Here is a 144,179-nt window from a genome sequence, read left to right as displayed (position 1 = left end):
TATTACTCCTTGAGTAAATATTACAACAATCCCCTACTTGTTACATAAATGACAATGCCAATTCTAGAAATAGAAACACCTGAGTGTTAATACAGTTTAGTATCTTTCGATTTGAACTAAACCTTAGTAAATATTGTGCAAAGTATAATCGGAATATTAGGTAGTTTTGCTTTGAACCTATATTCCTAATGATCATACCGGCATAAAAAATACACACACTCGTTTGTGATCCTTCGCCTACATTTTCCTCGCCTAGCACTTTTTATGGCCATGTGCTTTCCTGTTTTCGTGAATTTTTATGAGAGAAACTCCAACTCTCATTTGAGACGGCACCATCTCGAAATTCATATAGGTGAAGTTCATATCGTATGTGATTTTCGCAAAACCACATATTTCGATCATGAAGTTCATTAAGAGTATATTGATACTCAACCCTCAATATCTAATAGTCAACATTGTTGCTTAATGTTGCATTGTCATCCAAATCAACGATTTGTTGTTACCCATTGAATCTTAGGTTAAGGTTTTCTTAACTTCAGATTGGGTTGCTACCGTTGTTGGAACTCTTACTCAAGGAGTTTTAATCCCATACCTCTCGAGGTATTCTTTACTAAGTCTCTGGCTAGTGGCTTAGTAAAAGGATCTGCTAGATTATAGTTTGTTCATATATAAGTCAGTGAGATAATTCCATCTTTAATCATCTTTCTCACGAGAGAATGTCTCAGACCTATGTGTCTAGATTTCCCATTATATACTTCACTGTATGCTCTGGCTAGGGTGGCTTGGCTATCACAATGTATCAACACTTTTGAAACATTTTCTTTAGCCAATGGAATTTCCAATAGGAGATCTCTTAGCCATTCAGCTTCTTGTCCTGCAGAAGCTAGAGCCACGAATTCTGATTCCATGGTGGAGAGGGTAATACACGTCTGTTTCTTGCTCTTCCAAGAAATTGCCCCTCCAGCCAATGTGAATATCCACCCAGTGGTGGATTTATGATCTCCAGCACTCGATATCCAACTAGCATCGGTATATCCTTCTAGTATTACTGGAAACCTATCATAATGAAGTCCAAGATCTTTGGTTTTTGAAAGATAACCAAATATTCTTGTAACTGTCTTCCAATGCTCACCATTTGGATTGCTAGTGTATCTACTCATCTTACCAACAGAGAATGCAATGTCGGGTCTGGTTCATTGCATTAGATACATTAGACATCCAATAGCGCTTGCATATTCCAACTGGGTCACTGCCATTCCTTTATTCTTTTCAAGTTTGATGCTAGAATCAAAGGGAGTATTTAATTCCTTAAATCGTAGGTGTTTGAATTTATCTAACATTTTCTCAATGTAATGTGTTTGACTAAGTTCATAACCCCCAACTATTTCTTTTAACTTTGATACCTAAAATGGTATCAACTTGTCCAAGATCTTTCATCTTGAAAGAGGACTTCAGAAAATCCTTTGTTTCTAGGATTCCATCCATGGTATTGCTCATGATCAACATATCATCCACATAAAGACAAAGAAATATTGCAGTATCGTTCTACACCTTTGTGTATAGACATTTGTCGCAAGAATTTGGAATGAATCCATTTGAAATTATGACCGAGTCAAATTTCTGATGCCATTGTTTTGGCGCCTGTTTTAGACCATATAGAGATTTTACTAGTTTGCACACTTTCTGTTCATTTCCAGGAAGTGTGTAACCCTCTGGTTGTTCCATGTAAATTTTCTCATCTAGATCTCCATTTAAAAATGCAGTTTTAACATCCATCTGATGTATTGCAAGATCATTTATTGAGGCTAATGCAAACAATACTCTAATTGTGGTTGTTCTTGCAACTGGCGCATATGTGTCAAAGTAATCAATACCTTCTTTTTGTCTAAATCCTTTGGCTACTAGTCTAGCCTTATAGGTATTTAATGTTCCATCAGTATTAAACTTTTTTTTAAACACCCATTTGCATCCAATAGGTCTTGAACCTTTTGGAAGATCAACTAGTTCCCAGGTTTGATTAGACAAGATTGAATCCATTTCATCTCGGATTGCATATTTCCAAAAAGAGGAATCCCTTGAAGCTATGGCTTCCTTATACGTTTTAGGATCATCCTCTAATTATAGAATAATAGGAATTTTATGCACATCATTCTTACAATTACCTTCAACAAGGTAAAAGGAAATGAGTTGAGAATCGATTTCATCTGAACCTAAGTTTTTAGTCTTTCGAATTCTCTTACTTTTTCTAGGTTCAGGTTGTATTTATACAACTTCTTGAGAATCTATATTTCGAGATTCCTCATTAGTGTGCGTTTCATAGTCTTTATTCTTTGTTATAAGATTTTCAAAGAATTCCACATCTCTGGATTCAACTATGACATTAGACTCAAGATTTAGAAGTCTATATGCCTTACTGTTTGTGACATATCCGATGAACGCACATCTAATTTCACGGGGACCCAATTTTGTTCTATTTGGATCCATATTTTTGTAATATGCTACGCACCCCCACACTCTAAAATAACCGATATTGGGTGATCTACCCTTCCATATATTCCGGTCATTTTTAGGGGTATCCGGTTCATAATATGACATGCGGATAAAAGTGCCTCGCCCCATAAATTAAATGATAATTCAGAATGCATTAGCATGCGGTTTATCATTTCTTGATAGGTTCGATTCTTTCTTTCAGCGAGACCATTTTGTTGTGGTGTACGCGGTGCAGAACATTCATGTATAATGTCATGTCCTTCACAAAAAGAATCGAATTCTGTAGAGAAATATTCTCAGCCCCTATCACTTCTTAAAACTCTGATAGTTTTATTTAATTGATTTTCTACTTCTGCTTTGTATGATTTAAAGGCACTGAAAGCATCATCTTTATGCTTCAATAGGTAAACATGAGTGTACCTAGAACAAGCGTCTATGAATGTTATGAAATATCTATTTCCCCCACGGGTTAGCATGCCATTAAATTCACATAAGTCAGAATGTACAAGATCAAGTAAATTAGATTTTCTTTCAACACTTTTGAAAGGTTTCTTGATCATTTTAGATTTAACACATATTTCGCATTTTTCAAAATCATGAATGTTACATGAGATTAATTTGGATTTAATTAGTCTATTCATAATACTAATACCAATATGTGCTAATCTAGAATGACATAAGGAAACAAAATCAATCATATAAGCAGAATTGGAAACTTTATTAATAATGTAGTCAATAGTACATAATTTGATCATTCCCTCAGCGGAATATCCTTTTCCTATAAATACCTCATTCCGGGTTAATATAAGTTTCCCAGATTCATACACAGATTTGATTCCTGGTTTTCCCAACAAGTTCCCACTAACAAGGTTCCTACTCATCTCTGGAACATGCAGCAAATTAACAAGAGTAACTTTCTTTCAGGAAGTGAAATTGAGTTCGACAGTTCCAGTTCCGAAAACCTTTGATCGAACTTCATTTCCCATCTGCACTTCTTGATCATCAGTTGATTCAGAGTAAGTCTTGTACGATGCTTTGTCATATGATACATGAACAGAGGCACATGTATCATACCACCACCATGGGACTTTACCCTTTACAGCCATAACTTCGCTTACAGTAGCGATTATTTCATCATCAACTTGGACAACATTAACTTCCTTTTTAGCCTTGTTTTGTCTGCAGTCTCTAGCAAAGTGGCCAGACTTTCCGCAAACATAGCATCCACCCTTTGGACCTTTTGTTCCATTGTTGTTTTTGAACTTATTATGTTCTTTCCTTGGTCCGAGATGTTGCTGTTTGCCATCATATTTTTTCTTGCCTTTTGCAGTCATAGCATTTGCCTTAGAGAAACCAGAAGACTCAGCCTTGTCTCTGACCTTTGTAAGATCAAAGTTTGATCAGTGATTGCATCTCTATATTTTGATGATTACAATTAAGGTTTGTGATGATGAACAATTGTGGTACCCTAACGTTTGTCTCTTTTAGTTGTGACAAACAGGTTCTGAATCTGACTCAAGCCTATTTATTAAGAAGAAGAAGAACCAAGGGATACTAAAAAGAGAGCTCTAAAGATTATCATGTTCGTTCATAACAGTGGCAAATCCTTCAGAAGTTCTGAAGATGCAAGGTCAGAGGATCCAAGCTTCCGTCTGACTATGATCAGAAGCTTCACCAACGTTCATCTGAAGCACTCCAGATCTCAAGTCAGCTGGTGAAAGGACAGGTCGCTGTCATAGTACAAAATCGTACAAGCCTCAGTCTGTCCGCCACCTACCTCGTGCAGCCTAGCAGTCTGATATTACAAGATTGTCACTCCAACGGACAAAACCCTAGCAACGGCTACATCATATGCCTTGGAGTATTTAAAGGCTGAAGATAGAAGAAAGAAGCGAAGAAACTTTGCTGAAATCATTCAACTTATACGAACCAATCTCTTAGCATTATTTCTTCACTGTTCTTAAACATCTGAGCTTACTATTAGCTTTTTAGAAGCACTTCTTGTAAACCCGAAACCTTTTACATTACATTGTAAAGTTCCTTAAGAGACCAAGGTTGGTCGGATCTTGAGAGAACTGAATCAAGGTTGATTTAGTGTTTAGCTAGTCTTAAAAGGATCGGTAGATCAGCTTCTTAAGAGGATACTAGTGAGAAAATTAGTGTATTGTTAGTCACTTAGCAGGTAGCAAAGTGCAGTTGTAACACTCATTGATTTTAGTGAATTTCCTTCATCAGAAGAAGGAAGAAATCACCTTCACGGGTGGACTGGATTAGCTTGAGCTTTTATCTCAAGTGAACCAGGATAAAATACTTGCGTGCTTCACTTCTTATCCCTCAGCACCTAGTTCTTATCTTTGAGCTTGGAAAAAGTTCTAAAAGTATATCCTTTATTCAAAAACTCTATTCAAACCCCCTATTTCTAGAGTTTTTCGCACCTTCAATTGGCATCAGAGCTCCGATTCTGATTTAAACACCTAACAATGTTCAGTGATCCAGAACCTTGTGTGAAAAACAAACGATGGCCCAAGCCAATACTTCCGCTGACAACAACATCAACAACAACCAACTCAGAGCACCAATCTTTGATGGTGAAAAGTTTGAGTACTGGAAAGATAGAATAGAGAGTTATTTCCTTGGCATTGACCCAGATCTCTGGGATATGGTCATGGAAGGCTATACTGATCCAGTTGATGCTTCAGGAGTGAAGATCCCTCGTTCTGAAATGACTGACGCTCAGAAGAAGCGTTTCAAGGATCATCACAAGGCGAAGTCTATGCTATTCAGCTCAATATCATATGACTCCTTGGTCATGACGCATGAAGGAAATGAAGAGGTCAAGGAGACCAAGGCTCTTGCTCTCATACAACAATATGAGCAGTTTAAGATGGAATCTGGTGAAACCATTGAGGAGATGTACTCAAGGTTTCAAACTCTGATTGCTGGAATCAGAGTGCTAAACAAGGGTTACTCTACTGGTGATCTTGTCAAAAAGATCATCAGAAGCTTGCCTAAGGAGTGGAGGGCTTTTGTCACTGCACTGAAACTCTCCAGGAATCTGAACTCGTTGAAGTTAGAAGAACTCGTGAATCATCTCAGAAGCCATGAGATTGAACTCAAAGAGGACAAGCCTCAAAAGAAAGACAAATCTATTGCTCTTAAGTCAAAGTCTGACAAAGCGAAAGCTTATCAGATGCGTCTGGTGATGAAGAGCTATCTATTTTCACAAAGAGATTAAGCAAACTCTGGAAGAACAGACATAGCAAAGGCAAAGGACCAAAGAAAAGTTCAGGAAGATATGAATCTTCATCTGGTCAGAAGAAATCATCTGGAAAGGAAGTCACTTGCTTCGAGTGCAAGGAATCTGGGCACTACAAGAGTGACTGTCCCAAGCTAAAGAAGGACAAGAGACCAAGAAAAGTCTTCAAGAAGAAAGCTCTTGTGACCTTCGATGCAACTGACTTTGATGAAGCTGAGTCGGAGGAAGATGAAGCTGTGGAGGCTCTGATTGCTACCACCAGCAGAGGTACTGAAGCTTCAGAAGATGACTCAGACTCTGAGAATGACGATGAGGTATTCTCTAATTTTTCTCCATCTGAGCTAAGAATTGCTTTATCTGAAATAATGGAGAAACATGATGTTCTAGTAAGTAAACATAAAGAGCTTAAAAGAAAGTATGCTGTTAAAACCAGTTCATCAGAGGTTCATGAGAAGTCAGTCTCTGAACTCACATAAGAGAATTATTCTCTTAAAAATGACAACTCTGTTCTTCGTGCTAAAAATGCCATGCTAGAAGATCAACTTGCATCATCTGATGTTAAGCATGAGACACTATATGAGAAAGCGTTTCAAAGGCTCCTAGCCAAGGGCATAGACAGAAGTCTTATGGCTTCAATGATCTATGGCATAAGCAGAAATGGGAACAGTGGCCTTGGCTACTCTCAATCCATGAGAGATGAGTCATCTGAGTCCAAGCACGAACCATTGCATAAGCATTTCGTTCCCGCTGGCACTATCATTCTAGAAAAGGTTACACCAAAGGTGGTAAAACCAAAGGGAAAGTTTAAACTTGACATGTCTAAATATTATAATCAGGTTCCTATGTATTATCCTCCTGTTGCACCCAAAGTTCCAATAACTTCTGGGAAAACTAACAAGAAAGGACCCAAGATATGGGTACCTAAGACAAAAATTATTCCTGTTGCAGACATCTTATGCAGCTCAGTTAAGACACCTGTCATGGTACCTGGACAGTGGATGCTCGCGACACATGACGGGCATAAAGTCTATATTCCAAAAGCTAGTACCGCTTAAGTCAGGAGGAGACGTTGGCTTTGGAGGAAACCAGAAGGGAAAAATCATTGGAAAAGGTTCCATAGGAGATGGAAAAATTCCAGTTATCAATGATGTACTTCTGGTGGAAGGATTATTTCATAACTTGCTCTCCATAAGCCAAATTGCTGACAAAGGTTACGATGTGATCTTCAATCAAACCGGCTGCAAAGCTGTCAGTCAAACAGATGGATCTGTTCTGTTTTCTGGGAAGAGAAGAAATGATATTTACAAAATCAAATCTTCTGAACTGTTATCTCAGAATGTCAAGTGTCTCATGTCAGTTAATGATGAGCAATGGATCTGGCACAGACGCCTAGGGCATGCCAGCCTCAAGAAGATCTCTCAACTCAGCAAGCTAAATCTCGTCAGAGGATTGCCTCGTCTGAAGTATTCATCAGAGGCTCTGTGTGAAGCTTGTCAGAAGGGAAAATTCACCAAGAAGCCCTTTAAAGCAAAGAATGTGGTATCTACAACAAGACCCCTTGAGCTACTTCACATTGATCTCTTTGGACCAGTGAAAACTGAATCCATTGGAGGAAAGAAGTATAGGTTAGTCATTGTAGATGACTACAACAAGTGGACATGGGTAAAGTTCCTAAGGCACAAAGATGAAACACACACTATGTTTACCAACTTCATTACTCAAGTTCAGAAGGAGTTCCAAACTTCAGTGATTACTGTCAGAAGTGATCATGGTGGAGAATTTGAGAACAAGGCTTTTGAAGAATCGTTCAATTCCCAAGGAATCTCTCACAACTTCTCCTGTCCTCGCACTCCCCAACAAAATGGAGTTGTTGAAAGAAAGAACAGAACTCTTCAGGAGATGGCTCGCACCATGATGCAAGAATCAAGTATGGCCAAACACTTATGGGCAGAAGCAATCAACACTGCTTGCTATATCCAGAACAGAATCTCCATCAGACCAATTCTGGAGAAGACTCCTTATGAGCTATGCAAAGGAAGACAACCTGATATCTCTTACTTCCATCCATTCGGAAGTACTTGCTACATGCTCAACACTAAGGAGCAATTGGGTAAATTCGATTCTAAAGCTTTAAAATGCTATTTTCTTGGTTATTCTGAAAGATCTAAAAGTTTTAGAATTTATAATATTATTCATCAAACTGTTGAGGAATCTATCCAAATTAGATTTGATGATAAGCTTGGCTTAGAAAAGTCAAAGCTGTTTGAAAGATTTGCAGATTTAAGCATTGATTATTCGGAAGCAAATCAACCAAAGAACAGCTCAGAGGATGTTGCTCCAGAGGCAGAAGCATCTGAAGTTGCTCCAACAACTTCTGATCAGCTTCATAAGAAGAAAAGAATAGCTGTCTCTCATCCAGAAGAACTGATTATTGGCAACAAGGATGCCCCCGTCAGAACCAGGTCTATGCTCAAACCTTCAGAAGAGACTCTTCTGAGTCTGAAGGGACTTGTTTCTCTCATTGAGCCCAAATCAGTTGATAAAGCTCTTGAAGACAAAGGTTGGATTCTGGCAATGCAAGAAGAGCTAGATCAGTTCACCAAGAATGATGTATGGACCTTAATGCCTAAACCCAAAGATTTCCATGTCATAGGAACCAAGTGGGTACTCAGAAACAAGCTGAATGAAAAAGGAGAAGTAACAAGAAACAAGGCAAGACTGGTGGCTCAAGGCTACAGTCAACAAGAGGGGATTGATTACACTGAGACCTTTGCTCCTGTAGCAAAGCTTGAAGCTATAAGGCTACTGATCTCCTTCTCAGTGAATCACAACATCATTCTCCATCAAATGGATGTCAAGAGTGCCTTCCTCAATGGTTACATTTCTGAAGAAGTGTATGTCAAGCAACCTCCTGGCTTTGAAGATGACAAACATCCAGAGCATGTCTACAAGCTCAAGAAGTCACTCTATGGACTGAAACAAGCTCCCAGAGCGTGGTACGAAAGGCTCAGCTCCTTTCTTCTACATAATGAGTTTGTAAGGGGTAAAGGTGACAATACTCTTTTCTGCAGAACCTATAAGAATGATATTCTTATAGTTCAGATTTATGTTGATGACATCATTTTTGGTTATGCTAATCCCTCTCTGTGCAAGGAATTTTCTAAGTTAATGCAGACTGAATTCAAAATGAGCATGATGGGAGAACTCAAATACTTCCTGGGAATTCAAATAGATCAACGACCAGGAGTCACCTATATCCATCAGAAGAAGTATACCTTGGAACTTCTGAAGAAGTTCAACATGAGTGACTGCAACATCTCTAAGACTCCAATGCATCCAACATGCATTCTTGAGAAAGAGGAAGTTTCCTCTAAGGTTTGTCAGAAGCTCTATCGTGGAATGATAGGCTCTCTTCTTTACTTAACTGCCTCCAGACCTGATATATTGTTTAGTGTGCATCTCTGTGCTAGATTCCAATCAGATCCTAGAGAGACTCACTTAACCATTGTTAAGAGGATCCTCAAATATCTGAAAGGAACCACTAACCTTGGCTTGATGTATAGAAAAACATCAGAGTATACACTTTCAGGTTTTTGGGATGCTGACTTTGCTGCAGACAGAGTGGAAAGGAAAAGCACATCTGGAAGCTGTCATTTCCTTGGAGCAAATCTTGTCACTTGGTCAAGCAAGAGACAGAACACAATTGCTCTATCAACTGCAGAAGCAGAGTATGTCTTAGCTGCCACGTGCTTTACACAAACCATATGGATGAAGAATCATCTGGAGGACTATGGTTTGTCTCTGAAGAAGGTTCTTATCTACTGTGACAACACATCTGCTATCTCACTCAGCAAGAATCCCATTCTACACTCAAGAGCAAAGCATATAGAGGTAAAGTATCATTATATTCGTGATCATGTTCAGAAGGGCACTCTATCATTAGAGTATGTTGATACTGACCATCAGTGGGCAGATATTTTCACTAAGCCCTTAGCAGAAGATAGGTTTTTATTTATTCTTGAAAACCTGAACATGGACTTTTGTCCAGAGTAAGGTTTTCCTCAGAACTTCTTACCTTGGTACCTCCGAAGTCATCAGATGTTACCCTTTTCAGAAGGTACTCGATCAGAAGCACTTAACCCACTGGTTAAACTTCTGTGGTAGGCAACAATACACGTGTCACTTCTTTTGTGACATAGTTCCTTGAGTCGCGTGGTGTATTTGCTATAATGATGACGCCTACTCTCATCCACTATGCTATTTTCAGACTATCTATTTTACAACCGTTGATTTTGCTTTTACTTTTTACCTTTTAAAATCTCAACGGTTACCATTTAACCCACTATACGCACTCTTCACACACGATCTCCCACACACTTACACAGACGGTTTTCAAACTCTTTGTGTGCATTGCATTCATTCATACTCCTCTCTTCAATATTCCCTCTCTCTTTGAACCCTAAACCTCACTACCTGAGAATCATGGGCAAATCAAGGAAATCAAAGACAGCTTCAGATTCTGCAAGGACTGCCAGACCCACCAGATCCATCCCTCTCAGTGAATCAAGTAAGGAACCTACTAAAAGCATTAATTTAGATTCTGCTTTAGTAGTTATTCCTGAACAACCTCAGCCTATATCTACATCTCTGCCAACATCAACCCAAACAACTCCCACTCAAACAGAACCTCAAACACAAGCCTTTTCTCAAGCTGAAACACAAGCCCCCCAACCAAACATCCAAACAGCTACCACCGCCATTCCATTCATCCACATACAAACCTCTTCCACATCCACCATAACTGAACTTGTACCTGCTTTCAATTCTTTCATTCAAGGTATCGTTCAAAGTGAGGCTACCCTGAGAACTTTGGTTCAACACTTCACTCCCAAGCCTCCATCCACTTCACAGACCCTCCTGTTAACTCAAACTGGTGAGATCCCTGCTGAGGAAGAAAATGATGTTCAGATCCTTGAATCTCCGTTCAATGTGAAGCCTATTCAACAAGTGGCTTCCAACTTTGAAGAACAACTCCAAGATGTTGCAGAAACTTCCTATGTGTCCTTGTCCAATTATTCTGCAGTGAACTCACGAGACCTGAGTTTTACCTCACCTGAGAAGACTGCGACCTCCAGGCAAAGGCAAGTGACAATCTCTGAAGCTGAGCATATGGATGAGTCTGACCATTCAGGAATAGAGAAGAACCATGAGATTGATTCTACCCCTTCAGGACAACCCAGAACTCATAGTTCCAATGCTTCAAGCTCAAATGCAACCAGAACTCCTCAGCCCGTCTTGACCTTGGCAACCTCCTTCCGACCTCAAAATCTCATTCAACTCATTCAGGAGTTCTCTGAAGAGGCAACCAGAAGATTGAAATGGTTATACCAGGTAACTGATAATCAGTTTGATGCTTCATTTGTTGATGGTCTGTGGTCTGCCTTCGGAAGATGGTCAGAAAGCAGAGCTTATGAATTTCAGAAGCAGCTTAGCAGTGAGAAACGTCTGAGAGTTCATAATGTGTCTGAGAGAGCATATGAGCAAAGGCAGAGAGTGCTGCACAGAGTTTGTGAACCCTTGAGAAGAGCTATGGCAGAAAGAAACCATGTGGTATCTGAATGTACCTCAGAAGATGCTGAGATGGTTTCAGCAGAGGTTGCAGAAGACAGCTCTGAAGGAATAGTTATCCTAGAAGATGCAGATGTTACTGAAGTTGAGAAGCAAGTGCCAATTCAAGTTGATGCTGAAATTCCATCAGAGGCAGAAGTTCCTACCCCTGTTCAAGCTCCAGAACCTACTCCTCATCCAGAAGTTGCTACTCTTGCTGCCAGGATTGACAGAATTCAAGATGATCAGCAGAGATTGTTTCAGATGGTTGAGCAACAAGGACGTGTTCAGACTGAACAAAGCAGGCAGATTCAGGAATCCTCTGGCAGAATGGAAGCTATGATGAAGTACCTGATCGAGAGTCTTCCCTCATCATCAAAGCCTTGAACCCTTCTCATCTATCTTGCATGCATTTGTTTTAATTGACTATGAATTTATCTCATGTTTGACTGTGTTAAATTCTCATTTACTTATTCAATGCACCGTCCTCTTAGTAACTCACATGCTTTTATGATTAGATGAGTTTTATGCATATTTTTCTGTTACTTTTCTTCCTTATAATCTCTGCTTTCATTCTTTTTCATCACAACTCAATCCAACTAAACTCCATTCATCTCAATTCTCCTCTCTTCTAAATCAAGATGACTACGGTCGAATTGATCTCTGAACTCAAGACTATGGTATTTGACCAAGTCTTTCCTTGGAGCGTCGATTTATCTACCTCTCAGATTTCTCAAGCTCTTATGAAGATCGAGAATCTTCTGAATTGCTGGCTGATATCCCATCAGACTCACTGTCTTCAGAATCTACAAGAAGTTCTGAACGACTTCCTTCGTCTGGCCTCTCGCCGGAAGGACCTTGAAGCTCAGTTCGAGGGCATTTGTATGCTCCTTGAATATGAAGAAGATCATGACGAAGCCGATCAGGATGCTGATATTACAAGATTTCCACTCCAACGGGCAAAACCCTAGCAACGGCTACATCATATGCCTTGGAGTATTTAAAGGCTGAAGATAGAAGAAAGAAGCGAAGAAACTTTGCTGAAATCATTCAACTTATACGAACCAATCTCTTAGCATTATTTCTTCACTGTTCTTAAACATCTGAGTTTACTATTAGCTTTTTAGAAGCACTTCTTGTAAACCTGAAACCTTTTACATTACATTGTAAAGTTCCTTAAGAGACCGAGGTTGGTCGGATCTTGAGAGGACTGAATCAAGGTTGATTCAGTGTTTAGCTAGTCTTAAGAGGATCGGTAGATCAACTTCTTAAGAGGATACTAGTGAGAAAATTAGTGTATTGTTAGTCAATTAGCAGGTAGCAAAGTGCAGTTGTAACACTCATTGATTTTAGTGAATTGCCTTCATCAGAAGAAATCACCTTCACGGGTGGACTGGATTAGCTTGAGCTTTTATCTCTAGTGAACCAGGATAAAATACTTGCATGCTTCACTTCTTATCCCTCAGCACCTAGTTCTTATCTTTGAGTTTGGAAAAAGTTCTAAAAGTATATCCTTTATTCAAAAACTCTATTCAAACCCACCATTTCTAGTGTTTTTCGCACCTTCAACCTTCGATTCCTCCTCGATTCGAAGGTGTTTATGAATTTTCTCCAATGAGAAGTCTTCAGAATTGTGCAACAGTTTCTTCCTGTAACCATCCAGGAAGGTGACAATTTTGCAATGATTGCACCAACTTGAAAGGCTTCAGGGATATCTATTTTTACTGCCTTTATCTTATTTACGAGAACCTGTAACTCGTGCACTTGTTGCAGAATAGGTTTTGTATCCAACATTTTGAAATCGAAATATTTAGATATTAAGAACTTTTTAGTACCTTCTTCCTCAGCCTTGAATTTGAATTCCAATGCTTTCCATATTTCCACTGCGGACTGAGTGTTTGTGTACAGATCATAGAGGCGGTCGGAGAGAGTGTTCAGAATATGTCCACGGCATAGCAACTCATCCTCTCTGCGCTTCTTTCTTTCGGTCTTAAGTTCATCAGAATCATCATCTTTTGGTTTAGCAATTGGTGTTAGATCAGGTTCTAACACATAATATATCTTCAGTGTAGTCAGGAGAAAAATCATCTTGTCTTGCCAGCGAGTGAAATTCGTTCCATCGAAGCGATCAAGTTTGACAAGATCCTGGTTCATGACTTTGATACTGGAGACAGAAGCATCAGTAGCCATTTGAATATACTTTAAGATTGTTAGAAAAATGAATAGGCTTGATCGTGATGGAAATCACTTTCCTTAAAGTATTTCAAGCACTCTCTGAATTTTGCCTTAGAGTTTGGATGCAAGAATACCCGGGATAATCAACCTTGATTCGAGTTTGCACAAGACTAATGAAAACTCGAAATGAAGGGAAGTGGTTTTATGGAAAATCAGAGTATATAATTGTATGTTCTGAATTCTGAACATGCACTCTATTTATAGGCCAAACAGAACAATTTATAAGGTTGCGACCCTTCATGAATTGTGTCTGTTACCAACAGATTTGTCTGTTACCAATAGTTGCAAAAATCCGAATTCAAAAACGAGCAAAACAAACGGACGTTACGGCAACCGCGTTGCCGTCGCCATCGATGCGTCGTGCTAAAGTGCCTCAAGTGTCATGCCGTCTACAAGACGCCACTAGCGCCTCTACGCCCACGTGGCGACACCGGCGTGGGGTGGTGTGAATGGAACATGTGACATAAAAGCTTGGGACCACCAAATCATGCACATGTGGCACTATATTCTCTCTTTGTCTCTTTGTTGAATGGTTGACATTTAATGATATATAAATGCTTTGAAAAGTTGCTCCACTTTCTATGTGGGACTTCATTCAAATCCATTAAATGCAACACATTCGTCATTTTGGAACACTATGTAATTATTACTCCTTGAATGAATATTACAACATTTAAGACAGAGGAAATAGCAGCCATAGCCATAGCGACACTATTTGGTGAAACTGATAAAAATCCAAAACAACCCACAAATAGTTCATGTTATGGTATTTTGGAGAGTCATTTCAGGGTTTTTCTTCACAAACATACTGAAAATTGTCTAGTTTGAGGTGATGAGGATGAAGTGATATAGAACTCTTTTACGTTTTTAGGAAGTTCAGTTTCAAAATTATTCGTTTTTAGGAAGTTCAGTTTCAAAATTATATAATTAAACTTCTTGGTTATCTTAACTTTTGTTGTATGTTTTGTTTAAGACACTATAGCTTTCTAATGTTAATTATGATTGCCATGAGCATTTTCTATTATTTATATGTATAAATTTATATTATATAAACTATAGAAAAAAAACCAATATGGCAGTCATCCTCTATGCGCTGTACGCAATAACAATTTTGTGATCAGTCGCTATGTACGTGTCGCTATCTGACATTGACAACACTAAAACGAACATATACTTTATCATTTATGTTATGGCCATTGCAATCACGACTTCTCAACAACATTTTGTTAGTTAAACAGTCAAAACCCCAAATGGTAATCAACCTCAGACCATGTACAATGGTGTAAACAAGTTTTTTCCATTCAACACCACTTTTTATCTTCCCAACACTCCACATCATCTTCTCTCTCCAATTCAACACACTTTCAACAAATACCCACTCCAATGGTTTTCTCTCTCAACACCCTACCCCACCACTCACCCTACCCCACCACTTTTTATTTCATATTTTTATTTAATTTTATGTTTTTGTTTTTTTTATTTACATAAAATTACAATTATTATTTTAAATTAAATTAAATAATAAACACTTAACGAATTAATTTTTTTTAATATAGATAATAATTTATTTTATTTCCTTAACTAAAAAATGGAAGACGATAAACGAAGCACACAATAATTTATTTTATTTTCTTAACTTAAAATGCAAGACAACAAACTAAGCACACAACACACAAATAACGTAATTAGTACGATACAAATCATCTTCCATCACGAAGCATTTGCAAACTTTGTCCATATGTGCTTCACTAGATCTGCTTGCAGTTCGTGATGAACGTTCGAATCACGCAACTCGGATCTAGCACGCACATGATTTGCAAAAGCGGGTAACACCTCGGTCGAGTATGGTTGCGGTGTACTAGATCCACCTTCCCCAGATTGCTCAAAATCGGTCCAACGTTGAGCAAATGTATCTCGTTCATCCTCAACAATCATATTATGTAATATGATGCATGACCTCATAATGATACCCAAATCAGCTATGTCCCACAAACAAGCTGGTTCACGGATGATTTTAAAACGAGCTTGAAGAACTCCAAATGCACGTTCGATGTCCTTCCGACATCTCTCCTGAACTTGTGCAAACAACTTATCCGGTTCACTTTGAGGAAGTCTAATCGATTTGACGAAAGTTGGATAAGAAGGGTAGATACCATCAGCTAGATAGTATGCCATATTATAGGGACGTTGATTCACAATGAAACTCACAGTTGGAGCCTTTCCCTGTTCCACATCATTAAACACTGGTGATCGATCTAGAACGTTTATGTCGTTCAACGTTCCCGGACATCCAAAAAAGGTATGCCAGATCCATAGATCATGAGATGCAACTGCTTCAAGAATAACTGTAGTGGTTCCCTTATCCCCTCTAGTAAATTGACCTTCCCATGCTTTAGGACAATTTTTCCACTCCCAGTGCATGCAGTCAATACTCCCGATCATGCCTGGGAACCCCCTTTGTTCACTAACCTGTAGTATTCTTTGCAGGTCCTCTTGAGTTGGTGCTCTCAAGTACTCGTGCTCATACAATCGTATGATTCCATTACAGAATCTACGTAAACACTCCAGTGCTGTAGTACCTCCTATTTTGATGTACTCATCGACTGCATCTGCTGCCACACCATATGCTAACATTCGCATTGCTGTGGTACATTTTGCTAAGGGTGATATACCTTCTTTCTTGGCTGCATCAACTCGCTGGGTGAAGTAGTTATCACTACTTGAAAGGTCCCCAACGATTCGAAGGAAAACGTGTTTTTGCATCCGGTACCGACGACGAAACATTGAATCGTCATATGTAGGCTCATTGGCAAAGTAGTCGTCAATTAGCCTTCGGTTTGCTGCTGCATGATCTCTACGGACATACTTTCTACGAGGTGCACTATCTTCCAAATTTTGGTTTGGACCCAACCCTAATTGGTTGAGTATAAAAGCTTCTTCAAGTTGAGAATTTTGAAGGTATGTTGCAATATCAAAAGGATTTTCACAAGGATTCTCAAAAGGATCAAAAGGATCCATTTGTTGTGAAATTCGAAGTAGAAAGTAAGAGGTTTTGGATATTGGTACATAAATTGATCTATGAATCCATATATATAAGTAAATTGAATGGTGGACACTGACGGATTCAAAACAAGTTACCCACTAGAGTTAATAATCGGAAAAGGACTAGATTCGAATTGAGTGGAGCATATTCAAACCCAATAACCCATACACTAAAGCCGAACACTGCAGACTTGACACCACTGGCAAATTATTAAAGCAAACCCCACCGACTTGACACCACTGACAGATTCGAAACAAGTTACCCACTAGAGTTAATAATCGGAAAAGGAGTAGATTCGAATTGAGTGGAGCATATTCAAACCCAATAACCCATACACTAAAGCCGAACACTGCAGACTTGACACCACTGGCAAATTATTAAAGCAAACCCCACCGACTTGACACCACTGGCAAATTATTAAAGCAAACCCCACCGACTTGACACCACTGACAGATTCGAAACAAGTTACCCACTAGAGTTAATAATCGGAAAAGGAGTAGATTCGAATTGAGTGGAACATATTCAAACACAATAACTCATACATTAAAGCCGAACATTACAGACTTGCCATCACTGACAAATTATTAAAGCAAACACAACATACTTGACGACAACACTGACAAATGGTTAAAGCAAACACCACAGACTTGACACCACTGGCGGGTTTGACCGAATACAGACAAATACTCGATTGAAATTAATTACCAAATAGGTCTTGGGCCAACTTACTCAACAGCTCTTTCTTACGGTCATCGAGATCCTCTTCAGAACTTAGCTTGAGATACAAATTGGTTTTCATCAATTGGTTAGTTTGTTCTTGCACCATTGTTAGCTTATCAATTCGTGCAATCTCTTGAGCCTTCAAATCTTTGTATTCAACCCAAACTTTCCCCTTCTCCTCAACGACAGGTTCTTTACTTTTCTTTTTATTCTTTCTTTTAGCTGCCTCCCTACCCATTGGACGAGGAATTGATCCTATAGTGGTTGAGCCACATGCATCACTGTCGTGAGATCTCTTAGATCCACTACTTGCTGAGCCACCATTTCCTCCTACTTGACTACAAAAACGTGGTAGATCACGGAGAGCGATCCATTCTTCCATCAAAGTAAATTGAACATTCTTCCCACATGCGAATAATTCCTGCGCTTTTGCCAAAACATCATTATCCGACCAACCGCTTCCTTGTTGACGCTTAGCGGCATCATAAGCGCCAATCCATTTACCCAGTATTTTGTTCATATAATTCCAACGGTTTCGACATGCAATTCCATCACGCGGAGGATCGAATGAGCAATGCTCATTACAATACTCAGCAATATCTCTCCAAAATGTTTCTCCTTTCTGGTTTTTCCCCACAACACTGCTTGTTCCACAGTTAATCCACCCACTAATTAGCACCATATTTTGTGCAGTGTTCCATGCGGGTGCATGCGTTTTTTTGCTCTTAGGAGTGACTTCATTGACTTCATTATCAGCTGACCCGTCACCAAGATTGACTTGTGTTGAAAATTCCGGAAATTCCGGTCCATCAACACTAGGAAAATTTGCACGAACCATTGGCATATAACCACTAGACTGGGGTGTTTGAGATGGATATCTCACAGATCCATAAGATGGATGAAAGTTTGGAACAAATGATGACTGGTTCGAATACTGATTTGGATCTGGATAATAGTTTGGATTTTGAGGATGTTGGTTGGAGAATTGATGTGGGACTTGAAAATAGTTTGGATTTTGAGGACGTTGGTTGGAGAATTGATGTGGGACTTGATAATTGGTGGGATTTTGAGGACGTGGGTAAGAAAATTGATTTGGATCTTCATAGTTGTTGGGATTTTGGTTGGAAATTGGGTAGCTTGAAGAATTCTGGGTGTTGTAATGGTGATTGTTGGGATCCATTTCAAAACAAATGCTAATAGAAGGATAATAAGATGGTGAGAGAGATAATAAAGATGGGGAAAAACTTGGTTTTTTTTTCTGTGTCCAAATCTATCAAACCAAGTCTCTATTTATAGAGAAAAAAAAGTTATGAATTTTGGTAAAAAAAAAAAAAAAAAAAAAAATTTCAACAAGATAATTCAGTTTAAAGTTTTTTAAAAAAAAAAATCCGGCTGGCCAATGGGACGCTGCCACGCGTCCCATCCTCACCCACTCGGTCTTCTCTCTCCTCTCCCACTGACACGCCACGCGCGTTGTCGGCGCGTGTCCTGCACGCGCCTAGCGTTCTCCAATCCGGAGCTGCCACGTGGCTCCGGATGCTCCTCTCAACTTTGTTGAACCGGTTCAACATTTTCCCACTTTCAACAGCTTTCAACCAACCATTGCATGGTTTCAACAACTCTCAACATGTTTCAACATGGCATTCAACATGCCATTGTAAGTGGTCTCAAACATTATACTCCACATCTATGAATACAAGTTTGATGGCTAGGCAAATTAGGCAGGTATAGGATATACTACTGAGACTTAGTGGCGATATAGGAAATGCAACATAGGAACTTGAAAGTGCAACGTGAGAAGTGCAACTTTGGTAGTTATTAGTAGTAGTATTTTATATTAGTAAATTTAAATTTTCCAAAAAATAAGTAAATAAAATATCCATTAATTATTTTTATATTCCCAAAATTGAAAAAATTAATTTGTGTTACTCATAAAAATTAGTTTTTTTTATGACTTGTGTATATATAGTATTGTTTATTCTCTAAAAAAAAGGTAATTTTATTTTTCTACATTGAGGTGAATTATCAAATGAGATATTTGATAACAAAGTATTGCAAAATCTCACATTGTTTCATCATTGTGTTCCCAGTTCTATTGTTCACAATTTATTTATTTATTTTGCAGTATAAAACTCTGATAAATGATTTCGCAGATAAAAAAACTAGAAGGCTAATATAAAAAATTGATAATTTATATTATATATTTTATCAAAACAAAATCACTTTAACATTTTCGTCTTAGATCTCAAAATCTCTATACACAACCCTGATATTAATTATTCATTTTGCTCATTTTTTCAACTTGACTTTGAGTTCTCTCTTTGCTCTTAACTAACTTCGGCATCAGAGTGTCTTATGCAGTATCTCCCCCGCTGTGCTAGCTCCGCCATGGACAACTAGTTCACCACCGAGTGGAAGATCTAGAACAATCGCAAGGAGAATAACTCAATTTCTAGAAGAATTTTTTTTGACTTACTCATATATATACAAGTTTGGTATCACTATCAGTAATACGGTTGGTCTAAGTAGGATGTGGTTATAACTCCATCCAGCAAGCAGGGGTGGATCCAGACCTTATATATCAGTGTGGCTAAACATAAAATAAATTATAGACTAAAATATATTGAAAACGAGAAATGTTATAGATAAAACCATGAGAAAAAGTTTCTCATGGAAATAGTGGAGTTTACAGTCCAAGAAGGACTAGGCTTACAACGAAATATAACAAAAGAAACAAAGTGAAAATTAGGCTTACAAAAGTACAGTAAAGAAACATCAACAATAAAACATGGAAAATACAATAGGAAAACAACAATCTATACTACACTAATAGTGGAGGCCAAAAAATAGGAGGTGCATGAGAAATCCACAACAGCACATAGCAGGTTACTAGTGGCGGAACTAGAAAAAATAATATGAGGGAGTATTTTAAGCATAAATTAAATTTTTTAATAAGCAATAGATATATATATGCACACAATATAATAATTAAACTAATTCATATACTTATTGAAAGTTTTCAATTTTTTTTCTCGGGTTATTTTTATATATAATTAATTTTTTTTATTTTCAAAAGTGTTTTTATTAAAAAAGAATTACTCTTAATTATTAGTTTTTGAGAGAAATTTATATATTAGTTTTATCCTCTAAGACTATTAGCTTTCCTCTTGGAATAATAAAAAATATTCTAAGATCATTACATTTTCAACACTCATTTTTATATGTAAAGGAAAAGAAATTATTATGATTGTTTTGATACTTGCACTAATTAATTAATAGTTTATAAGTTACTAAGACATCAATATCAATATCAATCAATATCAATATATATTAGAAAAGAACAACTTCTAGCATGACGTGTCGCTCTCACAGGCCAAGTTAGTGACGTGTCGCTCTCAGACTAATTCTCACCTAATATTTTACATGTAAGCTCTTTCTCCTTGACCCCACTTGCCACATGTGCCCTGGTTTTTCCTTACCTTATTTCTCCTTAATAAAAAAATACATTTTTAAATTTTAGATTTGATTATGATTTAGGTTTTTTATTTCTTAATTTATTTTTGATTTATTTTTAGAGTATTAATTAATTTTTATGGTATTTTTATTTAATTTTCGGATTTTTAATTAATTCCGGATTTTATGAGTTTTTATTGTGATTTGCTAGATTTTGATAGTTTTTATCTATTTTTATTTAGTACATTTTTAAATTTTATATTTGATTAGGATTTATGTTGTTTATTTCTGTATTTTATCTTAATTTATATTATTATTTATTTTTAGAGTATTAATTATTTTTTATGGTATTTTTATTGAATTTTCGGATTTTTAATTAATTCCGGATTTTATGAGTTTTTATTGTGATTTGCTAGATTTTGATAGTTTTTATCTATATTTATTTAGTACATTTTTAAATTTTATATCAATATATATTAGAAAAAGAAAAACTCTCATCATGCTGATTTAGTGACGTGTCATTCCCACGTTAATTCTTAGTGACGTGTCATTCTCACGTAAATTCTCATAAAAAAATACATTATTAAATTTTAGATTTGATTAGGATTTAGGTTGTTTATTTCATGATTTTATATTAATTTATCTTATTATTTATTTTTAGAGTATTAATTAATTTTTATTGAATTTTCGAATTTTTAATTAATCCAAGATTTTATGAGTTTTTATTGTGATTTGCCAGATTTTGATGGTTTTTATCTATCTTTATTTATTACCTTTTTAAATTTTAGATTTGATTATGATTTAGGTTGTTTATTTCTTGATTTTATCTTAATTTATCTTATTATTTTTTCTTATTTTAACTTATAAATTTAAACTTGATATCCAATTAACTAAAAAAGATTCCAAGCATTACATATAATACATATTTCGCATTTTCTATGTTTTTGTTGTATATTATAAAAAAGACATCACATATAATACATATTTCGTATTTTATATGTTTTTGTTGTATATTAAAAAAAGTTCAATATCTATTTGATTTTGAAAATAAAAACATGATTTTAAAATACTGAAATTTCTATATCTTTTTCGAAATTTATATTATGTATTTTTTTGAATTTTTTTATATTGTTATAAAAATTATAGGGAATATTAATTTTAAAATTTTAATTAAAATTTGAATTACTTAAAATATATACAAAATAAAAAAAATTGAAAAATTAAAAATTAAAAATACCGATGTTGTAAATTAAAAAAAAATCAATATATATTTGATTTAGAAAATAAAAAAATGATTTTGAAAAAATCAAAATAAAACTAATAATGATGGTTTAAATAACAAATCAATATTTATTTAATTTGTAATTATTTATTTGCGTATCATACCCATTTCAAAACCAATCTAATACAATATTTATTAATTTTTAATGAATCATAATCTCAGCACTACATATTTTATTTTTATATTGTAGATCATGAGAATATATATATTATTATTTGAAATTCAAGATAATTTGAATATATTGTAGATACTATAAAAAAATTATAGTATCTATTTAAATAGAGATAATGTCTATTTAAATAGAGATATGTTTAGATAGATTTAGTTTTTTTTTATCTCTTTGTTAGATTAATAATAAACTAAATCTTAACATATATTCAACAGAGTCCTTCTATGTCTTTGGCTTCTCTGCAGTTTTAGGACTTTTGGGTTAAATAACATTTGTGATTTTTTCTCATTGATTTGTAGGTTGAAGAAAGTATTCGTAATGACGTGGTTAATCCCATGGCAGAGCGGTGTGATTACCTTTCAGACTCACGATATTGCTCAGGTTGGTGCTATGATCTATAAGGAAAAAACTTATGTATGGATTCTCATATTTCTGAATTAGTTAATATGATATCTATTGAGTTTCTTTTTTATATCATATGATGTGCCATGTCCTTTTAATTGCTTAAGGGGAGGTTTTTCTCTTTTCAACATATTACTCTCTATCCTTTTTTGTCACCATTGGTTTTGGTTTCCAATTTCACTCATACCTTATTGGTGCTTGCAAATAGCTTTCCACACATAGTTTGTTGCTTCTAAAATTGAAATAGAACAATGAATGTTGTGAGAAAGGAGATTCCATGACATTAAAGTGGTTCCATTCTTTGAAAGATGCAAATTTTGATTTGTGTCGTGCGTTAATAATTTTGAGGTAACTAAAGTAATCTTCAAAGATTTTGCTATAATCTGATCTTTAGGGGGTCGGAATTGGAGGTGGAAAGCGTGCTAGAATTGGTACAAATCATATCTTGGAATTGGATAACAACTAGAGTGCAGGAATTTCATTCATCATTTTTTGAGTGGGTTTTGAAATCCTATTCAATGTCTGAAATCTCCTTAATTGGTGAGTTGGGATTGGGGCAATGGATCTTTTTAACTGTGAGGGTCTTCGTGTGGCCTGAATGGGTCAGTTTAATTCGTTTTGGGTCTTCTAAAGGTTGGGTACTGCAATGCAATCCTTTCTTTGGTGCTTGATAACCCACTCAAATTTCTCTTTCTTTGGTTCTATCTATGACACGATATATAATTCCTGCTGCATTATTACCTTTATATTCAGTTCTGAACCGTGCAAAATTTGGGTTAGCACCCCTTATATGCTACTCTAAATGCAATGAATGGCTTATAAAAAAAACACTTATCTATTTTTTTTGTGAATTTAATTCAAGAATTCACCATACATTTACACATTACAGTCTTAGCTGTTAATTGATATTCTACAGCTTCTAATTCTATATATTGATAATTGAGTTTATTGAAATTGCGAGAATTTATGGATAAATTTACCCTCACTGATGTGCTATATAAAAAGGTAACACTATTTTACTCAGTGTAATCTTTTGCTAATATAATATGAGGGGCCCATTTAAGTGGTTGATAAATGGAGAGAGTGACTACTTGTGTTTAGTTTGTGCTTTTCACTTTAGAATTCATATATTTAATTTTTGTACAAAGAGATGTTATTTGGTTTATATTGATAGCATATGTTCCGGGAATTCATAATCATGACGTGGAGACACACCCATTTGATGTAGTTTGGGGAATTCATCGTCCAAATAAATAATACTCGATCTGACCTGGGACTCATTGCTGCAAAATGTATTGATTTATGGCATTTAAAATTTATTTTTTTGGGACACTTTGGAGTAAACTAATAAACAAACATATCTACTAATCCAATTTGATTCTCTGTTTTGATGTTTTGTTTCTTAAGCTCTCGACCTTTAAACATTGAATACTATCTGATTCTCATCTTTTGTTTGTACGATACACAAGGATGGCTATCTGATTTTTAGCCGCTCCTTAAAAAAAAATTAGAACAAAATTTGTTGTGGTGATGCTGAAAACTTAAATTGTTTGCCAATACTATCTAGCATAATTGCATTTGCTTCTCCAATTTATCTCAAATTTCATTTTTTTTTACCATGAAAAGATAACTACTGCAGTAGTAAAATTAATGTTCACAACTTGGGGTCTGGGCAAGAATATTTCTATTCTCTGTTGCTTAGAATATCTCTTCTTTTGAACCAAAAAAGAAGAATGTCTCTTCTTTTTGTAAATTTAAATCAATAATTAATATATTTTGGTCCACTTTTATTAGCATTTCAGACTCTTTTATTTCATATGTTGTTTAATATATTTTTAATAATTAAGATATTGATAGACGTATCAAATACGAAATACATATTCCCCGTGCAAAGCGCGGGTAAAAAAATACTAGTAATAAGTAAAATAATATACATGAAATCGTGCAAAAACTAAAAAAAGAGGTCAGCTGGTATTGAACCCAGGACAGGCTGACAAAAATGGAATCGGAATTCCACTAGAGCAAGACCATTTATGTGACATTATATTCACCATTTTATATAATGTTGCTAGGAAAACATAAAAACTGGTGTGGCTAAAGGCTAAAGCCACACCTTGCCTTAGAGTAGGTCCGCCCATGCCAGCAAGTTTGACAACTCTAAGAAGTAAAGGACAAATTAAAGAAACAAAACTTGGAACGAAGCATAGCATGCAGATGTGAGCTTGAAATCTCAGTAGTGGTAGACAAACACGTCGTATTCGACAGTGGCATCTCCTTTGACAAAATCAACTGAATGAAACTTGGCCTCAGCATGGCCACGAGCAAGTCGAAAAGCCCCAGTACCACCAGGGCCGGTCCAACCCTAAGTGAGACCTAAAGCGAACTTTAAAGGGAGGCCTAAGTGAGGCATTTTTGTCTAAAAAAAATTTCTTTATTACATTTTTTATTTAAACTTTATTTTTCTAGCTTTTGTATTGCATCCAATTCCAATTAGTTAGTACTTTACGGTCCTTTTATATTGTAGAAAAAGGAAATTTTTATTGTATCAAAACTCAACATAACCATGAAACCATCCCCTCATGGTCATGCCGACATGGATACTGGAGTCTGGATAGGCATACCGCATACATGATTAAAAGCAAACTAAAATAGAAATCAGAAAAAACAAAACAGCAAAGAGGCTAGGGCGTAACTACTTACAATAAAGGGAGTTTTGTTTTCCTATTGATCTTCTCCCGTTCTTCTCAATGGCTAATCAAGTAATCAAAGAAAAAATAAATTATGGAGGAGAATTCTTTTACAAAGGATATGAGAGTTTGAGAGAGACTGAGAGAGTGGCAGGGAGAGTAGAAACGTTACTAGGATTTAATTGAGAGAAAAGGAAAGGTCAGAGAATAAAAGGTGAAGAAAAAGAATAGGTAATATCAATTAGTTGTCAATTAAGATTGCTAATTTAGTAATTGTCAATTAAGATTTTTTTAGAAAAATTAGGGAAGAAACAACTAACAAAGTGGTAGGTAATGGTGAGTAACAAAATGGTAGTATTTTTTCTTTTTTTTTATTTGAGGCCTTATTTGCAAAAATATGAGGCCTTTTTTACTTTGAAAAAAAAAAATTTTTTTGAGGCCTAAAGCCCTTGCTTGGGTCGCTTGACCCTTGGGCCGGCCCTGAGTACCACCAATGATGGGCATTTATCTGACAGGGTATCTCATGATCATGTTCCTCCCCAACACACTGAGTGTGCTTCCATTGAACTCTCCCTCTGAGAAAGCTAAGGTCATCACCATCATAAGTCCCATATCCTCCGGAGTGTTCTGTGAAATTGAGGTGAATATTCCTTGGGCCTTTCCTAGAAGCTTGGAGTCACGTTCAGGCCCAGCCGTCAACGGGTCGTCCATTGCCCCCAACGTTCCGAACGGCAAGGCATTTGGGGCCTTGCCGTTTGGCTCGGCCACGAGCACCATGCTCGGGTTTGGGCCCGAGACGATGTCGTGGAAGTAGAAGTGCAGGTGGGTGAGCTTCTCTTCACGGAAGCCCAAAAGTGTTGGGGACATGCTTTTATAGTAGGAGGCTGTGATCACGGAGAACAGGAAAGTGAGGTTCAATGAGATGAAGAAAGTGGGTATGAAGGCTTTGGATTTGGCCATGGTAGATTTCAATGAAGTAAGAAAGAAAGTTAATTGTGGGAGAAAAGAGAGTTCAATTCCTGCCAATTAAGAAGAATATGCCACACAATTTCGATTAGTGAAATGCGCATATTTATAATAATACGTGAGTAACTCATGGCGAAAAAATAATAATACGTGAGGTTAGTGCAATGCCACAACGTGTATATTTGACTGGTGGGTGGCTGATGTTTATAATACGTCATGGTTGCATTTCCTAATATGATAGGAAAAATACATGTTCATACATCTCCGACTCAGACTAATGATAATGAAGAGAGACAGAAATATAAGAAAAAGAATTATGATGTATAATGTATGATGTGATTGTAAGATCAAGTTTTGATCTAGTAGTACAACTCTATGTTTTGATGATTACAAGTTAACCTTTTGATATGAACAATTGTGGTACTCTAACGTGTTTTTCTGAGTGTGCTATTTACAGGCTCTGACCTCAACTCAATCTCACACAAATCAGAAGCACTGTGTATAAAGAGTGACCCAAGCAACGCTTTCGCATTCACCATGTTCAGTATGAACAGTGGAAAAGCTTCAGAAGTTCTGAAGCTATACAAACTCTGATGTGGACTCAGTCGCTAGAAGCTCTGAAGATCCAGAAGTTCTGATAACCAAGAAACACTGAAGGTTCAGATGTTCTGATGGTGTAGAAGACTCTGAAGATCCAGAAGCTGAATAGTGGAAACTCTGAAGTCCAGAAGCAAGAAACTCTGAAGGCCATGTTCTTCCCTCTGAGTTCAGAATCAGAAGATACAATGGTCAGAGGATCTGTGCTTTCCCTCTGACTCTGATCAACCGGCTTCACAAGTTCCAATATGAAGTATTCCTCTGATCAGAAGTCTCCTAGGTTAAAAGGTCAAGTCGCTATCCAAGTACAAAAGCAAGTGTACCTTCCTGACGACCTACCTAACGTTCTCAGCCACAGCAGAAGCTGGATTTTCCAGAACTGCCCTCCAACGGTAGCATTTCCCATGCAACGCTCAACCCTAATCCTTGGAGGATATATAGAGGCTGAAGATTGAAAGAAGCGGCGAAGAAACTAAGTTGAAGCAATACACGCGCAAGACATATTCAAAATATTCTAAGCCTTCTTTCATCTGAAATTCATTGTGTTTACTATTAGCTTTTTAGAAGCAATTTCTTTGTAAACAAGAACTTCATATACAGTTGTATAGTTTGCCTTTAGGAGATCAAGGTTGATCGGATCCTAGAGAAGACTAAGAGAGTGAATCTTAGTGGTGATTCCTTTAGGAGATCAAGGTTGATCGGATCCTAGAGAAGACTAAGAGAGTGAATCTTAGTGAGAGCTAAGTCAGTGTATTGTTAGTCACTTGTAGGTTTCAAGTGCAGTTGTAACGATTATCTGATTAGTGGATTGCCTTCATTCTAAGAAGGAAGAAATCACCTTAACGGGTGGACTGGATTAGCTTGAGGGATTTATCAAGTGAACCAGGATAAAATACTTGTGTGCTTTTCTATCTCTTATCTTTAGCACTTAAGTTCTCGAAAGATTTGTCAAAATCTTTAAGGTGGAAGTCTTGTTCTGAAAACGTTATTCAAACCCCCCCTTTCTACCGTTTTTCATACCTTCAATTGGTATCAGAGCGCAAGTTCTGATTACCACACCTAACAGTGTTCAGTGATCCGGGCCGGTGTGAAAAACAATGGCTGCCACCACCAGTGAAACTCAAAGAGATGGTTACAACGCAAAGCCTCCTATGTTCGATGGTCAAAGGTTCGAATATTGGAAAGATAGACTGGAAAGTTTCTTTCTGGGTTTCGATGCAGATCTCTGGGATATTATTGTGGATGGCTATGAGCGTCCAATTGATACAGATGGCAAGAAGATCCCAAGATCAGAGATGACTGCAGATCAAAAGAAGCTGTACTCACAACATCACAAAGCAAGAGCAATTCTTCTAAGTGCTATTTCCTATGAGGAGTACCAGAAGATTACAGATCGTGAGTTTGCTAAAGGCATTTTTGATTCTCTGAAGATGTCTCATGAAGGAAACAAGAAAGTCAAAGAATCAAAGGCATTGTCCTTGATCCAAAAGTATGAATCCTTCATCATGGAGCCAAATGAGTCCATTGAAGAAATGTTCTCCAGATTTCAATTGCTTGTAGCTGGCATACGACCTCTCAACAAGAGCTACACAACAAAAGATCATGTCATAAGGATCATCAGGTGTCTTCCTGAAAGTTGGATGCCTTTGGTGACTTCAATAGAGCTCACGAGAGACGTTGAGAATATGAGTTTAGAAGAACTCATCAGCATTTTGAAGTGTCATGAGCTGAAGCGCTCAGAGATGCAAGATCTGAAGAAAAAGTCCATAGCCTTGAAATCCAAATCTGAAAAGGCTAAGGTTGAGAAGTCAAAGGCTCTTCAAGCTGAAGAAGAAGAATCTGAAGAAGCATCAGAAGATTCTGATGAAGATGAGCTGACTCTGATCTCCAAGAGACTCAACCGCATCTGGAAGCACAGGCAGTGCAAGTTCAAAGGCTCTGGAAGGGCAAAAGGAAAGTATGAGTCCTCAGGCCAGAAGAAGTCTTCAATCAAGGAAGTCACATGTTTTGAATGCAAAGAATCTAGGCATTACAAAAGTGATTGTCCAAAGTTGAAGAAAGACAAGAAGCCAAAGAAGCACTTCAAGACCAAGAAGAGTCTGATGGTGACATTCGATGAATCAGAGTCAGAGGATGTTGACTCTGATGGTGAAGTCCAAGGACTCATGGCAATTGCCAAAGACAAGGAAGCAGAGTCAAAGGAAGCTGTTGACTCTGACTCAGAATCAGAAGGAGATCCTGACTCAGACGATGAAAATGAGGTATTTGCTTCTTTCTCTACCTCTGAACTGAAACATGCCTTGTCTGATATCATGGATAAGTATAACTCTTTATTGTCTAAGCATAAAAAGTTGAAAAAGAACTTATCTGCTGTCTCCAAGACTCCTTCTGAACATGAGAAAATTATTTCTGATTTGAAAAATGAAAATCATGCCTTGGTAAATTCTAACTCTGTGCTTAAGAACCAGATTGCTAAGTTAGAAGAAATTGTTGCATGTGATGCCTCTGATTGTAGAAATGAATCTAAGTATGAAAAGTCTTTTCAAAGATTCCTAGCTAAAAGCGTGGATAGAAGCTTAATGGCTTCAATGATCTATGGCGTAAGCAGAAATGGAATGCATGGCATTGGCTATTCTAAACCAATTAGAAATGAGCCTTCTGTGTCTAAAGCTAAATCCTTGTATGAATGCTTTGTTCCCTCTGGTACCATATTGCCTGATCCTGTACCTGCTAAAGTTGCTAAACATCCTCTTAAAAAGGGATCTTTCTCTATGACTAAATATCATGCAAATATTCCTTTAAAATATTATGTTGAGACACCCAAGGTGATCAGAACCTCTGGGGTAACTAACAAAAGAGGACCCAGAAAGTGGGTACCTAAGGACAAAATTATCTATGTTGCAGATATCCTTGATAGCTCCACTGAAACACCAATCATGGTATCTGGACAGTGGATGCTCGCGTCACATGACGGGAGAAAAGCGTATGTTCCGAGAGCTGAAACTTAAGCCTGGAGGGGAAGTTGGCTTCGGAGGAAATGAAAAGGGTAAAATTGTTGGTACTGGCACTATTTGTGTAGATAGTAGTCCATGCATTGATAATGTTTTATTGGTAGACGGCTTAACACATAACTTATTGTCTATAAGTCAATTAGCTGACAAGGGTTATGATGTTATATTCAATCAAAAGTCCTGCCGGGCTGTAAGTCAGATCGATGGCTCTGTTCTATTTAACAGCAAGAGGAAGAACAACATCTATAAGATCAGATTATCTGAGTTGGAGGCTCAGAATGTGAAGTGCCTTCTGTCTGTTAATGAAGAGCAGTGGGTATGGCATAGACGGTTAGGGCATGCCAGTATGAGAAAGATTTCTCAGCTGAGCAAGCTAAACCTTGTCAGGGGCTTACCCAATCTGAAGTTCGCTTCAGACGCTCTTTGTGAAGCATGTCAGAAAGGCAAATTCACAAAAGTCCCTTTCAAGGCAAAGAATGTTGTCTCAACCTCAAGGCCGTTGGAACTTCTGCATATCGACCTTTTTGGACCAGTGAAAACTGAGTCTATAGGTGGCAAGAGATATGGGATGGTTATCGTTGATGACTATAGCCGCTGGACATGGGTAAAGTTTCTAATCCGCAAGGATGAGTCTCATGCTGTGTTCTCTACCTTCATTGCTCAAGTGCAAAACGAGAAGGCTTGTAGGATTGTGCGTGTCAGAAGTGACCATGGTGGAGAGTTTGAGAATGACAAGTTTGAGAGTCTGTTTGATTCCTATGGAATTGCACATGATTTCTCTTGTCCCAGAACTCCTCAACAAAATGGTGTTGTTGAGAGGAAGAACAGAACTCTTCAGGAGATGGCTAGAACCATGCTCCAAGAAACTGGCATGGCTAAGCACTTTTGGGCAGAGGCAGTAAATACAGCATGTTACATTCAGAACAGAATCTCTGTGAGACCAATTCTGAATAAGACTCCTTATGAATTGTGGAAGAACATAAAACCCAACATTTCTTATTTTCATCCTTTTGGCTGTGTTTGTTATGTTCTCAATACTAAGGATAGATTGCATAAATTTGATGCTAAGTCTTCTAAGTGTCTATTACTTGGTTATTCTGATAGATCTAAAGGTTTTAGATTTTATAATACTGATGCTAAGACTATTGAAGAATCTATTCATGTTAGATTTGATGATAAGCTTGACTCTGACCAGTCAAAGCTAGTTGAAAAGTTTGCAGATTTAAGCATTAATGTTTCTGACAAAGGCAAAGCTCCAGAGGAAGTTGAGCCAGAGGAAGATGAACCAGAGGAAGAAGCTGGTCCCTCTAACTCACAAACTCTGAAGAAGAGCAGAATCACTGCAGCTCACCCTAAGGAATTGATTCTGGGCAACAAAGATGAACCAGTCAGAACCAGATCTGCCTTCAGACCCTCTGAAGAGACCTTGCTGAGTCTGAAAGGATTGGTGTCCTTAATTGAACCCAAGTCCATAGATGAAGCTCTTCAGGACAAGGATTGGATTCTGGCCATGGAAGAAGAACTGAATCAATTCTCCAAGAACGATGTTTGGAGCTTAGTGAAGAAGCCTGAGAGTGTCCATGTTATTGGAACGAAATGGGTATTCAGAAACAAGCTAAATGAGAAAGGAGAAGTAGTCAGAAACAAGGCAAGGCTAGTTGCTCAAGGCTACAGCCAGCAGGAAGGAATAGACTACACTGAAACATTTGCTCCGGTAGCTAGATTGGAGGCCATTAGACTGTTGATCTCCTTCTCAGTAAATCACAACATAGTTCTACATCAGATGGACGTAAAGAGTGCCTTCCTAAATGGTTATATCTCAGAGGAAGTCTATGTTCATCAACCCCCAGGTTTTGAAGATGAAAAGAAACCAGACCATGTGTTCAAATTGAAGAAATCACTCTACGGTCTGAAGCAAGCTCCCAGAGCATGGTATGAGAGACTTAGCTCATTCCTTCTGGAGAATGAATTTGTAAGGGGTAAAGTAGATACAACTCTTTTTTGCAAAACTTATAAAGATGATATCTTAATTGTGCAAATTTATGTTGATGATATTATATTTGGTTCTGCTAATCAATCTCTATGCAAAGAATTTTCTGAGATGATGCAGGCTGAATTTGAGATGAGTATGATGGGAGAATTAAAGTACTTTCTGGGAATACAAGTTGATCAAACACCAGAAGGAACATATATCCATCAGAGCAAGTACACTAAAGAACTTCTGAAGAAGTTCAATATGCTGGAATCTACAGTGGCCAAGACTCCAATGCATCCTACATGCATTTTGGAGAAAGAAGATAAAAGTGGTAAAGTATGTCAGAAGCTCTATCGTGGAATGATAGGTTCACTTCTATACTTAACTGCATCTAGGCCAGACATATTATTTAGTGTTCACTTATGTGCTCGTTTCCAATCAGATCCAAGGGAAACCCACTTAACTGCTGTTAAGAGGATCCTAAGGTATCTGAAAGGCACCACTAACCTTGGCTTGATGTATAAGAAAACATCAGAGTATAAGCTTTCAGGTTATTGTGATGCTGATTATGCTGGAGATAGAACAGAAAGAAAAAGTACTTCTGGAAATTGTCAATTTCTGGGAAGCAATCTAGTCTCATGGGCAAGCAAGAGGCAATCAACCATTGCACTATCAACTGCAGAGGCAGAATATATCTCAGCAGCAATATGCAGCACTCAGATGCTCTGGATGAAACATCAGCTGGAGGATTATCAGATCCTTGAGAGCAATATCCCAATTTATTGTGATAACACTGCTGCAATCTCGTTGAGCAAGAATCCTATCTTGCATTCAAGGGCAAAGCACATTGAGGTAAAGTATCACTTCATTAGAGATTATGTACAGAAGGGCGTACTTCTTCTGAAGTTTGTTGATACTGACCATCAATGGGCAGATATCTTTACAAAGCCCTTAGCAGAGGATAGATTTAATTTTATTCTGAAAAATCTAAACATGGACTTTTGTCCAGAGTGAAGATGGATCAGAACCTCTGACTATGATACTTCTTGATCAGAAGATATCTAGTCCAGAAGGTAACTCAATCAGAGTGTGTGTGCCCACTGGTACTGACTCTGAAGCTGAGACAACAACACGTGTGTCAGAATTTCTGATGCATAATTCCTTGTGCCCGTGTGACAGTCTGTTATGATTGCGTGTAGATATGCTTATCTCCTGTGTGTGGTTGTGTATTTTACTGTTACTATCTATCTTTAATTTTCAACCGTTGATCTTAAAGTGCTTTTTGAATCAACAACGGTTATTTGATAAAACCCACTATACACACACGTTCTCGTTCACTTCCGGTTTTCACTCTCGCACTCTCTGCTTTTCAAAACCGCCTCTTTCTTGATTTCTCTCTCGATCTCTCTTCATCCTTCAAACCTTATCTTCTACCTCAAACCTTCAACCTCTTCAAAATGGTGAGACAAACCAGAAGATCTACTGTAGATGCACCTCAGTTCCCTCACATGGAAGTTGGTTTGGCAACGGGTCAAAGGGGCTCTGAGAACCCGGCACAAGAACAAGTTCAAGTTCAAGAGCAGATTGTTCCTATTGCAGAACGGGGCTGTGCCGTTCACTGCGTATTTGCTCCTGAGGAACTCCAAGTCCTGGCAGAATGGAGATTCAACCTCGACAACCTGGCTGCAAATGGGTTTGATCTTCGTCCTGAAGTCCAAGCTCAAGGTTGGGGAAACTATTTCAATCGACTTCGAGGACCGGTGTATGAGAAATTGGTAAAGGAATTCTGGAAGCACGCAGACTGCGATGACACTCAGGTGGTCTCTCACATTCTTGGCAGAAAGATCATCATCACGGAGAAGTCATTCGTGAATCTGCTAGGAGCAGAAACTGCTTATGGGTATCGGTTCCAACTGACGGAATCGAAGCTGAAACCCAGCACCAAGGACATAGTCAACAAGGCCCTGTACACCACCTTCAAACCGGGCAAGACGAGTTACAAGGTGATGGATCTTCACCCCAAACTCAGAATCTGGCACAAGATCCTGCTCAACTGCATCAATCAGAGACCGAAGGGCAGTTCCCCAGATTACATCAACTTCAACCAGAAGGCGATGCTGTTCTTCATCCAAGACAAGGAGAAGATCTGCCTTCCCTACTTCCTGTTCTCCTACTTGAAGGAATGCATCCGGAAGTCTCGCACCACCGCCTCCATCAAGTCTGCAATCAAATACATCCCTTTTGGGAGGCTGCTCTCAGACTTTCTCATTGAAAGCAACTTGGTGCAAGATTTGATCGATGCTGGTTGCACAGAGGATTTGAGCACAATTGTCAGTGATGTCTTCACTGCAAACTCCTTGAAGAAGATGGGCTTAATCCAGAAGAAGATTGCTCCTGCTCATGAAGACACATCTTCTGAGATCAGAGGAAGAAGATTGCCTCTGAATGACTACCCTCTGTGGACTCAAGCAGACCATCCTGAAGCCATCAGATGCTATGTTGAAGACCTCAGGGCTCAAGGTTTCGAAATTGACCTTGATGATTTCATCAGCAAACTACCACCAGCTCCAGAGTTTCCTTCTCCTCCCAAGAAGAAAACCAAGAGGAAGATGGTTCTGGAAGAATCCTCAGAAGAATCTGATGTTCCTCTGGTCAAGAAGACAAAGAGCAAGCCTGATGATGATGATGGTGATGATAGTGAGGATGGTCCTCCAAAGAAGAAGCAGAAGAAGGTCAGAATTGTGGTGAAGCCTACTCGGGTGGAACCAGCTGCTGCAACGGTCAGAAGGACTGAACCTCCTACCAGAGTGACTCGATCATCAGCACATTCAAGTAAGCCTGCACTTGCTTCTGATGATGATTTGAATTTATTTGATGCACTTCCTATCTCTGCCTTGCTCCAACACTCTTCAAATCCCCTCACTCCTATTCCTGAATCCCAGCCAGCCGCACAAACCACCTCTCCACCACATTCCCCAAGATCCTCCTTCTTTCAACCTTCTCCTACTGAAGCACCCCTCTGGAATTTGCTTCAGAATCCAACCTCTAGGTCAGAAGATCCAACCTCTCTCCTTACCATTCCATACGACTCATTATCTTCTGAACCAATCGTCCAAGACCAACCTGAGCCCAACCAAACAGAACCACAACCCAGAACGTCTGATCACTCTGCTCCCAGAGCATCAGCACGTCCTGCTGCCAGAACCACGGATACAGACTCTTCAACCTTCACCCCTGTATCCTTCCCAATCAATGTCATTGACTCTCCTCCCTCCAATACCTCTGAATCAATTAGAAAATTCATGGAGGTTAGAAAAGAAAAGGTATCTGCCTTGGAAGAGTATTACCTTACCTGTCCAAGCCCTAGGAGATATCCTGGCCCTAGACCTGAACGTCTAGTTGACCCAGATGAACCTATCTTGGCCAATCCTATCCAAGAGGCAGATCCCTTAGTTCAACAAGCTCACCTTGTCCCTGACCAACAAGAGCCCATTCAACCAGACCCTGAACCTGAACAATCAGTGTCTAACCAATCCTCGGTTAGATCACCTCACCCTCTGGTTGACCCTTCAGACCCTCACCTTGGAACCTCTGAACCCAATGCTCCCATGATTAACATTGGTTCTCCACAAGGTGCCTCTGAAGCCCATAGCAGCAATCACCCAGCCTCTCCTGAACCCAACCTCTCCATAATTCCCTACACTCACCTTCAACCCACATCTCTCTCTGAGTGCATCAATATCTTCTATCATGAAGCCTCTTTGAGGCTCCGCAATGTGCACGGTCAGACTGATCTCAGTGAGAATGCTGAAAATGTGGCTGATGAGTGGAACAATCTGAGCACTTGGCTAGTGGCTCAAGTTCCAATTATGATGCAGCACCTGCATGCAGAGGGCAGTCAGAGCATTGAGGCTGCAAAGCAAAGGCTTGCTAGGAGAGTGGCTCTTCACGAACTAGAACAGAGAAATAAGCTTCTTGAAGCTATTGAAGAAGCCAAGAGACAGAAAGAACAGGCAGAAGAAGCTGCACGTGAAGCAGCAGCTCAAGCTGAACAAGCCAGACTTGAGGCAGAGCGTCTTGAAGCTGAGGCTGAGGCAGAGCGACTTGCGCCCGTTGTATTTACTCCTGCTGCTTCTGCTTCCATTCCAGATCCTCAAGCTGCACAGAATGTTCCTTCCAGTTCTTCTCAGCCAAGCTCTTCCAGACTCGACATCATGGAACAACGTCTTGACACTCATGAATCCATGCTGATTGAGATGAAGCAAATGATGATGGAACTTCTGCGACGCACTGACAAACCTTAGTTTAGGATCTCTTCTTTTTCCTTCTTTTTATTTAACGTTATTTTATTCAAACTCTGTTTCTTTTTATTTGCTTATTCTATTCTATTCGTTTGTGATTATATATGCATATCCTTATATATATTTGTGTCACATATGTTTGCAAAAATCTCGTTTTCCTCATAATTGTTCTATGTTTACATCATATTTCTTTACATCATATAATCTAGAATGGAGGATCCCTCCTCATTCTTCTGCACTCCTGGCGCTGCTCTGACCTATCCTTCTCCAGACGCTCCAGTTCATGCTGAATGTTGCTGAGCCTGATCTTTAGCTCATCCCTCTCCAGAATCTCTTCTGAAGTCTTGAGCTTCTCTTCCAAACTCTCTTTCTCTTCCAGCAGCTTGAGTTCAAGCCGGCTGAGTTCCTGCACTTCCTCCACGAAGGCAAGAAATTCCTTAAGGTCTCTCTCCAACTCTGGACGCAGGTCCTCTTCCAGAAGTGTTCGTGTCAGCTCCTCGATGGTAGTTGCACCCTCTGGATGCCTGATGTTTAGGAACAAGTCCTCTTCAAAGGCCTTCTTCCTCAGCTCTTCTAGTGCTACGTTGTATGATGCCATATTTTTTTACTAAAAATTATTCGAGGTGTGAAGCTTACCTTTCTCTCCAACGCTTTTTATAGGCTTCACTTTCTCTCTGAAAGTTAATGCTCTTACAGTTTCTCGAGGTTAAGTTCTTGGTAACTGACCCTTCTATTTACTCACTTGACCGGTGGTAAACGTTCATCCCTTGCATTAACTCTTCTATTTATTTTCGCCTGACTCTGATTCTTACATCATTTTCATTTTCTTTAAACTTAGACCTTCTCTAAGGGGGAGTACCTTGTACTTCAAGCTAAGTTTTTCACACCCCAGGCTTTTTGCTTATGACAAAAAGGGGGAGTAAACACAGTTTTTGATGTGTAAGATGTGTTTAGTGTGATTTATTTTTCTTTTGGAGATTTTAAGAGTTCCACCTTCATGACCATAGATGTGTCACTGGGCAAATACAAGGAATACATTTCACTTCTTCTGAAGTGATTATAAGTTGACTCTGATACCTTGTCCATGACTCTGATCACTTATGCGCTCTGATTATTCGTTTTTCATCTATGTCATAAGTTTTTCACTTTGAACTCTTACATCATTTAGCTCAGAATCTAGACTTTACTAACGTTTTCATCAAGTATTAGATTCAGGGGGAGCTAAGCTCAGAATCAAGCAGTGACTTGAATTCAGAATGAGCAAGAAAAACTATTCACATCAGGATAAGTATTATTCTATATCTCTAAACTCTGAGTGAATTCGGTTTAATGTTTAAGAATTGTTCATCAAAAATCTTAGTTTTGTCATCATCAAAAAGGGGGAGATTGTAAGATCAAGTTTTGATCTAGTAGTACAACTCTATGTTTTGATGATTACAAGTTAACCTTTTGATATGAACAATTGTGGTACTCTAACGTGTTTTTCTGAGTGTGCTATTTACAGGCTCTGACCTCAACTCAATCTCACACAAATCAGAAGCACTGTGTATAAAGAGTGACCCAAGCAACGCTTTCGCATTCACCATGTTCAGTATGAACAGTGGAAAAGCTTCAGAAGTTCTGAAGCTATACAAACTCTGATGTGGACTCAGTCGCTAGAAGCTCTGAAGATCCAGAAGTTCTGATAACCAAGAAACACTGAAGGTTCAGATGTTCTGATGGTGTAGAAGACTCTGAAGATCCAGAAGCTGAATAGTGGAAACTCTGAAGTCCAGAAGCAAGAAACTCTGAAGGCCATGTTCTTCCCTCTGAGTTCAGAATCAGAAGATACAATGGTCAGAGGATCTGTGCTTTCCCTCTGACTCTGATCAACCGGCTTCACAAGTTCCAATATGAAGTATTCCTCTGATCAGAAGTCTCCTAGGTTAAAAGGTCAAGTCGCTATCCAAGTACAAAAGCAAGTGTACCTTCCTGACGACCTACCTAACGTTCTCAGCCACAGCAGAAGCTGGATTTTCCAGAACTGCCCTCCAACGGTAGCATTTCCCATGCAACGCTCAACCCTAATCCTTGGAGGATATATAGAGGCTGAAGATTGAAAGAAGCGGCGAAGAAACTAAGTTGAAGCAATACACGCGCAAGACATATTCAAAATATTCTAAGCCTTCTTTCATCTGAAATTCATTGTGTTTACTATTAGCTTTTTAGAAGCAATTTCTTTGTAAACAAGAACTTCATATACAGTTGTATAGTTTGCCTTTAGGAGATCAAGGTTGATCGGATCCTAGAGAAGACTAAGAGAGTGAATCTTAGTGGTGATTCCTTTAGGAGATCAAGGTTGATCGGATCCTAGAGAAGACTAAGAGAGTGAATCTTAGTGAGAGCTAAGTCAGTGTATTGTTAGTCACTTGTAGGTTTCAAGTGCAGTTGTAACGATTATCTGATTAGTGGATTGCCTTCATTCTAAGAAGGAAGAAATCACCTTAACGGGTGGACTGGATTAGCTTGAGGGATTTATCAAGTGAACCAGGATAAAATACTTGTGTGCTTTTCTATCTCTTATCTTTAGCACTTAAGTTCTCGAAAGATTTGTCAAAATCTTTAAGGTGGAAGTCTTGTTCTGAAAATGTTATTCAAACCCCCCCTTTCTACCGTTTTTCATACCTTCAGTGATAGTAAAAAAATGTGAAATATAAAGAAAAAATAAGTAAAAATGAGATGGAAGAGTAAGTAGGGTGTTGACATATAATAATTGTTATTTTTTAAAAGCAAACAAACCTAACACTTCATAAATAAGAGGAAAATTGAGAGCAACCCGAAAGGGACTTGGACCACATGTGGCATGTTTTGGCAGGCTTAATTTGATCAATGACTAAGAGAAACGTTGAATTGACTAAAAAGACAGATCTAGCAACGTTGAAAAAAACGGAAGGGACTTGAGCCAAATATTATGTAGAAGTAATGATCGCAAAATTTCAAGTCCGATTACACTCTTGTGTAGCTAGAGCATTAGCTAAATAATTTTGTTCTTGAACATGGTACGCTACAATACAATCGACTTCATCAGGAAACAATTGATTGTGGTCAACATATTTTGAATTTTACTTTGGTATGTTATGATTGTTAATTTGTTATTCACCCAACTTAATGCTATTGATAAATCATATGGCGAGCTTGTTGGCCTTAGGGAAGAACCAGCAGCTTCCGCCAACACCTATAATTATAAGTTATTGGCTGCAAGAAAATTAAACTTTTAAAATTATTGACGGTTTTGACATGATCAGTAAAACCGTGAGTAACCAATTTTCAAATTTTTTAAGCTCATCAAGTTATCGACTAACATTAATTTTAGTAATGTTTTTTTTCTAAAAAAACCTTCGAAGGTTAGCTCAAATGGTAAGAACTAGGGGATATAAGGGTTTAGGAGAGTGAAAAGTGAAGGATCCAGGGTTCGAACCCTAATGAGGACTAATTTACTAATAACTAATATTTGCCTATAAAAAAAAATACTAAAGTGAGATTTTACAACGGTTTTCTTCATGTTTTTGTGTTGTTTTTATATGAAAGTATCTCATGTATTACATGTGAAATTTTAAAGGTGAAAACTATTAAAATTGATTATGTCACATTCTTCCATTTTTTTTCTATTTTAAGGTTTTTAAATTTTAAATGAAGTGAAATTCAAAAACATTTTCAGGAATACTAAACATATATTCATAAAAAATTGCCTAAAATAACATTCTCACTAATTTGTATTTTTTTTAGAGAGAGAGAACATTCTCACTAATTAAAATTTTGAGAATATTATTTATGAGAATATGATCTCAAATTTTTGAAACATAAGTGCTTAGGCCTCACGGCCCAGCACTTTTTTTTTGTCGAATCATGACCCAGCACTTAATTAGAATAAACTCTTTTGCTGGTTTTCTTTTGGTCAACTCTTTTGCTGGTTTTAGACATAGTTCACCTCACCTTATAGAAGTGGGCTTAATTAGCCCATTATCAAGTTATTAATTTTAAATAACATTCATGAGAATAAGAAGTGGGATCGGCCCATTATCTCCTAGAGTTAATGATTCAGGTTCTTTCGAGATTACAGCCCAACATTGGCAAAAGCATGACTACAGCCCAAAAAGAAGATAGCAATTAGTCAATTACTTAGCTAAGTCATTAATTATTCGAACTCTGTGTGTGTTGTGGATACCGAATTTTGTTTGGGCTCAATCTTTCTCCAAACAAAAATATAAGAGAAAAAGTTTGATGCACCGACGGTGTAAAGTTTATTTACACCGTCAACCAATCAGATTTCAAGGATGTGAGAAAATCTCTATGAAAACTATTTATTTAGCTTTCACTTTTATCGTGTTTTAAATGCAATCTAAAAAACTACGAAAATAAGAATTCTTTTAAAAAGATGAAATAAATAACAAAGTCGTAAAAATAAATAAAATATATAAAAATTGAAAATACAAAAATATTTGTAAGTACCTAATTTTGTTCACTAAGAAAATGTGTTTTGTTTTAAGCATAAATGAAAAAGGACAAATTAAAAAGTGAAAAAATAAATAAAAACATGAATAAAAAGGGAAAAGTGTGAAATTTATAGACTTATTTGGGACGGTTTAAGAATTTTATCTCAAAAGAATTAGTTTGGAGTGAATTGCATAAGTATTTAACTACTAGTACTTTGACCCGTGCGATGCACGGGAGATATTCATTTTTTGGTGTGTATTTTTTTTTTCTAAATTTGTGCTATTTTTTATGTTCATTGAAAAAAAGAATTATGACTTGAAAAGAAAATTATATTTTAAGATATAAGCAAATATAAATTTATAAGTTTATTTTCCGCAATGAATGTGCTTGTTTTTATTTTGTAAAAGCACATTTGTTTTATTTATTTGTTATTTTTGCCCTTGTTTTTTTTATGAGCTTTGATTAAAGTAGCATACAAAGCTTATTTTATTTATTTATTTATTTGTTGTCTTTGTCTATACAAAATACCACCACTTAAATACTCTCAAGTTTTTTCCAAACAAATTCTGCCCTTGAAAGATTATATGATAACAAAGTAGCAAAAAGTCAAAAATTGCTTGCATTACTCCAATGCAAAGCTTCTATTACTCCATCAAGTATTCTTTATCGTCTTCAAGTAAGCCTATCACATAACACACGTCCTTGAAGGTGAACATACTGCTAATAAAGTTCAACCAAGATAAATACTAAACATTAAGAAAACAATGCATAATTATCAACAAACACATTCAATAGAACATAGTGAACAAAAAAAAAGACTTTCTTGCATAGTTGCATTATTTCAAATGCGCCGAAAATGATAAAAAGTTCTAAATTATCACCGGAAAACGACCTGCCGATCCACTAACTACTAACACTCAAGCAGCCGGTGCCACCTTAGGCACATCCCTGGAAGCAATGGCAACATTGATATACCGCAGTAGATCAGCCCTCAGAATGTCCACCTTCTCGGACCACAAGTGTCCCACAAACTCTTGCACGGTCTTTTCTTCGGGATCCTCCTCCGGCTCGACATTCTCATCGTAGTTCTCCTTGCCTATTCGACCGCAATACATCACTCAATGCGTGGAGTGGTTGATTGTCGACGCTGACTCCCTATCAAGGAGCTCATAACCCGTGTCCTTCGCATTCTAATATTGTATTAATTTGAATTTTAACATGTCTAAGTATGCATGTTGGAATCAACAACTCAAATTCCTCCGCCCATTCCTTGGCAACTCAAAAGACCTATACAAAATATGTTTTCAGGTCATTTATGAATAGAGAAACTGATAAGAAAATATGATCAGAAGCTAACCGTAATCCCACTGATGAGAAGCAATGTATGTTTTATCTATGAAAATTCTGATAAGAGTCTCAAAAGCAAGAGTCTCAAATATTTTTAACTTCAAAATTTTCACCAATTGACCCTGAAACTTTTTCCATGAACCATGAGCTTAAAGTACTACTTCACTACAGGGGGTGAGTCATGCCTTTGTGTATTGGTCGTTCATTTCCTTTAGGTACTTAATTACAATTGAAGTCTTCATGCACTCTCAACTTTTAAATGGGCCTTTCATTGTCGTTTCAGAAATTGTTTTCACAGTATTCCTTCTATTTATTATCTATCTATTACTTAGGAGATCTATTCATAGCTATTCCTCTTCATCTATTCCAATTAACTAATGGTCCGTTACAAAGTAATCACTTTATCTATTCCTCTTCATCACTTCTCATTAACTAAATAGCTAATGGTTTCATAAAATTAAATCCACCTCTCAGCCGTTATAAACTAATCACTTTTAATGTCTCTCATATGTTACAAATTAATCACTATAAATGTTTCTTCACACATTACAAAGTAATCACTTTAATGTATCTCATCCGTTACAAATTCATACCTTTTAATGTCTCTCACCCGTTACAAATTAATCACTTTTAATGTTTCTTCATCTATAGTTACTATATCTTTTAGACTCACCTTCCAATATTATCTTAGTCTTTCTAATTCAAAATACTATTTCATCAGGGAAATTTGTGCTATATTTTCCTATAAATGTTACTTACACATGAACTGCATAAGCTCAATTCCTAGCTTGCTTCAATCAAACATGGTTCCTTTCCACTGTGCCCCCAATCTCTAACTTCATCGACTGCCCAACAATCACTGACATTCAACCTTCATGTAGGAACAAACAAAACACCATTCTTCAAGCAAGAATCAACATGCTATAGTCCCTTCAATTAAAGGAAGTAATAGAATAAGAAATCATCAGAACCCAATGCACACCAAATCAATTAAACAGATAACAAACACTAATCATTTACCAACAAAAGGTTCTGCAGACACCAACTTAATTATGGTAGCTTTGACGGATTGTTTATTTTTAAAGAAAAATAGAGTAATTGCATGACAAAAACTTTGACACAAATTAAAATAAGTACTACGTACATTTACTCAAAGCAAGAGAGATTGGAGATTAGACCATAATATACAAAATAACCCCCCAAAAAAGTAAGAGAATGATGCATATCAGTGTTTATTGAAAATGAACTAATATGCTTCAATCTTCTTAAATTTTCTCCACCTATCCAATTAACCTAAGAAATAGTTTGCTCTCCTAATTCTACCAATCACTCGCTTCAAATGGCTAATGTATCTTTTATAAATTTTGTTGTTTTTATATACCATATCTGATTGAGCAGAAAAAAGAAACAGCCATGAGGAACAACCCTGTTCATAAGCAATTTAAGAACAGATCATGTCCATGTATAAACTGAATTTAGCAAAGAATGAATAAGGATTGAGATGCTCACCTGGACAATACAGACAATCAGTAGAAATGTTGAATTCATTCCAAGACAATCAATTAAGGCACTGATTTTCATGAAATAAGACACGATGTAAAATTTGGAGGCACGGGACGACAATGAAAGCCCTTATCGTCAATTCCTTTATGTTCTAATAAAGGAAAACGTGAATGAAGTCCAAATGAAAATTCCAGAACAACGAAATAAAGACATAGAAGAAAATGGGCCGAAAGGAGAAGGTGTAATACAAAAGATGGTAGCAGAAAATAATTGGAGAATTGTGTGAAAAATATGTGTAATACAAAAAATAAATACCTATTTATATTCCAAGAATTAGTATATCTTAAGTTCCTAAATCTAAGAGCTGACCTAAGGCCACAGCCACTCAAACAAGGTCTGACCTAAGGCCAGAGTCACCTAAGAAAGGACTTTAGATCCCAAAAAAAAAATTTATTACTAAGTTAAAAAGGTCCCCTAATTTTTGTCTACTATGTAAAAAAAGCTCCAAAAAATCAAACATTAATGGTATATTAATCGAAATTATGCTTGTTTCCATTTTCACCTACTCGACAAACACAATTTGTTGACCTTTAATTGAGCTGATTTCTAATTTCCATGGTTATCAATGATATTAACGTTATGCATTAGTTTAAAAAAAAAAACGTTATGCATTAGTTTCAGAATTGAAAATTTCAAGAGAAATCATACATACAAGTTGAAAATGATACTCCAAACATACTTAATTATATTATTAGACTTGATTCATTTTCAAATGCTTTTATTGTTTATAGAATGATGTTAACAATTTATGTAATCGTTTCTTTGCCATAAAGAATTTTTTCAAAATTAAAATTAATAAAATCTTATCTTAGATCAACGATGTTTCAACAAAGATTAAATGATTTAACTTTATTATCAATTGAAAAATACATGCTAAATCAAATTGACTATGATAATTTAATGAATGATTTGCATCTCAAAAAGCTCGAAAAATAAATTTTAAATAAAATATTATTTTTACATTAAAAATTTTAATAAAAAAATATTTTTTTAAGTAAAAATGTCTCACTTTAAAATTTATTTTATGCCTCATTTATTGTTGGGTTAATTCTGGACTAAAATTGATATGCAATGTCCACGATAATTAATCATTATAACATGACAAATACTCTTTTAAAAATACACTTCGGATACCTTTAACGTACAAGCCCAGGGGTCAAGCGACCCAAGCAAGGGCTTTACACCTCCAAAATTTTTTTTTACTAAGTATAAAAATGCCTCATATTTTTGTAAATAAGGTCTCAAATAAAAATTAAAGACCCCATATTTTTGTAAATAAGACATGTTAATTTTTTTTTTGATAGGTAAAGAAATATATTGAATAGAAGTACAAGATGTACTTCAACTCAATACAAGAGAAATAAGAAGATAAGAAGAGAGAACTCAGAAACATACATGTACAGATGCAAAAACTCTATAAAAGAAGAAAACTACCCCACCTAATACCCCCTTGAAAAAAGACTTAACAAAACAAGCTTCATTAAAACCTTGTTAGGATAAAACCCCATTGGGAAAACCTAATGAGGAAAAGGAGTACCAATTTTGAAAAGTCAAGAAAAAATTTCAAGGGCGTTTACAAAGAAAACTAATACCCATCCCAAACCCAATTGCTAAGCCTTCCAAGATCAATACCAAGCCCTCCACCAATTTTTAATTCAGATTCTGTACCTCCAGGAAATAACCAGCACCAGTAGACTTGTCATGAATTTGCATCAATCAAAAACCAATATCCTCCATTGAAAATGAAGTGCAGCAGCACCATCACTAGCTAGAGTACAAAAAACGGCCATCCAAATTCATTATATCTGAAAATATCAATCATCTTAACTGGGCAATACAAGAGCACAGGTCCAAGATCCATTCAGGCATTGAACACCTAAAATCCCTTACCATTGATGAGGTCCAAATCCATGCCCTCCATTGAATGGTACACAAGAGACCTTCCCAATTTGGAGCTTCATTTGAAAATATCAATTTATTTCGTGCGCACCAGACAGTCCAAACCACTGCTCCCCAAATTGACCACCAAACACGCCGCTGTTTCGCATTCCAAATTCCATGAGTGTGTTAAATAAAAAAAATTAAATAAAAAGTTCTCATTTTAAAATTTACTTTAGGCCTTATTTAGTATTGGGTCGGCCCAACCAGGGGCGGACCCATTCATAGGCTAGGTGTGGCTATAGCCACACTAGTTTTTGTGAGAAATATTTTGAAAATATGATTGGAAATGTGAATTGTATCATTGAATATATTAATTAATGTTCAGCATCTTGATAATGTAGTGTTGTGGTCTAGTGGGTAGGCAACTCTCTATGCTACCTCTTTGAAGCTTATGATGTGAAAAAATTATTGAGGATGATTGAACTTTATCCAAATGATTTTGTAGTTGTGACGGAAGTGGTAGTGCGACATCAGCTTCAAAATTATGTTAGAAATGTTTGATGTGATCCAAAATTTGCTACGTGAAAAGGACTTTCATATCTTTGCGCAAAACTTGTGGAAACAAAAAAGGACAATAGTCTTGCCGGTAGCAACTGCAAACGTGGAACATGTTTTTGCAGCTATGAAATTTGTGAAGAGTCAGTTATGTAACAAAATGGGTGATTAATGGTTAAATGATCATCTTGTAACTTTTATAGAAAGAGATGTTATTGGAATAATCAACGATGATGTTATTTTAGCTCATTTTCAAAAAATTGGTAGTAGACGATTTTCATTATAAATATTAAATACACTTCATTATATTCTCAATATATTTTAATCTATAATTTCTTTTATGTTTAGCCACACTGATATATAACGTATGGTAGGCTTGTCCATCGGTCGAGTTTGGTCGGTTTCGGGCCCAAAAATCCCAAACCGAACGAGCCCAAGCACAAGCAAAATGGGCCCGTTTCCGACCATATACAAGTTCGGTTATGTTCGGGTGCGGGTTTGGCGGGTTACGGGTGGATCGGGTGGGTTCAAACGGGTGTTGGGCCATTGACAAAAAAAGAAGAAGTTGGACCAGAACCATTTTTAGGGTATGAATTCAAAGAAAAACTCGCAAGAAAAACAAAGAAGAGTAGATCTAGATCATACATCATACATAATACATAATACATAACCTTAATCCAGAAAATTAGAACAAAACAAGAAAAATCAAAAAAATAAGGAGACAAAGGACTCAGGAAGCTCTCTTGCATGATGATTCAGGGCAGATCTGTGGCGGTGGACCATGGGTTCTTCATCCTCTTTGTCCTCCTTCAGGGTTTGTCGCCTCTGGGTTTTATCCTTGCGATTGACCGGTGGACACCCCAAGTTTTCCATTGCTTTCCTCATGCGAAAGAGGTTGTTCACTTCATCCTTGCGATTTCACATCAGAATCGATGGCAATGAAGATGAGCAAACTCTTTCGAATCAGAGAAGCATGGAGGTTTGAGACGTGTGAAGGAAAAAGCCATGCACTGTGGTGGTGGAGTGGCTAGGGTTTGAGAAGGGTGGTGGCGGGAGGATGAGGAGAACTGTGGAGTGTGGTGGTGGAGTGGCTAGGCCGCTAGGGTTTGAGATGTGTGAGGGCGCAGAGGATGGCGGCGCAGAGGATAAGGAGAAGGGTGGTGGCGGCTGGGGTTTGGAGAGAAGAAGAAGAAGGGGAGAAGGGTGGTGGTGGCGGGTTTGAGAGGTAGGGTTTGAGAGAAGAAGAAGAAGAAGAGGAGAAGGGTGGTGGCGGCGGCGGGTTTGAGAGTGAGAGGTAGGGTTTGAGAATTGAGAGAAGAAGAAGAAGAGGAAGAAGTGAAGAGAAAGAGAGAGGAGCCGGCGGATTATTAGGTTTAGTTTGGGACTTTGGGTTGGGTTTGGGCCTTATTGGGCCGGGTGAATTTTTTTTTTTTATATTGGGTTCGGTCGGACCAGGCTCCAAACCGTAACCGACCGAACCAACCCAAATGGAGCCGGTTTTTTCCATTACTCAACCCGCCACCCGACCCGACCGAACTGAGAAGGTCTTTTTTGGTAGCGGGCCGGTCGGTTTCGGTCGGGCCCAAAAAAGTTGGACAGGCCTAACGTCTGGATTTGCCCCTGGGCCCAACGTACATATCTTGGACTCTGCTCAATAAGCTCACCACCATGGTCAAAGTTGCCAAGTTCTCCAAGGACAACTGTAGACTAGATCACATGCAAAGCTCATGACGTCCTTGTTCAGGGTAGTGGAATTATAAAAACTATAGGACAAAAAATTGCTACGATACGTACAGAACAAGACATTTCCAAGTTACAATTAAAATGCTTTTATATAGATTTCTACGTAAGCGGTGCAATAAATTATGGGAAGTCTTCACTCTTTAGTCTTCACTAGTGGCAATAATTTGATAAAATAGCAACAGTTTGAAGTCTAAAATATACTAATTCAAAAAAAAAAAAGTCTAAAATATACACCCGAAGCTTATCTGATGAATTCATGCTTCCATGCCCTGAAGAGTTAATATTGACCGTAAAATATAAATGAAACAATATTTTATCTAACCTCAATAATCATAAATAATTGTATTTATTGCACCACGTACCTTTCATTTCCTACTAGCGGAATTACCCGTGCAATGCACGGGTTACTTTACTATATAGTAATATCTAAAATTTTTATAATATTATATTTATGAAATTTTGTATAACTTTATATTATATATATATATATATATATATAAAATGTTTGTCAGAATATATATATTAATGTTTTCTAAACAATTAAGAGATGTTAATGTCAATTGAGAAAAATCTTTTAGATGACAATTTTACATAAGATCATATTTCATATTCATTTTGCTTTCTATTCTAGAACTCTCAAGCATATTTTTCCTTCATATGTTTGCAATTGGCCTAATCCATCACTCTTTTATTAAAATAAGACATTCTTATGTCTTCCCTTGAACTGGCCTCACTACCTGCCCATCCTCAATATATTTTGCAACATTTGACTGAGTGTCTCGTATACTCATTCCCTCAGCTCCTACCACTTGAGCTATCATACGGGGACAAAGATAACACAATTAATTATAGTAGGGAAAAGAGAAGAGGACAATAACTTTAAATGATAGAATACATTATCTCATGGGTAAAGAGATTAAAAGTAGTGTACAATGCACCAAGTGAAATTGATAAAAATATAAGGATTGAGTGTTATTTTTCCATAGAAAAGGAGAAGAGGAGGAGAAAAAAGTGTGTGTGGTAGAAAATGACGTGAAAGTCTCTATCTATATAGTGAATTTGTGTTGTAAACATGTATAGAATTGAAGATTCATGATTGTTGAGATTTCTCTAGTTCCAAATTATATGTTTTGAATTGAAATTGAAATTTTGGAATTTTTGTGAAATTTGAGAGCCAACCACTATGATTCATTATGTTAAAACCTTAGAAAAGTTAGAAATCACTTTGTTTGATTGCTAATTATTAAGAAATAAATTAGTATAATTTGAATCATAGTAGTTTGTCAAAACTACAATAGCCCAGTAACTCGAGATGTCAGCCATATATATAAAAGATTCTACACCTTTCGCGAAATTAATGTCAGAAAGTTATCCAGTACTAATGTAGTGACCTACTGCATAAATATGTGCCAATATTCTTGATTAATTAACCGGATGTAACCATTATTTCATATTGCTTGACGTTGAATTAATTGCTAATTCTAACCCCTATAGAATGATATAATAATATACGTAAAAGAAGAAGAAAAAAAGATTAGGGAAAAAGAAAAAAATTAAACCCAAAATAAGATCATTGGTAATGATATGGTTAAATCTAGTGATTCACACATGATAGCGTAGAATAAGAAAAAAATAAAGTAAAGTCAAAGAACATAACATAGCAACACACTTGCAGTAAATTTTGAGAGGCATGAACTGTGTCTTATCTGCATGTGGAAAAAAAAGACAAATAACAACACATTAGTAAATTAGCAAAGTGAATCTGGACATACAATAGAAATTTTCAAATAGGCATATTATACGATTGCAAAAGAAAAAAAACATTGACAATGAATATAACAAAACAACCCTAACTGTATCATTGCATGTGGTATATGATTAGAAATAACAAACATTTGAACCAAAGATATTTTTAAAGAAGATTGATGAAACAAAATAAGATATTGAACTGCGCAGTATAAACAAAAAAGAAATTAAAATCTTAATTGTCAAGATGTAGGAATAAAAAGAACAAACCATTGATCATTGGATGTTGATGAGGCAAAAATGAGTGAGGAATATAATTTTCTTCATGAGAGAAAAGAATGTTGAAAACGTGAATATGAGAAAATGAATATATTGCAAAACATAAAAAAGAGAAAACTGACAAAATAATCACATGAGAATAATCCTAATTGATTGCGAACATAATATTTATATGACAAATTTGTGGAATATTGCATTTCTTGGAGAAAAATTTCCAGAATATGCTCTTGATTTTTGGAGAGAAATAGAATAATAAGGATCGCTAATGGAAAAAACCTTGGGAATTTGTTTAGTAATGAAATGTTTAGTAATGATGTGTGTCTAAAATATAAATTATTTGTTTGATTTGTAGAAGTTTTAGCAAAAAAAAAGCAAAATTTTTAAAAATTTGATTTTTTTCATTTTTGAATTTGGAAAGGTAATTAATTATATTCATTAACTTTAGGTATTAATTAGAGTCATTAATAACTATTATAAGGGATAAAATGTTTAATATAGATTAAAATTTCGGAAAAATAAATCAAACTTAATAAAAACATGATGCTTATTTTATGATTTACCAAAAAAATCATGATGCTGGGAAAAAATATTTATTTGATTTGAAAACATTCATTTTCTCATCTTACTCATTCTATAACCAATTATTAATTAGATTTTCAACAATTATTATAATTAAGAAAGTTCAAATTTCAAATGTAAAATTAATATGATATTTCCTTCTAATATATTTTTAAAAACGTGTTAAAGACATAAATTATAGGTTAGAAAATAATGATATTTTAAATTAAAAGTTTCAATATTTATTATCAACACTGCTGTTGGAGTTGCACATACAAAGGATTCCAATTTTTGGTGTGTATCATATTTTTGAATTTATAATAAAAAATTAATGTTAGATTTATTTTTAAAATAATTTCAAGTTATTTTTATATTTAAAATTTTAAAAAAAAGAAAAAGATTCGTAATAATACTTGAATTGTTACAAACTTTCATAAATATAACATTTAAAAATATACATTCAAGTGTATCATATGGAATAAGGAATTATTAATAATAAATGAAATTAAATATGGTGAGAGATGAAATATGTTGTAACAAAAAAAGTGGGATGTCTTTTTTTTTTTCTTGGAGGGAAAATGAATTATTTAGGAAGGGACATGTGGCATAGGCTTCTAGAAGGAAACATTATTTTCATATATATATAGATTTTGATACTAGAGAAAAATTGTGACTATTTGTATTTTTGGAGTCTAATGACAGGACAAGTTTCTGAACAGCTGCTTATTTTCGCTTTGCTCAATATATTTAGATGGGCTGTTCTCGTTTTTTCTTAAGCCAAGGAATTATATAAAATGGAGTAAATTAAAGGGGTACTTTAACCGTGATATAACAAACAAACAAAAAAGAGAGAAGCAGAAGTGCAGAACAAAGGAAACCGACTGTTCTCTCTTGGGTTGATATTTGAATTTCTCTCTCTTATCCTTTATTTTCATTTTTTATTATCCGAATTTTTTTAGCTAAAATAATTTTTCTGCAAAATAATTTTATTATATAAGGAACATATTGCCTAATTAATTAAATCAATGATTATTACCCTCTTAATCTATACAGAGATATTTCCGTCAAAAAAAAAAAAAACATATGCAGAGATATATGGAACTAATATATTAAAAATGCATCGCTGTAGGATAGTTCAAGTAGCAGGAGCTGAGAGATATATGGGTTGGGCATGGGTGATTTATGGATCAATTCCTGACGGATGCAATTTAATTATATTTCTGATGTAAAAAAAAAACGGAATGTTATTTTCAAATTGGCTTAATAGCACTTATGGAACCTAACTTATCATGATTTTGCATTTTTGGTCCTCAAGAAAAAATTAGCAAAATTAGTCTCTCACATTTACACTCTTTTACTGTTTTAGTCCCAAATATGAATATTTTTGCAAAAAATTAAGCAATATGGAAGACCAGAAGTGCTAATTTTTTTATTGGGTACAAAAGTGTCAAATCGTAGTAAATGAGGGACAAAAATGATATTAAGCCTTTCAAATTTTATTTTTCTGTACACATAACTCATATATCACAAATCATTATCATAGTTTTGTTCTTTCTGTCTCTTATTTTCATTACTCATTGAATTAGCATTAACGTACACATCTCCAGATATAAATTATTTATTTGAGTGGCACATTATTCAACTATAAGATAAGTTAAATTATACTAACATAGTTTAAAATTTACGACAAGTGTATGACATGCAGGCTTATAATTTAGTTTAAGTATATATAAGAGAGCTTAATCCTTCCGAATTAATTTGATATTAAGCGCTAAAAGAGAGGAATTCGCTTGAGTGAATAACAGAATGATGATCACCAACGACTAAAAAGTTAACAATGAAAATTGTGATAAGATAATAGGATATATAATAAATTAAAGTTTTTTAAAATTTCATCTATTGACTTTTCAATCAATTAGTATTTTTTTTTCTTTTGAAAGTAAATTCATCACTAGTTTCAAAAAAAAAAATTCATCACTGTAAACTTTCAAAAAAAATTCATCACTACAAAAAAAAAACAACCTGTGACGAGGTGATAAGTACTGTTGCCAGAAGTGAATACCCGTGGTGGGTGTTGTTTTATGTGTTGATTTGAATTTCAACTTTATCCAAACTCATTTATGAGAGATGTTCTCATAATCTATTCATTAAGTTAAATTAATTTCAGTTTATTTTAGAAAAATAAATACAGAATTATTCTCCACTTGCAGCCTATAAAACTTGTGCACCTTTTTACATCTCATTTTAGAGAAGAAAAAAAAAGCAAACTTGATGCAGGGTTTTATAAACTTCAACGTCAACATACAACTATATAAATTCAGAATTTAAACTGCCAAGTGGAAATAGCCTTTTAAGGGCATACAAACTAACTATCTTAATTTTTGCTAAGTATCGGGTCTGCCATGAATTGGGTTCCGTCGCTAAAAACCTCCTGGGATGAAGAGGTGGAAGAATAGTGGAACACGTAGACGTTGTATTCGACAACAGCATCACCTTTGTAGTAATCGACCTGGTGAGTCTTTGGTTGAACAAAACCACGAGCAAATCTGAAAGCCCCAGTCCCACCAGTGATTGGCATCTCCCTCACGGGAGATGATATGGTATTGCGCCCCATGACAGTGATGGTGCTCCCATTAAATTTCCCTTCCATGAACGTAAATGTCATCCCCATAATTAACTCCAAGTACAGCTCAGCCTCTTGGGCCACTGTTATGTAAAACCCTTGGGCTTTTCCAATAAGTTTGGAATCAAGTTCGGGTCCCAACGTCAGTGGGTCCTCAAGCACCACAATGGATCCGAAGGGCAATGGAGACTTGGAGCTGCCCTTGAGGGGTGACTCGACAGATATGACCATGGTGGGCTTTGGGCCCGTAACGATGTCATGGAAAAAGAAGCGTATGTGTGTGAGCTTCTCCTCTTTGAAACCTAAGTGTGTTGGGGAGAGATTTTCATAGTAACTAGCACTCACCATGGAGAAGAATAGGAGAAAATTAATGAGGAAAGTGGAACAGAGGGCTTTGGAGTTTGTCATAGTGATGGTCGATGAAGAGGGCCAAGCAAGTAAGAAAATAGCTAATGGCTTATAGCAACTAACCAACCTAGTACTTATGCTATCCGAGGAATAGAGGATCTATTTATACTCTGTTGGATTGAGAAAAGTCTTTGGAGTGACATATATGACAAGCATGGCTGAAAATAAATATGTTGCGTGATCAGTGTGCAGGCGCTGGTCAAATTGACTGAAGTTATTAATTCATTGTCTTATGTCATTCATATGATAAAATAAATAATAAGGATAAAAAAATGAATAAAATAAGTGAGTTATGAACCCATAGATATATATTGCATATGCAAATAAAAACAAACAAAAACAAGTTGATCAGAAATATAGAAATTGACAGAATAAAAAAATTGAACTTCTAGTGAAAGTAAAAATTTTAATGCACGAGTCATTTATTATTTTGTAAGGGTAATTAACACTCAATATTCTAATTTTTTATAGGCAAATTGAATTAACATAGCACAAGAGTTGCTAACCCATGGTACATCAAACATGACCAACAAATAATGCCACAAAGATATTAAACTATGGGCAGGGCACATCGTGGTCCTAAAACTACAATAGACATAACTCTTAACATATCAGAAACCATTCCCAGCTACAATTATTCCTTAACATAATTATTCCTCAAATATTTTGATCTCAATTGCAATTTCACACATGGTGAAATTTTGGGCTAACAATATATTTTTTATTATAAATATTCAAAGGGTTCAACTTATTTAATAATTATGAAGAGAGAGAGAGTTTCAATTCGAGGACAACCTTGAGAGTGTTTACACTTGAGACAGAATGTGAAACCAATTTTATATAGAGAAGTTCCTTCAATTTTTATGTTAAAGTGAATGCAAATGTCTATTTGCACTACGTGTAGCAATGTGTGGACAACCCGTTCCACTTTGCCTCACACTCAACTGGCCTAAAAGTGGGGTCAAGCACGAGTTAGCCGGCTTGAGAATGTGTGTTGGGAAAATTAACTTGCCCACCCGGTGACGGGTTGGTGGGTAAGCGAGAAAGTAACAAAACATTAAAAAATGACGTAAAAACCTTCAACAAATTAACATAATTTGAAGGCTTTGTGGTTCGACGTGTGAGTGAGTTCACCAAACCCCACTCAAAACACTTAAAAACATTAAAACATATATTTTTGGCTTAAATATATTTTTGTTCCTTAAAATATACCCCTTTCCAATTTTAGCCCTTTTAAAAAAAATTCCATTTTTCATCCTCAATATATCAAACATTATGTTTTTAATCCTTTACGTCAATTTTTTATTCAATACTAAGAAAAGCAGTTCCAAGAACCCCTTACATCTATGAGAGTTTGTGTCATATCTGCCTTCTTAAACCACTCAAATCTTGCTGTAGTAGAATCATCATTGTCTTCATCATATGCATCACTAAGAAGTTCTTCAGTTTGATAGTTATCATCAATCTCATGCACTATAGACACTGCTTCACCACCACTATCAACATGTACCTTGCTCTTCTTGGTTGTTGATTTAAACTTTTTGGGCCTTATAGGTTCTGTTTCTGGTGATATTTTCATTGTAATCTTCGTTTTCGATGAAAAACTTGACATCAAGGATTAAAAACAGAACATTTAATATGTTGAGGGTAAAAAACTGAAAAATATTTTAAAAGGATTAAAAACAAGAAGGTATATCATAAGGACCAAAAACATATTAAAGCTTATATTTTTTCCAAAAAAAAAAATGAAGTTGGTTTGAGTGTTGACTCACTTGGCAACAAATTGACCCGTGCAAATAAACGTGTTGGCGGATTCACGAGTCATAATCTTTTACCTCACCCAACCCAACTTTGCCAGGTCGACCTGTGGGTTTGAGCCATATTGTCGCCCTAGTTGGGACTTGAATGCTAACAAACATTCAAATATAACCACAGGTTAAATTCTACCATAGTCAGAGGTCATTCAAGGATAATTCCGAAGGATTCCACCAAGACCGTGTATGGCCTGAGACAATTGAGGCAATGGCCTGAGACCCCTCAATTGTTTTAGGCCCCTAAAAATAAATTATCACACACACAAATATATATATATATATATATATATATATATGGGGAATGCTAATGCACACCCACTCTTTTTTTAGAAGGTGTGCATTAGCAACACACACCTTTTTCTTTTGACAAAAAACCCAGCTTTCACTTTTTAAGTTAAGTTACTTTATAAGGGCACCAAAGTAATTTTACAATCTACCCTTTCTCTCCAATCCAAACTTTGCAGAATTCTCTCTCTCCCACTCAACATTTTCCGATGATCTGCACTCTTCCTTCCATTGCAGCACCATCTCTGTCAACCTTCTCCCTTAATTTGAGGAATTTGGATATTGGGTATTTACACATTTGGAAAATTTGGGTATTTACTACTAAAACTACTAATAATTTGAATAATTTGAGTTTTGATTCTTTACTACTAAAACTGGTCCTGGAAGTTGTGGAATCCCTTCTTGTAGTTTTCTGATATAAAGCCAAAAGCTAGCGCGTTATCAAATCTTAAACATTTGGCTCTAGTCCTGGCATTATTAAGAAAATATCATGGTTGATTGTTTTATATGAACACAACATTTTCCAAGTACCTTTCCTAAAATTAAAAAATGATGCCTTTATTTGGCTCTGTTGCAGATACCAATCCAAGTTCAGTGGTGTTGTATTATGCATAAACTAGGTACACCTTTTGATTCTATTAAAAATTCAAATATAGAATCACAATCTTCAGTATAGTGACGAAGCTTCCTGCTTTGCTGCTCTCTGAAATTAGTGAGTGCGAGAGGGATTGCGAAATTACAATGAGTAAGAGAGTGGTGATTGGTGAAGCTTCCTGTAGTTTTAGTAGTAAATACCCAATAACTAATACCCAAATTTTCCAAACGGATAAATACCCAATATCCAAAATTACTCAAATCAGGGGAGAAGGATTGGCAGAGATGAAGACGTGAGGAGGTTATGGTGCTGCAATGGAAGGTTGAGTGGGCGAGAGAGAGTTCTGCAAAGTTTGGATTGGAGAGAGAGGGTAGATTGCAAAATTACTTTGGTGCCCTTATAAAGTAACTTAACTTAAAAAGTGAAAGCTGGGTTTTTTGTCAAAAGAAAAAGGTGTGTGTTGCTAATGCACACCTTCTAAAAAAAGAGTGGGTGTGCATTAGCATTCCCCTATATATATATATATATATATATATATATATATATATATATGAGAAAGAAAATTTGTGTTTACTTATAACCGTTAGTTTTTCTTATGACTTATATATTTATATATTGTACAAGTTTGTTCTTCATTTATTAATTGTTTTTTCTCTAAACAAAATTCATTATTTTTACCTTGAAGTGAATTATCAAACGAAATACTTAATATCAAAGTGTTGTAAAATTTCCCATTGTTTTATTCCTGACATTCAATGTTCTATTGTTCAATATTTTTAAAAAAGCATTAAACTAAAAGATTAATATAAAAAATTAATAATTTATGTAATATATTAAGTTTTTTTAAGATTCTAATTAAAAAAAAATTGCGCAAACATTTTTGCTTGAAGGCCCAAAATATCTTACACGACTCTCTGGATTTCACAATGGTCCTCAAAGACCCCCGTGAACCGTACGTGGGTCGTTTGACTCCCAATAGAAAAAATAATGGGTGAAAGACCAGGTGTAATATATACATGAGAACCGTATCTGATGGGTCATGCTTTGATGAAGAGTTGAATAATAATATTGACCGTAAGACATAAATAATGAATAATATTTAATTTATTTAAACCTCAACAATAAAAAACAATGTTTTATCATAGACATTAGACATCGACATTAGTTAGTTTACTTAATATGTTGAGAAGGCTCTTTCATGCATGTTGGGCATTCTAAACAATATTCATTCATATATAGTTGAATTCATGATCAATGAGACCCTTTCTTTAACACCATCGTCCTCTAAATATCCCATGTTTCATCTACTCCACACTCAACTACTTCTCTGCCAAATTTTTCATTTCACATGTTATAGTATTGTATATAATTATAAAAAAAATTAGATTCTATAAATCGTTACTAATTTATGTAAAACTTGAAGGGTCAAAATAGACTTCTCCCGTATATAATATTAAAATAAATGTAAATGATGACAAACATGTAAATGAAGACTATGTTGTCCTATATATTCAAGATGATACCAAAGAAAAATGCTGCGTGTATTATCTTATATCTGGAGACTGGAACTAGTCGTCGAACTTGTTTTCACGTAGGCGGCATGCATGACTTACTATTTTAATTTAATTTATAGTAATTATATGAGTAGTATTGATCATTAATTAAGGGATCCCTCCCTCACAAATTAGTAGCTATCTCTTTTTTATGTTTAAAATTTTTTTGAAGGGGGAAAATTAGCTTAATATCATAGTTCATTACATAAATTTTATTACGATTGCAATTAATTTAAATGAATTTGATCGAATTAGAGTTTGTAAAGATTTGGGATAGCAAGTGTTTCATTAAAGTTCGTATAAATCACAATTTATCACAGAACACCATTGCACAAAATTATTTTAAAATAAAAATGATTTAAATAAAATTATTCAAAATATTTAATTAATTTGCTTTTTTTCATCTAAGAGTTTAAAGAAAGAAAAAGCAAAACAGTACAGAAAGAAAGAGAATCCTTTAGAATCAGGACCATCTAACTCCGAAGAGGGGAAATCAACCACCGTACTACCAAGAGAGGGTATCGAGTATGCTCTTCGCCCAAGCCAATTTGCCGGAGCATTACTATCTCTGCTAACCCAGGCAAGTATGATCCGGTAGTTCCTAGCTAAGATATCAAGAATCTCACTAAGAACACTAGCATGGACATGATAACGCCAATTATCTACGCTTGCGAGCACTGCACTAAGCTCAAGACAATCAACTTCACACAACACAGTCCTTCAAGCAAAGTTATAACCTTGGAAAGAAATGGGTTGCCACCCATGTCATACCACGAAAACCCCCAAGCAACTAGTGTTATCACGATGGAGGCCACCCCCACCCATACAGTCATCACCTTCCGTGAGACTCCCATCGGTATTAAGTTTCACACACCCCAGCGGCGGTGCCCGCCAACTGTTACACAGCAAGTCCCAGCTATCACCCATGTTCCTGCTTGACAGTATCGCAAGAAATAAGCATGTTCATGGCAGATTTTGTGCCACACAACCTGCACTGTCAAAGGGTTCGGGTATATGGACAAAGAGGATGTGATCAACCAACAACCCACACCTTGTCCCGTCTCTACACTACAAAAAAAAAACCATTTTGCGGCGCTTTTGGAACCATTTTGCGGTGGTTAAAACCGCCGCAGAATGTATAATGGGGCGTTTCCTCAAGCGCCGCAGTTACGAGCGTCGGGGGCCGTTCTGCGGCGCTTATATCCAAGCGTTGAAATAACTGCCGCAGTATATAGCGGCGGTTAAAAGCGCCGCAAAACCTGTAATTCATTCCGCCTCTGTTTTGCGGCGGTTTCTAACTACCGCAGAGTTCTACAGTTAGTAATGGGGCATTTTTTTTGCTACAAGGAGTTTTAAAATAGTTTTTCAATTTTTTTAAAAGTCAAATTATATATTTAATTTAATCACTAAATAAAATGAAACTTATAATCTTTATAAAATGATCTCTTTAAATAAAATGAAGCTTATAATCTTTTATAATATGATCTCTTTAAATAAAATAGAGCTTATAATCTTTATAAAATGATCTCTTTAAATAAAATGAAGCTTATAATCTTTATAAAATGATCTCTTTAAATAAAATGAAGCTTATAATATTTATAAACAGTAGCAAAGAAATCAACCAATTCCAAACACCTTGGAAATATGCCAAATGTACTAGCACTTTCATCCACCCAAATCTATTTAAAGGATTCATAAAAAGTAACTTACAAAATAGAAGTAAGTATAATATGATCAAGTACAACTTACAAAATAAATGTTTATCACATAATAAGTGTGGATAGGGGATTAATGCAAAATACTAAATATAACAAAATAGAAGTAGGATGTCCTTGGAGGGTTCAGTCATGGCAAATTGACCTGTAAAAACCAAGGAAAGAAAAAGATTACTACTAGTTCAAATAAACAATACTCAATCACTTCAACTCTTTCTTAGTACAAGTTCAATTTATAGTCTGAATCAATCTGAAGTAAACATCACATACAACAATCTTGGAAAATTTTACTTATAAATTGGACTTGTACTTAACTCTACAAAATAGAAGTAAGGTCACATTAGCATTATCACCATAAATTGATCAACTTTTCCAGTGTCCAGTCACAAAGATAAGAGTGAAAGAGAAATAGAAAACAGTGAAGAGCAAGGGAAACATTGAAACAAGATGACCACACTTGAAAACTAAAGCTTCAATACCTGGTTAGGTGGCCCTTGACCTCCAAACTGTTGCATGAAAGAATTCATTCGTTCCTCTAAAGCTTGAAATTTCGCATTGCTCTCCTGCAATTCTGATTTCATGGCATTCCATTCAGCCAATGTGATGCCAGCAAATTGCGAGCTACTAGAGCTGCTAGTAGATTCCAACACTTGAGATGGACAAACACCAAAGCCCATGCCTCTCACGTATCCTGAGCGATCTTTCCCAAAAACTTTAACATAGGCAGCCTCTTCAGAACAATTCTTTTCAAGTTCCTTCTCCAATAAATCCTACACAAAAAATTAAACACGTGCATGCCATCAAACATACAAAGCATATTTGATAGTTATAAAATTTTCAAAGGAAATAGAAACTTGTAACTATACTCACACTCTTTTGTTTTGCTTCTTCATTTACAAAAGAGCCATCACTTTTCTTGTGTGAAATGGAGTACATTTCCGCTCTACTATACGATCGACCGGTTTCAATTTCCTAAAAAAATTATCAGCACAACCACAAGTTAAAAACAGCAACAACTCTAGAATAAGGAAATAGGAGAAAATAAAAGTTCTAATCCTAACAGCAGCAGCAACATCTTCAAAACAATTTTACCCTCAATTGAACTACGCTCAAAGGCAAAGTCAATAAATCTCTTTACACCTTTCTCATACGCCATTGTATTTCGTGGCATCTCAATCCATGACTTATCCATTGCTTTAAGATATAACTTCTGGTCAAATCAAAGAAAATACAAGTCACAAATTACTATAGGTTCAGCCTTTAACTTAGAGTAATTACAATATTGATCATAAAAACACTTTAAGTATAACTTTGTATATGACATCAATACGTGGCCTATAATAATAGCTTTTCTGGAGATAGAACCATAATATTGAGCATAATATGAGACACCAGCAGCACGGCCAAGCCAAACGCAAACTAAAAACAATGAAGGTTCAGAAAATATCAATTGACACGAGCACATGTAACATTGAAAATTACCACACCAAAACCAAACAAAATACTAACAATAGGCTTCCAGGAACATGTGTGCTTGCATATATAGAATGAAATACAATAACAATGATTACTTCAAGTATGAAAAGAAAACTAAACAGAAATCATGCTCATTCTAGAATTCCGTAATGTGATGCAATACAAGTCTGCATAACTAAAGCCACTTTCAAGCCAATTGATTTTCAGTTCTTCTATTTAGATAATGAAATTTGATTAGTCCCCCCTCTAGATAGCTCAAGTGGTAAAAGAGTGGGTGAAGCATCCTTGAGAAGCAGGGTTTGAACCTGCTAGTGGAAAAATCTACTCTAATTGCCTGTCAAAATCATAACATTAAGAGGGGCAAAAAGGATAAATTAAGGAGCACAAAAACATGACAGATTAGAGAAACCATTACCAACCTAGTTATGAAAAACAGAATAATTCCAAATCTCTGAATAATTTCAATGTTGACAAGGTCAGACTACAAGCATTCAAGTATATAAGAACCCAATTTGTCTTTATTCGAATTCTCTCATTATATGATCTGCATTTGAATTCACTTAACCGAATAAAATTTGAAACAACACCTCTTTTGTTGCAAGTATGGGGTCAATTTTCCTCTCTTGCCGAGCCTCGATCCAAACTACCTCTCTTCATGTAGAGTGAAATCTTACAGAAACTTAAAGACATAGAGAGTAAACTACATAGGGTCCAGTTAAAATACACATGAAGGGAGGTCATGAAATTTAACATCACTGAATGGATTTATTGTAATCATTTCAAAAACTCATGGCACAAAATCAGACACTCAGAAAAGCTAAAAAATCTCATTCAATCCCAATGTCACAATCTCATTCAAAAACTCATGGCACAAAATCAGACACTTAGAAATAGCATGTACTAATATAGCTTTTCATTCAATCCCAATGAAGAATGAAAAGCTAAAAAATCTCATTCAATCCCAATGTCAATTTTTTGACAGGATAAAACTAAAAAATCCTATTGAAATTTGGATGCATTGCATATCAAATGACAACTTGGAAATAGGAAAAATTGCCAATCAAAGGATCAAACAGTTTCAAGTCTCAAGCTATAAAATGAAAATCAGTAAGACACCACACCAGCTTTGTCAATTTTAACAGCAAGAGATCCTCCAATTATTCAAAGAATCAACAACAGGGTTACATCACACAATAAAGTAAAACGAAATCCAAAATCAAAATCATCTTCAATTTGAACGAATGGAAGAAATCGAAGCAGAGAGGGCTCACCTTGTTTGGATCTGAAGCAGAGCGTGCACAGTGGAAGAAATCGAAGAAACCAAACCTAGGAAACCACTCGATTGTACCAAAACAAGATAAATTCGAGCCCTAATTCCTAACCAAAACAAACAGATCCAAATCACAAACCTGAAATCGTGAGAAATCGAAGAAACCAAACCATCAAATCGAAGTGGAAGAAATCTAAGAAACCAAACCCAGGACGAAGTGCTTACCTTCAAGCCATGGAGTTCGCCATCGCTGAGAGAGGTTCAAGCCATGGAGTTCGACATCGCTGAGAGAGGTTCAAGCCATGGAGTCAAGGAATCGCGATCTGAGAGAGAGGCTGAGACGCGAAGTGAGGTAGAGGAGAGTGAAACGCGATGATGAGGGGTTTAATTTTAGGTGAGGGTGAAACCTGGTTGAACCGCCCCTGAAATAACCGCCACAAATGTCATAAAACCGCCACTAATTGAAACAAAAACCCGCCGCAAATTGTATGAAAACTGCGGCGGCTTGCTTAACCGCCTGAAAAAACGCCTCAAGTTTACATTTTGCGGCGGTTTATGCGTAACCGCCGCAGAATGTCCGTCGCTAAATGCCAATTTTCTTGTAGTGCTATACCAGATTGAAATATCCCAATTTCCTAACTGAAACTGGAATACATCTCGAATATGATCATGAGCCTTCAGAATTCCTTGCCAAACTGGAGATGCACTAGCACGCTTGCTAACGCTGAGAATTGATGTCCCTTGCAAATATTTATGTGAGAGAACATACACTGAAAGCTTGTTGGAATTGATCAACAAATGCCAAACAATCTCTCATCTCCTTAATTCCCAAACCACCATGAGGTTTATCACGAATTGTTGTATCCCATTTAACCAAGTGCCAACCCACTGTCCATTGCTCTTCGCCCAAATGAAACCTCTCAGAATCTGATTTGTAATGCTCCCAGGCAACTATAAAGCTTGCATTGTGTAGGTAGGCACATCAACTATCACAGATATAACAAGGAAAATTCGACCCGCTAAATTAAGAAGGTCCGTTTTCCAAGCCGCCAACTTGTGTTGAATATGATCAATTAAATAGTTGAACTTGCCTCTGGTGACTCTCCCTCTAGCTAGGGGAAACCCCAAGAATCTCCAAAGATCACTGACAAATGGTATAGGAGCGCGCAATGCTAGTAATTTCCTGACGACCTGCCGGCTTACCTCCTTGGACGTTTTAGCGTTGGATTTTCCCATGTAGATCTTTAAATCCGAATTATCACAAAAGTTATGAAGCACATCTGCGACTACATGAACCTGAGAGGTAGAAGCAAGGCATAAAAGTAACATGTAACACCCTCTAATCCCCTTGTTTATTTTAAACTTACATCAGAGTGATTATACGCATATTCAAAGAGAGCATTACAAAAATATTCCAAGACTACATATCTCCTCAATAACATATGTCACGTTCTCAAACTTTAGATCAAAATATTTCATAAAATAATCATACTTCATCTTTTATGCATTGCACAACGGAAATAAATAGAATCATCAAAAAATCATCTTCCAGACATACTTCAATAAAAAAAATTCAGTAAAGAAGTATAGGCATTATGGCCATCCAAAAACGTCAACTCCATGTAACTCAAGTTTACAAAAGAAAGAACCAAAAAGAGTTGTCAATTACTCTCATCAAAATAATTTATTAAACCACGTCCCCCAATGTTACATACAGAGCAATTGACCCTCATACTACTAGATAACTATCTAAATAACAGTATATAGCTCTCTGTGTACTTCTCATGAGATGCTCCACTAGCACCTGTACCTGTACGATGTCGCATAGAACATCATTCCAACAGAAGGGTGAGAACTTCATCATATAATTAAGCATAATAACAGGTAATGAAAGAACAATACAGACGTTTACATTATAAAAACTTTCTCTTCACAATAATACTTTCCTTACTCATTATTTCCAAAGGCAGTTCTACTTAGCAACTTTGTTCCACAATAAAATATCTTTAACAAAGTAAACGTCATCCAAACTTTTACTAACAACATCATTCACAGATATTCACCAACAACAACTATCACAGTTCTTATATTTCTTCCATCACATAGGACCACTAAAAAACGTGAGACTCAATGTGTGACTCTAATGCACATGCATGCGGTACCAATTGTTAACCTTAGCGGTATCACCGCGTTCACACAGAACAGTTAACCACCAAATAAAGTCTATCAGACTTCCAGAACTACCCCGGTTTAGGGACATTTTCTAGCTCCGCAGTAACTAGCAGACATACCTCTGTCACCGGGTTCTGGAACACTCTCTAGCACCGCAGTAACTAGCAGACATGTCTATTGACTGTATGAAGTGTATTTGTGCAAACATCTCAACTCTATACATGCATTATATAGCATATTTCTTCATCACTTTCCATAATGAAAATCTCATCATATTTGCTCAAACAACACTTCAACCTGTTATCAAATAATCACATTTGCAAAACAGCAATACAACAATTCTCACTTCATCAACAACCAATTCCAATAATTCATCTTATTGAATTCAAAATATTCATTTTCACCAATTCAAATAAATCACCATAATCCATATATCCAAAATTCAAAAGAGTACCCAAATTAAATAACAGATACGTAATAATTTTCTGAAAAACAAGTACAGTAATCCGTTTTCTGAAAAACAGCAGGCACATCGGTCACTAAAAACAATATCCAGGACTCATTACTAAACTAAAAATTACGTTCTTTACACGCATAGAAAGCTGATTAAAAACCCTACAATTTCTTAGTTTACCAAATTTTCATTTGAACGCTAGAACTGGGTGATATCAGACCACGAAGTTCGCTGTCCAGCACAGAATCTGACAGAAACAGCAGGTACATCGGTCACTAAAAACGATCTCTAGAACTCATTACTAAACCAAAAATTACGTTCTTTACACGCGTGGAAAGCTGATTAAAAACCCTACAATTTCTTAGTTTACCAAATTTTTATTTGTACGCTAGAACTGGGTGATATCGGACCAAGAAGATCCCTGTCCAGCACAGAAAACTGACAGAAACACTTCTACCTCAAAATTAAATTTCGAAAATTCCGAATTCAGGGTTCCTAGGCATGGCTCTACATCAACCTATCATCATACTACAATTATAGGATAAAGCTCACACCCTTACCGTGATTGATGATGAACCCTAGTTCTCTTCCTTTCCTCTTCCTTCTTCTTTCACGCGTCCTCTTCTTTCTTTTTCTTCTTCTTTCACGCGTCCTCTTCTTTCTTTTCTTTAGCTGCTTCCCCATCCTTATTAAACCATCTAAACCTAATTCCTCAAGGGCTAAACTAAAAATCCTAAAATCTCTCCTAGTCCTTGTCTCTATTTTTAATCCTAACTTTCACCCCCTAACTCTCTTCCATTTCATAAAACACACCCAGCATCTTAAAAAAAATATTTTATTTCATTAAAGTATTATTATATCACCTATTAAACCACCATACAATATAATCTTAATTAAAATAAAATACCAACATTATTTTAATTAAAAACGGGGTGTTACATAACACATATCAGCAAAGAAAAGATCGGATATTGGTGGACCGCCGCGGGCCACCCTAATGGGTTTCCTCACCCCAGACTCATCCAACTCATGGACTTTGGCTGAGAGCCTCTCCACGACTAGGACAAACAAATAGGGAGACAACGAATCCCTACGGATACCCATCCCGAGATTGAATGATGGAAGCCAGGATCCATTCCCCAGGATAGAGAGATTGGATCACTCACGCACTGCATAATTAACTCAATTAATTTTTCAGGGAACCAAAACAGATGTAAAGTTTCCTTCAGAAAGCTCCAAGAAACGCTATCATTAGCCTTTTCCAAATCAATTTTAAAGGTCAGGCTACCCTTGTTAGCTGAGGAAGAGCCCATATGGTGAACCAATCTCTTGAGCCAAAAATGCATTATCCATCGTCCCCCGCTCGGGAAGAAATTTGTTTTGCATTGGAGCTATTAAGGTGTTCAAGTAAGGTCTTACCCTAATAACCAACACTTTTGTGATCAATTTGTAAGCAACATTGCAAAGACTAATTGGACAAAAGTCTTTAACAACTGAAAGGCACTCCACTTTAGGGATTAAAACGATCAGGGTCTCTAACAAGTTGGGATCTACTGATCCTGATTCAAGGGCTTGTTTCACTAACCTCCACACATCATCACCCACAATATCCCAATATTTTTTAAAAAAAAGAAAGGTTGGAAGCCATCCGGACCAGGGGCACTGAAGGATCTCATTGTCATCAAAGTCACACACACCTTCTCTTTAGACACCGGGAGATCAAGTATCAATTTATCCCCATCTAAAAGTATTGGGAAAGAATCATGAGGAAATGCCAGCAGACCCGCACTCCCATCTTCAGCAAAAAGCGTCTGGAAATAGGTCTGGATTTCATGGGTCAATCCATCCTTGTCCGTACACCATGACTCATCAGTCAACTCAAGCCGGTATATCCTATTGTGTCGTCGTCTAATTACAACATGAGTGTGGAAGTAGGTCGTGTTCCTATCACCAAACCGAACTATGTTTTCCTAGACTTTTGATACCAAAGAAGCTCTTCTTGCTTACACCTACACAATATATTATAATCTCAATCGTTCTTATTTTAATAAAATGATGTCCTCGTACTTAAGTATTTAAATAGATTTCAAATAAAGTATTTAAATAGATTTCAAATAAAGTATTTAAATTAAAGTGTGAATACCCACTTTTATCCCTCTCATTCGGTCCTTTCCTTCCCACCTCCAACAATGGACCCAACTGCGTTCATTCTCACACCACCGCCAACCAAGCTTTGAGAAAACATCACCTCCGCATTGGGAATCATGGGGTCGCCGTCCCCTTCTGTTTAATTTGGGGAAATAGTGTTAGGTCAAGTTAGCCTTTACCCTATCTCTCTTGTTTTGGAAATAAAATTTCTGATGGCTAGCACACATTGTGGGCTCACTCTTTTTCTGCTTGATGATCTTCTAAGTTGAACTAAAAAAAATAACAATAGTTTTCTGCTTAGACCAAGATATACAGGTACCATTTGGTGAAAGAACATAACAATACAGAACGTGATAGAACAGGAGAATAATGTTCTGTGTGTTGTGTTTGGTAACTCCAAGCCATTAGAACATAACCATAATTTTAATTATATATATAATTCTGCGTGTTTAATATTTGATTGAGGATAAAAAATTGAACTCAATTGAAGAGTCCGTTTATTATTGCTTATTTCATGCAGTAATCACTTATTTTTTAAAAATAATAACTTATATATTATTTAAGTTGTTTGAGTATGCTTTTAAAAAAATCAGAAGTCTAAATATTTCTTTAAGTTATTTAGAGTGGGTTTGTTATAGATTATTAAATAATGATTTTTAACTCTATAAAAAAAGATCAACTTTTAGAGATTTTGAGAAAAGCCTAGGTTGATTTGTGTTTGACTACTCTAATTAAAATATATTTTTTATCGCCCCTCATATATCACAATAGATTTTCATGATAAGCTAAAATACTTTTTCAAATAATATATTTACAGTTTTTTAAAAAAAGCTGAAACAAACATAAAATGATTTTTTATTAAAAAAGTGATTTCGATTTTTTATTAAAAAGGTGATTTTTTCTAAAATAAGTTGAAGCAAACGTACGTACTCTAATTGACAAGTTTTTCATTGCTTAAAAAAGTGTTTTTACTTTTGGAAAAAATATTTGATTTTATTTTGAGTGATTTTTTTGAAAAGCAGAAATTCATTAATCTTTGTGTACAAATATAATAAGTGTTTTTCACTTTAAGAAATGATTTTAAATTGTTTATATACAAAAGGTTTCAAATCTAAATTAAGGGTATTTTTTCACCGTGTAAAAGTGAGTATTCTGTTTCGTTCTCGTCTGTTCCAACATTTTTCAGGGAACCAAAGTGTCCCGTTCTTAGATCTTATGTCCTGTTCTGTTCCATCTTTAAAACGTGACAAACACAGAATGAAGCCCATATGTCACGTTTCACTCCTTCTCCACTTATTTACCAAACGCTACCATAAGCTTCCCTCCGTAATATTTCTATCTTTTATCTTAAAAAATTATTAGCATGATATGATAATGAACATAGTAGCATGAATTTCAAAAATAAAATGAACAACATCTTAAATAATGCAATAATGATATGATAATGAAGTAGCTCAAACTCGCAAAAGCTAGTTCAATAGAAGAAATTTGCTATGTGGTGTTCTGATTCAAGAGCTTGATTATGCCATTCCTGCTCTGTTTGCTATTAGCTGTTTCTATTTCTTTTCTGTTTTGTGAGCAGATTAGTCTCTTTGTTGTTGTTGTGGTACTGTGTTGGGTAAGGTTGCATCTGCTCCTGGCCTCATTTTAGCTTGCGACTTCTCAGTGCTAGTGAATGCAGGAAGCATTTTGGGAGATGCTTTTTCTACTATATGTTTTGGATTTTTCTGTTTTATTGTTGCTGTCCACTTTTTTTTTCTTTTGCTGTTTATGTTCTAGTGGGACCCTCTTTGTGTACTGGGTGGTTTTACCATCCCTATAATTAATAAATCTTTCTATTTTACTCTAAACAAACGTTAATAATCTATCTATGAAAAATGATTGACTGACAATTGCTTTAGTAATTCAACGATGGTGAAGAAAATGATGGAGTAACATTTCTATCTTTTATCTTAAAAAAGTATTGGCTACTCATCATTTGATAGCATGAATTTCAAAAATAAAATGAACAACATCTTAAATAATGCAATAACATAATAAAGTAGCATTTCTATCTATGAAAAATCATTGACTACGCTTTTTAGGCAGCATGAATCTTAAAAATAAAAGCAAAAGCAACAAAATTCCCAAAAATAACTTCTCTAAGAAAATGCCACAAATGACTTTAAACCTTTCAAAATCAAGCTTTCTCAAGACGTATCAGAACTCGTAGTTTTGATGACTCTTCATAGAAAATACGTAGGTTGAGATTTAATTCTCATCAGACACCCCAAATAAAAAGATTCTTTAAGGTTGGTTCCCTCTATGAATCAAGCTATTTTAAACTTTCAAAATCCGAAAAATAAAATAAAATAAAATAAGAATTACGTGGCTCTAGTTCCCCATAACCCCATTGCACTAAAGGAATACTCATGCATGAGCTTCAAAAGTTTGTCCGACCTTATCTGCATATAATGTTTTTCTTCTTAGAGTGAAACAAATGTCTAAAACATTTTCGCTGTATTAATTAGAGGTGCTAAGACCGTCATTATGCGTAATGACTTCCAAACTCGATCTAGTACGTACTTATAAATGGAACTAAGAACATCTCCAATGCAAGGTTCTTAGTTCTTATTTTTGAGTTAAGTTAGAAATAAGAACTTTGTCATTGGAGGTGCTGACATGGAGCTCTTAGTTCTTAAAAATAAGAACTCAGTTCTTATATATATAAGAAGCTTTACTTTTTGAGTTCTTAACTTAAAATATTAATTATTTCTCTCTCATCCAAATTACTTTATTACTTTATGAGTTTTGTTTTTTACTTTATGAAAATAAAAAGTATAAATAATGTGGTTGGTGAGACCAAATGAATAGTGGTAAAAACTAAGAACTCATGGTTGAAGCAAAATTGCTTGAGAATTGCTTAAGCACATGTGGCAATACGGGCCCACAATAGTGTTAAAAACTAAGAAATAAGAACTAGCATTGGAGATTCTCCAACATATAGAATAAGAAAATGCTACTCCTTTTTCACTCATTAAACATTCACATCAACAAAGGTGTGCCACCTCAAAAAATGAAAAATACACATCTCCCAATATGATTATTGAGCGTGACACATTATTTAGCTAACTTAAATCGCAACAAAGGTGATATGATATGACCACATAGACATGCTTAAATTTCATGAGACAAAGAGGGGGATGAATAATGGAACACATAGACATTGTACTCGACAACAACATTACCTTTGTAGTAATCTACCCGGTGAGTCTTTGGTTGAACAAATCCACGTGCGAACCTGAAAGCCCCTGTCCCACCAATAATTGGCATCTCTTTTATGGGAGAAGATATAGCATTACGCCCCATTATAGTGATCGTGCTCCCATTGAATTCACCTTCCATAAATGTAAATGTCATTCCCATTATTAACTCCAAGTACAACTCAGCTTCCTGAGACACTGTCATGTAAAACCCTTGGGCCTTTCCAATAAGGTTGGAATCGAGTTCGGGACCCAACGTCAATGGGTCCTCCATCACCGCAATAGATCCGAAGGGCAGTGGAGACTTGGACTTATCCTTGATGGGTGACTCGACGGATATGACCATGGAGGGCTTCGGGCCTGTTACAATGTCATGGAAGAAGAAGCGAAGGTGGGTGAGCTTCTCCTCTTTGAAACCTAGCTGTGTTGGGGAGATCTTTTCATAATAACTAGCATTCACCATGGAGGAGAATAAGAGAAAAGTATTAATGGTTAGGGAAACGAGGAGAGTGGAAGAAATGGATTTGGAGGAATTGCTCATTGTGATGTTTGATCAAGCAAGTACCAGAATAGTTAATAGCGTAGTGAGTAGTGATGCTATCCTATATATCAGGAAAAGAGGATCTATTTATACAATTGTTGGAGCTATGAAAAGTCTTTGAACTGACCTCATAGCATCACCTTAATGCTAAGTACTGCTGCAAAGGATAAAGGTTGATCATTCAAAATTAAATTGATTGAAGTAATAATCTTTTAATGTGTACTAAATTGCTCTTGTAATATTAATTGTGTGCAATAAGGTAAGAAATTCTCAAGAGTAATACTAGAAATCTGTTACAACGTATCCAGGACTGTTTGGAGAAATTAATTAGCTCACTCACCTGAACCCCACTTCTACATCCATGAGTTCGGGTGTGTTTGATTACAGTTTAAATATATATTTTTTCTAAATTTATTATATAAACAACTTTGTTATTTTTCATCTTACAAAGTGCTAACTAGCTCTTATTACACTAGTGATGCTAACTTATGATGCTAAGTGCTAACGATGGACTATTAGTGGCGAACCTAGCTTATAATGAGAGTTCAGATGAACCCCTGAAAAAAAAATTGCACTTACCCTTTATATAATTTTTTTTGAACTCCTACAAATTTTAAATTATACTAGTAGACCAAGTTTTGCACCTATTTGCACCAAAGACTCACACTCACTTTCTCTCACACATTGGTGGAGCCGAGGCTCTGAAAAAAAAAAAAACTCTACGCCAGGAGCTAGTTATTGGGCTAGGAAAAAAATTAGTTTGGGCAAAAATGAAAAACATAGGTTATTGAGGGACAAAAGTGAAAAATCTCACTCAATCGCTCTTTTTTTCTCGCGTACCCTAAGTCCCTCTCAGCCAAGCACCCACCAAGCCACCAACACCAATCCACCGCGCGCCGCACCCCGCCACCCTCCAGTCACACTCCGCGCTATTGAATCTCCTGATCTCGGGTCCTGGAACCGCGCCACTGTGTACTATATATACAAACATATCATCAAATTAATTATCTCTTATCATTAACGATTATACAAACATATATCATCAAATAACACATGTGATGCTAACAAATATACAAACATAACATTATCAAAGACATGTCAAACTTAGTCAGACTCTCAGGTTCTTCATATCAAGAGGATAACTCCACAGGCTTCCACAATGATCGATCACATCATCGAAGACATGTCAACCGCGAGGCAGGAATACAATTTTTTTTAAACCTCAACATTCAAAATTGTGTAAATCAGCACATACGTAATGTCATTGACATATCAGTCCCCTTAACAGATTCGAACGTCAATACATAGGTAATAGAATCTTTCCCCTTTAACATCATATCATTGTACTCAATGGCGGAACTTGGATAAAAATCTTGAAGTAGTTAACATAAATTTAACTATATAAATTATTAATATTTTATATATAAGCAAAAAAATGTCATTGAGAATGAGAGTAATTTAGTCCAGATACATAATTAATAAGCTACAAATACACTGTATTGTTCTTTATAAACTACAAATACATAAAACAATTTATGAAAAAATTCCCAAAAAGTTTGTTGCCAGAGCCAATCTTGATGCATCCGGATTGGGGTAGTAGAAATGTAAGAAAATGTTTTGGTGGTGAAAATTCAGCAAGCTGTCTTATAGAAAATACATAAAAAAATTATAAGCTACTGCTAGATTAAAGTTGGGAATTGTTATTCAGACCACCTCACAGCTATTCAGACCCCTTAAAATTGGTAAATTGTCCAAAATGCCTCTGTTTTAAAAAAAAACTTCTCACTTTTCCCACTAACTCCCCCCCCCCCCTCCCACTTCTCCCACTTCTTCAAACTTTCGAAACCCCCCTCCCCCAAACACATTTCACTCATTTAAATCTTCCTCATTCAAAATCTCCCTCCCTCTCACGCATCCTCCTCCACTGCCACCGGTTCCGCCAGCGACACCGCAACCGAGTGGAGTCGCCGCCACCCCCATCGCCACCTTCTGCTGCCAACCACCCAAGATTCTTCCTGAAACCCTGCTTCATTACGCGACCCGGCCTATTCTGTTATGGTTTTTATCGCACTTTGCAGATGCGTCTGTATCGCGGCTTGAAGGTGCGTGTTCAGAATACACGCACCTTAATTGATACGCACCTTAAAGGTGCGACCAAGATGCACCCTAAGAGTGCGTCTTAAACCCTTATCTGTCAAAGCTTCAATGCCTTTATATTTTTGTTCTGTTTTGAGTCTTATGTTTCCAATGTTGGTTCAGATATGCCAAGAACAAAGAATTTGAATTTGCCCCCGGCCAACCGTTCTAGCCATAGTAGTAGAATCCCCCCCCCCCTGACATCGGTACGTAAGGAGCGTGAAGCCGCCGCCCTACGAAAGAAAGAAGAAGCACGTAAAAGGCGTGACGAGGTAACCCGTAAAAGGCGTGCAGGTAGTGCAACGACTGCTTCTAGTGCAGTACAGAAGCCTGAGCCTGAACCTGAACCAGTACAAGAGCAGGAGCCTGAAGATGATGATATGGTTCATGTAGAGCAGGGTTCTGGTGAAGGAGAGGAGGAGAGTTCTAGTGAAGAAGAGGAGGAGGGTTCTACTGAGGAGGAGGAGGAGGAGGAAAAGGAGGACGAAGAGGAGGAAGAGGAGGAAGGGGATACACAAGCGGATCAAGGTGAGGAAGATGATGATGATGACATATTCTTTCCTGGGGGGCCTTATGACAATACCTTGCTGAACTCACTCTCAAAGTGCGTCACCAACGCACTCTTAGTGTGCGTTCGTGTCACACTCGGAACATGAGGTTCAAACTGCGACTGTCACGCAATTTAAAGGTGCGTTCTAAAGGGGTAATTTCGGGTTTCAGAAAATTCATTCGGTCTGAATAGCTGTGGGGGGGGTCTGAATAACAATTCTCATTAAAGTTTTTTTAAAAAAAGTCATTCAAAGTGTTATTTTACACAAGAAAAAACTAATAGAGTTTGATGGTACTGCACCACTAACTTCGTTGATAAGTTTCGAGTTTGGATGACAATGAACCTTTGAACGTGTTCAGAGAATCAAAGTGGAGATGAGTTTCAAAAGGATAAATCTTAAAGAGATTTTTTTTAACGAAATGTTTTGTTCAGATTTAATCCACCTCCATTTCTCCATCAAATATTTAGAGAAATAAGAAGTGAAGAGAGATAAATAAGCATATAAATGACTTAATAAAAAAGATAAAAAAAATAGATGAAAATGAAATGTAAGAGATATTGAGTTATAAATATATTAAAATTCTTTTATTAACTATGTTCAAAGAGTATTACTAGCTTTTATCTTTTGTAAAGCTTATTAGGTAAAGTTTCCGTTGCTTTTTACTTTCTAATACAACTCTTAGATAAGTTTATGAAAAAACATATTATATAGTATTAAATTTAGAGACTATATTATGTTTCCTACAAATATAAATGAATTTTGCAAACCTTTAAGGGAGCTACACAGCTCCTCCGTGTCCTATCAAAAATCCGCCATCTATATATAATATAGAGTTTTCTTCTTCCAGAGAATGATGAACAACGCTGCTTTTTTTTTTCGAAAGCAAAATTTTTTTTATGGGAAAACATGAGAACAACCTTCTCATGCAAAAATATAATAACAAAACAAAACACATCTGAACTTTATATGGTGAGGGGAGATTGAATGCTCTAGTGAGAGTAGTCATCTTTAAATTAAAAGACTATGATGTTGAAGAAAGCTTTTATACCAGAAAAAATCTTAAAGTTTAAGAAGAATAGTCAAGTTAACAAAATGAGTAATATGTTTGTTTACATGAACGATCAATCAGTATTTACAGGCATGACAAGACCTGTAAATGAGGCACCGAGCCTTTATGGAGCCTTTATATATGAAGGACTTCTAAGATGATGGCTACCATTGTGTAGAGCTTCTAGTTGTTTGATGAATGTGTGAGATTTGTTCTATTCTGCTGACTATGGACGAGAAAATTTTCGCTTTGGTAGTCTTGGTCAACCAACCAACATAGTATTCACTTGGTTGTGAAACATTTGGATTGTCTGAGGGATTTCAAATTCAGCGGGTAAGATTTGGCTCGGATCTAGTTTTGAATCATTTGCAATTCGCAGACGACACTCTCCTCTTCTGTGAATATGATGAGCTGCAATTAGACCTTCTTGGTAATACTTTGTTGGGGTTCCTTTATCCTAGAGTCGTCACCAAATTTGTCAAAAAAATCAGTCACACTGCGGAAGTAAGGACAATGTCGTCAGGCTTTGAGAGCAAGGCGCGGAGCGACGAAGGCGGCAGAGCAAGGACAATGTCGTCGGGCTTTGAGAAACGCCATCGATTTGCTTCACTTCACCACCGTTGTGGTTCGTTCAGACATCCATAACCAACAACGGAAGTAGCAGAAGGTCTGGCATGAACAAGAACAAGCTTGAAGGTAGGGTTCTTGAAGAAATGGTTGAGAGTCCAATTGATGGCGTAGACGTTGTGCTCGCTGTCGTCGATGTCGATCACGATAACCTGTTTTGATTGGGGATTTTGTTGTTGGGAGCAAGCTTTTTCCCGTTTCTTGGCCTTATCCCCATAACAGCTTGGCCACCACCACCACCACTGACAGCTTGGCTACCGCCACTTCTTTTGAGTTTCTTTTGCCACCACTATATATGTTGATTGATTGTTCCTTGAGATAGCAGCGGACTAAATTGAAAGCTCGTGCGGCAAAAAACAATGAAAAAAAAATCGTATGATCAGATGCAATCGCAGGGAGTGGGAATTTGGGGGAAAATTACAAACTTGAGAAGCAGAATAAGCATGAATTGCGAGGGTATGGTGAAGAAGGTGATTGTAAAGAAGAGGAATTGAAGATGAGAAATTGGGAAAGAGAAAGAGAAGGAGAACGCGTACATTATGAGTTTAAAGTAAAAAAAATTAGATCAAGAACACTCATGATGTTGAAGAAGATTCATGTTTTTTGTTTCAAAAGGAAGAAGATTCATTTTTTTTTTGAAATGAAGTTTCATGTTAATGAAGATGAATTAGGCATTTAGTATTGAGGTTAATTTGAGTTTTTTATTTAATTTTATGATGTGTAATTTTATTTTTATTTTTTTAAATCCATGTAAGCCTCACTAACACAGTCAGCATGTCATATCACCACTCGTCGGAGCTCCAGACTCCGGTGAGGACTGACTCCAAACGTTTTGCATTGATGAAAACGTTTTCCACAAATTTTTCCAAAAAGAAACTTAGATCAGACGGTGAGACACAAACATTGACTAATTTGAGATTAAGCCTATTAATAATATTGAGTACAAGATGTATCATAAGAAATACAACACTGATAATACAACATGATAAAAAAAACGTTAAAAGAACATATATAAACATTTTCCTAATAGAATTGTTGTAACTTTTTTTTTTTGGTACATATGAAATTTAAACAACAAAACTAAGGCTCCTCCATGTCCATAGACAGGAGAGGCAACACCACCCTAGGGGGAGCAGCAAGCTCAGTAGCTGGACACTGTAGAGACGCACCCAAACCCGCTAGACAATCTGCTGGCGCATTGCCCTCACGAGGGACATATGCAATCGAAACCTCCCAAGCCCTTGAGATCATCAATTGAATTTCCAACAACGCACTCCCATATTTATGAAACTGGAACTTATCCTTCCCTAACGCCTGCACCAACTCAAGACAGTCCACTCCACAGCTCACCTTCTTCCAACTCTTCTTCCAACTGAACCTTAATCCCATGAGCAGCGCTTGGATTTCTGCCAACAGAGAATCACCACCACCTGCACCAGCATAAAATCCGCCTATCCACACTCCATCCTCATCACGAACTAAACCTCCCATTCCCATTCGGTTGTGTTCCAAGCTGTAAGCGCCATCAACCATTAACGAAACTGCACCAGGTGACGGTCTCCGCCACTTAGCCCTGGCAGTTGTTAACGGATTATGCAATACCTGACCCTCCAACCATGAATCATAATCCTTCATATCATGAACTATTGCCTCATACACCGACTGCACCGTCCACAATCCGTCACCCAGGACAGCTTCGTTGCGCCATCTCCAAAGACGCCAAAGGATAGCTGCGAACAACGTTGCATGAGCACCCTGCAACTGACGTTGAACCCAAGTTTGAATCGTGTTAGAGAAGAAACCTGGCCAAACTGGAGCTTGAAACCGAAGCCACACCTCCCTGGCATGTGGACAATCACGCAAGCAATGTAAATTATCCTCCATGCCATGAGAGCAGCGCACACACGCCGGGGATAGCGAAAGATGACAGCGATAACGATGAGCATTAACTTGAGTCGCATCATGTAGAAGCTGCCACATGAACATCCTTATTTTCTCCGGCACCCGTAACTTCCAGACCCGGTTCCAATCATAGACTAAGTGAGGCCCCATACCTGGTTTATTAAGCCACCAATACGCTGAAGCAGCAGAGTACATTCCTGTGGGACAAGGTTGCCAAGTCCACACATCTTGCAAGTTTGGATTCAGTCTCGGATGGACCTCATGCAACGCGTCTTGGAACTCCTGCGGCATGGGAGTGTACAGCGCGTTCAAATCCCAGTGCCCATCCCGGATTAAATCCCTCAGCTGCAGCGCTGTATCCGCAATATTAATAAACGGTACCTCCCTACCCATTGCACCTCGCCCGCACCAGTCGGTAAACCAAACCGAAGTTTCCCCTGCACCCAATTTAAACACAAAACCGTCGCGAAGCACATCCCTGGCCTTCAGAATACCCTTCCACAACGATGACGCAGAGGGAGTAGCAGAAACACTCATGACAGAGTGAGTAGACAAGTACTTATGCGACAGAACTTGAACCCAAAGTTTCTGGGGGGAGTGAAGAAGGGACCAAATTGTCTTTCCAAGCACTGCTGTATTAGCTAAACTCGCGTCCCTCACACCAAGACCGCCATCCTTCTTTGCTCTACGAACATTATCCCATGCCACTAAATGCCACCCTCTATCTGATGTGCGAGAAGACCATATGAAGTTCCGCACCGACTGATTGATCAATTGAGTTGTCTTGCGTGGTAGCCATACTGTCTGAGTAACGTATGTAGGAATCGATGTGAGCACTGCCTTTGCCAAGCACACCTTCCCTGCCCTGTTTAGTAACCGAGACTTCCAAGAAGAGAGCCGACGAGTAATCTGATTGAGCAGGAATTGGAACCTTCCATGAGTGACACGCCCTCCTTTTAAAGGGAATCCCAAATAACGGCCAAGTTCACGAACCATAGGAATGGGACACACATCCCTCAGCCTCCTCTGAACCCCACGCGGAACTCCTTTGGAACAAACAGCTTTAGACTTCTGAGTATTAACTACAAGACCAGAACTACGTCCAAACTCCTCCAGCAACTGAGCAATCCCATGAATTTGGCTCTCCTTGGCCTTACAGAAGAGCATCACATCATCCGCGAAGAAAATATGCGACAAAGTTGGTCCTCCACGAGAGATAGCGATAGGTTGCCACACTTTTTCTTCAACTGCCCTCTGAATGCGGATTGATAATTGCTCCATACACAATACAAATAAATACGGTGACATTGGATCCCCTTGACGAAGACCTCTTTCCGTATGGAAGCTAGGGAGGCGAGATCCGTTCCATAATATAGATACCCGAGAAGACTTCACACAACACATAACCAAATTAATAATTAATGGCGGAAAGCCAAATTCATTGAGGGTGTTTTCTAGAAACGTCCAATCAAGCTTGTCATACGCCTTTTCCAAGTCAATCTTCATAGCTAAAGAGCCATTCTTTGCATTAGAATTCTCCAAATAATGAATAACTTCCTGGGCAAGAATAGCGTTATCAGTAGTACCCCTTCCAGGAATAAAACTAGATTGTAGCGGGCCTACAATCTTCTCCATAAACGGACGGAGGCGCCCCACAAAGACTTTAGTAATGATTTTGTAAATTACATTACACAGTCCTATGGGTCGGTACTCTTTCATTTGGGTTGGCACATCTATCTTGGGTAACAGAACCAGTAACGCCTCCGCAATAGAAGGATCAATAGTTCCAGAAGCGAACGCATCTCGAAAAATTCTCCACACATCATCACCCACAATGTCCCAATAAGTTTTAAAGAAAACCGGTTGAAAACCATCTGGGCCTGGGGCTTTGAAAGACTTCATTGACATTAACGCCGTCCTCACCTCTGCTTTGGTAACCGGGGCTTCAAGCGCTCTTCTGCAGTCCTCAGAGATTTTGGGGATATTACCCGCAACAAAAGGCTCATGCTGCAACCCTCCAGACCTGCAAAACAAAGCTTTGTAAAAATTAATTGCCTCTTGCCTGAGCTGGCTATCATCCGTGCACCACTCTCCATTGATCTTAAGCCGATGGATTTTATTGCGTTTCCTGCGAATAATCGTTTGTGTATGAAAGAAGGCTGTATTTCTGTCTCCAAATTTCACCCACTGTTCTCTGGATTTTTGATACCATAGCAGTTCCTCCTGTCTCAGGACTTCCCCATACTCCTCCTGTAATCTACGCTCTAACTGCACCAAACTAGATGTGATGAAGTGATCCAACTCACGCTGAACTCCTTTCAACCGCCCTTCTAAAGTTCGCTTTCGCCAGAATATGTTTCCAAACACCTCCTCATTGAAAGATAAAGAATCAACCTGTACCCGTGAGAGCTTAGCTTGAATGTTACCCCCCGGGCTCCTCCAAGCATTCGACACAACCTCCCTATACTGGTCATGAGCCGTCCATGCTGCTATAAAATGAAATGGTCGGTCTTGTGGCCCTACGGACTGAACATCACAATGAACCAGAATTGGGTTATGATCAGAAAACATCCTAGTCAGTACCTCCACATATCCTTCCGGGAAAGCATGTCTCCAATCAACATCACCCACCGCACGATCTAACCGCTTGGATATTTTCAGTAATCCATGCTCCTTTCTATGCCAAGTAAAGAATCCTCCTTTAGTTTCCAAATCTACCAGGCTACAACTCTCAAGCGTAGAGGCAAATTGCATGGCTCGACTATGATTAAAAACTCCACCTCTAACCTCAGATGGGAGAATAACCTCATTAAAGTCACCAACTACCAGCCACGGTTCAGTGATGTTAGCCCTTAGTTGCTGGAGATGATCCCAAAGCTCAGACCTTCTTGCCGGGATTGGACTCGCATAAACTGCTGAACAAATCCAAGAATATGCCCCTATCCGAAGCGTAAAAGTTACTGCCTGAGGGTGCAAGCAAACACCATTTAGTACTGCTTTACTCCCTTGGTTCAATAGCACCCATATGCCACCGCTATGCCCACGAGCCTCCTCAATACAAGCCAAGGAATAGCCATTAGTTCTCCAAAAAAATTCTGTTTGCCGAAACTGACAGTGTGTCTCCACAAGGATCAACACATCTGGTTTGGTACCACGGATAAACTCCTTCAATGCTAATTTAGAATTAGCATTCATTGCTCCTCGAATGTTCCACATGAACACTGTAAGATCTTCAAAACCCAACATGAGAAACATTATGGGGAGAAATTTAGAGTATGACTCTCATACTCCAGCAGATTCTTTAAAAATCACATCCTTTGGCAACACTATGTTGTCAATAACTCTGCGTTCCATGGAAGCAGTAAACTGTGACTGTGTTCTAGCATCCTCTCCAACAGCAATGCTGGACGTGTCACCTGAAGGCACTTCCCCATGCATGGTGCCCACACCACCAATCCGCGCCAAATACTCCTCAGCCATCTCCAACGCTTGTGGAGAGGGTTGTGTATTTGTTTGCAAACCCCGCGGCATGCTCTTTCCATTCTCCTTATTCTCCACTGGCAGCAACTTGAAATTCCTAGGACGTTTCCGATATTGCATGGAACCACTCGAATATGGCAAACCATTAGTTTGAAATGTTGGTAAATCTTTGGAGATAGAGTTACCGGTTTTCCCACTATTCTCAGCCTTATTTCCAGCAGAATTTGATTTATTTCCTTTCCGATCAGGTTGCACAAAATCCTGCTTGATTGGTGCCACCTTTTTAGATTTGTTTTTCTTTTTTCTCTCAACCTTCAGCCATTCCCCATGCGCCGAATCTGGACACGTATCTGCAGCTTTAATGCTTCCTGGAATTACGCCAGAATTCTCGCTAGGGTTTCCGCTCCCAGTAGTTGCACTGCCTGGTTGTTCGCCCTGCGCCGTCATCTCCTCAACCACCGTTACAGCCGCCACCTCACGTGAAACTCCCTCCATTACTGATGTAGGTTTCTGCTGCACCGGCGCCGCCGAACAGTTGCGAGTTAAATGGCCATAACATCCACATGCACCACACAGCAAGTGCAAGCCTTCATACTCTACCTTGTACCAAGTGCCACGCAGTCGAAGCATCCCCACTACCGGTTCATTCAAATCAATCTCGACGCACACACGAGCAAAGCGACCCTTACTCATGTCGACAGTGTTCATGTCTACCTTGATAGGTTTGCCTATCCCTTTGGCCAAAGTCAGCAGGATCCTCCTATGATAGAACTGTAACCCTAAACCAGGTATACGCACCCATACCGCCGTCGTATTGATCTTCGAGTCCGCCGCAACAAAGTCTGATGTCCACGGTTTAACCGATAAATAATGATCAAATATCATCCATGGGGCACCTGTGAGCACCTTCACCTTGTCCTCTGGTGAGTCAAACTTCACATAGTAGTATCCATTATGGACCTCAATGAGTTCAAAGCTACCTTGCAGCCTCCAAAGGGGCTTCAGTCTTTCACACATCAACCTGTAGCCTATCTTTTTGCCCAGCAACTTAATGACCAAGCAATCCTCCCATGGGTGACAAATCGTCTTATACGCGTTGTCATCAAAATCAAACGATGGGAAGAGACGATTCCCTTCCACCAGATCCATCCTCATCACGCCGGCTTCCAGTAAATCAACATCATCCGGGATGGAGACCGGTTTTGCCCCTAACACCTTATCCTTGAACGTAGGTTTCCGTGTTGGAGGCGGTGGTGCCTCCGGCTCCGTCGTATTCTCATGTGCATGCTCAGAATCTTCCATTTGAATCTCGTTCCGGCCGTCACTCTGGTCCCCCATGGTGGAGAACGAAAAAACCGAATCCGTCACTCTGTAACTTTAAAATCAAATTTAATTTTAACAAAATCAATAAAAAAAATATTTGACCTTTTACCCATGCAAATGTATTTTGTCATAATCTGAATGATCATTATTTTAATCAACACTTTACCTCATACTTGGAAATTGAGCTAACATATTTAAAAGGAAAATATTACTTTCAAATTGCATTTTCGTTCACATAATACAAACCATTGTCATAGAATATTGTTCCCTCTTTGGTTCCTTTCTCACCCATTACACACTAACATTAACAACACCATCTCAAAAAAACAAAAAATCTCCCAATATGAAATATTGAGGGTGACACATATTATTTAGCTAGCTTAATCACAACATATGTAATATGATATAATCACATACATATATACTTAAACATCCCAGAACGAAGATGGGGATGTATAATGGAACACATAGACGTTGTACTCGACAACAGCATCACCTTTGTAGTAATCAACCTGGTAAGTCTTTGGTTGAACAAAACCACGTGCAAACCTGAAAGCCCCTGTCCCACCAACGATTGGCATCTCCCTTATGGGAGACGATATGGTGTTACGCCCCATGACAGTTAAGGTGCTCCCGTTAAATTCACCCTCCATGAACGTAAATGTCATTCCCATGATTAGCTCCAAGTACAGCTCAGCTTCCTGGGCTACTGTCATGTAAAACCCTTGGGCTTTTCCAATGAGGTTGGAATCGAGTTCGGGACCCAACGTCAATGGGTCCTCCATCACCACAATGGATCCGAAGGGCAGTGGAGACTTGGACTTATCCTTGATGGGTGACTCGACGGATATGACCATGGAGGGCTTCGGGCCCGTAACGATGTCATGGAAGAAGAAGCGAAGGTGGGTGAGCTTCTCCTCTTTGAAACCTAGCTGTGTTGGGGAAATCTTTTCATAATAACTAGCATTCACCGTGGAGGAGAAGAGAAAAGTAATAAGCGCAAGGGAAACTAGGAGAGTGGCAGAAATGGTTTTGGAGGAGTTGGTCATGGTGATGGTTGATTTGATCAAGCAAGTAAGAGAATAATTAATAAGCCTACTTGTGAGTAGTGATGCTATCCTATCAGGAAGGGAGGATCTATTTATAGTAATATAGGAGCTATGAAAAGTCTTTACAGTGACCTCATAGCATCACCCTATTGCTAAATAACTACTATTAATTAATTGTCTCGTACCAGTCCAAGGATAAAGAGTTGATCGTTTCAATATTAAATTGATTGAAAAAAAAAACTAATAATTAATTCAGGCTCTTAACTTTCATGCATACGTACGCAGATTAATCAATATTTATAAAATGAAAGTAAATATTCAGTTAACAATGAAAGGTCTTTACATTGATCTTTTTGTTTTTTTTATTAGCAGAGGTAGTTTTTTTTTTTTACTTTAGATGAATATTTATGATTATCTTCTTAATTGTTCAAAATAACAAACAAGAACAAAAGTCAATATTTAATGTGAATTTAATTTGTGTGCACTAATAGTTATGTAAAGAATTTTAACATGAATTATGTGAAATAAATTGATAGCTTCTAATTGGATAATTATGTGAAACATCTTAAACTGTGCATGTATGTATAGTAATTAAACTCATTTAATAATTACCTTAAAATGTTTAATATTTTATCCTTAAAATAATTTTTGAAATATTAAGATTATCAACTGGATGTTAGTTATGTGAAATTTAGTGTACGGGTTAAATGGATGTGAAGGTTTTGTATTTTTTGACCCGTCTATAAGCTTTTACGTACAGACTACAAATTAGCAAAAATATGATTATGTCTCGGTCTAATTAAAACTATTTTCTTTTGAAAGATTTAGGAGAATGAGACCAGCCGACTGACAGAAAGTATAAATTACAAGAATTCATGAAATGATGTTAGTAGTAGCTGAAAAAAACAGCTCATCTAATTTATCAATACATCATCAATACAATTATACATTATAATTTATGTTATTTTACTTTGAGGTCATTATCATAATAGAAGATATTTTATAAGTCTTATCAAGCCTTACGTGTAGCGGGATATATAATTGGCTTATTAGCATTTTTAGTCATCAGGTTTCTAAATTGTGTAAACGGGGTCTTTTAATTTTAAAAATAGCATTTTGTTACTTTCACGTTAGATTCCGTCAACACTTTTGGTCTCCACCATATTTTCGTCTAAAAGCTAACGTTTAAAAACTAACGTTTTTGTCTGAAGTGAAATTTTTAATAAAATTTAAATTATTAATTAATTAAATAAATAAAAACATCATCTTCTCATCTTCATCTATCTCTCTCTCTCTCTCTCTCTCAACTCCTCTCTCTAGATCTCGCCTCTTCTCCCAATCTCTCATTGCTCTGTCTCTCTTTCCCTCACTCTGTCTACATTGGGGCATGTTCTTTGGGATGGGATTGGAAGTGATATATCACTGCGAGGTTTTGGTTATGTTTGGTTTGAGAGGAAGGGTTAATGAATGGTGGTTTGATGGTGATTTCAGGTGAGGTGAGGGTTTTACATGGTGGTGGTTTATGGATCGCTGGCCGCTTAGGGGGTGTGAAGAGAAAGGGTTCAGAGGAGTATTGGTTCAGAGAGGAGAATCGAAAGTAGTGGAGATTTTTTAGAAGGGGATTTAATTGTTGAAAAATGTGAGATTGAAGGGGAATTGGATCGATTGGGGGACCAAAAGTGTTGACTGGGCCTAACGTAGGGGTAGTGAAATGCTATTTTTAAAGTTAAGGGACTTCGTTTGCACAATTTATAAACCTGGGGGACCAAAAGTGCTAATAAGCCTATATTTATATGGGTAAAATTGAAGTATATTCTAGCCGGTCTAAAAGGCTGAAAGACCCAACAACATCTTAGTCGGTTTAAATAATTGCAACCAAGAGCACTGTAATGGGAGATGATATGGTTGAGTAGCAAAACTCTGACTTACTTACTAGCTAACGACTATGCGAGGTTGCCACGGAAGACCTCTTTAAAGCTTCATAAAAAGTTTGAGAGGTCGTTATGATGGACACCAAACCTGTATTTTTTTTTGCTCTCTTACTAATTTGAGTATCGGACGACCGAAGTATATTATCTTCTATAGATATTCTTGTCGTATCAACGCGGCTTCGTCGAGATAGAATAGTTATCTTTGGTTATGCACTAGGACCGCCAGAGACTAAGAAATTCAAATGATCTCCTTTTTCAAGAAGAACAAAATCATTTGATACACGTATTTTAATTAAAAGCATAAAAATAAAGAATTGTCAAAAAAAAATATATATATATATATATATATTTTTGATTGTTCTTAATTAATCGAGTCAAAAGGAAAAAAAATTCAATCATTTTAATTAATATTTTAATTATAAATTTAGACTTAGACTAAGTTATTAGTTTTCATGAACTTGACACAACTCAATCTCAAATGTTGGTTTTTTTTTTCAATGTATTCCACAAGCCGATTGACATGAGATTAATATTTTTAAGGCTTAGAAATCATATTAAGTGAGTAGACTTCTTCTGATAATAAATCTTTTTTTATCTTTTTTGAAGAAAATAAATTATTCCCCTGCACTACAACTTTAACATTAAACTTAAAAATATTATTTACCTTTTTTAAAGATCAATTTGGCTTTTCAAAAAAAATTCAATTTGGAATATTTGTGGTCAAGCACATGTTATTGAATAACATAATAAATTGATTATGATATGTGACCGGGAAAATGGAATTTTGAGCATGCTTACATACTTCAAACCACACGCACTTGTTTTGGAAAGTTTATTACAATTTGCAATATGTGACATGTCAATGTCTACAGATAATGGCGGCGCACGGATAATCTCCATATTAATTATATAATTGTTTTAATTTTGTGGTACTTTAAGCCAAATTAAAATGTGGTACCTAAAATAAGTTGATTCAATAATAAAGACTAATTTACTAGTTAAAATTTTGATTTTATTCTATCATATTAATGCATATGGAAATTGTTCGTGCATATGGAACATTGGTTGAGTGTGCGGCTCCCATTGCTCGTAATGAAAATTTAGGGAGGCAACTTGCCCATGGTTATCCATATCTTGAGGCAGAGGAATCTTTTATTGACTTAATTGCAAGAAAGACTTATCTCGCATTGCTCAAAACTGATGCAGGGGAATTGCCTCAGGTCAGTGAAATATTAGCAAATGAGCACAAATAGAACAGTTCAAGGCAGAAGGAAGAGTTTACAGAAGGCTATAGAATTTTTGCAGATTTTTAAATCCTAAAAAAATGCTTAGTGTCTTGATGGGAAACAGAAAAAGCTATGGAGGAAGATTTTCACATGACAAACATCTTGGTATTCATTTTCTCTTCTGCGAATCAACCAGTGACTATGCTTGCCATAGAGTGCCTATACACCTTTGATATCAATTCTTCCTCCAGTTTGTTTCACACTTACTTGCTAAAATAACGTTGGTGGGTTGGGTAGATTGTTTTGGAAACAAGTTCTGCTTAAAGCATGCCCCTCTTTAATTTCATTGATTCGGCCACAATTGTTTTTAATGGCCAAAAACCTGTTTTTTTTGTTTGTTTGTGCAGGTCAGCCCTCAAACCCGCAAACCCATCATTATGCGGGGCGGGATGAACTTTTCCAACCCGCACCTCATGCGGGCTAGCTCATCCTGGCCCGCTTTTAAGCAGGGTGAGGCGGGTTGCCCACTTTGACACCCGTAAAGGGGCATGTTTCTGGATTTTCCGTCATTAGCCACTGTTTTGGCCCGTTTATTGGAACGATGAGTTGGCCATAAAGAGCTTTATATGTTTGACCAAAAAAAAAGAGCTTTATATGCATATAGTCTTGTGGATCCTCCCCCTGGTATGAAATTGCAGCCACAACATGCTTACCCTACAAGCTCCCAGAAATTATAACTCACCCTAAATTTTTGTAAACCAAATAATCAACTTCCTTTAGAAAGTCAAGGTTCAAGGCTTCTAGCTTGCATTTGTTGTTACTGCTGCACGTCTACTCCACACATAAACTCAGCATTTTCTTTCCCACTTCGTCCTAAAATAAAAAAGCTGGTAGAAGTGGTAAGAAAGATAATGCAATGAATATGATAGTTCCTCTCATGGGGTTTATATTGTTAAGGGTTAAAGCCCTATAAAAATATTTGTGTAAAGGAAAAAATCTCAGTACTAAAACTAAAGAATATGTTTACATAAAGGTTATACAAATATGTCAGTGTCATAGTCTTCCAATTCTGACGACAAAAATATTTCATCTAGTACTTTATATATCTCCTCAGATTGAGGGTGTGATTCATCTGCCACTAAAAACTCTTTAAATTCACCATCTACCTCTACTAAGCTATGACCAGGAATCTTCTTCACACCCTTGTCTCTCATCAAACTTCGCACCCTCTTCACATCACCCCATTTTCTCTCATTAGCACAAATATTCGCCAGCAGAACATATATTCCACTATCTTCTGGATCCAAGCTTAGAAGATTACAAGCCGACAACCTGGCCAGCTCAACATTGCCATGCATTCTACAAGCATTTAGAAGGGCACCCCATGCAGCCTCACAAGGTTGCATTGGCATACTCGTTATCAACTCGTAAGCTTCTTTCAGGAGCCCAGTTCGGCCCAGAAGATCAATCATGCATGAATAATGTTCCCTTTTGGGTTTTATCCCATAGTTTCTTTCCATGGTGTAAAAATATTCTTGGCCTTCTGAGATTAAGCCACCATGACTGCAGGCTGTCAACAAATTCACAAATGTAATGTCGTCCGGCTTAAATCCCATGCACCTCATCTGGTCAAATACGTTGACAGCTTGCTTTGCTTGACCGTTAGCAGCATACCCTGCAATCATAGAATTCCATGAAACCAGGTTCCTCTCTGAAATTGCATTGAAGACTTCCGCTGCAGCCTCTATGCTTCCACATTTGGCATACATGTCAAGAATTGCATTTGCCAGAGTGACACTAGGGTGCATCCCTTTTTCAATGACAAAATGTTGATGAATCCAATGACCTAAATTCAAGCAACTCAGCTGGCCACAAGCAGAGAGCACACTCACTAAGGCGTGCTCCTCCGGAACAACACCTGCCCCCATCATTTCATGAAACAACTTCAACGATTCCTTGGGTTTGTTATTCTGAGAATATCCTGCAAGCATTGCACTCCAGGAGACGACATTTTTGTGAGGAGTTTGATCGAGAAACCTCCTTGCATTTTCCAAGTCACCACATTTGGCATACCCGTTAACCATGCTAGTCCACGAGAACACATCCCTAGTTTCCATTCTATCAAAAAGCTCTCTAGCAGCCACCAAACTGCCACATTTCACATACATGTCCAATAAGGCATTGTGCAAATTTAAACTACACCTCATATTCTTCTTTTCCATGTTTTCATGAACTCTTCTCCCCATTTCAATGTCACCCATCTGAGAGCACGCCGAAAGCACCGCAATCAGCGTCACCTCATTCGGCTCAACATCACCGCGCAACATCAAATTGAACAGCTCCATAGCCAATTCCGAACAATTACGGCTCGCATACCCATCAATCATCGTGGTCCAAGTAACAACATCCTTTAGAGAACTTTCATCAAACACCTCGCGCGCATGTTTCAACCAACCACGATCAGCATAAAAATGGATCAACCCATTCCTCACAAGCAACTCCGAATCAAACCCCAGTTTCCTCACAACGCAATGCACTGATTCCCCCTCAAAATCCCCAGATAGCTCCTCACACGCCTTTAGCGCGAAAACGAAGCTTCTGCAGTCCATTTCAACGCGGTGCCGCAGCATTCGGAGGAAGTAGGAGAAGGCAATGTTGGGGTTCCTGGCTTTCCGATATCCTCTGATCATGGTGTTCCACATGAAAGTGTTGGGCTCGTCGATGACGCGGTGGAAGAGAAGGTGGGCGTAGCGAATGTCTCCGGCATCGGCGAGCGCGCAGAAGGCGAGGAGCCTGCTCGCCGGGAACGTGTGGGTGATGAGACCGGTCCGGGTCATGCGGGCATGAATCTGCTTCAGTTGCCGCATGGTGGAACATGATTCCATGATCACGAGGATTGGGTTGGTGATTACGACGTTGGTTGTGGAGTTCCATTTGGATGCAGAGGACAGTGGTTGACGCTGTTGGAGATGATGCAGTGATTTGGGTTGCTTAGGGGTTCCGCGTAGTGAGCGAGGAACAACGATCAGCAAATTTTTCATATGCCAGCAACAAGAGCTGAGTTCAAGAAAGAGAATATCACTTGGATTTGAGCTGAATAATCACTGTGATATAAATATTTTCCATGAACAAGAAGGGAAATCAGAGCTCAGCAAGTATAAATCAGCAGTGCCTGTTCGCCCCGGCAAATAATAAAAATAGATCTCTAATAATTTTAACGTTCGAAATTTTATCAGAACCATTACGTTGGTTTCTTGGGCAATTAGTCTCCCGGAGTTACTAACCACTAGACCAGCTCAAGTCATTAATAACATTTTGAACATTAATTGATATAACTAAATTTTATTTTATGAGAAAGTTTAATGAGAATTTTTTTTTTGGGCCCTTTCTTTTTAGAGGCCCTAGGCTGTAGCCAGCCCTGTAAATCAGCATAAATCGAGGAATAATTACCAAAGCTAATACATTTGCAAATTATTGAGTACTAAATCAAAGAAGGCTCTACTCTACTCCAAAATAGCTCATGTGATAAGAAGCGGTGAACATGTGAGTTAGGAAGGAGGTCCATTGAAGAAGTCTATAGTTTATTTTTCCGATGTGTCAAAAAAATAAAATCAAAGAAGTCTCACATTAAATAAAGGTGTCCACTAGGGTGAACACTTTCATCATTGGTCAATCGATAGACTAAAGGTTAGATTAGTAATTTACACGGGATAAAAATATATCAAAAAAATCTCAATTTAAAACTCTCTCTAGTTTATCTCCCTCTTTCACCCTCCCCAACAGATCTGATTATCTGAATCTGATATTCACTAACCAATTGCTTATAATAGGCCAAATTTTAAGGTAAAATGTATATGCCCATTTAATAAATATAATATTATGTAAATAGGCCGACGTATCATGTCAAACAAGTTTTTAATAGCTTAGGCTCAACATTTTTAGTTAATTAGACTTTTTTTAAAAGTCTAAGTATGGTCTTTGATAGGTCAGGCCACGATCCGGACGGCCAAGTCGTATGTTTCCACCCCTAACAATGATACAATTTACTAATAAGAATGTAAATGAAGTGTTCCGCACAAGGGGAGCAAAAATAAAGATGAATGAAAAAGTGAATTCAAACTTGGGAGAGTTGAAGTACAAGAGTGAATATAAGAAATCCTAAATTGGATGAAAATGCAAGGGCAGTGATCAAACGAATCCAATCAAGTCTCCAAATAACGAAAGTTGTAAGTGAAGGAACAGTAGAATGCTGGCGATGGACGACATTATGACGGTGTTTGAAGGGCTCCAACGGTTAGCACTCTAAAGCTTAAGTTAGCAAAGGGATAAGCTCAGAGAAAATAATTGAGAGAAATGTGTTACCTTTGAAGGGGAAATTAACATTTTTATATAGTCTGGCCTAGTACGGGGTTTCAACCTTTGTGTACGAGGTTGTTAGACGCCTCATTTTATCCAGTGAATGGAAAAAAGGGGTCATCTTATTGGTATCGTCAGATCTCTTAATTATGACACAATCCAACGTTTCTGCGAGTTTTGCGGATGGTAGGTCTGGTCGAGCCTTGAGATTAAGGCTAAGTGTTGAGGCCAAACTTATGATGTGGTGGGGTTCTTGGGTGGACCGTAGGTTGACTGGGTTGGTGTTCGCACTAGGGGGAGTGATCACTCACTAATTTATGTTAAGTCTTTTACTACGGCCGACCCGAATTAGTTGTTGGTGGAGGGGGTTACTAATCCGCTACTAGGACTAGTAACTATTGTCGATGGGTTCTCCACTAAATGGGGTTCCTCGTCCACTACTAGGACTAGTAACTGTCATAGACAGGTTATCCACTAGATGAGGCTATTAGTCCATTCCTAGAATAGTAATTCCCTCGGAGGAGGTTACTAGTCATCAATGAGAATGGTTTACTAGTCACAACAGACGATGTTACTAGTCCGTTCCCAGAACAGTAGCCCCTCAGCACTGTCATTGGCATGAGCTTCAGTATAGTATGAGCTATTTCCTACTTGAGAATTCAGCAAACGTGGGTGATGTTCCGTTGGAGGGGGTTACTAATCCTTTCCTAGAACAGGTTGAGTAAATGATTCTCTCCCCTACCCCTCATGAATAGATTGCAAATCTTAATTACTTTGTTGCACCAACATAAATTACATTTTTTTCATAAGCAAAAACTATATTGATATGAGCAGAAGGGTGTTCAACCCATACAGAAAGAAATAGTCAGAGAGTAATTCCAACAGTACAAGTTTAGCATATTAAGAGATACTAGTATTGATCATGTGTCATGCACAGATGGAATAAGAGTACTTTATCGGCATATGTCATACTTTTTCATATTTCATCCCTCATTTTTCTTTTTTAAATACATATATCACATATTTAAGGTTTTTTTTTCTGATCCTAGTTACATTCTAATTTTTTTTTTCTTTCTAATTTGTTATGTTTTGAATCAATATATCAAATTTATTTTAATCTTCCGAATGTATATACAAAAGCATAAAATACAAAACTTTTTGAGTTAATTTCTAAATCAATCATTTAAAATTATTTGATATCAAATTTTTTATGACATATTTGATATTATTTTGACGTAAGATATTACATTCAATTTTTTTTGTAATATAAAAAATAATAATAATCATTAAAAAAAAGACTTTGTGAGCATACATCTTAGTGGTAGAAAAGTCACAATTAATTTTTTTTAATTATTCTAATGTCATTAAAAATAATTAAATGTCAAATTAGTACATTAGTTATTTTCGAAAAAAGTCACAATTGACTTTTGTTAATTATTCTAATGTCATTAATAACTATTAAATGCAATATTAATACATCAATTATTTTCAAAATCATGAAATTATTTAACATTTAAATTACTAAAAATCAGAAAATAAAAATACGACATCATCTACCTACTAATTATAGTATGGGAGAGAAAGCTTATGAAGAAACGCATAAAATGATGGGTAACACTTGTCAGAATTGCCACATATTTGTTTTGAAAATATTATATAGTATAGGATAACGAAAGCCCCTCCTGAATAACCACACAACAGATCAGTTCCAACATAAATAACCCAAACCCCAACTAGTTTGCAGCAACCAAGTCCTAACCCCGGCAACATGACACACGACAAAGCAATGCAGCATGAAGTAAGCCAAGTCCCACAAATAGTGCAAGGAGCCAAGGCCCATGACCCACGTAGTCCATCACCGTAGGAACAAATAAGACGAACAGTAAGGGAGCGTTTGTTTCACGGATTGGAAAAGGATTCCCGGAAAGTTTGGGCCGGAATCTACATTCCCGTGTTTGGTAAGAGATTTGAAAAACATATACCCGGGTATCTTCCATTCCTGGGTAAGTCATATGTCCATCCAGAAGCATTTCTCATTCCCATGATGGAGAGGTGGGTAAGTTGAATCCTGAAGAAAAGATAATGAAATTTTTTGTGGGAAATTCCCTAATTACCACTACCCACTACCCACGTTCTATTTTTGCTAAGTCTGAACCCCCGGGAAGTCAAGAACGGATTCCGCCAGTTTTGCCACTACCCACAATTTTTTCTGGAGGAATCCCACAAAGTCTCTAACTGAAAGATTGCATATTTATTGGAGTTCCCAGTTCTATCACAAGGTAAATTGAGCTGCTGCAGAACTGCAATATTTGATGCTGTGAAATTTGCATTTTGAGCTGGTACCGATCTGCAAAATTGGTGTTTGCATCTTCTCTAAGATGTTGCTGCAGCTATATTGGTGTAGTTCTTGGCTGGTTTCGTTTGATATGCTGGTTCACTCACCTTATTGGAGGTTGCCTTGGTCTTGCTCTTTTCATTTCTAGTTAGTTGATGTACTAGTTAGTTTGGTTCTAGCTTTCTAGTCTGTTGTTCTTGTTCTGTTTTTTTTTTTTTTTTTTTTTCTGTTTTTGCATTATATCAGTTTTTAATTGGTTTTGTTGGTTGGAAACTTTGGTGCTGGTATCTATTTGGGATTTGAGGAACTCAGTTGGATTGTGTTTTGGCTTCACTGGTGTGTGCTTTGGTTAATCAAGGTCTGTTGAAATTTTGGTGATTTGTGGATGGGCTTTGGGCGTGTTCTTGGTGGGGCATGGAGTGGATTTTAGAAGCAATTTTCACCTTCAATAGGAGGCTTGTTAGTGCTGATTTGTTGCAGCATTCCTCTGGTTATTCTACACTCTTGGTGCTTGTTTCATTCCAAAGTCATGAGTGTTATATAAGAACTGGTAGGTCCTATGGTATCCCTTATTTATTTAACACTTGCTTACCCATATTCTGAGTTTCCTGGCACTGTACTGGCTGAATTGATTGTTGAATATTGTTTCCTTTGGAAAGTACTGGTACATGCACCATAATTTGGGGAAATAATAAAATGTTGTTTTACTTCATATTTACAGTTTTTTCCATGTGAGCCTCAGCTTTCCTTCTTATTTCAGCGGACAAGAGTACAAGATTGGCATATTTTGGAAGTGAGTCCTGCTGTTGTTTCTTCTCCCTAAGCCAGTTCTCAGCTTCAACACACTCATTTAAGACCTTTGTTTCTCGTTGATCTCAATGTGATCAAATTTAGGATCCTTTGACATTGTAGCTTCTCTGTAACTATTTATACAATAGGTAAACTGATCAATTATTATACCCCTCTCAGTGTATTCTTTGTAACGCACTTCGATTGGATCACCTTGCATTTTTAGTTCTTCAAATAAATATATATGTTAGTATGGTGGTTATATAACAAGGGAATATTGGAAAAGATTCCCGGGAATTGATTTTGTGAACCAAACAGATTTTTTAAAGATGCCTGGGAATAGCATTCCCATCATAAAAAGTTGATTCAAACATCCAATATAAGTCGTGCCTCATGGAGAAGTAAGCATGCCATGGTTTGTGTAAAAGAACATTGCAATTGCAACGAGTACAAATTCACCGGTTTGCTCCACCAAAGTATCCTTTCCAATTCAGCACTCTCAGATCATTTGGGAAGAAGATCTCAGGAACTCTGGAAAAGCGTGCATTTATAATTTCAAGAATTTTGAGGTTTTTCATATTCTTGAAACCATTTCCATCCCAATGCACTTCTTCATCTATAGGCAAGTCAATCTTCATGATTTCAACAGCAGGACCTCCCTTGAAAGACAAAGAATAAGTCAGCCACTATATAGTATACTATACATAAACATTACCATTTGTTTTTGAAGAGCATATACGTTATAGGACTTTGGAATCTGATATAAATATCTGACAAAATTGATAAATGAGTAATGATATGTACACACCTCATTTTTTAGATACTTTATTTCTACCTATTTTTATTTCTATTTATCTCTTCTTATCATTTATCACATTTCATATATACATTCTCTCTCTTACTTTTTTTTCTTCTTCTTATCTCTCTCCTCATTCCACCTCTTTTCATCTCTTAGAGGTGTGAAAGAATCATTATTGTTGATAAATTCATTGTCCAGCATGCTGCTTCTACTGCTTGCATGTGTTCTCCTGCTAATTAAGAGCCCGTTTGGATAATGACTATGAAACACCGACTCCGATATAGACATTGAACACAACACGGACAATGCATCACGGCTAACATTTAAAAGTATCACCGGGACACCACTTATGCATATATGAAAAGATAAAAAATCATAAATATGGCAGATCTAATTTGAATTAAGGTTTGTATACATTCACCTTCTCTAAACCAAGATAAATTAGTCTTTTCATAAAGAAACTTAAAACAGCTTTTTATGCTCTATGCCAATGACCTTTAAAAATAAAGGCTTAATTGCACTTTTGGTCCCCCACAAATGAGATATGTGTCATCGGGGTCCCTAAACTTTAAAAATTCCATTTTGCCTCCCCCACGTTAACCTCCGTTAGCACTTTTGGTCCCATCTCACTTTCCATCCAAAAGCTGACGTTTTCTGGATTTTCCAGAAAAATTCATCTGCTTCTTCATCCTCTTCATACATTCCTTCATCATATTCTTCAATAGCAGTTCCACCACCAATGGCTTCCATAGCAGTTCCACCACCAAATCAGAAAAAAAATCCATCCAAAATCCCCAACCCATAAAAGAACCCTCACTGTCGAACAAAATGAAACCCAATAGCGCTGCCCCCAACAAACCCAACAAATATATGAAGACGTGGTGGTCTCGATTTGGCTCGATTCTCCTTAGTTCGTTAGTGGTGGGGATGGCTCAATCTGAGTTCGTTAGGTTTCGATCTGGCTCGATCAGGTTCATTTTGTCTCGATCTTGCTCGATTTGGGTAATTCTCTTCATCGTTGTCGTGGGTTCAAGTGTTGGAGTGTGAGTGTGAGTGTGGTTTTAATCTGATCCAAGCTCAAAGATGAACCAGTTTGGTTCTCAAACAAGCAGATTTGGATCATGGAGATTTTGAATTGGATCTGAAGAAAATGGGGTTTCATGGGAACTTTGATTAGCTTCGTTTGTTGATCATGGAATCCTTTCTTATGTTTGTTGTTGAGGACCAAGGGTTGATGCGTGTTTAAATTTGTGTAGGAAGCATTTGGGTCTTCAATAGATTTGGTAATATATCTTGATTTGGTGTTGGTGTTTGGGTAGCATTCTCGATTTGGTGCGAATGAGATTATTCTCTTAAAGTTTGATTTTTTGTAATATTTGTTGGGTTGGAAGAATTTAGTTTTCTGGGATTTTTTTTTATGAAGATGAAGGAAGGATGGATGGAGAAGATGAAGAAGATGAATATATTTCTGATTTTTCCAGAAAACGTTAGTTTTTGGATGGAAAAGTGAGGAGGGACCAAAAGTGTTAACGGAGATTAACGTCGGGGAGGCAAAATGAGATTTTTAAAGTTTAGGGACCCCAATTACACATATCCCTTTCATGGGGGACCAAAAGTGCAATTAAGCCAAAAATAAACTAAGCGACTCATTTCATAAAGTAATCAATTCCTCTAAAATTGAAATTAAAGAGTCAATCTATCTAATGCCTTTCGCCTCATTCTAATGCCTTTCGCCTCATTCTTAAACAACATCATTGAAAATTATAGACTATATCTTCAGTTCATCAAATGACAAAGTAACAATTTGAAGAATTTCACACTCATCAAGTGATCAAAAGTTATCTCCCACTATATTCAACATGTTAATTTAAAATATAAAAGATGTTTTATTTTTTAACTTGAAAAATAACGTATAACAACATTACACAAGTGTCAATCAAATAAGATGTGTCAACTTCACGTTTCTGAGCCAAAAAAAAAAATCTCAAACACAACAAAAAGGTGTGTAACACTAATCGTAATGTCCGACACTACTAGGACACTCGTTTGAGAAACAGAAAATTATGGGTTTATTGAAACTTAACTAATAAAAAAACCACTAAATAAGTTTCAACAAATGTTTCTCAATTTGCATCCAAACTAGTACTAATTGTGTCAACATCTAAGTTGGTGGAAAGCTACATCATCTACCATATATTCATCAAAATAGGAAATTGAAGGGGAATTGCAAACATAAAACAACCATGCAGATCGATATAACTTACCGTATTGTTTCTTAGAACATGGAGAATGTCTTCATAGGCCCACAATCTACTGATGTTACCAGGATCTGCAGGTGATTCCGCATAAACTATTCGCCTACCCATTTCCTGTACCAAGTCATGCATTCTAACCTCACCATCATCATCTACCTTTATGAATGATTTGGAAATCAACACTTGCAAAGCGTATTTTGGAGAGAAACCACGACCACTTAGCAACAAATCAGCAAGGTGGTCCAGTTTGTAACCATTGAAACAACATGCAATGTCAAGGAAAATTGTTTTCACATCATCATCCAAATTTTGGAAGCAGAATATTAGGAGCCCCGGAATATCATCCGGAGCATATCTTTCACAGTTGTCCAAGAGAGATTTCCATTCAGAAATTGACTTACCAAACAAGTTAGAACCAACTAATTCCAAAGTCAATGGAATTCCAAGGGAATAATTCACTATACGTTTTGATAGTTTCATATAATCTGGATCAGCGTCACTATCTTCAAAGGCCTTCAAACAAAATAAATGAAGAGCCTGGTTGAAATTTAATGCATCGAGTCTTAAGCTGCTATGAACTCCCTGTGAATCAAGCAAACGTCTATCCCTTGTTGTTATGATGACTTTGCTACCAGAACCAAACCAATCACCATCTCCGGCTAATGACTCCAACTGCTCCGTGCTGCTAACATCATCCAGAATCAAAAGAACCTTCATGCGGTGGAGCCTTCGTTTTAGTATTGGGATTATTTGACTTGCATCTGTAAACTTGATGTTTTTGTCGTCAAGTATATCAGAAAGGAGTTTCTCTTGCAGTCTCACTAGGCCAAGGTCACGTGATTTTTGGGTAACATCAGCAAGAAAACATATGCCTTCAAACTGATCAGAGATCCAACTATATACAGCTTGAGCAAATGTTGTTTTACCTACTCCACCGTGTCCCCAAATCCCTACCATGATGGTTTTCTGGTCGGGCTCCAATTCAAGAAGTGTGTTTATTTTATACATCTGATCGTCCAGTCCAACTAGGAAATTAGGACCAGCAATATTATGCAAAGGGGTGCGATTGATTTTTCTGGACACCACTCCAATAATCTTTCGAACAAACATATATTCAGATTTAGACCTGAGAAATCACAAATCACACCGTGGGTTGTAATTTTATTTTATTTTTTCTTTAAAGAAAAAGTGAAAAATGCAAAAATGATTTGTGTGCCACGGAATAGTCAGCATGACCACCATAGATTAGATTGTTGGTGTTGGGTGTCTGTCACTATTACGTGGTACACCAATCTGGAAAAAAAGTGGCAGCTAATTTATCATAGTTGAATAATAAAACACATTGTACCCTTGTTGGATAGCCCAGCCAGACAAATTGGCCGCATCAGCTAAAGCCTGCCTCCATTGTTCGAGTTTTGCGTGGTCAACGCGGTGTTGTTGCTCATGCTTGGCCATGGCTTCACCATAACTCCCTAGCTGATGCCTTACATGCGCTGGATCCACGTCCACGAACACTGGCAAAACCAATCGATCATGACCCTTGCAACAATCCATGATGTGGACAAGTTCATCCAAGCAATATGATGAGGAAGCATAGTTTGGTGAGAAAACCACGATGCCAATCATGGACTCTTCGATGGCTCTGAGGAGGGAGGGCTTAATCTCTTTCCCTCCTGAAAGCTCATCGTCATCGAAGAAGGTTCGGATTCCCCTTGTTTTCAGAGAGTGGTAGAGATCGCTCGTAAACCACTTGCGAGTATCGACTCCTCTGAAACTCAGAAACACATCGTAGGCCCATTTACCTGTTGAATATGGAACAACATCATCTCCTTCTTGTTCAGCCACTGACTACCGAGGAATTAACACAAACAATTGCAAGACAAGAACACTATGCAAAAGTACTAGACTTTCGTTATAGCAGGTAACCTGCGACTAACTCCCAGAAACAGGATCAACGTTTGGGAAATCATTTCATGGCGTATACACACAAGTTTTCTTAAACAAATAAGTCCACCAACCATAGGTTGGCAAACGGCACACCGCACTATTCTTAAAAAACTCTAGAGATTTGTACCTAACATATTTTAGAGCATCTCCAATGCTAGTTCTTATTTCTTAGTTCTTAGCACTATTCATGTGGGCCCGTATTGCCACATATGTTTAAGCAACTCTCAAGTAATTTTGCTCCAACCATGCGTTCTTAGTTCTTAGTTCTTACTACTATTCATTTGGTCTCACCAACCACATTATTTATACTTTTTTTTCCATAAAGTAATAAAACAAAACTCATAAAGTAATAAAGTAATTTGGATGAGAGAGAAATAATTAATATTTTAAGTTAAGAACTCAAAAAGCAAAACATCTTATATAAGAACTGAGTTCTTATTTTTAAGAACTAAGGAGTCCATGTCAGCACCTCCAATCGTAAAGAGGAAAATTTGCTGGATCCCACATGGCATACGTTATTAAAAAATTAAGCAAGGTGTGACTAAGACAAACAAAAGTCAAGCCACCAGAGGGTAAATTTTACAAGAAAAAGAGAAAGAGAAAGCCTTCCTAACTAGAGGGAATCTTCCTGTCCTGCCACAGCATTATTGCACTCCCTCTTAGTATGTAACAAATCAAAAGATGAAAAATAAGAAGCCAAGTTAATACAATCCTAAATCAAGATAGACATGTGGGTTGGATTGTTTAACAGAGCCTTCCAAGCAGAAAGAACCCCTTGGCAAGCCTGAAAATACTCCTTCAAATAATATAGCTAGACTTGAAACCCAACTTTGCATCCTTGACCCATGATCGAATTCAAACACCCCTTCTTTTCAAACCATGACTTCACAACTATAAAAACCTTCAAATATTATCATATTTCCACATAATTTATAGTTTCTAATTAAACCTTTACTTTTTTTAATAGGGCTTGAGTACAACTGTACAAGAAGCACTGAGGACAAATACAAGAATAACTGTTGGGCCGCAAGAGGATAAACCGGGGATCATCACATTGGGCTTACATGAGCACACCAAAGCGGATTGGACACTACATCTTTCACCCAAAACCTTAAGGCAATGGGTGTATGGGTCCTCTCACTTATAAAGTGTTCATCCTTCCTCTAACCATCCAATGTGGGACTTCTTTACTCACACTTGACATCCCAACAATCTCCCCCTCAAGTGTGAGTCCATCTCAAGCGCAAACCTCCAATTACTTGCACCGCCGTTGGATCTCCATCAACGGGACACGCCGCCTAGCCACCATTGCTATGAAGACTTTCGACACAAGGAGCCGTCACCATGATCGCCTAACCATCGGCTCTGATACCACTGTTGGGCCGCAAGAGGATAAACCGGGGGATCATCACATTGGGCTTACATGAGCACACCAAAGCGAATTGGACACCACATCTTTCACCCAAAACCTTAAGGCAATGGGTGTATGGGTCCTCTCACTTATAAAGTGTTCATCCTTCCTCTAACCATCCAATGTGGGACTTCTTTACTCACACTTGACATCCCAACAATAACAAATTAGAGTACCTAAATAAATCCATCAGAGAATAAAACTCTAACCCCTAGCTATTACATCAGAAAACTATCAGGGCTTTAAATGGCCTTCAAAAGTATAAAGCAATATGAACATGGTAGCTGAAAATCTGAAATGTGCTGCAGGGCATCCCAGATGAAGAATTCTGTGATTGAAGAAATAAGTCTTAATTGACTCCATGTAAGCAGGCATCAGAAACATATGTGACTGCAAGGACAAAAGGGTCTCTACACACTAGCAGAATTCAAAAACATCAATAACAGCAGTCTAAAATGATGACAAAGACCTCCCGCAGGCTCCTCGCCTCTGCAAATATTGCAGTAACCTTTGCCTTCGTTATCCTCTCACTCAAACCATCCACAAAAACTGTAAATGATCCCCGAAAATACTCCCCTTTTTTTCTCCTCTTCGCATCCCACTTTCCTCCTCCAGCACCCTCAAAATATCTTGGTTTTGCCCCTTCCCCTCCAATCCATCATCACTCCTTCTCCTAGCCCAAACATTACCCTGCCTTCTCCATGCCCTGGCAGAGCTCATGATAGCAAAATTGAAAGGAATTGATTGTTTCTCTAAACAAAAATCCTTCTTCTGATTGTAGATACCTGACTGCCTGGCTTCATGGATTTGATTTTGAATATTAAATTTCTATTTCTACTACCAGATTAATACCGAGCAGGATTGGGTGGGGTTAACAGTATGCACTGTATGCTTATCCTTGTTTTGTTTCATTCCATAAATAAATGTTAAAGTGTATATTAAATATGTTGCATACTAGGATACCTCAACGTTTACTCAGGTATGATACAGAAATAAGTTAGGGTATGACGTGGACCAATTAGAAAGGTGCATGTGGCAAGGAATTTATTTTTTGTTATTTCATTTTTTAATAACCGAAAAAGGGAAAAAGAAATTAAGTTAACCTTAGTTAACCGAAGTTAACCCAAGGTGGCAGGTAGTCAGAGTTGAATGACTACTCCACTTTTCACCTTCCCAACATTTTCAAAGTTCAAAGTCATCTTCGCTGAGAAGCTTTATCTTCCCGAAAAAGCTCTACTGTTTCCAAGCAAAGACCAAGCTCAGTGCAACTCCGCCGGTCCTTCGTCTCACTCTTTCAAGGTACCGCTTAGTTCTTCGTCTCACTCTTTCCCTTTCCCCTCTCTTCCTCCTTTATCGTTACGTTTTTCAATTTCAGTTTAAGTTTTCCGTTTTGTATCTGATGTCGGTTTCCATTTACTTTTGGTTTTTGTTTTGTTTACATGCTTTGGTGCGTGTTCGTGTCTTGTTCGTGAAGGGATTTTAGGGATTTTGTGTTGCATGTTGATATTGTTGCGGTGTTTGCCCATGGGTTCAGTGTTTGAGGTTTTGTTTTTCGATTATAGGTTTAATCCAATATTTGTTGATATGGGGTTAATGTTGGCATATTGAATAAAAAAAATTCAACGGAATTTTGATCTGGGATAGGGTTTGTGGTTGGTAATCTCTTTGACTTTTCTCTTTTGTTTTTTGGTTGAGGTTTTTCTCTGTTGTTGATGTTGTTGTTTACAGATATGACATATGTTCAGGATTGGTAATGTGTATGACATATGCTTGTTGATAATTTTTTTTTTGATTCATAAGTGGCTTGTTGTGTCCATTCTGTTGTTATCTTTTAGGTGATTTAATCTACCTAAATTTTTTATTGTGAAGCAATGGATCCCTATCCCTGTGGTTGTTCCTCTCGTAGAAATGCCCCAAGGTTTTCAATCCCTATAATTCTGGGAGATTTTAACATGAGATTGCCAAAGGTTTTTTATGAAAGTAAGAAAAATGAAATTAAGAATGAGGTGCAGCTGACTGATCCTATGGGAAACTGTTTGAAGATGAAAGTTGTTGTGGGGCCGTCTGGAGGGATTCTTTTTGAGGCTATTCCTATATTGGTTTCATTTTATGGTCTTGAAAAAGATCATGATATGGTTTTCATACATCAAGGGGGGAATAGGTTCAAAGTTGAAATTTATGATGAAAATAGAAAACATTTCCCGTATCCAAATCATAGTGAAAAAGGGAAGAACAAAACACCAACTGTTTCCCCTTCTCCAAATCCCCCAACCCCAGAGGTTATATACTTGAGTTCTGACAATGAGGAAGAGGTTGTGGCTGTGGCTGAGGAAGAGGGTGTGGCTGCTGAAGAGGTTGTGGCTGCGGAAGAAGTTGCTGCACCTGGCCAAGCTCAAAATGGAATTCAGACCTTTGAGGAGAATGTGACTAGTTCTCTTGCTGGTGGTGGTCAGACTGTGGTAAGCATCGATGTTTGTATTTTTTAGATAGATGCTTTTAGTATATGTATATGTCTCTCTAATGCGACTTTTTACTTTATTTTTTTCAGGCATTGCCACGGTCATATGTCTGTGGCCACCTTAGACAGAACTGGCAATCTGTTTTATTGAAGAATGAAGGGGATGAAGAGTGGTACATTTGCAAGCTCTGTTGGAGGACGAGGAATGGAAGAATTACGGATTGCCATCTTGGAGATGGGTTTTACAAGTTTGTCACTGACAACTCTTTAGCCGAACACGACCGGCTGGTTTTTAGAACTGTTAATGGGTCCAATAACATTCTGCATGTTAGGATTGAGCGCCATAATGACAATGGTGCCAATGGCAATTAGATTAGTAGTTTTGTGGCCATGATTTCATGTTGAGGACAAATGATGTTTTCTATTGCACTGTTTATGTTTAGCGCTGGTTGAACATGCTTTGCTTAAAATAAGTTTTATATTTTACAGCTTATGCTTATGCTTTAATATTTGTTTTGCCTTTGTTAATGTTAATTATGTTATTATTTCAATTTTTTGTAGTTAAAGAAATGGCCTCCCAATCCTTTACTTCCCCTAGATCTGGAAATTTTGTGAATGATGGAAGGCGTTGCAAGTGTGGTGTTTATCCTAACCTTAAGACGTCATGGACTAAGTTCAACTATGGGCGCACATTTTATCAATGCCCTACTGGGGTAAATAAACTAATTTATCCGGACTATACTTTGTGTTAGTTGAAATTCTTGATCTTAGTTTAAGTTCAATGTGTAGGGGTGCAATTATTTTGATTGGGCTGAAGCTCCTACTCAAGCTGTGGATGAAGTACCTCAAGTTAACCATTCTACTGTGAGTAATTCATAAAGTATCAGGGAGACCAGTGCTCAGATTGAGGAAGCCACTTTGAAAGTTTTGCTGGCTGATGCAAAGAGGAGGGAGGAAGCTTATGAGCAGGTTATTAGGGGCACTTGGGTCTTTGCTTTCGTTTGTATTGTGCTTGTGATTGTTGCAATAGGTTTTGCAAGCAAAATGGGTTAAGTTGAAGTGTCTGAAATGTAGTACGTATTTAAGACTTGAACCTTATGTTTCATGTTTCTATGTAGCTTCTATGTAATGCACTACATTGGTCCATAACTATAATTTATGCTATCATGAAGTTTGGTATGGAAACATCTAATGTATAAGCATGATTATATTATGTAGTTTTTAATTGTTATTTCTTTAAAAAAAAGATTAGTGCATGATATAAATTATAATAAAATAAGTTTAGAAGTAAATTGAATTGAGTCTTTAAATCCAATAAGACTTGAACTACATTGCTCCATAACTATAACTATAATTTATGCTATCATGAGGTTTGGTATGCAAACATCTAATGTATAAGCATGATTATGTCATGTAGTTTTTAATTGTTATTTCTTTAAAAAGATTAGTGCATGATCTATATATATTAGAAAAGAACAACTTCTAGCATGACGTGTCGCTCTCACAGGCCAAGTTAGTGACGTGTCGCTCCCAGATTAATTCTCACATAATATTTTACATGTAAGCTCTTTCTCCTTGGCCCCACATGCCACATGTGCCCTGATTTTTCCTTACCTTATTTCTCCTTAATAAAAAAAATACATTTTTAAATTTTAGATTTGATTATGATTTAGGTTTTTTATTTCTTGATTCTATCTTAATTTATTTTTGATTTATTTTTAGAGTATTAATTAATTTTTATGGTATTTTTATTGAATTTTCGGATTTTTAATTAATTCCAGATTTTATGAGTTTTTATTGTGATTTGCTAGATTTTAATAGTTTTTATCTATTTTTATTTAGTAAATTTTTAAATTTTAGATTTGATTAGGATTTATGTTGTTTATTTCTGTATTTTATCTTAATTTATATTATTATTTATTTTTAGAGTATTAATTATTTTTTATGGTATTTTTATTGAATTTTCGGATTTTTAATTAATTTCGGATTTTATGAGTAAAAGGCCAAGTTAGTGACGTGTCGCTCCCAGATTAATTCTCACATAATATTTTACATGTAAGCTCTTTCTCTTTGGCCCCACGTGCCACATGTGCCCTGATTTTTCCTTACCTTAATTCTCCTTAATAAAAAAAATACATTTTTAAATTTTAGATTTGATTATGATTTAGGTTTTTTTATTTCTTGATTTTATCTTAATTTATTTTTGATTTATTTTTAGAGTATTAATTAATTTTTATGGTATTTTTATTGAATTTTCGGATTTTTAATTAATTCCAGATTTTATGAGTTTTTATTGTGATTTGCTAGATTTTAATAGTTTTTATCTATTTTTATTTAGTACATTTTTAAATTTTAGATTTGATTAGGATTTATGTTGTTTATTTCTGTATTTTATCTTAATTTATATTATTATTTATTTTTAGAGTATTAATTATTTTTTATGGTATTTTTATTGAATTTTCGGATTTTTAATTAATTCCGGATTTTATGAGTTTTTATTGTGATTTGCTAGATTTTGATAGTTTTTATCTATATTTATTTAGTACATTTTTAAATTTTAGATTTGATTAGGATTTATGTTGTTTATTTCATGATTTTATTTTAATATAAAATCTGTGATAAGTGATTTAAATCAATAATACATCCCATCAGCAAAAACCCTCTTAAAACCTTGCCTACCTCCACTATCTCCTCCATGGAATTCATCTCCTCCAAGCAATTTTCATCTCACTCTCCACTGAACGGAACCACCCCCACAAAATCGTCTCATCTCTCAACGGAACCACTTTGCCATCGACTTGCAATCGCATCCCTCCGATTTGCTGCCTTGGACTGATTGGGAAGGTTGCAGATGGAGGTTTCAAATTATTTTCTTCCTTTGCTTGCATAATATGTTATGGTTTTTTTCAATTTTATTTTACTTTACCTTTAACTTTCATTCACTCATGTTTGACTTCAAGGTCAATTTCGTTCATCACTTGTCATGCTAATTTCAAATTCTTTTCTTCAGGTTTTTTTTTTATAGATATTCCACCAAAAGAGATTCTTTGGAAGCCATGGATGGTGAGTCCATTTTATATTCTATATGGAATTTTGCAATATTTTGATTTGTTTTTTATGTTTTATGATTCTCCTTTGTATGTGATTCTATTTTATTTGTTTTTCTTAATTTGCATCTAAAATTTGTGTCCTATGTTATAGGAGGTGAAACATTGATCTGTGTATGTTTTGATTAACCTAATCATTGTCAGTGAAGTGGATTGAGGGAGTGAAAGAATTGAGGGGAGAGGAAGAAGAAGTTGTAGATTTTTTTGTGTATTTTTTTACATGGTCTCCTTTTATTTCTATTCCTATGGAAAAATGACTTTCAAATGCTTGGTTTGTCAAGTTAAATCTGCATAATTATAAAAGGAATGGGAGAATGGAATGAAGGATAAAGTATTAGTGGTTTTTTCAACAATTATATACTATTTTATTTATTACATTCAGTCAAGTCAATGTTTGATGAAAAACTCATGTAAGAATGATTTCTATATAATCTATTTAGTGTAAGGTGTGGAAAAATCAACTTTTGGGCAAAAATCACTATTTTCAGTGTTTGCATGAAAACTCACTATTTTATTTATTACATTCAGTCAAGTCAATGTTCGAAATTTTTATTTTGTACTTTTTTGAATTATTTTATGTTGTAATAAAAATTATAGAGAATATTAATTTTAAAATTTTAATTATTTTTTAATTAAAATTTGAATTACTTAAAATATAAAAAAGATTTCAAGCATGACATATAATACATATTTCGTATTTTATATATTTTTGAATTTTTTTATATAGTTATAAAAATTATAGGGAAAATATGAATCATTTTTTAATTAAATCTGAGGTATGCCTAAATTCATTATATGATGGAGGACTATTGTATGAAAGCTCTATATTGAAGTAGAATTTGGTAAACATATAGAAAAAAAAGTTTTAAAAGAAGTAATTAAGATAAAATTAATAAATAAACAACCTAAATCCTAATCAAATCTAAAATTTAAAAAGGTACTAATTAAAGATAGATAAAAGCTACCAAAATCTAGCAAATCACAATAAAAACTCATAAAATCTTGAATTAAATAAAATTCAAAAATTCAATAAAAATACCATAAAAATTAATTAATACTCTAAAAATAATTCAAAAATAAAATAAAAGACTCACAACAGAACATAAGCTATCTAACGAATTGACACGTGGATTTTTTTTTTTAAATCAAAAAATAAAAAACATAAATCATAATCAAATCTAAAATTTAAAAATGTACTAATTAAAGATAAATAAAAACTACAAAAATCTAGCAAATCACGATAAAAACTCATAAAATCCTGAATTAAATAAAAATACAAAAATTCAATAAAAATACTATAAAAATTAATTAATACTCTAAAAATAATTCAAAAATAAAATAAAAGACCCACAATATAGAAGATAAAGTTATCTAACGAATTGACACGTGAATTTTTTTTATGAGAATAAACCTGAGAGTGACACGTGGAATTTTCTATCTAACGAATTGACACGTGAATTTTTTTTTTTAAATCAAGAAATAAATAACCTAAATCCTAATCAAATCTAAAATTTAAAAGAGTACTAATTAAAGATAGATAAAAACTACCAAAATCTAGCAAATCACAATAAAAACTCATAAAATCCTGAATTAAATAAAAATACGAAAATTCAATAAAAATTAATTAATACTCTTAAAATAATTCAAAAATAAAATAAGAAACTTACAATAGAAGAGAAGTTATCTAACGAGGAACTAAATGTGCCTTTGGTTAGTGTTGTATAGCTAGAGAATGTGAAACGACTTCATGTTGATATGGGTCAAACTTAGTTTATTTTATTGTGTAAAAAATGAACTCGCATAATCACGTACATAAAGAATCTTTTCTCTTTTTTTCATTGTAGATTAAAGCAGCTATTGTTTATTAGCCATCATTAAACCACATCCCCTAATATGTTTTGCATAATTTGAGATTTGGTTAACCAATTTTTTTATTAGTTATTCAATTGTACGAAGTTCAATCTATGCAACAAGGTTTTTAATTTAAGACTTTTTGTCCACTTTGCTCATCATTTCATACTCTTCTATTTCATCAGTTGTTTATTATATTTTTAATGATCAGGGTATTAATTGACCTATCAAATATAATAGATGTATTCCCCGTGCAACGCGCGGGTAAAAAACACTAGTATAAATTGAAATAAAATAAGTTTAGAAGTAAATTGAATTGAGACTTGAACTACATTGCTCCATAACTATAATTTATGCATCTATGTATTCTATGTAATGATCGATCCTATATCATGCACACAACAAATCCACACAAAATAGTTATCCATTTCCATATGGAGCTATAAAATTATGGAAATCAAATTCATGCTAAAATAATAAGACTTCTTTTTAAGTCTAAGCTAAATAAAACAGCAGCAGAATATTCATGCACAGAGCCAAATTCATCCATGAAATAAAACCTGAAGGCCACCAAAACCAAATGGCACCTCAGACATTAAAGGGTTAAAGGTTCCCAACATCCAGCAAGATGAGAAAATAATGGCACACAGGCCAAAGTTGTCCAAGAGCAAATTTTAATTACAATCACAAAATCACGGGGGCAGGCATTATAGACAGAGTTCAAAAAAACATGCACCAAAGCTAAACAGCAGCTTTCTCCCCATCCTCAAAACATGCACAGCTTTGCAAAAGCAGGTCAATTCTTCCTAGTGAACGCCGACTTAACAAGGGTCCCATAGTTGTCAAAGGACTTCCTTATCAAGACATCCTGCATCTCGTTGAAAGGGTGGAGAGCAAGCTGCAATGCCAGTGTCAAGCGAGTTCCATTGTTAACCTGCAAAAAAGACATACATTGATCATAATTCTGTAGCCACTTCTCAAAGTTTCATAGCACAATTGTTAAAGTTTTAGAAAAGTAACCTGAAGATTGTAACCACTTCTCATACTGTCCTTCATCCAACATGCGACCCAAATGCCACAATCATTTCTACATACAAAATTAAGCAACAAAGAGCTTATAATGAGAATTCCCCTCAAATCCTACAATCCCACATCAAATCCCAACAATCTAAAATGATAAGGGTTTATAGGTCAGATGCACTTACGAATTAGCTCTCTGCACTGGCAGTCCTGGTAGTATGACAACCCTAAACAAGGAGCAGCGTGGCCTTGGAGTTGTTTCAAACTGGTAGAATGTGCTGTCCCTAAGCATGATCTCCATGTAGAGTGCCTGAATGAATGCAGTTTGAATTAGTGTAGCTTAAATAATAATCGCATGTACATGAATCAGTAAAATGGGAAAAAAATAGATGTGAAGACTTACAACTAACTTTGCATCTATTATCCTATATTCCAGCCTATCAGGTTGAGGGAATGAGTCTAACAAGACTATTTCTTGCTTTTCAAAATCAAAGATAATCAAGTACCAGTGCTCGTTGTTGTCATTCATCGGCACAAACACCTAACATAATGTCAAAACATTAATTTGATAGATAGATTTGCATAACATAGATAGATAGAACAACTAAATTGGAATTATTATGAGGTAACAAACTTTTGTCAACGTTTCAATCTTTCCCATGAAGGTTCTTTGCTGATGGGTAATCATGCTTCGGGGATGGATTGTCCAGCCAAGGATGTATTGCTGTCAATTAGAAAAGGTCAGGTTTGCTAATGCATGGAATAATATAACCTAAACTAACATTTCTACTGCAGAGGGAAAACTTACAGACAAGTACGTAGGCAAGAACCAAGTGGTTTGATTCTTGTTGAAGGCTCTTTCAGAGTAGGTTAACATGCAGGCACTCAAGTTTAGGATCTCTTGATCAAGACACCTTCTGGGCTTCAAGAATTGCATAATGCGACGAGTACCATCGACATTATTCAGGATTGGTTTGATAAGTGTCTCCTTGCTGTGTTAGAAAATAATAAATATTAAAAATTTTATACTAAAAGATATATATTGTAAACGAAAAATTATTAAAGTAATCTACTATCTACCTCTCTGCACTTCCAGCAGTACATCTCTTGAAGATATAACAAGCCACAGCAGCCTCGATGTAGCTCAGGGACTCTGTCACAGCAGGTCCAAACTGACTAACCATCCACTGATTCAAAGACAAATAAAGTAGTCATGGTATGCTAAAATTAAATAATATTCATTGATATATCGAGAGGGTCATAAAGAACTTACAGATGGAATATATAATGGATCAATGGGAGGGACTGGAGTGCACAAAGGAGTGTTGTCATTTGGCTTGAATGAAGGAGTTGTTGTCTTGGTGGGATCAATGTCATTTGCCTTAAAGGAAGGGGTAGCTGTCTTGGTGCCCAGTGGAACATGGTGTATTGTTTGAAACTCAGATGGAGAGAAAAGCTTTTTCACCAGACCACTTACATCTGTGGGTTTAGCTTTGTCATTTGTTGGGTTTGTCTTGAAGAATTTGTGAAGGATTTCTTCAGTTGCTGCTGTCCTGAGAGAGTACTTTGGGGTGATAACATATTCAGATCCTGGTGAGACCGGTTTGCCTAGGGTGACTGGATGAGAATTGATGGTGTACTGGCTGCACCAAGCATTTGTTAAGAACCCAACAACATGCATGAGCTTGTTGACATCTTCCTTCAATGAAGTCACTGTCTTTAGAACATCCTGCACATGGTTGTCAGAAATAATGAAAAAAGTTACTGCAGGGTGGCCATAAATAATGAACAATGAATAAGGTGTGAATTAAGTCACAGTCAGACATCATTACGAGAGAAATACCACCACTCACCCTCAACCAGAAAAGGAAATTTTCATTTTCTCTCACTCACTCAGTTATGACAAAAGGATGTTTATGAAGTTGTGAGCAAAGGACAAAAATTATCAGCAAATAAAGGTTGGTGCCATGAAGGTTGTCAGCAAAGTACTGTGAAAATGAAGTTATTAGTGCCACATAGGACAACAATTAGCCACATGCTAGTGCCACATGACAAAAGTTTGAAAATTTCAGAATGGCACAAAAACTGTGAAGACCAAAAAGTCAGGGAAAAGAATCTGCTTCATAAGTAAATGACAAACAAGCCACATCTTTATACACAAATGAAGAAAATGAAGAATAAAGGGAATAAATAAGTCAGGGTGCCATGAGTGAGTAATGGTCTTTCAAAAAAATAAAATAACAGTTGGACAGTGCACACACACATGACCGAAACCCTAAAAGTTGCTTTTGGACACAACACAGTATGTCATATATCAGACAAAAGCGCATAAGAAAAGAATCAGTGACATAAAATAATCAAAACCCTAAATGAAACCTCCTTTTGACCTTTGCATCAAAAAAAACCCTTTTGACTTCGCGTTGGACTTAACAATAAAATACCAACTTCAGTGAAAGAAAATAGGTTAATCAAAAGATGTGGAAGATTTGTGGTACATTTGTTGGGTTTATGCCAAAACCACAAATAAAAACTCCAGTTAAAGCAAAATATTTTGGGTTTAAGACCAAAATCTAAACCGGAACAAAATATACAACAGAAACCCTAAATATTTTCCTTAAAAATCTCTACTTTAACATACCTTTTCACTTGGACTTTCCTTCTCCGTACAGATCTCCGGAACAGGCTGTGTGGGTTCATCAGCGTGGGGAACATTGGCTTTCATGTCACACCGGCTTCAGCAACCATTTCATGAATGAAAAAAAAGAACACAAATTAGAAAACCACTGTGTTTGATGAAACCATTTCTAAACAAACAAATGAAACCCAGTTGCGAACAAACCTTGAAAAGATGGTAACGATTGACGGCTTCTTCACTGGCCTGTATGAATGGATTGAAAGGGTAGGGTGGGTGCGATACTTGAAGGGGGATGTGGTGGACTCAACATCTCGAGTCCTTCTCTTCCTCGTCGTCATTCTCCTCGGGGTGTTTCCTCTTCCAGTCATGGCGTTTCCGGCGGTTTCGGTGGAGGGTTTTCTGGAGAGAAGTGGGTTTCAAAACGTCTAGACACAATTCTAGAGCACCTTTATATAGACCCATCACGCTAGCTGGCATTGTTGACTCCAAACGACTGCTTGGTTGATTAAAATTCACTAAAGAAAGCATTTGTAACTTGTTGGAATAGAGATAAACTCTTCCCCTTCTGATTCAATGGTACCCTAATTCCAAATCCCAAGAAGCAAGCACTCATGACTTTCCCGCGTACCAACACATTGACATTGACAAAAGTAGGGGCACAGCTGTCATTTCCGGTCAGGATATAGGGGCATAATGGTTAAAGTAGGCGATATAATAGGGGCGAAATCGCCCAAGTGTGGTGATGAATAGGGGCATACTCGCGAATTCAAGTACATGTTTGAACAGCTCATAATGGCCTTTCATATTTTATTTTCCTTTATTTTCAAAAAATTGCGTTGAAAATCACCTAAACCCGCCATTAATTCATTTAAAAACCCAATTACTTAGATAAAAAAAATCTGTGTGTTGGAAATTAAAACTAATTTGTTTTTTTAAAGATTGATGCATATATATTGAAAACGAAATAAAAAAATATTAATGGTTAAATACTGAAAAATCATATATTATATGGTGTCATATTATATTAATTCAATGAATATTGATTCAATGAATATTGAATCATGAATAAAAAAAATCAATTTTATTCAAATTTAAGAACATATATTTAATTTTAAAAAAAAGAACATATATTTATGCACTAAATATTGAAATTATTTAAAATCATAAAATGTAAGGTGAGGTTTGCTTTCGGGATCCCTCGACACTTGTGATCCACACCGTAAGGTCAGATTTGCTTTCGGGATCCCTCGGCACTTGTGATCCACACCGTAAGGTGAGGTTTGCTTTCGGGATCCCTCGGCACTTGTGATCCACACCGTAAGGTGAGGTTTGCTTTCGGGATCCCTCGGCACTTGTGATCCACACTGTAAGGTCAGATTTTCTTTCGGGATCCCTCGGCACTTGTGAACCTCAGGTTTGCTTTCGGGATCCCTCGACACTTGTGATCCACACCGTAAGGTCAGGTTTGCTTTCGGGATCTTTCGACATTTTCACCAAATTTTTCCCTCTTGGTTTATATCACAAAACCATACCAATTCTCTCTAAGAACTTCATAATTACTTTACTGGAAGTCCAAGGATGGATTCTGGAAAGTTTGTCATCATTCTGAGGTCGAATGGACACTTTCTGGATTTGCGTTCATGTCTGGTTCATGCCTATGCATTTTTCGGCGAGTTGGCCGGAAAATCCATGCAATAAAACGTGTTTTCCTCCGTAATCCGACCTTCAAATTAGATGGTTACAAGGCCTACGTCCTTCTGGAAGAGAGGACATCTCAACCATGTGCCCAAGTCCGACCATCCCGCACCTTCGCCGCCTCCGGTCATCTTCTCCGGCGGGACCTTCGCCGGAAAATTCACAACGCCCATAATTTTACAGAGAATCTTTTCTGCAAGATCTTGGCCTTCTGAGCTAATTTCTAACCTCAGATTCATCATTACATGTTTAAAAACGTGACTTATCTTACTCACATGAATTGCAACCTCTTGAATAATGTGTGTGCCATCGGAAACCGTATTCTGTATAATGTGAATTAAAGCCTGTTGAATATAAATGTACAAAATGCAAAGTTCACAATTCCATTTGTTCGGCCTAGCGGGAGATGTTTCCCCAATTTTGTCTCATGACCCGGGATCGAATCTCAACTCCCGTAATTGCGTATTTTTTTAGGTCTATGCAAATTTTATTTTATTATATTCAATAACCAACTTAATAATAATAATATATTAAATGCATAGGAAAACAACAAATGTGATTGGCCCCAGTGGTTGATGCAACATCTTCTATGTCCCATGTCCAGGGATCGAATCTCACATCCGACACTTTTCCCCAATAAGAACCAGCCCAGTGGTTATAAACTTTGCATTTGAATGCTTTGAGGTCCTGGGTTCAACACCTCAAACCTTTTTTTTTTCTTTTTCATTGGTTTGCTAAATACAAAAACATTAGATATGAAGGAGGTAAATAACCCAGTGCTATACCATGGTCTGTTAATAAGATACCATAGTGCAAATTACTCCCAGGGTATGATGGCAAATTTTGACATTGAGGAAATTGAGGGAACATAGTGAACCCATCCATGTTGTTCATTCCAGGATGAAAAAAGTCCTGAGTCATAGGAGTCATAAAAGGATAATCCAAATCTTGAGAACAAGCTTCATTATCAATCTGATCCTGTAAAGCAGAGTTACATCTCAAATGCTCATGCTATTAACATATAATCTACTGAACAAAAAGGAATGGCACAAGGATAATTACCTTGCCTTTTCCTTTGACTTTTCCGCCAACTTCAGGCATTGTTACATTATATGGCAATACCTCATCAACCTACACACACAAATCAATTTAAATCACTGCTAAAATGAAGTAGGGTAGAAAAAATATTATAGTTTAAGAACTCAGAATGTATACTTACATCATCAAGCTCCATAGATGAATCACTCATATCAGCGGCGTGTGAACCAACTCCTTGACCCTCACGCATTTCCGGGCATGTACGAATTGTATGACCAGGCATTCTGCATCTTGAGCATAACCTTGTCTTCTTCCCACCTTTCTTCTTCCGGCCCTTTGTGATCACCACAGCGGGATCACCAATCAAGAATGGTCCAGTGTGTACGCTTTTGTTTCCCACCCTACGCATTTGAACACTTTCAGCCAACTTATATATGTCCTGCAAAACTTGAGAGAAATCATTCACATTCTCACAAGCTATTTCACTTAGTATGTTGCAAGTAGCAGAAAGCACACCCCTCCTTAACATCGCCAATTTCTTTGAATCATTGCCAGCAACAGTGTCATTAATCTGATTCATGTAGTCCACCTTAGCCGTCCTTGACCACCGTTTACATATAAGACTATCAGGAACTTCAGCCAGTCTCTCATTTCTCATTGCACATATCATATGAGAACAAGGAATTCCATAATACTCAAAGTGACCACAATCACACACAAACTTTGAAGAATTCTTGTCATATAAAACCACATACTCACGCCTTTCATACAAAGCCTTGTTCATCTTCACCATCACCACATCATTGACCTCGGTCCTTTGGATAATATTTAAGCCACCCACATATTGAATCTGAGTTTTAACTTCATTGAACATGCTCCTTGTCAATTTCTGGGAGAAACCTCGCTCAATATAACCAAGGGAAGTAGTGGGCAAAGGCTCCGTATACATTGTGTTAAAATCAGCAACTAACTCATTGTGTCGGTACTCCTTCACAGCCCTCTCAAAATTATGAATGAAATCAATCAGACTATTTTTACATTGAACATAGCTCTTGATGAATGAATTGATCCCTTCACACATTGACGTGGTTCTTATGCCTGCAGAGAATTTGTCCCCCATAAATGCAGTTGCACACATTTCTTTCATCCCATACATTCTTGTCAACCACTCATCATCACCAAATCCATACTTCTCCATAACCTTAGCCCAAACACGGTCAAATCTATCCGGATTGAAGTTGCCATAAATCAGAACTTTAAAATCATCCAAAAAGTCTGAATTCTTAAGTTTCTGTAGCGCTTTTTGTTGAATATGCCAACCACACAACCTGTGACGGGCATTAGGAAAGGCACAACTTATTTCTTCTTTCATAGCTAAATCACCATCTGTTACAACACCTTTTGGGTGCTTTTGAAACATACACTCAGCAAATGTCTCCAAAACCCACTTATAAGTCTCGATCGACTCATCCGTGACCAAAGCACAAGCAAAAACTGTTGTCTGCCCATGATGATTGTAGCCACAGAAAATCACAAGAGGCTTATTATACTTGTTCCTCTTATAGGTGCTGTCAAAGGCAATTACATCGCCAAAAGCATGGTAATCCACTCTGCTAACTCCATCACTCCAAAATAAGTCCTTGAGATTTTCATCTTCAGTTTTAGTATACTTGGAGAAAAACATTGGATCACCCTCAGCCTTAGCCTGAAAATATGACAAAGTAGCAACTGCATCTCCGTTACCTACCCTTATCCGCTTCTCCTTATCAATGTGATTGAACAGATCCTTCTTCGTAAAACCCAATGCCTCATGACTACCTTTTTGCCCCAGCATCAAGCCCATTATGTTGCAAGTCCTCACCCCATGTAGCTTAAGGCTATTAATCTGAGCCTTGTCAGAATCATTGAGGTGCCGAAAGGAAGAAATCAAGTGGACTTTATCCACAGGTGCCAGAACATGGTTGTGATTCTTGACAAAGTAACCAACTTTCCACTTACCTGAGTTGCTTTCAAATCGAACACGGAAGCGAGCTGGACATGACACCCTGGTAATTCCCTTTGCAACTCTAACCCGGTCCTTCCGCTGCAAGTATTTTCTATGCCTCACCCCCTCTTTGCTGCATACCAGTTGACAAGTAACAATGTAACCGTTAGCAGAATGATAGACATTGTCTCTCCTTACACCAAAACCATAACACTGAGCATATCTTTCATAGAACTTAATCGCATCCTCTTCAGAATCAAATTCCATACCCATTATATCATCTTCTGTCAAATCTAATATGCTCTTCTCATACACAGCACCATGATCGTCCTCATCCTCCACTACAGTAGAACCACCATTTCCCACATCATTATCAGTCCCATTGTTACCTAAACTGACATGAGCTTCTTCCTCTCCATTTTCACCCGCTTGTACATTACTTTCCATTACCTAACCAATTTCAGTACATTTTCAGATAAAAAAAAATATCCAACCTCAACTAAATCAGCACAACAAACACAACCTAAATTCACCATTTCAGAAAGACCTAACCTTGAAAAACAAATAAATCGAAAGAGACACACACAATTACTAAATAAAGAGGAGAAGGACTTACGTCAACACAAAATAGCTTAGAACCCTAAATGTCGAATCCGGAAAGAAACCCACAAACAAACACTTCAAATAGCTTCAGGAGCTGTCCAACAAGCCTTCGCTGCTTAGAGTGGAGGCTTCAACGCCGATAACAAACCCTTCGCCGCCGTTGTCACCTTCACCGCCGTGCACTCTTTGTTTATGCTCCCTCCAAAAGTGACAACCCACTTCAATTTCCCTCTCAGAAATTCAAAGCCTGGAAATGTGTTAACCACATGGGGCCCACACGGGTTCACTAACCTTAACTCAAGTGGGATATAATAATAAGGAATAATAAATATGTCTTTTTTCTTTTTTTACGGTATATGTTTAAAATTGAAACACATATTTAAATACGGTGCCAGGTGTCGATCCCCCATTGGTACACGACATAATGCGTCAGTCTTGTATCATACATTGGGGGTATGGTAGAATCCACCATTAAATATATATATATATATATATATATATATATATATATATATATATGTGTGTGAGAGAGAGAGAGAGAGAGAAACTAGGAAAGTGACATGCAGTATAAAGTGCAGGGGGGTTTGCACTTTCCAGGTACAGCATAGCTTGAGGAGGGTCGTTGTAATTTTAAGTAACAGCTAGTGTTAATTCTGCTATTACAAGAAAAGAGAAAAATACATTTGCAAATAAGCAATGGTTTATCTAAAGTATATTGCAACAACCAGAAGTATTCCCACTATGTTGATTCTTGTAGTTTGCTCCCTTGAAGTATCCTTTCCAATTCAGCACTCTCAAATCATCTGGGAAGATCTTGGGAACTTCTGAAAAGCGTGCATTTATAATTTCAAGAATTTTGAGGTTTTCCAGATTCTTGAAACCATTTCCATCCCAAATCACTTCTTCATGTTTAGGCAAGTCAATCTTCATGATTTCAACAGCAGGACCTCCCTTCAAAGCCATAGTCACCCATGTCATGAGATATATATTCATCAAAATAGGAAACTGAAGGGAATTCAAACAGAGAAAAACCATGCAGTTCGATAGAGCGTACCATATTGTTATTAAGAACATTGAGAATATCTTGATAGAACCATAATCTTTTGCTGTTACCAGGCTGTGAACGTGATTCCCTGTGATTAAATGCCCTACCCATGTCTTGCACCAAGTCATGCATTCTAACAACACCGTCTTCTATCTTTATGTATGATTTGGAAATCAACACTTGTAAAGCGTATTTTGGAGAGAAACCACGACCATTTAACAACAAATCAGTAAGATATTCCACTTTGTAACCATTGAAGCAACATGCTATGTCAAGGAAGATTGTTTTCACATCATCATCCAAATTTTGGTAGCTGATCATTAGGAGCCCTGGAATATCTCTTGGATCATATCTTTTGTATTTGTCCAAGAGAGATTCCCATTCAGCAATTGGCTTATCAAACAAGTCAGAACCAACCAATTCCAAAACCAGTGGAATTCCAAGGGAATAACTCGCTACACTTTTTGATAGTTCCATATAAATTGGATTTGCTTCTTTATTTTCAAAGGCCTTCCAACAAAATAACTCAAAAGCTTCTTCTTCATTCAATGTCTGGAGTTTATATTGTCTGTCAACACCATGGGAATTAAGCAAATGTGTGTTCCTTGAGGTTATAATCACTCTGCTACCGGAACCAAACCAATCACAATCTCCAGCTAATGACTCCAACTCTACCATATCCCAAACATCATCAAGAATCAAAAGAACTTTCTTTTGCCGGAGCCTGTGTTTTATTGTCGGAATTATTTCCCTTGGATCTGTAAACTTGATGTTCTTCTCATCAACTAAATCAGAAAGGAGTGTCTCCTGCAGTCTGACTAGGCCAAGGTCATGCGATTTCTGGCTAACATCAGCAAGAAAACATATGCCTTCAAACTGACCAGAAATCGAACAAAATACAGCTTGAGCAAGTGTTGTTTTTCCTATTCCACCTAATCCACAAATCCCTACCATGATGGTTTTCTGGTCAGACTCCAACTCAAGAAGTGTTGTTACATCATGCACCCGAGATTCCAGTCCAACTAGGTGGTTACCAATATTATGCAGATGGTTGCGATTGATTCTTCTGGAAACCTCTCCAATAATCTTTCGAATAAAGGTAAATTCAGACTTAGACCTGTCAAATTACAGAAAATGAAATTGTGATTGCTAATTAATTTGAATCATTTTTTCTTTTCTTAATGAGCTAGTTTGTTACTTAGGCGTTTAGTTAGTTGTGAGTTGGTTATTAGTTTGGTCGATTTGGTTCTTAATTAGTAGAGCATTTGATCTGTGTGCAGATTTGGATTCCCTCATGTGTTAATCTCACATGACATACATACGACTATGTCATGTGAAAGAAAATAGAATGATACAAAATTTCTGAAATGGTAGTTTACAAAACAGAGGAAAAAGTTTGGTTGAAACCTCATTTAATTTCCACCCATACCCACAAATAGATATAAAAAAAAATAAGTGAATTGATAAAAAAGGAGCTAAATAGAGAAACAATAATTGAAAATTGAATGAAAAACAGTGAAGTGTAAATAAATGAATCAAAACTCTCAACCCACAAAAATGTATCATTGAAATAAAAAATATATACATACCCTTGTTGGATATGCCAGCCAGACAAATCAGCTGCATCAGCTAAAGCCTGTCTCCATTTTTGCAGTTTGGGTTGGTCAACGCGGTGGTGGTCTTCATGCTTGGCCATGGCATCACCATAAGTCCCTACCTGATACCTTACATGTGAAGGATCCACATCCACGAACACTGGCAAAACCAACCGATCGTGACCCTTGCAGCAATCTAAGATGTGGACAAGTTCATCCAAGCAATAAGCTGAGAAAGCGTAGTTTGGTGAAAATATCACTATGCCAATCATGGATTCTTCGATGACTCTGAGGAGGGAGGACTTGATCTCTTTCCCTCTTGAAAGCTCATCGTCATCGAAGAAGGTTCGGATTCCTCTTTCTTTCAGAGATTTGTAGAGAACGCTTGTAAATCCATCACGAGTATCCGCTCCTCTGAAATTCAGGAACACGTCGTATGCCCATCTACCTGTTGAATATGGAAGAACAACTCCTTCTTTAGCCATTGAGCACTGATGAATTAACACAAACAATTGCAAGACAACCTCTGCAACTGACTCCCAGAAACAGGGTCGCAGGTATATAATTAACAAATAACTTATGCTGAAATCACTTTATGACGTTCACACAGATTATTACATGTTTTCTTAAACAAATCAAACTGGGACTTGGGATGACAAGCGTCACATGGTGCTGTTCTTAAAAAACTATGGGGTTTTTATATGAAATAATGCTGGATGCTCATTGAGTTATTATTACTATATGCTTTCTTAAAACAAAGTAGCTTACAGCTAGCACGCACAATATTTATATTTTATATGAATTAAATATTTTTTTACTAAGCTCATTGAGTTTAATATTATGTTTCAACCACGACCTCTTGCAAAAGTGTGGACTATACACAGGTCCACCTATCATTAGTTGAAATTTAGTTTTTCTCTTATTACAATAATAGAGACAATAAGGATTGAACTATGAACCATTTAGTAAAAGAGCCTCTAATCCATGTCATGAACCAATTTGGAAATTTGGAATAGGCACTCATAAATAGTTTTATATTATATTTTTAACAACTACACTTACACTACTGGGGTTAGGTTTGCTAATATAACAGCTATGGTGAAGTAACACATTCACAAGCACTCCTTTACTAGATTTATATACTCTCATGTGACATGACAATATTAAATGCAACATTGTGATTATCTCTTTAAAAATATGTAAAGGGTCTCACATAATTAAAACATATGACAAGAGAAGATAGATGCAAGACTTTAATATGAGAAAAGAAGAGAAAGTGTTCACGTGAGAAGAACTAGATTCCTAGTTTAGTACTTAGCCTTTAACTACTTTGCGAGGCATGCATTTGCAAGTAGGTCATGGCCTCATGGGGAAGTAAACATGTCATGGTTTCTGGGTTGCTTGCCCGAAGTATCCTCTCCAATTCCACACTATAATCATTTGAGAACTCAGAGAAACATCTGAAAAGCGTGCATTTATAATTTCCAGAATTTTGAAATTTCCCATATTTTAGGAAAAAAAGTATTTATGAAATCAATCTAAATTTTGTAAATCAAGCTAGGTGAGGACAAGTTAAAATCAGAAAACTATTCCGTCTGGATAATTACACTTCATGACTGCGACCAAACTTAACAGTAGGTAGTCCCATTCAAAATTCTAGGAGATGAAAACAGAATATCCCTTGAATAAGGTCAATTCTTAATGCAAAAAAACAATGCTAAAACATCGAAAATTATCCCATAAGAAATGCTGTAGAAAAACATTAGAAGTGCCCCTCATACAGAGAAACAGGATGTGATCAACAGTACGTACTAACAAAGTTTGCTACAGCGTCTTATAATTAACTTGAAGAGCTTACCAAAGCCACAATCAAATTCAACCATTACAACATTTGCCTAATCAATGTTTGGAAAAAGTATAAAAGAAACAAGAACAATTCAAAAGCAATAGCCTTGAGAAATCAAAGGCAACCAGTAAGTAGAATTCAGTATTGAAAATTTAAAGAAATTCCAGTTTATAAGAAGAAGACCAAGGAAAACAACATTAGTCACAGAAGCTGAAAACCAAGAACCGACACATATATAACACGATCCATCTAATAAAAAATGACAGAAGTACACGAGGAACTTGAAAACCCAGAAAAAGGATTCGAGTTCAATAACAAATCAAGCCAAGTTCAACATAAAACCAAATCAAGTCTATAGTAAATTCTTACTTATCAGTCTTTATCAATTATCACTAGTCGTTAAGCATTATATAAAAGCTATTAAAATCCAAGCAAGTTCAAGATACTACCTCTTCAAGTCTTTACCACTTATCACTAACCAGTACATCAAAGGCAATTAAAATCCAAGTTCAAGATGTTACCGGCTTAACCATTGATTGCAAACCATTACAGAAAACAAAGGCAATTAAAATCTGATCAATTTCGAAAAGGAAAAAGTACAGAACCAATAAAGAACAAAATTTCAGAGTTTAGTCACAGCCAAAGATTAAAGAAACTCCAAATTACCATCAGTTTTTACCACGGATTGCAAACCATTATCAAAAACAATTAAATTCCAAGCAAGTCTGGTATGATCACATAACTAACAAATTCTTATCAGAAATGTTTCTGAAACAGAAATAAATTTGAAAAATATGAGCATGTAAAAAGCAGCGACAATAAATTGCATACTCCGTATAGAAGAAAGTTGAAGCAGAGAAAAACAAAATAAAAAATGCAAATGCCTTTTTTCATGACAATTAGTTCAGCTCATTCAAGTGCAATAAAATATAGGCAAAGGCTACGGTGCATAACCGGTCCAAGTGATGTATGGTTACATAAGCAAAATGACCTGCTATTTCCAATTTCCAGGTAAAAGTGGTTTTTCACTTTTGGCCCATAAAACATATGAGTGAAATTCACAAAATTGCAAATAAGGACAATTCAACTTAATTATGTTCTGTATCATCTCTGCTCAACATTCATCCTCTTATTCGAACATGGGCATCATCATCCCTATCATTATTCTCCATAGATTAAAATTTGTCCACCTCCAATCTCTCTTTTTGTGCATTAGCTCATTCTTACATATCATTTTCCATGTGTATTCTTCAATTCCAATTGACTAGCAAACATTTTGGTCTTTTCTTCTATGTTATTCTCACCTCTATGGATGTTAGTGAATCCTCACAACTTTGCGGCCATGAAATTCCAGTTCTACTGTTTGATTACAACACCAAAGCAAAAGATTTTCCTCTCAAATAGGGCCACATTCAATTTTACCTTTCAAATATTGAAAGGGGGACATAGCCTCCTACTTTGAACCGCACATGCTTCCAATACTGCATTAATTATCTTGTTTTCGTTTCTGGATTATTGCCTAACATTCATTATTTGGGTTCAACAAGTATGTAGACAGCCAAACTGGACTACAGGTTATATTTTGTGTTCTATAATTTGAATCTTTCCAAAAAAATTGGTGGAAACAAGCCATCTACCTACGGAAATGTTCTGTAATACATGAAGAACACGAACTTAATTAGAACTTAGAAGATGGAGATTGGAAGGATCCGGAAACTAATCTAGTTTATGGTTGAAGAGTAACCCTTGAACTCTCCATAATATTGACCGGCAGCAGGTTTCACCACGCTTGTTGATAGTGACACGACCATTGCACTCCAATCACCCCCTCCATTCACAGGCCAAACCCACAAAAAGCATAAAATTTTAAGTCCAAAGCGTTCAACATTGTTGTGGCCGAGTGAAGGTGGTTCCTCGACATCCAAGGTCGTACTCGTTTCCATTGTTCTGTTTTTGTTTCAGCGAGGGTTTCAGGGTTTTGATAAGATGTGGTGAAGTCCGGGGTACAACAAGGATCAAATAGCAAAAAAGGTTGTAACATGTATTATCAGGTAACGGTAATCATTCTCAACCGTTCAATATAATAATATTAAATCCAAGGGTCAAAAGATGGTTATGCGCTCATACAAGACTTGAATGCCATTGTACCGTAGCCACTGCCTAAAATATATTGTAGTAAAACAATAGATTAGGAATATCAAACAGCCAGCTTATAGTTTAAGGCAACATACCTTGTACCAAAATTTAATTAATGATGGTAATGTTTCCACATGATCCAATTATCAAAGGCATGTTTGTAAATACATTCCATCGCTCAGAAAAGCATCCTCTGTAAGCACTAAACAAAACAAAGTAATTATAAACATGGTAACTTAAGCAAATTTAATTTCATAATCATAACTTAGATCAACAACAAAATATGGGCTTATATGTTACCTTTTTAATATGTAATCCATATCCCAGTAGCATGATTGCTAGGTTAATACTTGTCCATTCACGAAGGCAAAGAAACAAAACAAAGATTATATAACCAACTTGTGATGAAATTTCCATTTCAGTAGATTCGGTGCATTACAAGTATCAGCAATACCAGCACCAAAATCAAAAATTATCTCACAGTACGAGACGGCAAACAAACAACAAGCGTTCCGCACAACCATAACAATAGGCAATGAAGAAAAAACCCAAAAACACACAAAAATTCCAGTGGAAAACAAAAGCTAGTATAGGCCAAACCATGAAATTTGATTTGCTTTATCACAAAATGAAGAGCTATACACCCTCTAATCTCAATACATCACTTGACCAACCAAAATAACAACTACACCAATCAACCATTTTTTCACGAGGAGTGAAACTACAAACCCTAAATACATAACCAGGACTCTTGACTAGCAGATCCAATCTCCCCCTTCCCTTTCCCAGCAACCTTCTTAGGCAACAAGTCCTCATCGTACCTCACCGCAAGCTGAATATGCCTCAACAAAAAAAAGAGGCCACATTAAAGCAAAACAAGATTAGGCAATTGCACTTTGACAAAACAGCATCATAAAACTGGTTTATTATAATTAAATTATAACTAGAAATCAATTCCTCTGCTGCAGGCTTGAGCACATTTCATTCCCTCGAAATATATTCTACCAGCATAGAGTATTGTGCATAGCTCTATTTGTTAGAAGCAATTCCACAATAGTTTTGGACAGCTAGAAAAGAAAAATAATGAACCAAAGCAAAGCAACCAACAAATGGACCAACCTTTGAGCATTCCTTTGAGCACACCAGGAATCTTAAAAAGACTCCAGTTCGACAGCTCCAAATTGTGACGCAGTGAGGTTATTGCATCACCATCAGGTTGCAACATGCTATGTTTCGACGCAATTCCACAATGTTATTGCTTCGATAACTTCATAAGAACACTAAACTCAGCTCATTTTCATCTTCTATCTCTTGTTGATGGAGGAAAAAAAGAAACAAACACATCAAAAGCATTAAGATGGTTTATTACTAACAAGTAACAATTATTTTTTCAAAAGAGGAAAATGAGTAGAGATTATAATGAAAAACCCTTGTTCAAATGACCCAGTCAACACTGAATGTTAAACATTACTTTTATTTACTTCAAAGAGTGAATCATGCCCATGGCAGGGTTCAATGATGAAACTGAATTGGTGCCAGAGTGAAAGAACAAAAATACAGAACACGCGTTAACATAATCATAACAAGGACACAAGAAGCAGAAACGCAAAAGCACATAAAAGCTCCAGTGGAAAACGAAAGATAGTTTAGACCAAAACATGAAATTCAATTACTTTATCACAAAATGAAGAGCTATACACCCTCTAATCTCAATACATCACTTGACCAACCAAAACAACAACTACACTAAGCATCATTTTGTTCACCAAGAGTGAAGCTATCAACCTTACATACATAACTAGAACACTTGACTAGCAGATCCAATCTTTCGCTCGCAATCGTTACAGATCCCATCAGCTTGCTAAGCTCCTCATCATTCCTCACCGGAAGCTGAATGTGCCTCGGAATGATCCTCGACTTCTGGTTGTCCCTCGCAGCGTTCCCAGCAAGCTCCAAAACCTAAACCCCCAAAAACAACAACACCAACATCAGATCACAAACTGAGGTAGCGAGCGATGAGGCCGACGGGGAATTGAAGGCCGGCTTTGGAGGATCTGGAGACGGATTTGGTGGTCTTGAGTTTGCCCCTTCCTCCCTTTTTGGTTGTGGTTTGAGTAAAAGTAAAATGCAACGAGTGAGAATTCACTGGTTCGCTCCTCCAAAGTATCCTTTCCAATTCAACACTTTCAGACTGTTTGCGAAGATCTTGGGAACTTCTGAAAAGCGTGCGTTTATAATTTCAAGAATTTTGAGGTTTTCCATATTCTTGAACCCGTTTCCATCCCAAAGCACTTGTTTATCTTTAGGCAAGTCAATCTTCATGATTTCAACAGCAGGACCTCCCTTGAAAGTCATAGTATAAGTCAGTGTCACTATATCTTTCATGAAATAAATGTTACAGTTTTTTTCAGAAGAGCAGATATATATATATATATATATATATATATATATATATATATATGTTAGGAATTTGATACAAATACCCAGTGAAATCCACAAATATTCATTATCAAGCATGTTGTTGCTTGCATGTATTTTACTGCAAATTAAGTGTCACCAACATATGCACAAATGGTGGAAACTGGAAAGCCATGTCACAAAACATTATTGATCAAAAGAGGAAACTGGAGGAATTTCAAACAGAGAAATACCAGGCTGCAGATATATAGATAGAACGTACCGTATTGTTTTTTAGGACATCAAGAATGTCTTCATAGTACCACAATCTACTGCGTTTACCAGGCTCTATAGGTGGTTCCTCCTTAACAATTGACCTACCTATCATCTGTACCGTGTCATGCATTCTAACCACACCACCATCTATCTTTATTAATGATTTGGAAATCAACACTTGTAAAGCATATGTTGGAGAGAAACCACGAGCATTTAAAAACAAATCAGTAAGAAAGTCCACTTTGTAACCATTGAAGCAACATGCAATGTCAAGGAAAACTGTTTTCACATCATCATCCAAACCTTCATAGCTGATCTTATGAAGGAGCCTCCAAATACTTTGATCGTCCTCACCATGACTAAGGTAACTGTCAAAAATGTATTTCCATTCAGAAATTGGCTTACCAAACAAGCCAGAACCAATTAATTCCAAGACCAATGGAATACCTTGGGTATATCTCACTATACTTTTTGATAGTTCCATATAAATCGGATCCACATCTCTACTTTCGAAGGCCTTCCAACAAAATAACTCGAGAGCTTCTTCTTCGTGTAATAGCTCGAGCTTGTATTGGTGATGAACGCCATGGAATTTAAGCAAAAATGGAAACCTAGTGGTTATGATGACTCTGCTACCAGTACCAAACCAATCATGGTTTCCAGCTAATGAGTCCAACTGCTCATCATTGCTAATATCATCAAGAACCAACAGAACCTTCTTTCCTCGGAGCCGGCGTTCTATTGTTGGAAATACTTCACTTGCATCTGTAAACTTAATGTTCTCACCAATTATATCCAAAAGGAGCGTCTCTTGCAGTCTCACTAAACAAAACAAAGGAACCAAAATAAACAGTAGTTTAAGCAAATTTAAATTCAAAATCATAAACTTAGATCAACAACAAAACATGGGCTTATTAATTACCTTTTAAATACTGTAATCCCTATCTCAGTAGTATCATTGCTAGGTTAATGCTTGACCATTGACAAAGGAGCAGAAACAAAACAAGGATTATAAAACCTGTGCATTACCAGTATTGCTGATAACAGACAATCATTAAGAAATTTTATAGCCGAAACCAAACATTATCTCACAGTAAGAGAACCCAAACAAACAACAAGCATTCGGCACAACCATAACAATAGGCAATGAAGCAGAAACCCAAAAGCACATAATAAATCCAGTGGAAAACCAAGGCCAGAACATGAAATTTGATTAGTTTTTCACAAAATGAAGAGCTATACACCCTCTAATCTCAATACATCAATTGACCAACCAAAACAACAACTACACTAATCATCCATTTTTTCCACAAGAAGTGAAACAACAAACCCTAGATACATATCTAGAACTCTTGACTAGCAGATCCAATTTCCCCTTTCCCCTTCCCAGCAACCTTCTTCGGCAACAAGTTCTGGTGAATCTTCGGCAGAACACCACCGCTCGCAATCGTCACATGCCCCATCAACTTGCTCAACTCCTCATCGTTCCTCACCGCAAGCTGAATGTGCCTCGGAATTATCCTCGATTTCTTGTTGTCCCTTGCAGCGTTACCAGCAAGCTCCAAAACCTAAAAAACAAAAATCCCCAAAAATTAAGAAAATCAGATCAGAAAAAATGAAATGAAATTGAAAGAAATTGCAAACAACGAAAGAGGATGAATGATGAAGATGATGAACCTCGGCGGCGAGGTATTCGAGGACTGCGGAGAGGTAAACAGGGGAGCCAGATCCGACGCGCTGGGAGTAGCGGCCGGCCTTGAGGTAGCGAGCGACGCGGCCGACGGGGAATTGGAGGCCGGCTTTGGAGGATCTGGAGACGGATTTGGTGGTTTTGGGTTTGCCTCTTCCGCCCTTCTTGGTGGTGGTAGCAGCTTCTGTGGAAGACATGGTTTCAGGAATTTGAATTTGCTGAAGAAGATGAAGATGAAAGAGTATGTTGTGAATGTTCAAACGCTTGGGTTTGGTTTATATAGAGAGCGACTCTGGATTGTGATTGGATGAGAGAGGTTCACGCGGATCGCCAGCGTGGCAACAATACTCGTTTTTTGAGTTTTGAGTTTGCGCTCTCGCGGGAAATATGAATTTTCAGATTTATTTCGCTTCAAATTTGTCGCTCATTGTCGTTTCAAATAATATAGGTCGTCGTTTTATTTCAATGCATAGTCATAGAAAATATTGTCATAGTTTTTTATAAAAAAATGTAAATGGCGGGCTTAGCCCACTTCACCCCCTATATTAGCTGCTAACCCATAAGGCCATAATGCTTCAGAATCCTTATGGATTATCCAGACTTGTTTGGCTAGGCCGCAATTTAGATTAAACAAATCTTTGAAACTTGGCTTCCAAAATTTGTTTTTATTAGTCCAATTCTTTCAATGAACACCCTTAATAGAAAAATATTGTCATAGTTTGCTACATGTGATGATATTGACTTTTTTTTTTGAAACATGAAATTCAAATATAGTGATTAAGAGAGGGACTAATCCCATTAATAAAAACCAAGGTCCTGGAAAAAATAAGTCAATCGAGGGATCGCAGAAGCAAAAACCTCTACCATCATAACTAGCACAGCCCTCAAACCACCTTATAAGTAAGGGTGGAAACAAGTCAGGCGGTTCAATAGGGGCTCGTCAGAGGTTTGGTCTGACTTGACTCGTTTATTAAAAAGGTTGGGCTTAAACTTTTTAAAAGGCTTAATAATTAACTAAAAATGTCAACTCCAAGCTATCATAAAAAGCCTATTTGGCTTGATAGGCCGGCTTGTTTATCTATTATTTTTATTAATATTATCAATAAATATAATATAATAAGAATTTTGAATGTGGTGCTCCTCTTCTTCATTCTTTTTTATTTTATTTTTATGTCATTATTTATATGTTTAAGACTTAAGACATATTGTTATTAAATGATTCATGTTTAATTTTAGTTGTTTGTTTTAAATAACTGAGTTTTGTTCTTTAAAATGTGAAATACAAGTTTTTTTATTTGAAAATGAAATGCAATGATATATAAAAAGGTCTATTAGCCCGCCGGTCTATTGGTCTTCTTTAGATGAAATTGTCTGTTAATTAAATAGGTTTTTAAGTAGGCTTGTAAGCCAAACTATGCTATATAATAGGTCATATCAGGCCTTAAAATTCGGCTTGTTGACAAGTCACAAGTCAGGCTTGGGCCACGAAAATAGAATGCAGGGAGGCTTGCAGGGTCACACAAAGTCTGGCTTGACTTGACCTATTTTCACCCCTGCTTATAAGGGAGCTGGCAGAAAAAAAAACAATAACCAATGGTCAAGACTAAAAAGGAACGAAAGATACAAAACTAATGACATGTACCCAAAAACAAGACCAAAGAGCAAGAGAGACCTCAGCTTAGGGCGGTCACCGCTCCTTCAACTCCTTTGTCAGGCCTCAATTGACCTCTTTATCCCATCTTTCAAACGTCAAGTCCCCAAACTTGCCAACACGTCAAGTCCGCAAACTTCCCATCTTTCAATAGGGGCTCGTCGATCATAGCCAATGCTTCCACCATCAATTGCGGTCAACATACATGTGGGTGAGTAACCATCAGAGCCAATGTTTCGACCCTCAACTACGGTCAATATGTGTGTGTGGCTGTGATTATAGTTAAATAAGGCTTAAGTATTTTTTTAGGTATCATTCATAACAACAATGAGCATCTTAATTTATGGTGCTCAATCTATAGAAACTCTAAAGTTAGCGTGTTTTCTTGAGAGCAATATGAGATAAATGACTTTGTAGAGTTTCCTAGAGAATGCGTGAGTGAAAAAAACTTGCTGAAAAGACTATTGTTATTATATTAGGGACAATCATTAGATTGAGATGTTATAAGTGATATTAGTATTGAACACTCTCAGTATAGTGTGGTTCTTCTTTTTGGTGCCACCGTGCCACGTACGTAAAAATGTTAGTTATTGGACAAAATGAACACATAAGGACTAAATGTGCAAACGAAAAAAAAATTATGGACTTCAATCCCTCATTTTAAAATATGGTGACCCATTTTGCACAATCCCTAGTTATATATTCACTCTTGTGGCCCAAAACCTAAAAGAAAAATAATCATAAAAATGAAAACGCAAATGATTATAAATCATAGATACCAAAATCCATTTCAATCATAAAACTTCTTTGTCTTCCTCTTGTTTAAAGAAAAATACTCATAAAACTGCTTTTTTAACGTCTGGACACGCTCAGTTTGGTGATATATTCAAAAACATCATCAGTGAGAAAGTCTTTGGTCCAAATCAAAGCTTGACGTCCAATTGCTTTTTATACTAATCTTCCACAAATATACTTATTAGACTTACGTCATGACTGTAACAACATTCAGTCATTCAGGCCCCCTAAATTTCTAAATTAAATAAAAAAGTAAAATACAATTTTACTATTGGTCAATGAAGAATCTTTGAATTTAATCAGCCAACAATCGAACAAATGCATTGCACCAAGTTCGTTGGGACTTTTCTTTAAAATTAATATCATAAGAGGGAATTAATCCGCCAAAAACCATGCATTCATTGCATGTAACAGCATCCTTTGTATTTTGGATGAAAAGGTAAGTGGACTTAAAGATCCCCAACTAAAAGGTAAAAGTACATCATCTAATTGCACTAATAAATTGTCACTAACTGTATACTCTTTCCGTACTTTTTTCCTAATGTATCCTTAAAGCTGACAGTTATATATATTTATTTATTTTATATATGTGGTAATTGTGAATTTTGAGCATATATAATTAGAAAAGGTATGACACTAAATGTTCACATAATCAACATTAGTTTAACAAATCAAGGGAGAATTATGAATTTTGTGTTTTATATATTCAAGTAAACATGAGATTTACAAAGGTCCTGACCTTTAGGCACATATTGGAGAGAGTCCCTCTAACCCTAATTCAACCGCCCCCTTATCACATAGTTAACAAATGTTGTGATCAGGGGACGTGGGCAACAACATTGTTAAGAAATATCTTGAATATTGGTCAATTTACAATATTTAAAATAACTAAAGTAGTAGACCATCAAAGATTAGAGGTTGCTACAAATGTTGAGATTACCAAACACTTGAAGTTGTTAAAGGCCGTGAACATATGAGATTGCTTATGAGGCAACAAAAGGATCAAGCCATGTTGTGCCCATGAGACCTAAACTCTCCAATCTGTGCATTGCCAATAAGGCCCAACAAATTATATATATTACTTAACCGTTAAATAAATAAGGAGACGTATCATGTGTGATTTGTTTGTTGAGAATAGTAATTAAAAACAAATTATAAATGGTTACAATTAAAATATTAAGTAATTTATTAAAAAGTCATATGATATTTTAAGTGGTGACGTAACTACACTAAATAGTAAATACCTTTAATTTTGATCATTTATAATTAATTAGTAGTAATTTGTTCATAGTTTTAATTTTGACCTTTTTGTTTAGAATATTCATATCATTCTCATAGTTCTCAATTTAGAGATGACAACGGGTAGGATCGGGCACGGGTTCTACAATTACCAAATTCAAATCCCAGAACCCAAACTCAAACTCAGATCCTTATGGGTAATAAAATGAAATTCATATCCAAACTCATTGGGAACTCAAACCCAAACTCATTACTTACGTGAAATAGCAATATTTCTCGGAACCCGATTCAGAACTAAAAGAAAACAACAATAATTTAGAGTTTACTTTCTCAAACATATAAAAGTACAATTAATCATCAAACACTAAGAACAAAGTTTATAAATATATATGTATGAGGTTATTTTGTAATTTTATGTTTCGGGTATCTTTGAGTTCGGGCGGATACAAACACGAATTTAACTAATACCAAACTCAAACTCATAAACTGCTACAATAACGGACAAAACCCAAATTCAGTCAACTCAGAATTTATTCGTCAAATCAGATCAGGTTCGGGTGGGTATTCATAAATTTGGGCAAAATTCTCATCCCGAGTTCTCATATAATAAGACTAGCCTCATATGATACATCAATTTCCAAAGAAATACATAAAAATCTTTTGCATTTGGCACAATTGAACCTGTTGGCACAAGAGGCCAAAAGCTGTTCCTAGTTGTTGACCTAACGCACAAAAGGCCAAAACCCAAAGGTGGCCCGCACGTTATCGATGCAGGAACTTTAAATTTTATTGAAATGAAAGGAAAAGAACAGAAGAAGACAAATAGAGAGGGAGAGAGTGTGAGAGTTCATTCATTACCCAAAAAAGAAAACAATGTGCAAATGGCCCATTGAATGCAGAGAGAAAGAGACGAAATTAAAAAGAGGAAAGAAAGAAGGAAAAGAAGGATGAGTAAACAACACGGCAAATATGTTTCGGAAATATTTATGTGTGTGAATTGTGATGCATGCACGTGCTTGGTTAGCCACCGCCTCTCTATATATGTTAGGTTAGGACAACATATACTGCCAAATACTTTAATGCACATCACAGCTTTTGTTTTATTTTACTACATTCACGGTGCTGTTTTCTTTTGGTTAGAAGAACTGTATTACTTCTGTTACTGTTTTGGTAGTCAATAAGATCGCTCATTCCTCACCGAGTCACCGACATGATAGAACGACTACGTCCTCTTTTGGAAGACTCTCCAGTCAATCACTCCCGGGTCAATCACATTATCTCCTCAATCCCACTAATTGTAGGGACGATCAACTCCGACCGACCAACTAGGTAATTATGGACCAACAATCAAGACAAATGCACGAAGTTCGAGGATGTACTAGGTACTCATAAACGCATTGAACCGCGCAATCTCAAACTCTATAAAAGCCAAGGCATTGAGAACTTAAGGTACACATTCATCTATCCCATTTCACAGTCTCTTAACCCACGTTCTAGCTTGAGCATCATAATGACATCGCAGGGACCCCTCCCGGACACAACGAACAACGGAGCCCCGTGAAGATCATCATCTCGCCACCCCCACTAGAGTTTCATTGTTCCTCTTCAATCAACACCCCCTGGTCGGTTTCCCCGATCAGTTACCATTCAACTAAATCATCAAATAAATCTAAAATTCTCTTACTAACTTTTTAGGGCAACATTTTAATTTGATTCGGTTCATCTAAAGTGCGAGAGTCATATTAGAAAATAAAATAAGTTATTTTTACAACTGATTAAGTTATTTTATAAATCTTTTAAAAGCAGATAATCACTGCTCAGAGTAAGATGACTTACTTTACCACTAAAACGATTCTTAAAGCATCTACAACTATAAGTTGCTAGTTGGGTTGCTTAAACATTATTCTGGTTGGTACAAGCTGTCACATATGATTTATGCAACTCATAAACAACTTATGCATATTTCACTCCTACCACAACTTCTTAAAACTTTTGGTTGAGTTCCATTAATCTTATATATTTATATTATTTTAAAGTCATGACATTATTCAATGTCATTAATGAAAGAGAAAATATAATTCTTTAGTAAAAAATCAAGAAGAAAGAGAATAAGCAAACCGTTGCTTATATAAGCAACAAGAACTGTCTTGTCATATCATGTTGCTCCAATGATGCTCCAAAATAAGCAACGTTATTTAAGTACTCCAATTAAATTAAGCAACTCCCATTGAAAATGTTGTTGATACCACTGTTTCAATTTGGGCACCTTCAGGAACATAGGAATATTCCACAAGGTTTTCTATTTTAGAGGCTAGAGTTTGTTTACAAGAGGCAGGGATTGAGATTTTAGAGGTATGGTTTTCAGAGCTGGGTCGGGAAGAGTCTATTTGGTCGTCACTCATATGTGTGGGGGTTTCCTTCTTACTCACCTTCATCCTATTATTATAACATGTGGGGGTTTCCTTCTTACTCACCTTCATCCTATTATTATAACATATACCCTCGAGAAAGAGAACAGAGAAGATTGCTCTGACTGCAGTTAGGCTCTGATACCACTGTTGGCGGGGAGCCCCTCTGTTATTCATATAATGATCAAATAGTTCACAAGATGAGCTTTTCGGCAGGCATAGCCATTGGTCTACTTCTCGAACCACAGTTACTATATTTGATCTATCATACAAATAACAAAGAGGACCGTAGCAATGGATCTTTGGTCGGATATATTTCTGATACACCAGATCCTCATGAAGAGGCAAGTATAGAGCATACTTTATATCTCGAAGAGCCATCTTCTCTGGAACTCAAGGATCTATGCCATAATAATAAGAATCAAGCTTTCAGAAAGGAAAAGAAAGAGTTTATAAATACATGTTTATAGAACACACTTATGTTATTGATGGGTAGGAAACTTGATGCTTACAAATGAGGAGGAGTGCTCCTTTTATAGGCAAAGGAGCCCTAATACAACAAAATGCAAGCAACACTTAGTGGATGCTTACATCAGCATTCCACATTATTCTAATGGATGCATACATCATGATTGCATCACTTACAACATCATTATCTTACATTATCATGACTCTATCATGACATCATCACACCATATTTACATAATCACTTCTAGTGATTTTTATTTAACCTATATTTTACAATAGACGACAAATGACTCAGCACATTAGTCCCATCTTTTGCGTATAGGCTCATGTTCTGGTGACATGTTCATGTCAGACAAATTACCCGTGTCATCAAAAAGCATTGGTTCAGGCTCTTCTGGTTCATGCTCTTGAGACGGTTCTGGATAAGGGTCTTGTGCATCTTGCATTATCACATAACCTGGTCAACTCAGGTCTACTGCACTAAGAGTCTTGTCAGTAACACTCCTAATAGCTGGCATTACTTTTTCTCCCTGATCATGAATAGTAGGAGGATCTTCCTTTAGAGGAAAGCAGATAATATCCATCGGCTTTAGATGAGAACATGTGGAACTAAGGTTAACCACTTTACCATAAGTTCCATTCAACTCATGGAGCTGAATTATCAGATAAGCTTGATGAAAGGGAGGCTTGTCCTCTCCTTGGAAGATCGAGATATTGGGAAATGTTGACCAAATCCTAACTTGATTTTGAGTCCAAAGGAACTTTGTTGTAGGATGCTGGAAGTAAGGACGATGAATTATTGCAACAGTAACATATTCAGCTTGTTCTTCTTTACTTAGCTTCCAAGTCTCCATTCTTTCAAGCTTTGAATAGAGATTTTTCTTCCAAAGATCCAGTGGTTGGTACCACTCTAGCAAATTCCAAAGTAATGAGGATTCATTCTCTGAATTTTCTAAAAACTCAATCATCTTCATAGTTGGGAATAAAATAGGATAATTATGGAGTAAAGTAGTACACCATAAATACCATAAGTCTTCCTCAATGAAAGGTTGTCCTGATAAAAGGGCAAAAATATTTAGAAAAGGAGCTGCAGGGTGAAACCAGGTGGCCTTTGGTATAATGCCATGTTTATGTAGGGATAGTGCTAAATAATGAAACATGTGATCTTCAGCAAATCTTCTAATGATGCTTGGATTCAAGAAGTCCGTCGAAAGCTCAGGTGGAAAGTATTTCTTTCTGGCTGAAGGGGCTGAAGAGGAAGATGATGGATCAGTATTCATCATGATGAGAGGATAGGAATTGGTGGATGAAATCATTTGGATGGATTTTCCTGGCAGTTTAGGTCTAGAAAGATAGTCTGGAATGAGGTTCTTGGACCCTTGGACATGTTTTACAGAAAAATCATACAGGGAGAACCATTCTTTGAGCCTGAGAATTTGAGGATTGGGAAGAGTTTTGTTTTTGAACTCAAGCATTTTTGGGAATGATGAGTTATCAATTTGAACTTCAAAATGATGTCCTCTGAGATGAAAATCAAACTTCTTGATCCCATACTTGACTGCCAAGGTCTCCTGAAAGGTAGTATGATAATGAAGTTCAGCATCCTTGAACTGACCACTAGCATGTCCACAATAGAATTTCTGGCCACCAATTTCTTCAATCAATACTGCAGCCCAGTAGTGATCACATGCATCAGTTTGTAAAATTCTTTTCCCATCTCCAGGAATCTTCAAAGAAGGAGGATTCTGGGCAGCTTTTTTCAAGAATTTTACTGCTTCTGTCTGTTCTTTTCCTCATGGCGGTGCATTCTTCCTTAACATCTTGGAAAGCTTTGAAGTGTATTTAGAGACATGCGGAATGAAATCTCTAATGTAATTCAAGATTCCAAGAAATTGTTGGATTTGCTTTGTAGTGAGCCCTTCATCACGGAACTTTGGAAGTTCTTCAACAATATGAGGTTGTGGGACATACTTTCCTTCAGTAAAGTGCATTCCTAAGAAGTCTACCTCCTTTGTTGCAATTTGAGATTTCCTGGATGATAGCATGACACCATGCTTGTTACATATGTCATAGAAATGTTGAAGGAGCTCTTTATGACTTTCTTCATCAGGAGAGAATAAAAGTACATCATCAATATACACCAAAGAGGTATGCAGTATTGGTTCAAAGATTTTTGTCATGGCTTTCTGGAATAATGATGGTGCAACCTTGAGACCAAATGGAAGGACTGTCCATTGATAATGGACATTTGGAATGCAGAAAGCCGTCTTGGGTCTGTCTTTTGGATCAAGGCCAAGTTGCCAAAATCCTGACTTCATACCAAATTTTGAAAAGATGTGGGCATTCTTTATGTAGGAATAAAGAGAATAGATTTTTGGCAATGGAAACTTATCATCTTTGATGAATTGGTTCAAAGGACGATAATCCACTACAAGCCTTTTCTTTTGCCTGACTTGTTCTGATCTCTTATTCACATAAAAAGCCGTGCAAGCCCACTGTGATTTTGTTGGTTCTATCAAACCTTGTTTGATAAGTTGTTGACATTCTTCTTGTGCCGCCTTGAGTTCTGAAGGAGTCATTCCAGGATGTGCTTCCTTTGTAGGATTGATATCTTCATTCAGCTTGAAAGGCAACTAAACAAAAAATTCTTCTTTCTTCCAGAGAGGATTTGGATGTCTGAAGAGGTCATGACCATTAGCACAACGCTTTAACAGCTTTTCTTGTATCTCTTCATATCCCGGTGGAGCTTCTGCCAAGGTAAAAAGCCTTGGAATTTGGCAGAATGGCTTAAAGTCTCTTTTGTACCTGATTCCATTCGCGAGAACTTTAAGCTTTTGGCACTGAACGTAAATGTCCCAACCGATAAGAATATCTTTGTCTGGAAGTTCTGACCCTATGACCTTAGTCCAAAAAATAAAATTAGGGAAGAATTTAATCCCAATTTTATTTTTAGTCATGAGGGTAGTTTTGAATGTCTCTCTGTTGGCTGCTTTGAAATGATGAGTTTCTTTTACCCAGTATTCAGAGGGTAAAATAGCTGGATTCATCATACTAAGCATAGCTCTAGTATCTATAAAAGCAATGGTGCGTATTGGCACATGATACTTTGAAGGAAGTATCTGAATTTCAACATTTGGCAATGGAGGAGATTCAGGATTCACAACATTGATTTCCGGTTTAATTTCTTGCGATTTAACCTCCTGCATGTTTAGTACCGGAAAATGTTCTATTTCAGCACCATCCTCATCATCGTCATCATCAGAGCTTTCTGTATGTTCAGAAGATTCAGCATCTGAATCTTGTATGCCAAAAACTGTAAGGCCATCTGGTACTTCTTGTTCTTCGTATAAGGATTCAACATCCTCGTCTTCATCTAAAAGAAGGGATTGAACAAGCTTGGCTGCTTTTTCTTTCTTCTTAGGACAATGCTTTGAAAAATGTCATTTTTCTCCGTAGATAAAGCATCTTCTATGTTTCCCTTTTCCTCTGAAAGATTTCTTCTTGAAGAACTAAAAGTTCTTCTTTTTTCCTTTCTTGAAGAAGGATTTCTTTCCCTTTTTGAAAGGCTTGGAAGTCTTGCAATGACAATTCTCATCCTTGCATTTGATCTTTTGGTATTTCTTTTTACAAATACCTCTGTACTTCTTTTTATCATTTACCATCTTCTCAAAAAGTTGTTGTTGGCTGCAAATCTTTTCAAGCGCAGCGATGCTGACCTGATAGATTTCTCCCATAGTCATCTGTGTGACTTCTTTGTTCATAGTCTGAAGTAATCTCCACATTTCTTCTTGCAATTCATCTGGAAGAGAACTGACATAGGTGTTCTTCAGACTGGGATCATTTACACCATTCAACTGGTAGAATCTCTGGGACATTCTTTGATAGTGTCGTTCCAAGTCTGGCTTTTTGAGGGAACAACACTTCATCTCAAAGTATTCTCTTCGGACTTCTTTATCTAGGAGAGATTGATCTCCTAGAAATTGAAATTGCAAGCTTGCAATTACTTGTGGAATAGAGATTCTATGGAACGAGTCTTGATGAACTGCTCCGAGGCTTTCATACCATTCTTTCAGGACTCCGGTCATGTTTGCACAAAATTCTTCAATCACTTTGTATTGATCAGCATCAGGTTTCACCATCTTTGCATCCAACCATGCTTTGAAGTCTAAAAACTTCTTTCTCCATTGAGATGGAGGAATGTTGTCAATAGAGAATAAAGGAGTTCATGAAGGAATTGGAGTATTGATTTCTCGAGGATGTAGTCTTGTCGACTCATAATCCATCGTTACTGAAGGTTCTTCATCTATGGCGGTAGCCATAAGAGCATTTGTTAAATCTGCATATTGAGAAGAATCTTCCGAGTTTTCTGACATTTCTGATGATTCATCTGAAAACATCTCACCTCCAACTGAGAAGTTTGAGACAGGTTGTGATACCATTAAAGTATGCTCTATACTTGCCTCTTCACGAGGATCTGGTGTATCAGAAATATATCCGACCAAAGATCCATTGCTACGGTCCTCTTTGTTATTTGTATGATAGATCAAATATAGTAACTGTGGTTCGAGAAGTAGGCCAATGACTATGCCTGCCGAAAAGCTCATCTTGTGAACTATTTGATCATTATATGAATAACAGAGGGGCTCCCAGCAAAGTATCTTTTTATATATTCTATACTTATTTTTTATCCTATTGTGAATGTTTCAACTTTTCTTCTATTTTTTCTCGATCATATTACTAATTTTTATTCTCCATTTCTTTATCATTCATTTTTTCTTTTCACTTCATATTATGGTGTTAAATAAAAGTCAAATCCTATTTCTTTATCACATAATATGGTGTTTGTTTTTCTTATCACACTCTTCATCAAACGAATGCAATCATGCTCGAACCGATAATATTTATATCATAATAAGACTAGTTCTTCCATAATGAGTTTTTAATAACATAAGCTAAACTTAGATCAACTAACAAGTTCCAACACAATTGGTAAATATGACTCCTTTAGTATTTATCGATGATTTGATCGCTTGATCATGATGTTCATGGAGAAGAACTTATTGGGAGAGTCTTACCCACTTAATGTGATCTCACAGTCTCAGAATGATTAGTCTCATCATAACTCACGATTGTGGTAAAGAAAACTATCTTACATCCCACTTCATATTTTTTTCTCTATCACACCTCCCATCACATCTCCTACTTCTCTCTCGTTTATTCTTATCTAATTTTCATTAATGTTTTCTTCATATCTTGCTCTCATTTCCCCATTACACCATTTGTCATTTCTCTCACTTCTTTCTATTCTATCCATATCTCTTTAACTCACAATTTGGTTGTTTGTTTGAGAATAGAGCATCATGAGAGAGGGGGGGGGGGGGGGGGGCGAAAGGAGTGAGGTAACCCCATTTGGTTGCCTAACACCGGAGAAAGGGGAGGGTGCCAACATGGGTCTCACACATTTTATGGTAATCTTCACAATTTGCGAATAGATTGGTGCAACATGTATATTTTTTTTCTATTATATCATAAATAGTGAGGTTGCTAAGTTGTCACAAACTATTTTTTTCTGAACGCCACAGTTGTTTATGTTATATATAAGAATATTTTTTAACACTATTTTTCTCTCCTTCACCTCATTCCTTCTCCTTTTTAAGCACAATTCTCTCTCATTTTATTCTTCTATGATCTATCTATATCGTACCAAACAATCTACAAATTATTCTACTTCAGTATGTTCTCTTTATTAATCTTCTCTCTCTTTCTTTCTCGTCCCCTCTCTCCCTCCTATCCTTAACCAAACAAAGCATAAATGTGGAGTTAGAATTGGTTTTTTGTTGTTGTTTAATTTGAACAATGGTAAGGAGACACGCTCGTGGTTTTCACGGATTTACCCGAACGTTACAGGGATGGAATTAGGTTTCATATTTCCATCTCCAACATCTTAAAACCCGCCCATGTTTTTAATGGGACGGGGTTGGAGAGAGCTAAACCCATCCAACCTTTGTAGTGACAGAACCCTTTATCGCCACGTGGCTTGGTGTCGCGCACAAGCAACATACATGGAAACTCTCTTGCCATCTTTTCTTTCAATTTCAAGTTGTTGCTTCCCTTAACCCTATAATCTGATGTGAAATTTTGTGTTTAATTTTCTTTTTACATATATTAATTAGAATGTTTTATATGCGTAATAACAGCCCATTAGGAATTAAAAAAAATAAAGTACAAAATTATAGTAAAAATAGTGTCGTGTAAAATTTATATGTTAGAGGATGCCAATATTCTCGTATCTATTTTTCTGGTTAATGATCTTATTATGTATGAATATTTTCTCATGATGCCACTTACCATTTTGTATGTATCTTTTTTTCTTACTTGTAATAAATAAGAGAAACATTTTTAAATATTTATGAAGAGAAAAAGAAATATAATGTTCCATTTTGAACAATCCCTGTCTTTCCGCCAAGAATTACAACCGAGTTGGGTAGGCTATTTGACTACTTCCAGATCTACTGTATATGTAGTCTGTACAAAATTGTACTACTTGCTTTGCGTAGAAAAAAGTTAAGGTCATCTCTTTGTTACAAGTTACAACATAATTATGATACCCGTGACAAAGCTTCCTCCAATTTAGGTTGGAGTAATGGATAACTGATCTACTATACTCATGTTTCATAAATGTATCTGACAACATGTTATCCTGTTTTTCCAAAAATTACTAATTGGAGTACATTGACATTAAATTGGAGTAATTTAGCCTTCTCTTGTAAAAAGAAATAATAATTGGAGTAATCTTTTTTTTCTTCTAGATGCTAACTTATTCAGGATGCAGTTACAAACTTACAATGACATTTTTCGGGATTCAATCTTTATGACTTCACTTTTATGAGAATTTAGTTTGTCTACTATTAGACCAACTCTTTATTGGTTGAGTACATTTTAAATTCCCTTAATGAATTTAAAATTATATTTTTATTTGTATATTCCTAAAGCATCAATAAAGTAAATTAGTAAGCACTTTATATTTGAACAAACAACTTAATTAAGTACTTATAACAATAAACAGTTATCAAATAAGTGCATATGTATAAGCTAATTGGAGAAACTTATTGAAATAAGCTTGAAACAAGTTATGAATCAAAGTTATTTTAATTTTTTCTAAGATATGATTCCATACAAGAGTGACTGAATATCTTACTATATTGCACTCCATTATTAAAATTAAATGTCAAAAACCTATGTATTGAAGTTTAAAATTTTGATTTATTTGCCTAGGTAAAAAACTAAACATTGTGTTTAATTTTTTTTTATATATATAATATTCAATTACCACCGAGACAATCATGACTTGACCACATCCGACCATTAAATTTTAAACTGGTTCAATGACCGATCCGATTTTATAGACATACAATGACCTAATGCTCCATATTATTAAAAAAAAATGGTTGAAGATGTATTTATAGAAAAAAGTAGTTGATCTCTACAAGTTTTGTTTTTTTCCACCACAAACTTTATTCCTTTCTTCTTGCCACAAGTCCACAACAAACGTTACAAGATTTTCCATCATCCCCATATTGTAAACGAGGCCAAAACGGACTTGTCAATAGCTGCATAGTCACCCAACACCCAAAAGAGATAAAGACAAAACAACAAAAATAAATGAAAAAATTATATCACATTTATCATAAAAATAAAAATAAAAACAGAAAGTAACTAGGAATTGGTGGGTCCCAAATAAACAGTTTAAATCGGCCGCCCGATTTGTCGTCTCTCTCGTCTCCGTCCATTCCCGTCGTTCCTTTGCGTTTGACCCTCTCTCTCTCTCTCTCTCTCTCTCTCTCTCTCTGTCTCTGCTTCTTCTTCTTCTTCTTCTTCTTATCCCTCTTCTCTTCTCTTCTCTTCTCTCTGTGATCTCTCTGTGCTTCCATTCTCAGTTCCATTTTGTTATTCATATCCCACTTCTTATTCTTCTTCTTCACCCAAATCTTCAATCAACATCAATATATACTTGCTCTGCTTCTACCTCTGTTTCTGCAGTCAGAGCACCAACCTCAGAGACACAAACACCAACTGAACTCAGCTGTTATTCACATAATCACATACCCTTTTGCTGATTTCAGCTGTTCAGAGCTTCAGCTTATCATGGGCCGGCAGAAGAAGCGGTTACCCTGAAGGCTGAAGAAGATCACTGTTTCTGCTGCACCTTCTTAGGCTGTTTCTGTGGGGTTCGGTTCAATATTCGTGTTGAACATTGAGACACGCACAACGAGATATGGCTGGTAGTAATGAAGTCAACCTCAATGAATCTCGGGTAAGCTCATGTTTCAATCTGGGAATTTTTTTAGTTTATTTTTAAATATTGGAAGTTGCTCTGGTTTTGTTTTTGGTGTTGGGTTGTGAAGAAAGGTCTAAAATTTAACTTCAAATTCAACTGGGTTGGTGGGGGATTTATGTTCTTCTTCTCTAGGTGTTTTGGTTAATAGGAATGATGGAGAGATAACCATGTGGGATCATGTGATTTTTGTTTTGGGGGTTTGGTTTAGTTCATGTTTTCATTGTACTTTCTATTTCTTCCATGTAGGCCTTGAGTTTCTTGTTCTGGTAAGTTGGTAAAATCGAATTTTAGTTGGGAAATTCTCGTTTTTTGTGAGCTTCCAATGATTGCCAAATGCCCCTCTTGTCTGATTCACAAGAACAGGAACAATTTGTAGTTTGTGTTAGGAGTAGTGCAGAGTGATGTGGAGAATGTTAACATCATCAATGTTTGATGTATTGTTTGTTCCTTTCTATTTTTTTGTAGAATGTTGTTCCACTGAATACATGGGTGCTTATCTCCAATTTCAAGCTAGCCTACAATCTTCTCAGACGTGCTGATGGAACATTCAATCGAGAGTTAGCAGAGTTTCTGGACCGAAAGGTGCCGGCCAATGCATTTGCTGTTGATGGAGTCTTCTCTTTTGATCACGTGGACCGGAACAATGGCCTCTTCAACCGGGTCTACATGCCAGCTTCTGAGAATGAATCTCAATGGGGTGTGAAGAACATGGAGAGGCCTTTAAGCACAACAAAGATTGTGCCTGTCATAATCTTCTTCCATGGGGGAAGCTTCTGTCATTCCTCTGCCAACAGCGCTATCTACGATGCCTTCTGCCGCCGCCTTGTAAGCGTCTGCGGGGCAGCTGTGGTGTCGGTTGATTACAGGCGGTCACCGGAGCACCGGTATCCGGCTGCCTACGAAGACGGCTGGGCGGCACTCAAGTGGGTGAAGTCAAGAACTTGGCTGCAAAGTGGGAAGGATTCCAAGGTTTATGTGTACATGGCTGGGGACAGTTCTGGAGGGAACATTGCTCATCATGTGGCGGTGAGGGCGGCGGAGGAAGGAATTGAGGTTTTAGGGAACATTCTTCTCCACCCTTTGTTTGGCGGCGAGAAGAGGACGGAATCGGAGATGAGGCTTGATGGGAAGTACTTTGTGAGATTGCAGGACCGTGATTGGTATTGGAGAGCTTTTCTTCCTGAGGGAGAGGATAGGGACCATCCTGGTTGTAACCCTTTTGGCCCCAAAGGGAAAAGCATTAAAGGGATCAAATTCCCTAAAAGCCTTGTTTGTGTGGCTGGTTTGGATGTTCTCCAAGATTGGCAATTGGCTTATGCGGAAGGCCTTCAGAAAAATGGCCACCAGGTCAAACCTCTTTTCCTCAAGGAGGCCACCATTGGTTTCTACTTCTTGCCAAACAATGATCATTTCTATTGCCTCATGGACGAGATCAAGAGCTTCGTGAGTTCTTCTGACTGTTAATACAGTGCATGTTTGGAAATCCTTCTACAATCGATCTTGATCGAGGCAAAATCAATTTTGGGGAGAAGCTTAGCTTCTGAGTTTCAGAATTGATTCTGAGAAAATAGAAGCTGATTCAAACATGCAAATACTACTATTGCTGCTAATCATTGCTACTTAACCTCACCCTTAGAAGGGCATACATAATAGAAGCTTGACATTTTCACTTGGGATCTCTTTTTTTGTTTTTGTATCTTCTTTTTCCACTTTCCCTACTTTGTAGTATTGGTGTGAAATTATGTAGCAATAGTTCTTACTTTCATTACACCTATGGTGGTCAATTTATTACATCTATGGTGGTCAATTTGAGAGATCTGTAGCCTGGGGAGCTTCCACCAGTTTCAGCAATCTGAAGTACTAGAACTCAGTTCAATTGTGGGGTTTGGAGGAACTACAGTATGCAACACTTGCCCCATTTAACATTTTAACTTCAATAGCAAGAGGGAAGATAGAAGATGAGGCTTGGTTCATCACTTTTGATTCAGTGGTTGCTTTCCTCTTGTAGCACTAATTACTCAACGTGAACTTGAGAAGATCCCAGTTATGGATTTGTATGTTATATATATAGTATATATACCTATGTTCTTGAGTTACATAGTTT

At 36.7% G+C, this 144,179-nt stretch overlaps 12 protein-coding genes, 1 long non-coding RNA gene and 1 pseudogene across 17 annotated transcripts in view; 3 read left to right on the top strand and 11 right to left on the bottom strand.

The window, feature by feature from the left end:
• The first annotated feature begins 10,228 nt into the window (after positions 1–10,228).
• LOC130725677 (cell wall protein DAN4-like) lies at positions 10,229–11,875 on the top strand. The gene is made up of 4 exons (XM_057576888.1): positions 10,229–10,679; positions 10,830–11,174; positions 11,397–11,610; positions 11,872–11,875. The coding sequence occupies exons 1-4, from the start codon at positions 10,229–10,231 to the stop codon at positions 11,873–11,875; spliced, it is 1,014 nt and encodes a 337-aa protein (XP_057432871.1).
• A 12,599-nt stretch (positions 11,876–24,474) lies between these two features.
• LOC130730772 (pterocarpan synthase 1-like) lies at positions 24,475–26,382 on the bottom strand (annotated as a pseudogene).
• Positions 26,383–52,597: 26,215 nt separating this feature from the next.
• LOC130730771 (pterocarpan synthase 1-like) lies at positions 52,598–53,457 on the bottom strand. Its single transcript, XM_057582871.1, has one exon. The coding sequence runs from the start codon at positions 53,368–53,370 to the stop codon at positions 52,714–52,716; it is 657 nt and encodes a 218-aa protein (XP_057438854.1). The 5' UTR covers positions 53,371–53,457; the 3' UTR covers positions 52,598–52,713.
• A 5,803-nt stretch (positions 53,458–59,260) lies between these two features.
• Positions 59,261–62,515, bottom strand: LOC130730770 (uncharacterized). Of its 4 annotated transcripts, none has more exons than XM_057582868.1 (6): positions 62,304–62,515; positions 62,080–62,217; positions 60,473–60,542; positions 60,203–60,304; positions 59,812–60,102; positions 59,261–59,477 (listed from the first exon to the last, which is right to left on the bottom strand). In XM_057582868.1, the coding sequence occupies exons 3-6, from the start codon at positions 60,479–60,481 to the stop codon at positions 59,463–59,465; spliced, it is 417 nt and encodes a 138-aa protein (XP_057438851.1). In that variant the 5' UTR covers positions 60,482–60,542; positions 62,080–62,217; positions 62,304–62,515; the 3' UTR covers positions 59,261–59,462. The 4 variants fall into 4 exon arrangements, with proteins under 4 accessions (XP_057438851.1, XP_057438850.1, XP_057438852.1 ...); XM_057582867.1 differs by having other exon boundaries at positions 62,080–62,185; XM_057582869.1 differs by having other exon boundaries at positions 60,425–60,542; positions 62,080–62,185; positions 62,304–62,505.
• Positions 62,516–69,835: 7,320 nt separating this feature from the next.
• On the bottom strand, positions 69,836–70,669 carry LOC130732689 (pterocarpan synthase 1-like). The gene has a single exon (XM_057584686.1). It carries the CDS (start codon positions 70,633–70,635, stop codon positions 70,009–70,011), a length of 627 nt encoding a protein of 208 aa, XP_057440669.1. The 5' UTR covers positions 70,636–70,669; the 3' UTR covers positions 69,836–70,008.
• An 11,226-nt stretch (positions 70,670–81,895) lies between these two features.
• LOC130730769 (pterocarpan synthase 1-like) lies at positions 81,896–82,828 on the bottom strand. The gene has a single exon (XM_057582866.1). It carries the CDS (start codon positions 82,749–82,751, stop codon positions 82,128–82,130), a length of 624 nt encoding a protein of 207 aa, XP_057438849.1. The 5' UTR covers positions 82,752–82,828; the 3' UTR covers positions 81,896–82,127.
• Positions 82,829–86,824: 3,996 nt separating this feature from the next.
• Positions 86,825–89,077, bottom strand: LOC130730768 (pentatricopeptide repeat-containing protein At2g22410, mitochondrial-like). The gene has a single exon (XM_057582865.1). It carries the CDS (start codon positions 88,947–88,949, stop codon positions 86,943–86,945), a length of 2,007 nt encoding a protein of 668 aa, XP_057438848.1. The 5' UTR covers positions 88,950–89,077; the 3' UTR covers positions 86,825–86,942.
• A 2,954-nt stretch (positions 89,078–92,031) lies between these two features.
• Positions 92,032–93,658, top strand: LOC130732688 (uncharacterized). The gene is made up of 2 exons (XR_009017106.1): positions 92,032–93,149; positions 93,360–93,658. It is a non-coding gene; the product is annotated as an uncharacterized LOC130732688 (long non-coding RNA).
• A 2,652-nt stretch (positions 93,659–96,310) lies between these two features.
• LOC130725645 (TMV resistance protein N-like) lies at positions 96,311–100,520 on the bottom strand. Its single transcript, XM_057576858.1, has 4 exons — positions 100,338–100,520; positions 97,791–98,290; positions 96,452–97,568; positions 96,311–96,364 (listed from the first exon to the last, which is right to left on the bottom strand). The coding sequence occupies exons 1-4, from the start codon at positions 100,518–100,520 to the stop codon at positions 96,311–96,313; spliced, it is 1,854 nt and encodes a 617-aa protein (XP_057432841.1).
• Positions 100,521–113,289: 12,769 nt separating this feature from the next.
• LOC130725587 (protein FAR1-RELATED SEQUENCE 5-like) lies at positions 113,290–116,035 on the bottom strand. The gene is made up of 3 exons (XM_057576807.1): positions 113,786–116,035; positions 113,629–113,697; positions 113,290–113,544 (listed from the first exon to the last, which is right to left on the bottom strand). The coding sequence occupies exons 1-3, from the start codon at positions 116,033–116,035 to the stop codon at positions 113,290–113,292; spliced, it is 2,574 nt and encodes an 857-aa protein (XP_057432790.1).
• A 695-nt stretch (positions 116,036–116,730) lies between these two features.
• LOC130730767 (TMV resistance protein N-like) lies at positions 116,731–119,540 on the bottom strand. Its single transcript, XM_057582864.1, has 3 exons — positions 118,826–119,540; positions 117,246–118,353; positions 116,731–117,142 (listed from the first exon to the last, which is right to left on the bottom strand). Exons 1-3 carry the CDS (start codon positions 119,314–119,316, stop codon positions 116,897–116,899), a joined length of 1,845 nt encoding a protein of 614 aa, XP_057438847.1. The 5' UTR covers positions 119,317–119,540; the 3' UTR covers positions 116,731–116,896.
• Positions 119,541–124,231: 4,691 nt separating this feature from the next.
• LOC130730765 (disease resistance protein Roq1-like) lies at positions 124,232–126,547 on the bottom strand. 2 transcript variants are annotated; one of them, XM_057582862.1, is made up of 3 exons: positions 126,409–126,547; positions 125,494–126,308; positions 124,233–125,156 (listed from the first exon to the last, which is right to left on the bottom strand). In XM_057582862.1, exons 2-3 carry the CDS (start codon positions 125,968–125,970, stop codon positions 124,956–124,958), a joined length of 678 nt encoding a protein of 225 aa, XP_057438845.1. In that variant the 5' UTR covers positions 125,971–126,308; positions 126,409–126,547; the 3' UTR covers positions 124,233–124,955. The 2 variants fall into 2 exon arrangements, with proteins under 2 accessions (XP_057438844.1, XP_057438845.1); XM_057582861.1 differs by having other exon boundaries at positions 124,232–125,156; positions 125,494–126,547.
• Positions 126,548–126,684: 137 nt separating this feature from the next.
• Positions 126,685–128,276, bottom strand: LOC130730766 (histone H2AX-like). The gene is made up of 2 exons (XM_057582863.1): positions 127,164–128,276; positions 126,685–127,054 (listed from the first exon to the last, which is right to left on the bottom strand). The coding sequence occupies exons 1-2, from the start codon at positions 127,371–127,373 to the stop codon at positions 126,830–126,832; spliced, it is 435 nt and encodes a 144-aa protein (XP_057438846.1). The 5' UTR covers positions 127,374–128,276; the 3' UTR covers positions 126,685–126,829.
• A 13,245-nt stretch (positions 128,277–141,521) lies between these two features.
• LOC130730764 (gibberellin receptor GID1B-like) overlaps positions 141,522–144,179 on the top strand; it is a 2,712-nt gene continuing 54 nt past the window's right edge. Inside the window, exons 1-2 of the mRNA XM_057582860.1 lie at positions 141,522–142,051; positions 142,541–144,179. The exon at positions 142,541–144,179 is cut by the window's right edge and continues 54 nt beyond it. Coding sequence (XP_057438843.1) covers positions 142,013–142,051; positions 142,541–143,539 — 1,038 coding nt within the window. The 5' untranslated portion in view covers positions 141,522–142,012 and the 3' untranslated portion in view covers positions 143,540–144,179. The remainder of the gene's footprint in view (positions 142,052–142,540) is intronic.

This window comes from Lotus japonicus, chromosome 1, assembly GCF_012489685.1.
Source record: "Lotus japonicus ecotype B-129 chromosome 1, LjGifu_v1.2".
NCBI lineage: Eukaryota > Viridiplantae > Streptophyta > Magnoliopsida > Fabales > Fabaceae > Lotus > Lotus japonicus.
This window is presented reverse-complemented; position numbering and strand designations above follow the sequence as displayed.

Bases quoted from the DNA above. Each gene is read 5' to 3' on its own strand.
- LOC130725587 (XM_057576807.1), bottom strand. From the start codon at position 116,035: ATGGAAAGTAATGTACAAGCGGGTGAAAATGGAGAGGAAGAAGCTCAT. The intron at 113,698-113,785 runs GTAAGTATACAT...TTGTGTGTGTAG, and splicing joins CATCTATGGAGCTTGATGAT to GTTGATGAGGTATTGCCATA. The intron at 113,545-113,628 runs GTAATTATCCTT...TCTGCTTTACAG, and splicing joins AAGTCAAAGGAAAAGGCAAG to GATCAGATTGATAATGAAGC.
- LOC130730765 (XM_057582861.1), bottom strand. From the start codon at position 126,369: ATGATTTTGAATTTAAATTTGCTTAAACTACTGTTTATTTTGGTTCCT. The intron at 125,157-125,493 runs GTACGTTCTATC...ATGACTTTCAAG, and splicing joins ATGTCCTAAAAAACAATACG to GGAGGTCCTGCTGTTGAAAT.
- LOC130725645 (XM_057576858.1), bottom strand. From the start codon at position 100,520: ATGAGCTCTGCCAGGGCATGGAGAAGGCAGGGTAATGTTTGGGCTAGG. The intron at 98,291-100,337 runs GTTTGAGTGAGA...ATTCCTCGGTAG, and splicing joins ATTTACAGTTTTTGTGGATG to TCAGTGGCTGAACAAGAAGG. The intron at 97,569-97,790 runs GTACAATGTGTT...GTGATTTCTCAG, and splicing joins GGCTGGGCTATCCAACAAGG to GTCTAAATCTGAATATATGT.
- LOC130730766 (XM_057582863.1), bottom strand. From the start codon at position 127,373: ATGTCTTCCACAGAAGCTGCTACCACCACCAAGAAGGGCGGAAGAGGC. The intron at 127,055-127,163 runs GTTCATCATCTT...TTTGTTTTTTAG, and splicing joins TCGAATACCTCGCCGCCGAG to GTTTTGGAGCTTGCTGGTAA.
- LOC130730769 (XM_057582866.1), bottom strand. From the start codon at position 82,751: ATGACCAACTCCTCCAAAACCATTTCTGCCACTCTCCTAGTTTCCCTT.
- LOC130730770 (XM_057582868.1), bottom strand. The intron at 60,103-60,202 runs GTGAGTATAGTT...TTTTTTGTGTAG, and splicing joins AAGAAGCAAAACAAAAGAGT to GATTTATTGGAGAAGGAACT.
- LOC130730767 (XM_057582864.1), bottom strand. From the start codon at position 119,316: ATGGCTAAAGAAGGAGTTGTTCTTCCATATTCAACAGGTAGATGGGCA. The intron at 118,354-118,825 runs GTATGTATATAT...GTAATTTGACAG, and splicing joins GGCTGGCATATCCAACAAGG to GTCTAAGTCTGAATTTACCT. The intron at 117,143-117,245 runs GTACGCTCTATC...ATGGCTTTGAAG, and splicing joins ATGTTCTTAATAACAATATG to GGAGGTCCTGCTGTTGAAAT.
- LOC130732689 (XM_057584686.1), bottom strand. From the start codon at position 70,635: ATGAGCAATTCCTCCAAATCCATTTCTTCCACTCTCCTCGTTTCCCTA.
- LOC130730771 (XM_057582871.1), bottom strand. From the start codon at position 53,370: ATGACAAACTCCAAAGCCCTCTGTTCCACTTTCCTCATTAATTTTCTC.
- LOC130730768 (XM_057582865.1), bottom strand. From the start codon at position 88,949: ATGAAAAATTTGCTGATCGTTGTTCCTCGCTCACTACGCGGAACCCCT.
- LOC130725677 (XM_057576888.1), top strand. From the start codon at position 10,229: ATGGGCAAATCAAGGAAATCAAAGACAGCTTCAGATTCTGCAAGGACT. The intron at 10,680-10,829 runs GTGAGATCCCTG...ATTATTCTGCAG, and splicing joins CCTCCTGTTAACTCAAACTG to TGAACTCACGAGACCTGAGT. The intron at 11,175-11,396 runs GTCTGTGGTCTG...AGATGGTTTCAG, and splicing joins TGATGCTTCATTTGTTGATG to CAGAGGTTGCAGAAGACAGC.